Source organism: Piliocolobus tephrosceles, chromosome 13 (genome assembly GCF_002776525.5).
Source record: "Piliocolobus tephrosceles isolate RC106 chromosome 13, ASM277652v3, whole genome shotgun sequence".
Taxonomy (NCBI): domain Eukaryota; kingdom Metazoa; phylum Chordata; class Mammalia; order Primates; family Cercopithecidae; genus Piliocolobus; species Piliocolobus tephrosceles.
In genome coordinates, this window is record NC_045446.1 from 58,222,608 (window position 1) to 58,355,569 (window position 132,962).

Consider the following 132,962-nt stretch of genomic DNA (forward strand, 5'->3'; position numbering starts at 1 on the left):
TTAAGAGGTGATTAGATCACAAGGGCTCTGTCCTCATGAATGGATTAAGGTTATTGAGAGAGTGGGACTGTTATGCAAGCAAGTTTAGCCTCCTTCCTGTGCGCTCTCTCTTTTTCTCTCTGAAAAATAATGGAAGTTATTAGATGCTTTTTTTTTTCAAAAAGAACCCTGGCTCCTTATACGATCTCTACCAAATTCTTCGCATCCTGTTCTAACTCCTCACATTCCATTCCTCCTTCATCTTATGCAACCTTACTATAGTTTTCATTTTCACCAAGATTTATAGTGACTAGTCAAAAACGATGGCTAACATCCTTTATGATTTCATCTTACTGACCAACTGGCATGTGGTTAACCACTCTTCCACTCTTAAAACACCCTTGGCTTCCCTGACACCATGTTCTTTGCATTTTTTCCCATACCATTGGGTTTTATTTCACTCCTTTTGGGTTTTCTTTCTTTGCTCAACTCCTAAATTTTTGAGTATTCTATCGGCTTGATTTTGGTTTCTCTGTTTGTTTTCTGTCTTTATCCTCATTCTAGGCACTCTCATGACCACCAAAAAAAAAAATAAATAAATAAACAGAACCAAAGACAAGAACCACATAATTATCTCAATAGATGCAGAAAAGGCTTTTGACAAAATTCAACAGCCCTTCATGCTAAAAATGCTCAATAAATTCGGTATTGATGGAACGTACCTCAAAATAATAAGAGCTATTTATGACATACCCACAGCCAATATCATACTGAATGGGCAAAAACTGGAAAAATTCCCTTTGAAAACTGGCACAAGACAGGGATGCCCTCTCTCACCACTCCTATTCAACATAGTGTTGGAAGTTCTGGCTAGGGCAATCAGGCAAGAGAAAGAAATAAAGGGTATCCAATTAGGAAAAGAAGAAGTCAAATTGTCCCTGTTTGCAGATGACATGATTGTGTATTTAGAAAACCCCATTGTCTCAGCCCAAAATCTCCTTAAGCTGATAAGCAACTTCAGCAAAGTCTCAGGATACAAAATTAATGTGCAAAAATCACAAGCATTCTTATACACCAGTAACAGACAAACAGAGAGCCAAATCATGAATGAACTTCCATTCACAATTGCTTCAAAGAGAATAAAATACCTAGGAATCCAACTTACAAGGGATGTAAAGGACCTCTTCAAGAAGAACTACAAACCACTGCTCAGTGAAATAAAAGAGGACACTAACAAATGGAAGAACATACCATGCTCATGGATAGGAAGAATCAATATCGTGAAAATGGCCATACTGCCCAAGGTTATTTATAGATTCAATGCCATCCCCATCAAGCTACCGATGAGTTTCTTCACAGAATTGGAAAAAAACGGCTTTAAATTTCATATGGAACCAAAAAAGAGCCCGCATTGCCAAGACAATCCTAAGTCAAAAGAACAAAGCTGGAGGCATCACGCTACCTGACTTCAAACTATACTACAAGGCTACAGTAACCAAAACAGCATGGTACTGGTACCAAAACAGAGATATAGACCAATGGAACAGAACAGAGCCCTCAGAAATAATACCACACATCTACAGCCATCTGATCTTTGACAAACCTGACAAAAACAAGAAATGGGGAAAGGACTCCCTATTTAATAAATGGTGCTGGGAAAATTGGCTAGCCATAAGTAGAAAGCTAAAACTGGATCCTTTCCTCACTCCTTATATGAAAATTAATTCAAGATGGATTAGAGACTTAAATGTTAGACCCAATGCCATAAAAACCCTAGAAGAAAACCTAGGTAGTACCATTCAGGACATAGGCATGGGCAAGGACTTCACGTCTAAAACACCAAAAGCAACAGCAGCAAAAGCCAAAATTGACAAATGGGATCTCATTAAACTAAAGAGCTTCTGCACAGCAAAAGAAACTACCATCAGAGTGAACAGGCAACCTACACAATGGGAGAAAATTTTTGCAATCTACTCATCTGACAAAGGGCTAATATCCAGAATCTACAAAGAACTCAAACAAATTTACAAGAAAAAAACAAACAACCCCATCAAAAAGTGGGGAAAGGATATGAACAGACATTTCTCAAAAGAAGACATTCATACAGCCAACAGACACATGAAAAAATGTTCATCATCACTGGCCATCAGAGAAATGCAAATCAAATCCACAATGAGATACCATCTCACACCAATTAGAATGGCAATCATTAAAAAGTCAGGAAACAACAGGTGCTGGAGAGGATGTGGAGAAATAGGAACACTTTTACACTGTTGGTGGGATTGTAAACTAGTTCAACCATTATGGAAAACAGTATGGCGATTCCCCAAGGATCTAGATCTAGATGTACCATATGACCCAGCCATCCCACTACTGGGTATATACCCAAAGGATTATAAATCATGCTGCCATAAAGACACATGCACACGTATGTTTATTGCGGCACTATTCACAATAGCAAAGACTTGGAATCAACCCAAATGTCCATCTGTGACAGACTGGATTAAGAAAATGTGGCACATATACACCATGGAATATTATGCAGCCATAAAAAAGGATGAGTTTGCATCCTTTGTAGGGTCATGGATGCAACTGGAAACCATTATTCTTAGCAAACTATCACAAGAACAGAAAACCAAACACCGCATGTTTTCACTCATAGGTGGGAACTGAACAATGAGCTCACTTGGACTTGGGAAGGGGAACATCACACATCGGGGCCTATCATGGGGAAGGGGGAGGGGGGAGGGATTGCATTGGGAGTTATACCTGATATAAATGACGAATTGATGGGTGCTGACGAGTTGATGGGTGCAGCACACTAACATGGCACAAGTATACATATGTAACAAACCTGCACGTTATGCACATGTACCCTAGAACTTAAAGTATAATAAAAAATAATAATAATAAAAAAAAGAGTTGCATACATGACTTGGGCCACAAAATATCTGTATAAATTTGAAATGTAAATTTCAACTGATTTCTTACAGGTTTAGTTACCATTTCACTTTTATAGTATAGAACTAAGCTAAACAAAGTATCTTACAAATCTGTGATAAATAATTCTTAAAGAGAAAGAGTACATTTTTTATTAAAATACATCTTCTAAAGACAAGAACAGGGCAAGTTTTTTTTAATTCGTTCACTTATCCTTAAATGAATAAAATACCCAGTGTTAAAATGTGACTGGGTTTAGTAGAGATTAAGAGCAAAAAGCAAAGGTACTGGGCCACTTAGAAGTGCAGGGGTTTAAAATGTGTATTAATTATTGTTACAGAAGGGTTTTTACAATAGGATTAACAAAATATTCAAATAAAGCTAATCTAAATTTCTTAAATCGATGGTAAGAATGAATAAATTACAAGAAAAGTGGTTGAAGAGTAACAGGTAAGTCATTAGTCAGGGTAAAACTAAATGCATATTTATAGGACCCAAACCTTTATCAAAAGCTAATGAAAGAATCTTATGGTATGTGAATTTAGTTCAATAAAGCTTTAAAAAAAAATGTTTCTCCCATGAGTTTGAATAAATGTACATGGTTAACTTACTTCCAATATATATTGTATTTTCTCTTACACGCAACATTAAAGTGGTAGAAGCAGACCAGGCGCAGTGGCTTACGCCTGTAATCCCAACGCTTTGGGAGGCTGAGGTTGGCAGATCACCTGAGGTCAGGAGTTCGAGACCAGCCTGACCAACATGGCCAAACCCCATCTCTACTAAAAATACAAAAATTAGCCAGGTATGGTGATGGGTGCCTGTGATCCTAGCTACTTAGGAGACTGAGGCAGAATTGCTTGAACCCGGAGGCGGAGGTTTCAGTGAGTGGAGGTGGCACCACTGCACTCCAGCCTGGGCAACAGAGCCAGACTCTGTCTCTAAGTAAATAAATAAATAAAAATAAAGTGGTAGAAGCAAACATAAAATTTCTTCTTCTAATTACTAAACGTATATGAAATATGCAACTGGACCTACGTAAACAAAAACACCCATTAAGCTTTGTCTCATTTGTGAAAGTAATGAAAATGCAAAGGATACATGTTATAGAATGTATATTATACTTCCCAGCATGATTTTTATAAATCTTGAATATTCTAATTATGGGTAAGTGATGTTGCCAAAAATGTGTCATATGAATTAAATTAGTATCATCTTCACTACTTCTTAACAGTAATCTCTATGATTTTCTTAACAGAACTTTCCTTTAGGAACGATGTTTTTGTTTGTTGGTTTGATTTAGCAATTGTCAGGAGTCAAAAGAGATGAAATCATTCAACAAAAATTATTGTTCTTGCTGTCCTTACTACAATATATCTGGTTTTAGTATAGTCTATCATGAGCCAAAAATACCATTTCTTTTTTTTTTCTTTTTTACACAAGAAGATTTAGAAGAGACAAAAATACCACTTCTAATGCCACACTTTTTTTTTTCTTAACAGAAATTATATATAAGCAAGGAAAAGGAGGCTTCATGTACACCAATATTTTGATTTGTTCCTCTGTACCCTTGGATTTTTTATTCAGGACAATATACCATAAGATTCAAAATGGGCAAGAGGAATAGCCTTCTATTTTAAAATGAGTGAAGGGTCAATGTGTAAGGGGAGGTGGGAAAGAAGAACAACAATGCTATTTCTACTATAGACATATTCTTGGGCAGATCAATTTTGGAAAAGAAATATAGGATGTTGAGGACCTGGAAGAAATTACTGTAAAACTATCTATGCAGGGGTATCTCCTAGAAAGTCCCATGAACTCCCCGGGTGTGCATACATAAGTTTGAAGAGAGCTTTCCTAAAATATAAGCCCTATGAATGTAGGGGATTGGTATGGTTTTGAGATGCAGGCTGGAGCAAAGTGGTGCCATCTCCGCTCACTGCAACCTCCGCCTCCTGGGTTCAAGTGATTCTCCTGCCTCAGCCTCCTGACTAGCTGGGACCACAGACATGTGCCACCATGCCCAGCTTTTTGTATTTTTAGTAGAGACAGGGTTTCACCATGTTGGCCAGGCTGGTCTTGAACTCTTGACCTCATGATCTGCCTGCCTCAGCCACCCAAAGTGCTGGGATTACAGGTGTGATCCAACATGCCTGGCCAGTTTTTTTTTTTTTTTTAATTGTTTGTGGCAAATATTTTCTGTTTGTGTCCCAGATACACTCTCCATCCTTCTGTGTCCTGTTGTGTGCCCTGAAACTGGGCTCCATTGCCCTCTGGTTTCTGAGTGGGTGAGGCCACAAGGAAGTACCAACAAAAGATCAAAAGGAAAAAGGAGAGTGAGTTCTGGCTACCGATTCCCCTAGGTCCCTTCCCACACTTCCTTCCCTCCCCCTGCATCGCTCCCACCATGCAGTGACCCTCTCCCAGGGAATTGTTCCCCCGGCTTGCCCCTTCAAGCCTCAAGGTGGTAATGGTTCTGATACTGCTAGCCTGAGGTCTTGCACTATTGCTTTTGTTGGCTTTCCTAAATCCAATCCATATCTTACAAAATTTAAGTGTGTCATCTGTTGCCTATCAGGACCCTAAAAATACTACGTGAGCATTTGTTGAATGAATGAATGAATCCTTACGCCTACCAAGTCACCATCTTCTTATCTGCACTACAACAAAAACTTCCTAACTGGTTTTCCTGACTCTGTTCTTGCTCCCTCTCTCCATTTTCCACAACCTAAGCTACAGAGACCCACAATTGTGTGCTGCTTAGTGACAGGCATGTGTTCTGAGAAATGAGTCATTAGGTGATTTAGTAGTTGTTTGAACCTCATAGAGTGTACTCACCCAAACCTAGATGGTATAGCCTACTACACATGTCAGCTATATGGTATAGCCTATTGCTCGTAGGCTACAAACCTGGATAGCATGTTAATGTAGTAAATACTGTAGGCAGAAGTAACACAATGGTAAATATTTGTGTATCTAAACACATCTCAACATTTTTTGTTTTTTTGTTTTTTTGGTGACAGGGTCTCACTCTGTCACCCAGGCTGGAGTGCAGTGCAGTGATGCAATCATGGCTCATTGCAGCCACTACCTCTTGGGATCAGGTGACCTTCCCACCTCAACCTCCTGAGTAGCTGGGATTGCAGGCGTACGCTACCATGCCCTGCTAATTTTTTTTTTTATCTTACAGAGATGGAGTTTCACCATGTTGCCCAAACAGTTATCAAACTCCTGGGGTGAAGTGATCTGCTCACCTTGTCCTCCCAAAGTGCTGGGATTACAGGCATGAACCACTGCACTTGGCCAGCCCACAGTATTATCATTTTATGTGACCATCAAGTTATATGTCATCATTGACTGAAAGGTGTATTGTGAGGCCTGTGACTATATTTAAAATGGAAATCCGATCATGTCATTTCTCTACCTAAAATGCTACAATGGCTTCCCACTACCTTTTAAGACAGAGTTCAAAATCATTAAAATGATTTACAGTATATATTCATACACAATGGAATCTATGTCTCACTCCAACCTCAATGCTCACCCCTTTCCATTCACTCCTCCAGCCACAGTGAACTTTTCTTCAGTCCAGAAAGGATTTTTCTTCTAGGGCTTCAAACATGCCATTTCTTTCATTCAGAACACTCTTCCCCTACTTTTTCATCTAGACTACTCCTATTTATCCTTAGGTGCCAGCTTAGACATCACTTCCTCAGAGAAGCCTTCCACGACCTACTAAACTGCACACACTTTAAATGTCCTCCATTATCTACTCCAGAAAAACTCATATTGTTCCTTTCTAGCATGTAAATCCACTTCTACAAATCTGTTTAATGTTTAACTCCTCACTAAATTATACACCTTATAAGAACAGTTATCCAGTGAATTCCAAATGGCTAATTCAATGGTTGGTGCATAGTAAGTTTCAACACATATTGAATGAATGAAAGAAACCTAGGCCGGGCACAGTGGCTCATGCCTGTAATCCCAGCACTTTGGGAAGCTGAGGCGGGTGGATCATTTGAGGTTAGGAGTTCAAGACCAGCCTGACTAACATGGTGAAACCCCGTCTCCACTAAAAATACAAAAAACTTAGCTGGGCATGGTGGCAGGTGCCTGTAGTCCCAGCTACTCGGCAGCCTGAGACAGGAGAATTGCTTGAACCTGGGAGGCGGAGGTTGCAGTAAGCCAAGATCATGCCACTGAACTCCAGCCTGAGCAACAGAGTGAAACTCCATCTCAAAAAAAAAAAAAAAAGAAAGAAAAGAAAAGAAAAAAAGAAAGAAACCTGGGGTGGGGTTGAAGGTAGTGACTTGATATTTACCGAGCTGTACTGGAATTCAAATATAGTTCTTCTCTTTCAAGGAATAAAACCTCTCTTAACTTTTTTCACAAGTGCTTTCCTCAGTTTCTTCACCTGCACAATAACTCAGGTGTTCTTAATCTGGAGGTCTGATACCCAAGGGGTCAATGAATAAAATTCAGGAGGTCCATAAGCTTGAATGGGGAAAAAAAAAAATATGTCTTTCTTTTTATTGACCTGTTACTGCAATGTAGCATTTTCTTCCATTTGTATGTAGGTGGCAAACCACCATAGTATTAGTCTCAATTATTCTACTTCTAAACAGCACGTATTATGATGTCACCAAATGGAGATTTTAAAAAAATATTTTGAAAACAACATAATTGGCTTCCTTTGTATTCCTTTGTATCTTCTTTCATGCATTTAAAAGTATTATTCTCCGAAGATTAAGATTTCTCAGTCTTGGTCAAAAGGCACAACAAAAGTTAAGAGCCCTTTGACTGGATGATCAGTAAGTCTCCTTCCAAATGAATCCAGTAATAGCTGTTGTCTCCTCCAATGTGCCTATTGCCCAACTTTTATCTGATTCAAAAGTTTCCAAAATAGATAAGTAGGGAATAAAGAAAAGAACCAATTTCTGGTGGTGCAGAAATATATGAGTGAGGATGAGAGGAAGGACCCAAAGCAAAAACAAATCAGATGCTTTGCAAATAGTACAGTCAGTAACATGTTTGAGTTCAGGCTCACAGGAAGAGGTAAGCTGGAGAGATCTTTTTAATAATTTAAACCCAGTAGTGAAAGGTCACAGATAATGGGAAATACCACACAGAGGTACAATCAGAGAGATAGTTGGTGTTGAGGTATAATGAAAGCTAGCTGACAAGAAATGGGCCTAGCCACACAATAAATTCTCAATAACAGGCCAGGTGTAGTGGCTCATACCTGTAATTTCAGCACTTTGAGAGGCTGAGGTGGGAGGACTGCTTGAGCCCAGGAGTCTGAGACCAGCTTGGGCAACACAGTGAGACCCCATCTCTACAAAAAAAAAAAAAATTAGCCAGGTATGGTGGTGCATACCTGTAGTCCCAGCTACTCAGGAGGCTGAGATGGAAGGATCTCTTGAGCCCAGGAGGCAGAGGTTGCAGTGAGCAGAGGTCTCACCACTGCACCCCAGCCTGGGCAACAGAGTAAGACCCTATCTTAAAAGAATAAAATATAAATTAAAAATTCCCAATAACTAGCAAATGAAAGAGAAAGGAGAGGATAAATAATTGAGCTTAGTAAAGGTAAAGTCATCAAGAAATACAAATAAATCAAAGTTTTATATTTTTTAAGATTTTTTAAGGTTTTTTTCTCTTTTATGAACTTGTAAACTTTTCTTTTTTACAAACTTAGAAAAGCACAGTGCTAGCTTGGGTATAAAAGGGAGGGGAGAGGAAATGGGATACATGAGTCAGAGTCCTTCTTTGACCTTGAAAGACCTTATAATTTCTGCAGCAGGCATTTCATCTCACTAATAATAAAAGGAAATAAAGCAGGGAGGGGAAAGAACACCACATGAAGAGAATAAGCCAAGTCGGAAACAGCTAGTCACCATTTCCAGAATGAAGTCACTGTAGAGGATTGTGCTGATTCTATCCAAATTCTGCCCCTCTATCACCCTGAACCACCTCAACTTTAGTTACATGTAAATCAGGAGTTAATTTTCCTAAATTCAATTGCTTATAAGGCTTATTGTTTCCGCTTGGGGTGTGTTTTGATTTGTTGTTATCCTCAATATCCTGGTGACTCTGAAAAACTCATTTTAACTGATCACCTAATGTGATCATCATTCCATAAGATACTAGACATAGGCTGTGTCTTTGTCCAGTGCCTCCAAAAACACTGGATTCAGAGAGGGGTTAAGAGCCTGCTCTGAGGGTAAGAATTAATATATATCAAGAAAGATCCAGTTCCTAGGATATTTGACATTCAGGATTCTAGAGATAGAATCAGAACTTGGCTTGGGATTTAATCAATAATTGCTTCCTACCATCATCACTAAACCCCTGATCGAACACTTTGCTGTGCTCCCCTAAACTGGCTCCCCAAACACTGCTTCACAGAGGCTCCTGCAGAATGGGATGCAGGCATTTAAGGGTTTTCTGCAGTGATATCAGCAGATCCAACCCCCTTCTTCCAGTAGAGGTTATGGACAATACTTCTTTTAGAGGCTGGGATCTTTTTTCTTCAGCTGCCTCCCAAAACATTGATTGGGACCACTTTCCTCAATCCTGCCAGACTGACTGTGGTCACTAACAACACCTCCTCAGGGGCTCCACCTGGACTCTCATCAGAGTCACTCCAAGTCCTGTCTCAGGCAGAATACTCAGATCTATTCCAAGCACCTTCTCTGGGATCTCAGGCACATACTGAGAACCAGTGGGTAACAGGGTTGAGGGGTAAGAGCAGCCTGGCCCGGGTGCAGAAATAAGGGGTGAATTGTCTGTAACAAAATGTTTAAATAGTAATAAAACTAACTGAAGATCAATCTGATTTTTATTATCACCTTGTACAACAATTCTAGGCAATGTTAGTGATATAATAACCCTCACCAACAAAAAAAAAATTGTTCATCTAAGTCCCAAGCAATTGCTACAGTTACTGTTGCATAATAATAATATGTATGTAAGCTTCAAATTATCACTTTTTAAATTTATTCACTAAAAAATATTTTATTCTACATGGAAGTTAATTTGGAGAACTACTAGTTACACAAACTCCGCCACATATATTTCTCTCTCTGGTTTTTTTTTTTTTTTTTTTTGGCAGGAGACCAGAGTTTTATTATTACTCAAATCAGTCTCCCTGAGCATTCGTGGATCAGAGTTTTAAGGATAACTTGGCGGGTGGGGGAAAAGTTAGTGAGCTAGGAGTGCTGATTGGTCAGGTCAGAGATGAAATCACAGGGAGTAGAAGCTGTCTTCTTGCACTGAGTCAGTTCCTGGGTGGGGACCACAAGATCAGATGAGCCAGTTTATCCATCTGGGTGGTGCCAGCTGATCCATCAAGTGTAGAGTCTATAAAATATCTCAAGCACTGATCTTAGGAGCAGTTTAGATAGGGTCAGAATCTTGTAGCCTCAGCTGCATGACTCCTGAACCATAATTTCTAATCTTGTGGCTATTCTGTTAGTCCTACAAAGGTAGTCTAGTCCCCAGGCAAGAAAGGGGTTTGCCTTGGAAAAGGCCTGTTATCATGTTTGTTTTAAACTATAAACTATAAATTAAGTTCCTCCCAAAGTTAGTTCAGCCTATACCCAGGAATGAACAAGAACAGCTTGGAGGTTAGAAGCAAGATGGAATTGGGACTGTCTCAGTTACAATTTTGCAGTGGTGGTTTCAATATCTCCCTTTGGATTTTACAACACTTTAATCTTAAGGTGTCAACTAATGAAGATGGAAAAAGGGCAAAGACCCCTCTAATTTCTTCCTGCTGACCAGGGGTGTAGTGGGGGTAGGTGTTGACCCCAAGGTGAGAGGAGTGAAATCACTTTGCAACTGTCTGAGCATACTCACACAGTCCTGGCTGGGATTCTAAGGCTTATATGACAAAAGCATTAGTACTGCCATCAGTAATTTTAGTTCCACATTTAAGGGAACGGCATACTATAAGGTAAATAATGAGTACTAAGATAAGGAGTGTGATTTCCAGTTTGAAAAATAAAGATTTGAAAGCTCTGGTTTGGGGACTTGCAGCCCACAAAGAATTTAAGATTTAGTCCAAACTGCAGAAAAAATCTGAAGAACAACTAACCACAGGTGTACTATAGTTTTTTTGAAGCATAATTTTTCTCTCTCCAGTCCCTATTTTTATCCAAAACACATCATGATAGAACTGATTTGTTCACAAAATAAACTTTAGTCTTAGCATACTTGGCCTGATTATTTGCATAAAGTGTAGCAAGAACAATTATTTTTCACATAGGCTCTTTTTAGTATTGGCTTTGCTGAAACTGTTCTACAACGAATCTCAAGTTGTACTTTTTAAAAGCCTTAAAGCCCAGCCATGGATTTATCTTGTCTACAAATTACCTGTGAATTCCTCACCTCAAGGTCTCAAGATAACTTGGGGCTCCTGGGTCTGTCAGAAAGTGATACTCTTTACTTACCACTGGTCAGGAACTCTGTACAAGGACTATGAGACCTCAACTCTGTATGAGGCCAGCTTTCCCAAGGGGCTTTATTGGTTCTATAAGTCAACTTTGATTCCTTAAAGCAAGCATGTCATTTTAGTCAAAGCCTTGGTAAAATAACCAGTTTCTCCAATTGTGTCTTGTTTCAAAAGGGAACAGATTCCCATTGCACTTATTCAAATAACTATACTGCCATAAGTTGAGAATACTCACAAATAGTTTCTAAATTCCATAGAAATCACATAAAGAGAAAGCAATATGCTTCAAATTTTGCTCTCAGGAGTATACTTTACTCACTTGCTAAAAGTTGTAAATAGCTCAAAAGAAATAAGTTTCCTTAACTCTGAAAACAAAAGGATTAGCAATGTTGAACACATCAGCTCTCCATGACAGTCCCAGAAGTTTCAGTTTTTCTCTATTCCAATTGCAGAATTTTTAAAGTTATCAGAGGCCTGCACTCAGAGTCCTATATCTGACTATAAACTGCCTTTTGAAAAGAACCAAAGCCAGACAAAATGTCTGTTGATGACAAAAGTCTTACAACAGCCACTATTAAAGCTACAATTGACTAGAAATTTTGGCTACTTCTGTGGCATACAACAATTTTACATAACAATTACAATTATTAATAATGTACCCTAAATCATTTCAGAATTATAGAAGTTTCCCATAATTTTGGAAATAATACTAATAACATATTTATATAAATACAGCCTAAAGATAGCCAAACACCATTTCATATTTGACAATGCTTCCTATATGATTTTTATACCAAATAAGCCAAACACATCATTTTTGGACTTCAGAGGACCTAATGTCTAAAACGATTGATAAGGTCAGAAAACTATATACTTCATAATTTAATTTTGGAAAGTTTATCAAATATCAAAGGTTTCAAACACTATATCACAAAATAGGATCACAGGTTGCTCATTTGTCTGAAGTGGTAACTCAAAAAAATTTTTTTTAAGATGAAAACCTTTGCTCTGATAGAATAGACTTAGCTTTCCAAACAAAAACCCAATGAAGATAGCATGAGGTCAACTGAATCTGTCTCTTCTCTCTCCTCCTCATTTTCCCCTGCCATTTACCCAAAGGAGAAAACAAAAACCTTTCATTATCTTTTAATACTACATAAAAATATTTTTCAAAAGAGAAATCCAGGAAAGAGCAAGACTGTCTCAAAAAATAGAAAAACTAAAAAATTAAAATAAAAACCTTGATTTATTGAAAAAAAAAGAGAGAAAACCAAACTTCATGTTTGCATTATTGCATCTTTAATGCTATAGCTAGTTTCTAAATAAAAGTTTATCAATCTATTCAGTTTTAATTAGTTTGACCATAAGGTAATATTTTTATAAATTTTTTAAAACGCTTTACAATTTTCTGTTAAACAGCAGATCAGTTTTCTAAGAAAACTCTGTTATTCGGACACATGGGCCCAGATTCTGGCCCTGAATTAATGTGCTTTTATTTTAATAGTCAGCATATGGAAAAAAATTAAATAATTCCCTTCAAATGTTAGCCAAGTTACTCATACCCACAGAACTTTCTTCATAAGACCAAGCCTTCACAAACCCTTTTCAACTTGCTTAAACCTTCAGTTTTGTCCCAATACTCTTTTAGGATAAGACAATCTTTAAATCCCTATAAACTAGACAAAATTACATTCTCTTTAACAAAAGCCACATTTCCATGCCAACTTATCATCTTTTACCAAAAACACATCCTACTATCCTTATACACTTTGGATGTAAAACCATTTCTCCAGTAGTCTCAATCACATGTAACAATGTTAACCCTTAGCAACTTTCATTTTTGGTGAAAAGCGTGACATGTAGGAGATTTTAATTATGTACTAGGTGCGGGGCCTAGGATGTCAGACAGAAGTGAAGATAAGATCTGACTCTTCCTAGCATAGCTATGGCGCATGGCTAACTCTACATGTCCCCAGGCCTTATCTAGAGTCTAATGCTCCAAAGTAGGTAAACTGAACAATTTTCAAAAGTCAAAGAAGCAGTTTACAACCTTAAAGAATTTAGCACATCTGATATCTGACCTTTAGACCAAATGTCTACATTTTGAAGACATTTTTATTTTATCAATAATCTTTAAAACTGTCTTTATTTCCAAAAGATTACTAAAGTCACATGAACAAAAAGGCATTAATGGTTCTATTTTTCTAACAAAATACTTTATTTAAGTGCTTATTTTTCTAAGCCAATCAGAGCCCTTTTTATATAAACATTACACACATAACACATATAAATAGACAGACAGAAAGAAGGTTCAGCACTTGTAAGGTTTTTCATTTGTCAATTTCTTTCTTTTTTTTTTTTTTCTCGCTCTGTCACCCAGGCTGGAATGCAGTGGTGTGATCTCGGCTCACAGCCAGCTCTGCCTTCTAGGTTCATGCCATTCTCCTGCCTCAGCCTCCCAAGTAGCTGGGACTACAGGCGCCCACCACCATTCTCGGCTAATATTTTGTACTTTTAGTAGAGATGGGGTTTCACTGTGTTAGCCAGGATGGTCTCGATCTCCTGACCTTGTGATCCACCCACCTCAGCCTCCCAAAGTGCTGGGATTACAGGTGTGAGGCACCGTGCCCAGCCCCTCATTTGCCAGTTTCTTAACTGGAATATTAGCTTCAGGGTGGAGCCCTTGGAAGTACAGGGCCAGGAAAGCATGCAGTTTCTAGAGTCTAATAAGCAGGCACTGCTGGAAGGCAAAGACAATTCCCCAAGATTAAGGGTGCCATCTTATACTGTATCCTAGATCCCCAAAAGAGAGGGAAATACTACACGAGAAGACAGTGCAGTGCTTTTACCATGCATTTCATTGTAAGGCGGCCCAAAGCCAATCAGCCCATTTTATACTCAGCCCATCCCCCATGAGAGTCTTATCTCTCAGTGAGGGTTGGAGATGTTTCCATATCTTCCAGGGGGCCAAGAACATGCTTCTCTAATTAAAACATCAAAGAGCCAACTATCCCCCCATAACTGCCATTAGCCATCCCCAAAGGTAATTTCCTACCTAGTTATTACACACCAAATTGCTCTCATAATGCAAAGTAATTTCTGATACCCACAAAAGTCAAAACTGTCAGCTAATGCAATGCAAAACAGAATATAGCCTTAGATTTTGAAAGGGATCTATTCTCTTTCAATTCCTGGGCTTCTGTGAGGAAAGCAGAGCTTTATCCCAGAATAGCATCTGTGGTGCCTCCTCTGCTTTTCCCCAGGAGTCCCAGGCTCTTAGAATGTATCTTAGATTCTCTCACGTGGGCATCAAGAGTGGCAAGAAGACAAAATGGAAAAGAACAATTCTGTCTACTGAGGAAAAAAAACTTTTCAGAAAAACACAATTCAAGAAGAGGAAAAACATAAAGTCCTCTTAAATACCTATAGCTTGGATATTTATTTTTAATTAAGCTGATTTTAGCCATAGAGCTCTTTTAAAAAAAAAAAAAATCCTTTTAAATCTCTTATTACTAGACTCTAGCCAGGACAGCCAATATTTCTGGCTTTTGATTTCTACCACAGGTAACCTTCCACATGAAATGAATAAGTTTTAGCTAAGGTTATAACTTAACCATGGACATATAAGGTGTCTCAAAGAGATGATAAGCAGTTTCTTTTTTTTTTTTTTTTTTTTTCTCACAAGATTTACAATCTCCCCAAGGGTAGTTTAGAGAAAGGAAAATCCCAGACAGGAAATCAGAAGTTATCCATGGGGGGAAAACCCTCAATAAATAGCAAAATTACACAAATAACAAACCAGAAAGGAAACATTCCAGAAGCGAAGAATTGAACCCAGGCCACCACTGTCAAAAGAAAAAGCTTCAGTTACTGAGCCACACAGCATTGAGCAGTTTCTATTGCTCTTCCCAGAAGAAGTCTAGAGCAGTCAATTTCAAGCTTGCAAAGGCTCTTAACTCCTCAAGATAAATTTTAGGGCTAACTATCACATGAACCCCAAAATTCCTGTCCTCTGGATGGCAGAAACCAAGAGAAAATATCTTCACATGGTCACAAGGTTAAGCTCTTAAGTACACTAAACAAGACAGAGAAATTTCATCCGGTATTGGTTTCAGGGACCCTCAACAAAGTTTGTTAGTGACCAGTCTGCTGGGCTGGCTTGTAAAGCAGGCTTATTGGGGTCCTAAGCCCATGTTCTATCCTGTGATACCCCTCCCTCCATTACAGAAAGACAAATTCTTAGCACAAAGTCAACCAGATTTCCTACAGCCTAAGACTAGACTCACAGATCCTTTTTTCTATTAATCAAACCATTGCAGAGAAGGCAATTAGTGATGTTTACCATTTACACACACACGTGCACACACACACAGATGGGGAGGTACAGAAACCCAGCTGGTAAGAATTTCTTACCCTTTTTGCCAGCACACCAGGTTTTGAGATTCCCTTTCTCTGCAGCTTCCAGAAGAACAGAGCAGCTTTTGATGACCCTGCTAGTTGTGCCATAACACATGTAAAGGTCAAGCCACTTTACAAAAGAAAATCGCCCTTTTCTCTCTTATGGAACCATAAGCAAAAGATTCTCAATTTTGCAAGATGCTGCCCAAGAGGCTGCATAGGGAACCAAACCAACATTTTCCATCCCTGCAAAATCAAAATATACATAACAAAACAGACACTAGTCACCTCATTCACCACCCAGTATTGACCTGGCAAGGCTCAAACTTTCTCCCATCGGTCCCATTGTCTTTGATCCACTCCAGGTGGGGAGGGATGACCTCTGACCAGTAATCTGATGGGTGGTCTCTGGGAAAGACGAAGAGCAGATAGTCGCCCTGAGCCAGGCCTGTTGAGCTTTCTTTGGGGCTCACCTTGTGATAGGGCTACAGTTACAGGACATCTCCCCAAGACTATTTCTCTATTGCAATTAAACCCATGCACATTGGGTCACCAGTGCCCCATCAATGGAGACAGTACCAGAGTCAGCCCCCAGTCCAAAACAACTAGGCAGCTGCTTGGGCTGGCGTCTGAATCCATCACCAGAGGGGGACTACCAAACCATGGGCAGGTAGCCACATGGGCAATCCTGGACAAGCCTCCAAATTTGTAACTACCTAATGGGTTCACCTTGCCTGCTGCCTAGACAGAGCTGATTTATCAAGACAGAGGAATTGCAATAGAGAAAGAGTAATTCACACAAAGCCAGCAGTTCAGGAGACTGGAGTTTTATTTATAGTTAGAGACATAAATTCATAAGAGTTTAATCAGCTTTCAGGCTCACTTCAAGTATATTTCATGTCTCCAACTCCTGTTGTACAAAATATCCCTGCTTTTAAACAATACATTTAAAGCAAACAACTTTGGTTTTGTGGGATTTTTCTTTTATGAGTATTTTTTTATAAATGTGAAGTTTCAAAGAAGGCCAATCAAACACAAAAATATCTGCAAAGAGCCAGAATAAGCCTTGAACAACATACAGTCAGTAAAACATCAAGGTTTAAATTGTTGTTTTAACTTCCTTTTGGCTGGAAACTCCATATTCTGGTAATTCACCAAAATGACCAACACAAGGAAAAGAGGAGAGGCACCCAATGTATGTTTTCTAGACCTTTTAGAAAACATGGAGTTGGCCACATGCATGGGAGTCTATAAAAAAGGTGATACTGTAGACATCAAGGGAATGGGTATGGTTCAAAAAGTAATGCTTCACAAGTGATACCATGGCAAAAACTGGAAGAGTCTATAATCTTACTTAGCATGCTGTTAGCATTGCTGTAAAAAAAGAAAAAAAAAAAGTTAAGGGCAAGATTCTTGCCAAAAGAATTAATGCGCATATGGAGCACATTAAACACTCTAAGGCACAAGGTAGCCTCCTGAAATGCATGAAAGAAAGTGATCAAAAAAAGAAGGGAGCCAAAGAGAAAGGTACCTGAACTCAGCTGACAGGCCAGACGGCTGCACCAAGAGAAGCACACTTTGTGAGAACCAATAGAGAGGAGCCAGAGCTACTGGAACCTATTCCCTATGAATTCACGACATAATAGGTGCATTAATATCAGCCCACAGAAATTGCAGAGAAAGCCAGTAGTGATGCTGCAAAAACAAAATGTAAGGAAATTGACATCTAAAAAAAGAATCAAATTTTGAAGACTACCAGAAGAGACAAGAGATGATGGTCTTATATTGCCAGAAAAAGTCAAAAGGACAATGTTTGATGCTACAATTGTTTTTACCAAGTGTAAGCATCTTCTAAAATAATGGATCAATGTTTCATTTTACCTAATTTTTTGCTGAGGAAGAGACTCTTCACAAGTTTTTACCAACAGAAATTTATGATAAATTTTCTAGTGGGCCGGGCATGGTGGCTCATACCTCTAATCCCAGCTCTTTGGGAGGCTGAGGCGGGCAGATCACCTAAGGTCAGGAGTTCAAGACCAGTCTGGCCAACATGACAAAACCCTGTCTCTACTAAAAATACAAAAAAATTAGCCAGGCATGGTGGCAGGTGCCCGTAATTCCAGTTTCTTGCCAGGCTGAGGCATGAGAATCGCTTGAACCCAGGAAGTGGAGGTTGCAGTGAGCCGAGACCGCGCCATTGCACTCCAGCCTGGGCAACAAGAACGAAACTCCGTCTCAAAAAAAAAAAAATCCTGGTGAAGATATCTTAGTGAAATTTTTCAACTGCAAAGACAATTGAAAACTACAAGAATTGTTCCCAAAGAAACAAAACATGAATGATAATTGTAATTTCTGTAATTTATTGTAAATTTCTTTGTGAAGTGTGATTTGTATAAATCTCTGTCAATGTATTTATACGTTCATGACTTTTCCTCTTTGTCTATTTGTTCCTTCATATTAAAGAAGCTTTTCAAAATTAAAATTAGCAAAGAGATGTTTTTTGGTCACCTAGAAGCTGACAAAGTGACAAATCTAGACGTCTACTGCATATGTACACATAAAGAGGAGTGAATTCATTTCCTAAGACTGCTGTAACAAACTATCACAAACTGTGGAACTTAAAACAACAGAAATGTATTGTTTTGTGGCTCTGGAGGCTAGAAGTAAGAAAGCAATGTTAGCAGCAGGGTCATGCCCTCTGACGAATCTGAAAAAGAATACATTTTATACCTTTCCCTTGGCTTCAGGTGTGCTCTAGCAATCAATCTTTGGTGTTCATTCACTGATTTGCAACTGCTTAACTCCATAATCTCTGCTTTCAAGGTCACATGGCTTTCTCCCTATATGTCTCTGTCTTTACCTGGTCAGCATCACCCTGAGTGTCCATCTCTCTCTCTTCATACGCTTTTTTTTTTTTTTTTTTTTTTTTTTTTTGAGATGGAGTCTGACTCTGTCGCCCAGGCTAGAGTGCAGTGGCCTGATCTCAGTGCACTGCAACCTCCGCCTCCCGGGTTCAAGCTATTCTCCTGCCTCAGCCTCCCGTGTAGCTGGACTTATAGGCATGAGCCACCACACCCGGCTAATTTTTGTGTTTTTAGTAGACACAGGGTTTTGCCATGTTGGCCAGGCTGGTCTCGAATTCCTGACCTCAGGTGATCGCCCGCCGCGGCCTCCCAAAGTGCTGGAATTACAGGTGTGAGCCACCGTGCCCGACCTGTATATATGTATGTACGTATATATGTATCTGTCTATCTGGACACTAGGCATTTTGGATTAGGCACCCACCTATACCCGTATGGCTTCATCTTAACAAATTACATCTGCAGTGATCCTATTTCCACATAAGGTCACATTCTGAGTTACTACAGGTTAGGACTTAACACAGCTTTTTGGGGATGGGAAGAATCACCAGGGAAGACACAATTCAACCCATAACAAGGAATAATTTTGACAGTCATTGCCAATTTGCAGATGTCAAGGCTCAAAAACAAACTACAATATTATTATTAACACACAAATGTGTAGGTATTTTTTTCCCCCTTAAAAAAACACACTGGTGTAATTAAAAACAATCCACTACTTTTCCCTTTAGGGATGTAAATTTTTTAACTGGAATGATTACTTCAACAAAAGAAAATTTTCACTATCTGCGTTTCTTTTCCAGGCATCGTTATTATCCATTTTACCATTACTACTGAAAATCACTGTGTTAAAAACGATGCGTACAGGTGTCAACCAGGCCAGCTGGCCACTGCTGGCCCGCGTAGGGCCGTCAGCCCGCAGGACTCCAAACCCTCCGGGTGCCTTTCTCCTCAGACGCTCTCTTTCCCAGGAGGCTCCGCGGCGGAGCGTCCCATCGCCCTAAAAGCCACTGGCTGACGCAGCCAAAAACAAAAAACCCAATGGCCCGCTTATCCCACACTAGGGGGCGCCTGCTTCTCCGGCCGCCACAGAGCGCTCTGGATGCCTGAAGCCCGCCCAGCTCGCCGCCTCTGGGAAAGCTCAACACCATTTCTCCGCCCTTCCCGAGATTGCCAACGAGGCAGGCTCTGATGCGCATGCGCAAACACGTTCGCCCCGCTCGGAGCTAAGGCGCATGCGTCCCCTGAAATTGCCTCCACCCGGTCTACCTTCCGGTTTCCAGTTCCGGCCTCCAAGGGGCTGGCAGAAGCTGGAAACATGCGGCTGTCGGTCGCTGCAGCCATCTCCCACGGCCGCGTATTTCGCCGTGTGGGCCTCGGTCCCGAGTCCCGCATCCATCTGTTGCGGAACTTGCTCACAGGGCTGGTGCGGCACGAACGCATCGAGGCACCATGGGCGCGTGTGGACGAGATGAGGGGCTACGCGGAGAAGGTAAGGAACGGGGCCCTCTTGTCCACTCTGCGGGTCTGGTCTGAGGGGGCGGGGCCGGCTGCAAGTGGAAAGGGACTGGGACCAACCTGGTAAACCATTCCCCAAGTCTGAGTCCCCTAGGACCCTGAGCTGAACCTGCCCCTCCATCGCCTCTAATGGAAGACTGGTTAGGGCTGCGGAGTTAGGGATGGCATAGATTGGAGATGCTTTGCTAGTGGAAAGAATGGATTGCGGTCCGGCATTAGAGAAATTAGAGTGGCACCTTGTTTTCTTGCTCGGTTGGATCCGTGATGTTATGTCCTCACAGCTCATCGACTATGGGAAGCTGGGAGACACCAACGAACGAGCCATGCGCATGGCTGACTTCTGGCTCACAGTGAGTGCCTCCTATCTGCCTTCAGAATCCCACCCTTTGCTCTTAGGGGTGGGGGTTGGAGGAAGGAGAACTGTGCAGAATTAAGCTTGGGTACTCACTTATGGGCCAATGTTGTTAACTAAATTAGAAACTGTGTCTTAAGTTAGTTGAAGTCGATGTGAATATACCTCTGCACAACTGCCTATAAACGACCCCGTTGTGTAACATTGACTCTACCAGATTGGTGAGGGGCGGGGGAGGTCTTTCTATGTGTGGATGGACCTTATCTTTGGGAGTGGCCTGAAGTTAAATGCCTCTGCAGTTTTGCCTGACTCTGCTGTCTCTTGGATAATTCTCCCTCTAGGAGAAAGACTTGATCCCAAAGCTGTTTCAAGTTCTGGCCCCTCGATACAAAGATCAAAATGGGGGCTACACAAGAATGCTGCAGATCCCAAATCGGAGTTTGGATCGGGCCAAGATGGCAGTGATCGAGTATAAAGGGAACTGCCTCCCACCCCTGCCTCTGCCTCGCAGAGACAGCCACCTTACACTCTTAAACCAGCTGCTGCAGGGTTTGCAGCAGGACCTCAGCCAGAGCCAGGAAGCAAGCAACCACAGCTCCCACACAGCTCAAACACCAAGGATTTAACTGCATCTGAAGAGTCTGCAGCCCTTAATCAGTGCCCATGATCACAGGCCTTTGGAGCGCTTTCACTCTCTGAGAAGAACTGGAGCTAGAGATGTAAAATGGACAGTCTTAAAGAGATTGAGAACCTTCTGGGAGCCAGATGACCCTCTCTTTGCACAATAGATAAAAGTCTTTATATGAATATATATAAATTCATTTCTTTTTTCCTTCCTGTGGGATTTCTGGAGAATGAGAATTATCCAAATGCTCAGTCTACCTGGGATAGTAAATTCCTGGCTTATGCTTCTGGTCCTTAAATTTGGGTTATTTTGGTTAGTGCAGTTTCTTTTTCTTAATGACAGTTTACATGGGAATGCATCCTGTAATTCCAAATGTTGCCAGAGGTGGTTCTGTTTTGACATCTGGTCTCCTAGAGATTGAGTGCTTGGGATTTCTTAGAGAAGATTACTTCCTGACAGGGGTAGGGGAGTGACAATCTGCAAGTGAAACTTTCTTAAACAATCTAGTATCCTACGAACCTTCAGGGGATACTGCAATCATTCCTCTGTTTTGAGGCAGGATCACACATTACCTTCATGTGTTCCCTTCAGCCCCCTAAATGGGCCTGGGAGGAGAGGACCCAAGAACTCAGATGTTCTACCAGTTTGGCCAAAGAGGTGGAGACATTCAGCAGAGGATGTTGGGCTCCAGGATAAGCTCCTTCCTCTTGGTGGGGGGAAGGGGTAAGAAAGAGGGTCTATGCCACAGAAGGATTAGGATATTACACCTCCTGGGAATTTCCTGGAAATTTTTATTGTTGTCAAATCTGGCCTCTCTGGGAACCCAGAAAAGGGAAATCCGGCTTCAGAATGTGAGAAGCTGGGAGCCCCTTTCTTGGCACAGCCAGGCTGCCGTTCCCTTGGGTTCAGAGGCTTTAGTAGGGTGGTAGTTATGGAAAGACTTGGAAAGGAGCCATCACTCTTGGTCCAAACACTTGATAGCAGTGCCTGATAATTGCCATATCTCCAGTAGAGTAGGTAGAAGAGATTTTATCTTAGGCTCTATCTTCTGAGTGTATTTGGCCCACTGAACCCATCCACTGTCTGAGACAATAAGTAAGAGTAAGGGTAAAGGGATCACTGGTGTAGCAGACATGGCTTCAGTGACAGAACGAACTATTCTGGTGCTAATTTAGCTGCGGCTGCCTTAGTCTGATACTCGTCTACTCCTAACAGAGCTCTTTATCTCTTTTTCTCTACTCTGGTTTGTTCTTCACACTAGCCAGAAAGCTCTTACATTTTAAATGACATAGTAGACACTCAAAACGTTTATGAAATAAAGCTACAGCTCTGCTTCTGCTAAAAAATATAGCCCTCTTCTGTCCTAGCATGAACATCCACCCTAGCTAGATATCTAGGAGTCATACCTGACTTCTAGAGAAACCACTTTCCTTAAAACCACATCTTTATTTTGAATAGATGGATTGTGGCTCAGCTCCTGTAGCTTTTCCTCTTAGACCCCAGAAATATATCTCCCTTTGGGGCTTCCAGCAGTTCCCTACATGCTTTTTGAGCATCTGCTGGTTCCCAGCATCAATTTAGGCAGAAGGGATACAATATCCACTGTTTGTCTAATAGAGACTAGAGATAAGAAACAACCTGTACCATCAGTGAGCTCAAAATAACAGGCCACTGCCACTACCACAGTGGCCTCAAGGGACACTGCTTCCCCTTTAATGTTTTGGTCCAAATAAAAGTAGATGAATCCTAAAACATTTGCTAAAGGTTCAGGGGTAACACAAGGAAAGTAACAGCATCAAGAATTTTACTGCTGGGCCTGGTGGCTCACGCCTATAATCCCAGCATTTCGGGAGGCCAAGGTGGGAGGATCATAAGGTCAGGAGATCAAGACCATCCTGGCTGACATGGTGAAACCCGGTCTCTACTAAAAATACAAAAAAATTAGCCGGGCATGGTGGCGGCACCTAGAGTCCCAGCTACTGGGGAGGCTGAGGCAGGAGAATGGCATGAACCCGGGAAGCGGAGCTTGCAATGAGCCAAGATTGCACCATTGACTCCAGCCTGGGCAACACAGTGAGACTCCATCTCAAAAAAAAAAAAAGAATTTTACTAATCGGGCTGATAAATAACTTTTCTTCAACTAGTGGACTGCTGCCCCCAAGTCCATCTAGGCACCTCTTAAATACATTCCAAATCCAAGAGCACCACTCTCAAAGGTTCCCACCATCCTGGGCTCCAGTTCTTTACAGTAAGGTTGACAAAGTAATGATCACTCCTTTCTCAAAAGGTAACAAGTTTGGGCTTTACAGTTAAAACACTGCAAGCCTGTTATCTTGGGGAGATGACTAGAAAAGTCAGAGATTATTTCCTTACACTAATCTACACTGAAATTAACAAGTCATGTTTTTATTTCCACAATGTTCCTCAAATCTGCAATCAACTTGCTCCCTAATACGAAATCCAAGATACCTCTATCCTGGATTACTGCAACAACCTCCTAACTTACCTCCCTCTACACTTTGGCTGTAGTGATGGGAATCTGATCATCTTAATTCCCTGGTGATGGTCGCCAGTTGCTTATTTCCTATGGGAAAGAGCCCAGATTCCTTATGACTCCCCTCCTAGTTCAGGTATCTACTCATCACTCCAGCTACTTCCTTTGCCTTCCTTTGCTATGCTCTATAAGCATAAAAGTTCCTATTTTGGATGTTTCCCTGTGCACAGCTACCCTGTCCACAACCTTTTGTTAAAGCAGTCCCCACCGCACAGAGAGCCTTCTCTCTTTTACCTACTTAACTTACACACAAACTTTTGGCATCACCTAGGTGGCTCCCCGACCATCCCCACACCTAAATTCATGACTTTGTCAGCTGAGGTGCTCTGTGTTTCCATAACACACTGAATTTGCCACATTGCATTAGAGTTTCCTACAGTGGATTTGTTCCTGAATGGGTTGTAGTGGACAGGCCTAAACTAAGTTAAAGCAGTGAGAATCTAGGCTCTATTCTGCCTAGATGAATAAATTGGCATGTTATTCTAAGTGCCAGTGGGGAACTTTAGGCAGAAGATAACACCGAGAGTGGCAGATTAGAACAACTAAAACTACAGCACCAAGAGCTCCCAAACTGGAGTCCTAGTTACGTTGGAATAATCTTTTTTAGTGATTATTCCCATTTGGGTCTGAATTTTCTGTTAATTGCTACTAAAAGTAATCTGATAGTTTGTGTACCATTGAACCTTTAAACAAGTGCTTCTCAAAAATTGTGACTGTGACCTACAGGTCAAAAAACATTTTACATCAGAACAGATTATTCATAAACATAAATGATTGAAACAAAATATTCATAAAAGGTTATTTACCTTTACAAATACGATCTACACTCATATTTTCTACTTGTTCACCTTTTATATGCTGGCCCCAATTCACTAAATTGATTTTACAACCCACTAATGGATTACAATCTACTCTTTGAAAAACACTTTTCATAACCAGTATTCCAGTGACTAATCATTGCCTTTGCTGGATAAAAATCCAGACATTTAATGACACAAAGGTTATGTATGACTTGGTCCCAGCCACTTCTCAGCCTCCTCTCCTACCACTATTTGCAGCTACCCTTCGTGAGAAACTGCTTGTTATTCCCTGACTGTATTACTACTTGGTATATGATGTTCCCTCTACTATCATGTTTGCCCTCTTTCAAGTCCACTCCTACTTGTCATTCAAATATTTGCTCAGAAGTCACTTTTTTGAGGCCCCAAACTCCACATCACCCTCCAAATGGGCTCAGGCCTCTCTTGTGTACTGTTATTTATAATCTTGTGGGCATACTCCTAACTAGTTGCCTGTCTACTTAACTGATCCCTTCATTCAGCCAAACTGCTGAAGCCAGAGACTGGGACTCATTGTTGATAACTCTACCATAAGGCCTGATACAAAATAGGTGCTCAATATATGTTCATTAAATAAGGAGGAGTAAGCTACATCCATGCCATATTCAACTCTCTGGCTGAGCTTTACAAACAATAAACATGGTACCACATGCAGAGACAGGGTTAAGCTACACTACTGAGTATACCAAGCAAAATAAATGGTCTCCTGCCTCTTCCGGAACTTAAATGCTAATAATGATTGTCAGGAATGTGAGCATATTTCTAATTCATTTCCCAGACATTTTATATTCCAATTTTTTGGAATATTCTAACCAACCCCTAGACAGAAAACACCTATAAATTTTCCAAGACTAGCCAAAAGCTGAAAGATTGCGTTTTTTGTAAAGTGTTGACAGAATTACCCAGGCAAAGCTCAGCACTATTCCAGTGATCCAATTTCTTTCTTTTTTTCTTTTTTTTTTTTTTAGTTAGCACATCCATCACCACCTATGCAGTACATTATTTCTCCAGAACTTGTTCATCTTATAACTGAAAGTTTGGACCTTTGATCAACATCTCTATTTCCCTCATACCTCAGACCCTGGCAACGACTGTTCTACTCTGTTTCTATGAGTTCAATGTTTTTAAATTTCAAATATGAATGAGATCATACATAATTTTCTTTCTGTGTCTAACGTATTCAATTAGCATAATGTTCTCCTGGTTTATCCATGTTGTCATGAATGGCAGGATTTCCTTTTTTATGGCTAAATACAATTCCATTGTATATAAATATACCACATTCTCTTTATCTATTTATGTGTTGACAGACAGTTAGATTTTTTTCTGTATCTTGGCTATTGTAAATAAGGCTGCAGTGAACATGGGAATGCAGATATCTCTCTTCAGGATCCTAATTTTGTTTCCTAGAAGTGGGATTGCTGGATCATAGGGTAGTTCTATTTTTAATTTTTTGAAGAACCTTCATACTACTGTTTCCCATAGTGGCTGTACCAATTTACATTCCCACCAAGAGTATACAAGTGTTCCCCTTTCTCCACATCCTCACCAACACTTGTCATCTCCTGTCTTTTTTTTTTTTTAATAGCCATGCTAACAAGTGTGGGATGATGTCTCATTATGGTTTTGATTTACATTTCTCTGATGATTAGTGGTGCTGAACACTTTTTCATGTATTGCTTCTTTAGAAAATATCTATTCAGATCCTTTGCTCATTTTCAAATCAGATTTTTTTGTGTTTTCTTGCTATTGAGTTGTATGAGTTCCTTATATATTTTGGATATCAGCCCCTTATCAGATATGGTTTGCAAATATTTCCTCCCATTCGGTAGGTTGCCTTTTCATTTTGTTGATTGTTTCCTTTGATGTACAGAGCCTTTTAGTTTGATGTGGTCCAGCTTGTTTATTTTCATTTTGTTTGCCTACGCTTTTCGTGTCATATCTGAAAAATCATTGCCAAGGCCAATGTCAAGGAGCTGTTCCCCTATGTTTTCTTCTAAGAGTTTTACAGTTTCACGTCTTACATTTAAGTCTTGAACCCATTCCAAATTCATTTTTATGTGGTATAATACAAGGGTCCAATTTTGTCATTTTGCATATGTCTATCCAGTTTTCCCAACACTATTTATTGAAGGGACTTTTTGTTCCCCATTGTGTATTCTTGGTGCCTCATCAAAGATTAGTTGACCAGCTGGGCATAGTGGCTCACACCTATGATCCCAGCACCTCGAGAGGCAGGGGCAGGAGGATCACTTGAGCACAAGAGTTTGAAACCAGGCTCGGCAACATCCGGAGACCTCATCTCTACAAAAAAATCCAGAAAATTAGCCGAATGTGGTGGTGTATGCTTGTAGTCCCAGCTCCTCAGGAGGCTGAGATGGAAAGATCACTTGAGCCCGGGAAGTCAGGGCTGCAGTGAGCCAAGATTGTGCCTCTGCACTCCAATCTGGGCAACACAGTGAGACCCTATTTTAAAAAAATAAAATCTGTTGATCATATGACCATATATGCATGGATTTATTTCTGAGTTCTCGATCCTGTTTTATTGGTCTGTGTGTCTATGTTTAGGATGTACATGCAAAACAGTATGGTACATAATGTTTTGATTGCCGTAACTTTGTAATGTAGTTTGAAATCAGCAAAGGTGATACCTCCAGCTTTGTTCTTTATCAAGATTATTTATTCTATTTGGAGTCTTTCGTGGTTCTATACTAATTTTAGGATTTTTTTCTACATCTATGAAAAATGCCATGGAATTTTCATAGGGATTGAATTGAATGTGTAGATCACTTTGGGTAACATGGACATTTTAATATTATTAATTCTTCCAATCCATAAACATGGAATGTATTTCCAGCTATTTGTTCTTTTTCAGTTTCTTTCATTGGCGCCTCATAGTTTTCAGTGTATAGATCTTTTGTGTGTGTGTGTGTGTAGATTTTTCACCTCCTTGGTTAAATTTATTCTTAAGATTTTATTCTTTTTGATGCTGTTATAAACAGGATTGTTTTCTTTTGCAGTCTAGTTTTACATTATACATTCTTCATTACAACAATGGTATAATTATATTGTTCAGCACTCATTACTAAATCGTGAACTACTTAAGAGCATAAACACATCTAATTCACTTTTCCCACCACCCTGTAAAGAACATGAGACAAAATAGGCATCTATAAATGTCTGTTGAATGAATCAATGTGTTATACTGAGTTCTTCTGCTTAGCTCTGTCTTTTGGACTCACTGACTCCTCCCTTCTCCTGTTTCCTCCTTTTTCATCTAAAAAAGAACTTCCTGCAAAGCTGATTCCCTATTGTTCATGCCTGGGTAATGTTTGTACCCTTAAGGCTTTCCTCTATGTGCTCTTAAATGCATTGGCATAGTGTAGCTCTCCTTTAGTGCTGGGATATAAATGTGTTAGTTATTGATGTTTTGGTTTTGTTTTTGTTTTTTGAGGCGATTCTCCTGCCTCAGCCTCCCAAGTAGCTGGGATTACAGGTGCCTGCCACCAGGCTTGGCTAATTTTTGTATTTTTAGTAGAGATGGATGTTCACTATGTTGGCCAGGCTGGTCTCGAACTCCTGATCTCAGGTGATCCGCCTGCCTTGGCCTCCCAAAGTACTGGGATTACAGGCATGAGCCACTGAGCCCAGCCTTAAATTTGGTAGTTAAATCTGAGATATCTTAATAATAGAAATGGTTTGTGTGGTTACATTTCCAGGGAAGGACTTTAAACTTTTCTGATATTTTTGCATTCTGTTCCACAACGTATCTATTTAATATAAAAATAATGTTTTAATTCTCACAAGTTAAATATTGTACATTATACACACACACATGAATGCACACAATTTTCTATCAAAATCAATGTCTTGGGAAGACAAGCCTTGTTTACACTGTGGTTTCATATATACCTTGTTACACCACTGTGTAGCCCAGCATGGGAAGCACAGCATTAAAGGGTTTTTCTGCTATTCACTTGAAAACACAAAAGGAGATGAAAACACAAAAGCTGTACCTAGGGATATCACTGAAGACTTAATGACATTGTCCTGGCTTAATTTCTAACTACTTTTCCCTAAAATAGTTTCAGAACCTTTCCTACAATTATCTTCTCCTTTTATCCCAGAAGGAACAAAAAGAAAAAGAAGAAGTTCAGTTTCATATGTGCTGCATTTGAGATGCCTGGGAGCATCTGGAGCTTGAGAAAGAGGTTTTTGCTGGAAGAACAGATTTGGGAGTTGTCAGCAATTAAAGCTAAATAAATGGATAGAGTGACTCAGAGTATATATGTAGAGCGAGAGGAGGCTGAGGTCAGACAGTAGGGAACAGACAGGATAGAGAACTTTTGAAGGAGACAGAAGTTTTTAAGAGAGGAAAGGAAACCTGCAAAATTCACCACAGTACCTAGCACGTGTCTTCTTTGTCATAGGAGGCAGTCAATAAATAATCAGTTAACTTAGCAAGCATATTTCTTCTCCCTCCAAATCACTATGCTTTGAAATATAGTGGTGGCCCCTCAAAGGCCCTAAAGACCAGTTAGAGAGACAGATCATAAATAATGACAACATAGTAAAACAGGTACTATGAACATGGTTGTACCTGAGGCCTACTGGAGTACCAAGAAAGGAGGCAGTCCATGCAGAACTTCTCAGAAGAAACAATGCTGGGGCTGAATCTTGAAGAATGATTAGGAAATCATCAAGCATTGGGGAAAGAAGTCAGTTTGGAGGGCATTCCATGCAGCAAGATCAGCAGGTATTAATGCATTGAATTATGAAATGGTATAGAGTGGTTGAGAAATTCCAAGTAATTTGGCACAGCAGGGATTTAGGATTGGAGGAAAAAGTAAAGGAAGTGAAGCAGGAAAGCCAGGCAAGACCAGGTTACAAAGGACCCTGTAAGATAATGATAAAGTGTTTGGATTTTATCCTGAAGACTAAGGGATGCCACTGGTATTTTAAAATGGAGAAAAGAGGGATAAGAGTAACATTTCAGAAAGATCATCCTTGCATCTGATTGTAAGATAGGTGAAAGGGACAAGATTAGAAGCTGGTAAACCAAATAGGAAGCTAATTAAGGAGTCTAAGGGGAGTTGGAAACCCAGATTAGGCCAAAAACAGGGAAGACCTAGAGAAGCTGACAGAACAAACAGCCAATAGAAAAGGTAGAATAGACTAGACACATTGTATGTGATTACATGAGGTGGAGGAGAAACTAAGAGTCAAGATAACACCAGGTTTCTGTTTGGGTAGTTGGGTAGAGAAATTCTATTCACATATTCACAGAGAATGAGCATAAGTAAGAGGGGAAGTAGATCAGGAGTTACAGTGATGAACTTGGTTGTAAATATACCCATGTTAAGGAACTGTCTTGTTAACAATTTTTCTGGAGCTCAGAGGATAGATGTAAGCTAGCAATTCAAACTCGAGAGTCACACACACATATGTGGGAAATGGAGCAATTGGTTTAGATGAGATTTCTCAAACAGGAAATATAGGGGAAGAAAAGAAAGAGTCCTAGCTGTCTCAGAATCCAGAGGAACAGAGTGTTGAAAATGTCAATTTGAGTCTATCTCCCCCCAGTTGATTGTGAGTTATTGGGGGGCAGACAATAGTTAATTTTGTATTCTCAGAATCTAACGTTGGCCAGGCTCCAGAGTATTGATTTAAAGACTATCTTTGGCCATTGGACTTGGAAATTAGCACATTCACTGTTGACCTCTGATAGAGTTGTCTCTTGAGAAAGGCAAAAGTAGAAACCATAAAGATAGCTCAAGAAGTTTGGTGACTATGGAAAGGGAAGATGAGACAGAGATACATCAGCAACTTTAAAGGGAGGTACATTTAAAAATTCATTTTGGGGATTTTTTTTTTTTTTTTTTTTTTTTGCAAGGTCATTTAGCTGTACAGATAGACACTTAAAGGGTGTGTGTAAATTGAGGGATAAATCCAAAATCTTGGGTTGAGAGCAAGAAGAAAGGGAGCTTTCTTCTCATTCCTTATTGTTGCTTCCATAGCTCCTTCATTTTTGTGCAAAGTCCCTTATCTTTTGGGACTCAGAACGTTGGTTGTACCACTTCCTCTTAATGGTCTTGGCCTTAGCTGCTAAGGGATAAGGATCCTAGGGCATCTGTTAGCCCAACCGGCAGGAAGTCAGTTGGCAAGCTTGCAGTTTAAGCATGTCTACCTCTCAGGAGAAAGCATGCACAGTATATACTCCAGAGCTAGTAAAAAAAAAAAGAAAAAAAAAAAAATCCTTAAACTCGGACAATCAGAGACCTAACAGGATGGTCTAGAGAAGACTGAAAGCACATCATGAATTCAAAACCTGACTGAGTAGTCAATACGGAGCTGGCAGAAATAGAAGCAAATACAGGAAGGTGAAGACCTCTCTACAGAAGTTCTACAAACACTTGAGAACAAGATTGCCTTCCCCATCCCACCTTTTTAATGACATGATGGTTCATTCATGCTGGGCTAATGGAGTTTGGGGTTGGGAGAAGACAGCTCCCAATCACTCACAGATTCAGTGAGGTCTTAGTCTTAGAGTCTTGCTCAACATCCCAAGACCTGCTATCATTCCATCCATGTGCTTGCCCCATCCCATGCATGTAGTTGCTCCATCCAAGTCTCTGGCCCCACTGTTCTACATTGTCCTCACCTCCAGTAACCCATCCAACTAGCCCACGCTGTTTACCAGGCCTCTGGCCCTTTCGTGATGAAATCTGCTTTACCCCTGAAATTTTGCCTTCCAGAATCTCACTCTGTAAACCCAGCTTCTTGTCTCTGGCTCCCTCATCCCCTTACACACAGATGTTAAACCTCTAACTTCTTGAAACTCCAGTCCTTTGGACTCTCTCTTTTATCCTTTTGTGTACCAGGCCTTTCTTCCTTTTCAGCCCAGGCTGGATGTCATGAGCCAACACCACCATTCTCATGCCATGCCCTGCTGAACCGCTTGTCTTTTTTCTCCCACCTACCTACTAATTGCCAGATTTCTCTACCCCGTGCCTTCTTCACTGAACGCTCCTAGAAACAAGAAGCATCAACAACCATTAGAACTGGCACCAACAGAGCTGGGTCCTGAACACAACTGAGCAAGCTTAGGTTGCCCAGTTCCATCACCTCACTGACTCCTGCGAACTTTCTCCACCTTTTTTTTCTTTTTTTTTCCCCCCGAGATGGAGTCTCGCTCTGTCACACAGCCTGGAGTGCAGTGGCACGATCTCAGCTCACTATAACCTCCGTCTCCCAGGTTCAAGGGATTCTCCTACCTCAGCCTCCCAAGTAGCTGGGACTACAGGCATGTGCCAGCACAACTGGCTAATTTTTTTTTTTTTTGTAGTTTAGTAGAGATGGAGTTTTCCACGTTGGCCAGTCTGGTCTCAAACTCCTGACCTCAGATGATCTGCCTACCAAAGTGATCTGCCTACCTCAGATGATCTGCCTCCCAAAGTGCTGAGATTACAGGTGTGAGCCACCCTGCCCAGCCTTTCTCCACTTTTCTTAAACCCTCTACTTCACCTTCACCTCTGTCAGCACTTAACCTCACTGCCTATTTTGCAAAAAAAAAGGAGTCTGTAGGCAAAGTTCTCTCAATTCCCTGTCCTTGTGATCCTTATCTGTACCCACAAACTAGGCAATTAGTTGAAAGAGTATTTACTGAAGACAGTTCACCCAATGACCAAGCTACCCAAAGTCCAATTCACCAAATTTTCCAAATTTATCAACTTAGAAAAATCTGCTTTTGAACACCAAAATCTAATTTGGTGAAATTATCAATTCAAAAATTTGTTTATATCAGCAATTTATAAAGTTTATGGCAACTGTGTTGCATGGACAAGTTTAACAGCTTTATGGATTCTGTTATTTAAGATTTGCAATTGATTTCAGTTTGACTTAGTTTAGTTTTAGTTTTACCAGTTTCTTCATTAGACTCATTGCACAGTGGATTTCAGTCAAGCTCCACTGAATGTCAGTTTTGTGTGTAATACACATTTCAGACACCTATGATTCAAATGCCTAAAACAAATAGATAATGCTCATTTGATCAAGATGATAAAAGTCTCTGAATTTAAAGTGTTGAAATGAGCACTTTCCAACTCACTCTATGAGGCAAGTTAATTACCCTGATACTAAAACCAGACAAAGATGTAACAAGAAAACAAAAATACAGATCAATATTTCACGTGAATATGCAAAATTCCTCAATAAAATACCAGTAAACTGAATCTAACAGCTTATAAAAAGAGTTACCACCATGTCAAGTGGGGTTTATCCCAGAAATGCAACATTGGTTTTCCATCCTAAAATCAATTAATATAATACACCGTATCATATCAAGAGAATAATAAATGAAACCACATAATCATCTCAGTATACACAGAAAAGGCATTTGACAAAATTGGACACCTTTTCATCATAAAACACCCAGTTAACTAGGAAAAAAGGGAATTTTTTTAACCTGATAAAAGGCATGTATGAAAAACTGCACCTAACATTATACTTAATATTAAAAGACTGGATGATTTCCCTCTAAAATCAAGAATAACACAAGGAGGTCCACTCTTGCCTCAACATTGTACTAGAGGTTCCACAAGAGCCACTGGAAAAGAAAAATAAATAAAAGACTTTTATATTGGAAAGGAAGAAGTAAAACTATCTACTTGCAAGTGACAAGGTCTTGTATATAAAAAATCGTAAGGAATTTACAAAAAAAAAAAACCCTATGAAAACTAATAAATAAGTTCAGCAAGATGGGAATACAAAAATCAACTGTGTTTCTGCACAGTAACAATAAACAACTCTAAAAGGAAATTAACAATTCTATTTACAATAGCATCAAATAGAATAAAATGCTCAGGAATAAAGTAAAGGGCAAGACTTATACATTGAAAGCTACAAAACGTTGAGAGAAATGTTAAAATGCCTAAATAAATAGAAAGACATTATATGTTCGGGAATTAGAAAATATCACATTATTAAGATGCCAAATTGATTTACAGATTCAACATAATGCCTATCAAAATCACAGCTATGTTTTTGTAGAAATTGCTAAACCAATCCTTAAATTCTTAAAACTTACTACAACATAATCAAGACTGTGTGGTACCAGCATCTGTAGACGTATAGATCAGTGGAATAGAACTGAGAGTCCAGAAGTAAACCATTACATTTATGTTCAGTTCATTTTTGACAAAAATGATAAGAAAATTAAATAAAAGAGAAGTCTTATCAACAAATGATGCTCAGACAACTAGATATCCACATGCAAAAGAATAAAATTGGACTGCTACCTCACACCATATACCAAAACTAACTAAAATGGATCATTTACCTAATAAATATAGGAGCTGAAGCTATTAAACCCTTAGAAGAAAACACAGTGGTAAATTTATTGACCTTGGACAATGATTTCTTAGATATGACAATCACAAGCAACGAAAGGAAAATCAGATAAATCTAACTTCATTAAAATTAAAAATGTTTCTGCTTCAAAGCACACTATCAAGGAAATGAAAAGTCACAAAATGGGAGAAAATATATGCAAATCACATATCTGATAAGGAACTTGTATCTAGGTATATAATTCTTGTATCTAAAGATTCCTTACGGCCTGGCATGGTGGCTCATGCCTGTAATCCTAGCACTTTGGGAGGCCAAGGTGGGTGGATCACTTGAGGTTAGGAGTTCGAAACCAGCCTGGCCAACATGATGAAACCTTGTCTCTACTAAAAATACAAAAAAATTATCCGGGTGTGGTGGCTGGTGCCTGTAATCTCAGCTTCTTGGGAGTCTGAGGCAGGCGCATCCCTTGAACCTGGAAGGCGGAGGTTGCAGTGAGCCAAGATCACACCACTGCACTCCAACCTGGGTGACAGAGTGAAACTCCATCTCAAAAAAAAAAAAAAAAGAATCCTTAAAACAACTCAACAAGAAAAAAAAAAAAAAAAAAAAAAAAGATTTAATGGGCAAAGGATTTAAATAGAGATTTTTTTCCAAAGAAGATATATAGCCAGTTTTTTGCTTTAGCAAGAACTGGAAGTCCCACCAGGTTCTCACTGTAAAAACTGTAGAACTTAAAGTATAATTAAAAAAATAATAAAATAAAATTAAAAAAAAGACTGTAGAAAATTTCCTCATGCATCTAGCAGGGGGACAGAAAAAGTAACAAATTTGAAATATACCCAGAGCTCTCTGTTTTCCTTAACAAGGCCTGCCCTCAAAGAAAACTGTTTTACCACAGCCTAACCGACTTGAGTTTTACCAAAGCCTAACCAACATGGGAGAAGGGAAATACCCAACCTCAGCCCTATCCAGCCTTCCTGTCTCTCTATGGTGGAGTGGACAAGTGCTGAGACACACTTGGCAAGGTCATAGCCCAAGGACATAGGCTCATTAAAAGACTGAGACATAATTATAAGACTATATAATGCTTCCCTTATCCACCCCAACCTTCTCACTGCATCAGTGGGCTCCTGAATAATAATAACAAGTGTTACAGCTAAAAGAACTGCAAGCCTCAGACCCTATTTAAGAAGGAGTCTCTAGAAAAACCCAAAGGCAAAAGGCAAGACAAAAATAAGGACACTAGGTGTTAGCTTCTGACACCACGGCTACCACAAGTAATAAACACAGCCTGACTCCTAGCCAGATAAACATAAAATCTCACATTAAAGGCGTGTCTACCTCAGTTCCTTTTACCTGATACATAATATCCAGTTTCAAAAAAAAAAAAAAAAAAATTGCAAGACAGGCTAAAAGGCAAAAAAAAAAAAAAAAAAAAAAAAATCTGAAAATACAAAGCAAGCATCAGAACCAGACTCACATAGTACAGATTTTGGAATTATCAGGCTGGAAATTTAAAATAAGTATGCTTATATGCTAAGGGCTTTAGTGGGAAAACTGGATAGCATACGAGAAAAGATGGATAATGTAAGCAGAGTAAAGGAAACTCTAAGAGACAATCAAAAGGAAATGTTAGAAATTTAAAACAGTGTAATAGAAATAAATAATGTATTTGATGGACTCATCAGTAGAGTGGACAAGGCTGAGGGAAGAATCAGTGAGCTGGAAGATATATCAATAGAAATTTTCCAAACTGAAAAGCAAAGAGAAAAAAGGAATGGGGGGAAAAAATGAAACAGACTATCCAAGAAGTGTGGGGCAATAACAAAAGGTGTAACATACATGTAATGGGAACACCAGAGAAGAAAAAGAGAGAGAGAGAGGAAGGAAGGGAAGGGAAGGGGAGGGGAGGGGAAGGGGAAGAGAAGGAAGAAGAGGAGGAGGAGGAAGAGGAGGGGGAGAAGGAGGAGGAGGAGAAAGAGAGAAAGAGAAAGAGAGAGAGGGAGGGAGGGAGGAAGGGAGGAAGGAAGCAAGAGAGAGGGAGGGAAGGAAGGAAGGGAAGAAAGGAAGGAGAAAAGAAAAGAAAGAGAAAGAGAAAGCAAGCAAGCAAGAACATAAATATTTAAAGTAATAATGACTCAGAATTTTCTGAAATTAATGACAGCAAGCCACAGACCCAGAAAGCCCAAAGAATACCAAGCATGATAAATATTGAAAAAAATCTATGCCTTGGCATATCATATTGAAAGTACAAAGAGAAAATCTTGAAAGAAACCACAGAAGAAGATATACATATAGTCAATAAGCATATAAAAAGATGCTCCGCTGGGCATGGTGGCTCATGCCTGTCATCCCAGCACTTTGGGAGGCTGAGGCGGGTAGATAACTTGAGGTCAGGAGTTTGAGACCAGCCTGGCCAACATAGTGAAACCCCGTCTCTACCAAAAATACAAAAAAATTAGCTGAGCGTGGTAGTGCATGCCTGTAATCCTAGCTACTTAGGAGGCTGGGGTGGGAGGATAGCTTGAACCTGGGAAGCAGAGATTGCAGTGAGCTGAGATCGCACCACTGCACTCCAGCCTGGGTGACAGAGTGAGATTCTGTCTCAATCAATCAATCAATCAATCAATAAAATAAAAAATATGCTCAACATCATTAGTTATTAGGGAAATGGGAATCAAAACCACAACAATATACCACTTTATACCCACCTGGATAACAGCAAAATGATGAACAGTAAATGAGGGTTCCAGTTTCTCCACATCCTTCTCAACAAGTGTTTGACACTTGTTTGACCAGTAAATGAACCCTCATTTACTGGTGGTGTGAGTGTAAAATAGTGCAGCTGCTTTAGCAATAGTTTGGCAAATTTTCTCAAATATTTTCTAAAAATGTTAAACATAGAGTTATAACCATATCAGCAATTCCACTCCTAGGTATCTACCCAAGAAGAGAAAAGATGTGTCCACACAAAAATGTATATACAAGTGTTCATAGCAGCATTACTTATAATAGCCCCAAAGTGGAAACAACCCAAATGTCCATCAACTGATGAAAAGAAAAACAAAATGTGACATATGAATACAAGGGAATATCTTCAGCCAAGAAATGAAGTACTGATACATGCAATGACATGGATGAATACTGAAAACACGCCAAGTGAAAGAAGCCAGATGCAAAAGGCCACATGTCGTATGATTCAATTTATATGAAATGTCCAGAATAGGCAAATTCATAGAGTCAGGAAGTAGATTATTGGTTGCGAGGAGCTGAGGGGAGAGCAAATGGAGTAACTGCTAATGGGTGTGGGGTTTCTTTTTGGGTGATGAAAATACTCTGAAATGTGATAGTGGTGATAATGCACAACTCTGTGAATATACTAAAAATTACTGTGAATTGTACACTTTAAAAGGATACACTTTATGGTATATATAGGGTATCTCAATAAAGCTGTTACTTTGAAAAGTAATAAAGCCAAAGTAAAAACCTGACTACTTAGAAGTAGTAACAACTACATAATCAACAGTAAGGAGAAGCAGGGATGCTCCTAAAGTGCAGTATTCCTACTGTGATACAAATGGAACTGACAGAAATTTTGCAAATGTTTCTCAGATGTCACTTGTTTGGACTAGCGGAGGCAGGATGGTGCACTTCCGGGTTCTTCTTCACCACCAACTCTTCCCATGTGTGTGAGAATGCAGCTGACGCCCGGGAAGGTGCAGATTAATCAGGCATGCACCAGGTGATGTCAATCCGAAGAGACCAAGATTTACCTGGTGGCACCTGCGGAGCGACATGCCCGTGCCCCACCTATTGCTCTTCCACTCCTAGAAAAGTCGCTCCCGGCAGATGCGCCGGGGGTGGGCTTTCTCAGCCCCCACTCTTGTCGGGACTGTATTCGAAACTCCACCCCCCACCCCCCACCCCAGCTCCGGTCCCTGAAGCTAGATGACCAAAGAATAAATTTGCAGTTTTGCTTTTAGCCTTTTAGCCTTGCCTACTCGCTGGTTCTTTTGTGCCCACTCTGGTGGTCTTAGAAAAACAAATCATCACTATAGCAGGAGACCCATTTATCAATGGCCATGATGGTATCTCAGAAAAATTGTCTTTGACTAATTAGTTTATAATATAATTTACATTATTAATTTTATCACTTGTTGTAGTCACTATTATATGATTTACCTACCAACCAACAAGTATGGAAATACAGTATGGCTATGTTTCAGCCCACATCTCCATTTCTATTGAAAGTACCAATGCACAAAAAATATTAAAGAAAAAGGAAAACTATTGGATTGAAAATATTTTGGAAGAGAGAATTCCCCCCCTCCCAGATTGTATATGAAATTTTTGACATTTGAGTCATTGTACAACACTTGCAGAGTAAAATGCACAAGAAATTCCCATTCCCCAAAGTCACAGATCCAAAATAAGGAAAAACTTAGAATACACTGAACTTTGACAAGACATGGCAAAATGATTTCAGTGAAACAGCTGCAAATAAATTAAAAGTGCAACTAAACTAAACTCAAAATTGTAAACTGATACTTTGTAGAAATCATTAAAAGTAGTTAAAATCAGCCCAACCATGCAAATTGTTGTAAACTTCACACATAACTAAAAGAAACCAACTTTTGGTAAACTGACAAAATTGGTAAGTTCCAACAAACTGATCACTCTCTGATTGAAATTGAAATCCACAGGACTGGCTTTCCTTACTTCCCATCCCAGTGGATAGGAGTCCTTCCTCTTCTCCATATTTAATCCTGCACCTATGTTCTAGATTCCATTTCCTTCTACTTTCTCTGGCTCTTGCTCTGTGGGAGAGCATAGGGAGTTTCCTTTTCCTTTCCTAGAGCCTCTACAGGGAGTTGAAGTCCTTCAGAGCCTAGAAAACATCCTCACTCTTGAAAGATCCCAATTCAAACGGTGCTGGACTCTGGCCATTCTTTTTTTAATACTCCTGCTCACTTCTTCCAGGGCTGGGCTGTACCAAGGAGTTCTAATGACTTGTGACTTATAAGTATTTGGAACTAAAGCTTGGAGCAGTCCGAAACCAAGTACTAATGCTACCCAGTGCCTCCATCTCACTAGGAAAGAACAAAAGATTAACAGAACCACTGAAAACTGTCTGCTTTCCATCCTGTCACTCAGGATCATCATTCACAAGGTAGGCCTTTCAGGTCATCTCTCCTTTCTCATTTGGTCATCGCCACATTGATGTGCCCTTCCCTGCCCCTAGTTGACTGGCCCTCCCACTGCTTCCCTGCCATTTAGCCCTTCCCATCATAGATTCACCCTCAATCTTTCCTATTCTGAAACCTCCATTTCATGGTGACAAATTCCTGAATTCTCAGGCCTTTCATATACCTCTGAGCCTCCACTTCCTGTGTAAGAGAACTGGCTTTGCTTAAGTACTGCCCTTCTGCACGTATTTCCATGTATCTTGGAAGGAAGAGGGAAGGAGTCACGACTCTCCAGGCTTCCCAAGGCCTAAATAGAGACAACTATTTCTCCATCCTCACCTCTCAGCCTTTGAAATTATGCCATCTTACACAAGCCTCTACCCTCCTCAGTGTTGTCATGAAATGACTTTCCCTCTTTTTCATCAACGACTTAGGTGTAGGTGTGTCTCTATCCTTTGTTCTCTTGCCAGTATCCTCAACTCCTTGCTCTTTTAGGCCTGTAAGGCCACCAGCTATCACTCCCCTTAACAGTGTCTTCACTCCTCTAAAACTTTCAAGATTTCTAACATTATTGCCTCCCTCGTGCCCATTTTTCACAAAATCCCAACTCCTCTCTAGAGAGAATGAGATCATCAGGTATAATGGCCTCAAATTCCTGCCCTGTCCGCTTTCCTCCCCAGCTACCACATACTTATACACATGCCCTTATCTGCACCCCACTCCTCTTCCTTTTCAGTCTTGAAGGAGGAGGTACTTCTCTTCCTGGCAAAGACCAATCCCTCTTTGTTGTGATGCTTAATTCTTCAGTCCCCCCTCTCTCCTCTGGGGCCTTGCTGCGTTCTCTCTATGAGCTCCTTACCTGCGATGTTAAACATGCTCTTGTTGCCTTCTTCCAAAGAGCTCTCTATCAACACTTTCTGCTCCCACTCCTCCTGCCAATACCCCACCCCCCCCCCCCCCCCCACCTAGGTTATCTATCCTCTCCCTTTTCTCTTGCATTCACTGAGTAACGGTACTTGATTCTGTTGTCTCACTAACATCCTTTCTTTATTCTGAAACAACCACCCCCTTCATGTCAGCCATTCACTTAACAAATATTGACTGAACATCACCTATGTGCATATATGTGCTACAGTGGTGAACAAACCAGCTTTACCATTTAGTGGAGTATATAGACATTTAACCAAATATTCACATGCTAGAATGAATGTAAACTTGCCACTGTGATAACTGCACAGAGGAGAAGTACCAGGCACTATGACAACCAGGCACTATGACAATATGGGAATTATTACTAGTATTATTATTATTATTATTATTTTGGAGATGGAATCTCACTCTGTCACTGAGGCTAGAGTGCAGTGGTACAATCACATCTCAATTCAGCCTCAAATTCCCAGGCTCAAGCAATCCTCCCACCTCAGCCTCCCAAGCAGCTGGGACTACAGGCACACACCACCACACTCGGCTAGTTTTTGTGGTAACAAAGGTCTCCCTTTGTCACCCAGGCTGGAGTGCAGTGGTGTCATCATGGCTCACTACAGCCTCAACCTACTGGGCTCAAGTGATTTCTCCCACTTTAACCTCCACACACCCCCCACCTCCCTCCCCTGAGTAAATGAGACTACAGACACTTGCTACCACCTGGCTAATTTTTTGTATTTTTTGTCGAGACAGAGTTTCAGTATGCCAGTACCAGGCACTATGACAATATGGGGATTTGCCCTAAAGAAGTCAAAGAAGATATCTGTGATGAAGTGGTGCTTCAGCTGAGATCTGAAGGGTAAATGAAAGGTCAATTAACAGAAGAAGGGATGAAAGTATGCCCTAAACAAAAGGGCACGTGTATGCCAAAGCATTTTTAATAATCAGTCTGAATGGGAGCTGCTGTCTTTTAAGTGACCTGGCCCCCTGCTCCCAAGATTGATCTGGATGGGCATATAAGTCAGCTCCGGCCCCAGGCCGTCCAGACTCTTTCCCCAGGATTTCTGATCTGTAGTTTTTGTTATAAGGCCTATTTTTTAAACTAAGTAAATACATAATATTGATTAGAAAACTAATTTTAAAAATCAGTAGGAAAGAGGAGAAGAGCCAAATCTGCATAGGGAAGTATTCCAAATAAAGTATACTATGTTATAATACATATCATACGTACCCCCTCTAGGAGATGGAGCTTAATCTCCCCCTCCCTGAGTATGGGACTTAGTGACTCACTTCTAAAGAACAGAATACAGTAAGGGGGAAAGTAGCCTTACAGGGAGAGATCTTAATGCAGTGACTAAGGTTAACATTACCCGTGAAAATTCATTTATATCATGCACCCCTGATATGACATATAGAGAAGGCACTTCAGCTCTGTGGTAGTCTCTCTCCCCAGTTTAATCACATGGAAAACAGCAGAGAAATCCAAATTGAGGGACACTCTACAAATTGCCCAGCCAGTACTCTTCAAAATTGTCAAGGTCATTAAAAAAAAAGAGCAAAGATGGAGACACTGTCACAGACCAGAGGAAACTAACTAAACACGATGACTAAATACAAGGTATCCTGAATTGAATCCTGGGATAGGAAAAGGACCTCAGTGGAAAAACTGGTGAAATCAGAACAAAGTCTAGAATTTAGTTAATAATGACGTATTGGCTCGGTGCAGTGGCTCGTGCCTATAATTCCAGTATTCTGGGAGGTCAAGGTGGGAGGATCACTTGAGGCCAGGAGTTCAAGACCAGCCTTGGAAACATAGTGAGACCCCTACACTCTACAAAAAATTAAAAAATAAAAAAACTAGGCTGGGCATGGTGGCTCACATCTGTAATGCCAACATTTTGGGAGGCCGAGGCGGGCAGATTGCTTGAGCTCAGGAGTTCGAGACCAGCCTGGCCGACATGATGAAACTCTGTCTCGACAAAAAATACAAAAAATTAGCCAGGTGGTAGCAAGTGTCTGTAGTCTCATTTACTCAGGGGAGGGAGGTGGGGGGTGTGTGGAGGTTAAAGTGGGAGAAATCACTTGAGCCCAGTAGGTTGAGGCTGTAGTGAGCCATGATGACACCACTGCACTCCAGCCTGGGTGACAAAGGGAGGCCTTTGTTACCACAAAAACTAGCCGAGTGTGGTGGTGTGTGCCTGTAGTCCCAGCTGCTTGGGAGGCTGAGGTGGGAGGATTGCTTGAGCTTGGGAATTTGAGGTTGAATTGAGATGTGATTGTACCACTGCACTCTAGCCTCAGTGACAGAGTGACATTCCATCTCCAAAATAATAATAATAATAGTAATAATAATAACAATATACCAATGTTTAGAGGAAGCTCAGTGAAGGTATATGGGAACTCCCAGTACTATCTTTGCAACTTTTCTATAAATCAAAAATTATCCCCAAATAAAAAGTTCATTAAAAAATCAGGAGAAAATGAAGCTGACAAACAAAATAAAATGAAATGAAAAACAGAAACCAAAGACACAGAGAAAGTCTTAATGGGCTTTCAGTTTCTGGTTCCATTAGCCAATCGTCTCCCAACTTTAGCTATCTGGGCCAATAAATATACCTTTCCTTCCTAAATGAATTCAAATTGGGTTTCTTTCATGTGCAATCAACTCTTCACTCTTCCACACATATCACTATTGTTTTACTTTCACTTCACCTTTCCTCCCTGTGGTCTGGTGTCTTTCCCCTCCTATCCTTTGATACGAAGATCACTGGCTGTCTCCTGATTCCAGAATCCAATGAAGACCTCTCAGACTCATCTTCCTGCAATATTTTTACTCTGATGAGAACTCTCATTCTAGTGGTTGTTTCTTCGTTTTCTTTCTATGATAACACATCAGATACTACTTTTTTTTTTTTTTTTTTTTTTTTTTTGAGACGGAGTCTCACTCTGTCGCTCAGGCTGGAGTGCAGTGGCATGATCTCGGGTTCACTGCAACCTCCGCCTACCGGGTTCAAGCGATTCTTCTGCCTCAGCCTCCCGAGTAGCTGGGACTACAGGCATGCACCACTGCGCCCAGCTAATTTTTGTATTTTTAGAGACGGGGTTTCACCATGTTGGCCCAGGCTGGTCTCAAACTCCTGACCTCATGATCTGCCCGTCTTGGCCTCCCAAAGTGCTGGGATTACAGGCATGAGCCACTGAACTGGCCAAGATACTACTTTTATTTAAGTATTACCTTGTTGCCTGCTTTTTCTCAATCTCTTTCATGACTCTTCTTTTTTTGCCCATGTCTTAAAGGCTGCCTAGATGCTCTTCTCACTTCATAATCTCTGTGGGAGGCCACGTGCATTTGCACGATACCACTTTACCACCTGCATACTAACTGCTTTGAAATATCTACCCTCAGCTCAACTCTCTTCTGAGTTCCAAATTTTATACTCAATCACCTATTAGACATCTTTATTTGGATATCTCACATGCATCTTAAACTCATATATCCAAAATCCAACTCACCATCTTACCTTCTCCCCACAAACCTGCTTCTCTATTGCTTCCCCAGCTTCCTAAGTAGCATTACTAATGTACAACCCAAGAACATGGAAGCCATCTTAGAATCCTCCCATGCTACACCCTTTACTTGTAGTAGTTTTCTAAACTGTAATTTCTCTCTTATCTTACTCCTCTTTTCTAATCCTACTATCACTACCTTACTTTAGACCCTCATTATAAGCTGGGAAATAGCCAAAATTATGTTGATGACACATAACCTGTCCATTTCATTTATCTTATTAAATAAACCCTTCAATGGCTCCTCAGAGCCTGGACCATTTGCATGACACATTTTCCGTGATTTGGCTCCATTTAGCTTTCCTATTTTTGCTTCCCACACTAGCCCATATGCTCAACACTCCAGCCAAGCCCGTCTGCGCAGGACCACCACCACTGAAGCCTGGATGCTACACTTCATGGCCAGAGCTATTTTCTTTCATGCTTTTGTGATCTTGAACATGTCACTGTTCATTCTGCCTAAAAGTCCTTTCTCTAACTTTTCCCTCCGCTATGCTTCTAATCCTTCAAATCCAGTTCCATTGTCATCTCTGTGACACTATTTGCTGATGTCGTAGCCCCTGTCTGGATTAGGAAACCCCCTATATCTACAACCCCATGCTCTCCTCTACTGTGCCTTCTGTTCTCAGTTGGCAGATCTGTCTTTACAGCTTACCGTGAGTTCCGTAGTCATGTCTTAATTTATATATTTTAACTATAAAGCTGCACATAGCAGGCACTTAAATGTGTCTTCAATAAATGAAGGAAGAAAATAAATGAATTTAGATGCTCCTATTTGAAAAGCTTCCTGATCCCCTGAAACTCCTGTCCCTTACCCCAGTTATAGGTCTCTCTCTACCCCTGTAGTTAGGCCTCCTTAAAGAATAAGCTCTACTCCAAGTCTTCAGTTCCTCACCTTCCATTCACTCCTTAATTCCTGAGCGCTAATTAGCTTTCATCCTTACCACTCCATCTACCACACTGTCCCCAAGGTCACCAGCCTGCTCCCTAGACCCCAGCCAAATCCAGTGGATACTTTTCAGTCCTTACCTCACTGGCCTCCTCTGTGTCATTCCACACTAATGACCTCTCCTCACTTCATGGCTTCTTCCGTGGCCATTCCCTGGGCTTCAGTGGCACCACTCACCTCCCTTTCTTTCTCCTCCATGTCTGGCTATGCCTTCTCACTTTCCTTTGAGGGCTCCTTCTCTTCTCAACCTTTAGATGTTGGAGCTTCTCAGCATCTGTCCTAGACCTTCTTTTCTTCCTAATGTACATGCTCTCCCTCAGCAATATCATTCACTTCCTTACCTTCACTTACCATTTGTCACACTTACTAGACAATATAGCTTACCGTATACAAAGCAACCCAAATTGGGTTGCTGAGGACATTTCAGGTTAATGAGTCTTGCCCAAAGAGTAATTTTTCATTTTTTCCCAGTGAGAAGATCCAAAAAGTTTTTCAACCAACCTAGAAATGTAAAACTTTAAGGATGAGGATGAAACAATCAAAAGTGTACTTCTATGAGTTAATGGACTTTACTGTACATATATTTAAATTCATATATCATATAAAAATATATAATTGATATTGTCTTTTCCATTCTTATAACTTATTAAACAATTTTATGCATACTCTTAACACAGGCAGTGTCTTTCTCATCATTAGGATCACTTTTTCAGCCGTCTTACATGTTTTCCCAGAACAGATGTCCTCTTCAGTCTAAGCGAAGCGCTTGGGAGAGGACACAGCACAGTTTGAATTCACAGACATGCAGTCCTTGGAAACTTTATCCTAAGTCCCAAGTTTCATTTGCATCACACTAGGGCAGTTGGTTTTTTGCATGCACCCTGCCTGAGTATATTCATGACTTCAAAACATCACTTAATGTAATGCCTTTTAAAAATTATATTTCTGTTAACTTTTTTACTGAAATATAGCATCTATACAGAAAAGGCCAAAAGTCATCATAAGTGCTCAGCTCAATGAACTGTCAGAGTGAAACATCACTCAGGTCCATATAACCACTCAGGTCAAGAAATAGAACATTTTCGGCATCCCAGAAACCTCTTCCAAGTACTACTGTATTGCTTTTTAAAGCAATCTTTAAAAAGCATATTTTGAGACATCCAACTCATGTGGTTATGAGGTCATACTACCAGGAATAGTTACCAAAGCTGTGTTAAATTTCTTTGACTACAATACATCCAAAATAGCATTGTTGAGGACATTTCAGGTAAATGGGTCTTACCCAAACAGTAAAAATAGTTAACATTTATTGGGAACTTACTATATAGTGCCAGGTATATAGTGCTTTATATATATTACATAATTTAATCCTTAGGCCCACTTTATAGATGAGAAAGCTGAGGCAGAGACAAGTTAAGTAACTTTCCCAAAGCCACACAGCTTGTAAATAGGAGAGTCTGGACCCCGAGCCAGGGAGTCTGGCTCCAGAGTCCACAAGCTTAGTCACCATACCATACTTCCCTATCCAGTGGTTTGTTGTTCAAAATAAAGTAAATGAGAGCAAACCCTGTAATATGAGAGACTTTGTAAGGACTCAAATATAAGGTTACTCCCTCTTTCCTGAGTGATGATTTTGGAAAAATTAAAAAGCAAAAACCTCACCCTATATTCAAGCTTATACGGCATTTGCAGATGACTCCCAAATATTTATGTCCATCCCAGACCGCTCCTCTAAGTTGCAGACCTACCTACCCAACCAGCACTTCAAAGTCAGCAGCCCCAAGTCACAGTCATCATCACCTCATACCAACCCCCTGCAGCCTCCTCCTGCTCCTTTTGTGGAGCACAGCCAGCCTCACCACCATCCACCCAGCTGCCCAAGCCAGAGCCATGGATATGATCAAGGACCCCAACCTCTCCCTCACTCCTCTTCCAAAATCACACTCTCTCTTCTTCTTCAACTGAAACTTTGTTCCTTCTCCACAGAAGTTCCTGCTTTCTTTGTGCCATTTGTACACATCTCAAGTCCAGAAAACCCGTTTTTCTCACAGTCTACTCGCAGTCCTAAGGAAGAAGGACAGGAGTCAGAACTCTCCCAGTTCCTTTAAGATTGCTTGCTCTCTGTCTTTGTATGATTTCCCCTCTCCCCATATTCTCTCCCAAGTTGGTTTTTTGAGCCCCTTCCCACTTTCCTGCCTGGTTTCCTCCTCACTTTATTTTTTCTAGGGAGTATATTGTGAGTGGGACCACCATCCCCGAAGCTCTTCTTTCCAATACCTCCCGATCTCTACCCTTAAATTTGGGATAAAGAAGAAAGTGGGGAAAAGGGAGCCTGGGGGTGAAGGAGAGAAAAGAGATAGAAATCATGGGATAATGAAAAGTGGCTAACAGGGGAGAAGGCCGAGGTTATGAAGGAAGAAGGGGAAGCAAAATCGGGTAAGGAAAAAGGCAGGGGTGAGAAAAGGGAATGGGGAGAAGTGAGGAAAAGGGGATGATGAGGTGAGGCGAAAGACACAGGGAGAAGGGGATGGGGAGAAAGAGGTGGGGAGGAGAGACGGGGAGAAAGGGATAGGAATAAGAGGGTAAGAGAAGAGGTAGGGAAGGAGATGGAGAGAATCTGATGTGAAGAGGCTGGAGAGAGATCGAGCAGAAGGGATAAAGAGAAGAGAAAGGGGAGAAGAAGTGGGGAGAAAAGGATGGAGAAGGGGCGAGAAGAAGGGGATGGGAGAAAGGCAGAGGGGAATGGAGATAACGGTTGGGAAAAGGAAGGGGCGAGAGGGAGACCAGGGCAGTGAGGGAGAAGAGGGGAATAGGGGATGGAAAGAAGATGGAAGAGGAGGAGGTGAACAGCAGGGAGCGGAGAGAAGGGGAAGAGACAAGAGGGCGTAGAGAACCGAATCGGAGGAGAGGACGGGAGAAGTGACAGGGAGAAGGGAAGGGAACCGGGACGGGTGCGCGGCGCGGCGCGGCGCTGGGGCCGGATCCGGAGCCGGGGCCTGGGGCCGGGAAGGGGAGGGGCGGAGGGAGGCCGGGCGGGCGCCGGGGGAAAAGCGGGAGACGACGGCGCGGAGCGCGGGTGGGGGTGGGGGTGGGGGCGGGGGCGGGGGCTCCGCGGGCGGAGGGGCGGGGGCTCGGGTGACCAAGCGGAGGGCGGGGGGAGGGGAGGGGAGGGGGCGCGGGGCCGCGGGGCCGCGGCGGCGAGGCTCGCATCCTCGGCAGGGCTGCTGTGCAGGAGGCGGCGCCCGGGCGTCAGCGGACGGACCGATCGACGGCCAAGGGCGCGCGGACCGACGGCGGCTGCCGGGAGGGGATCGCGGGCCTCGGAGACAGCAACTGCGGACGATGTGCGGCCCCAGGCCCCGCGCGGGCGGGCGCTGCCCAGGGGGCTGACCGCGGCCGGACGGCGCCCCAGCACCGGGCGAGGGAGCCGGAGTCGCGCGGAGGTCAGTGCCCGCGCCCGCCCAGCCCGTCCGGCCGCGCCCGCCCTGCCTGCCGGCCTCCCCAGGGCTGCGGCGGCGGCGGCAGCGGAGCCGGGGGCTTTGTTCTTAGCCGGAGACAATGGGGGAGGGGGGGGCCTGGGCCTGCGGGACCCGGGCGAGCGTGAACGTGAGCGTGGGGGCAGGGCCTGGGGGTCTTTGTGTGCGTGTGTCATCGAGTCGGGGAGGGTGGCGGCGTGAGCGTGCGCCGGGGTTGTGGGGTGCGACAGTGTTATGTGCCAGTGCATCGTCGGAGTGTGTCAGTGCGTGTCACTGTGAGGTTGTGTGTCCTTGGGTGTCTCTCTGACTGTATGTGTATGTGCGTGTCACTCAGAGGGTGTGAGGGTCAGAAGGAGCGTGTGTCATGGTGAGCGAGTCCCTGTGAGAGTGTGTTGCCCGCTTTGCGGGAGCCCATGTGTCAGAATGTGGAGGATGGGTGTGTGACAGAGACCAACTGAGACAGAGACAAAGAAACTGAGCGCGGAGAAATACAGAGAAGCAGAGGAGAGGAAGGCACAGCCTGAGGTGGATGCAGGGGGGTCTCGCAGTGGGAGATTCGAGCAATTGGGAGTTTGTGTCCGGGATACCCAGCTCAGAATCCCGTGCAGGGGACAGAGCAAGGTCACCACAGGCGTGGGTCCCACGTGGAGGGGGTGGGGAGAGGGAGGTCTAGAAGCACAATGAACTCAGTGTGGCAGGCTGGGCCCACAGCCACAAGGTCATAGGCCAGAAAAATATTGTCGCTTATGTCAACTTCTCAAATACCCATAGGGACACAGTCATAGCCCTACTCAAGCCACAAGAGGACACAGTCCCAGGGAACACACATCCTCGAGAGATACCCTCACAACCATCACACGCTTCCAGGAAGCCCACCCCCAGGAAGCACCCCCAGTCAGAACCAACACACACCCACAGCTGACTCTATCAAGCCAACACACACCTATGGAAAATGCTCTCATGACAACACACACCCACAGCAGAAATGTTGCAACCAACATACTCCCACCAGCTCATTGTCAAGGCCAACACATACCATGGAAGACACTGTTACTGCCAACACTCTCCAGAGACACTGTCACCAGCAACAAACAAATAGACCAGCACCTCTCAGGAGACATTGTCACTGCAGTCCACATCCATTGGAAGCACTGTCACAGCACATCTTATTAGGTTTACTTCCTTGGAGCTGTACACACATAGTGGATGTCCCAGAGGCCTGTCACTAACAGGAGGCTGTGCCACAGTTGCCCTTACCACACAGCCACTTGTACAAACCCAGGAGATAGTCTTGGATGACATGCACACCACAGGAAGAACTGTCCCACCTGCTGAATAAACTGTGTTTAACTTATCATGCTCACACCATCACCCCTTCTCATACGCAGATCTCCCAGGCACACCCTCTTGTTCCCTGAAAACTTCGAGATTTGGATAGTGTATCCTGCCATGGTTTCTCAGTGTCCCTCAACACCACAGCCTCACAGATTCTCGACCTCTGTAGCTCCTGTTACCTTCTTCTTCCCTCCCAGGACCACTCTGTAGAACTATTCCACTTTTAAAATTCTAAACTCTTGCATTCCCCTCTCTACCCACAGCCTCCTATATCCTTCCAGCTTTCAGATGTTCTCACTCCTATCACACTCTTTAACCTCATAATGACCTCTTGCCCTTGACTTCTTTTTTTTCTCCTACTCTGTTCCTTTCTGACTTTGTGCTTTCTTTCCAGCTCATATGCGAGGGATCATCCCTTTAACCACTCCTTGGCCACTGTGTTTCCTTGTCTTCCAAACTCATCCCTTAAATTATTGCCCCTAACTAGAATGATTTCTCAACTACATGAGGGGATGCTTCTATAAATTCATACTTCTAAAAAATTCCAACCTCAACTGGGCCCTTCATAAATAAATAGATGAAAATTTTTCTATTTTCTTCACACTCATTACCCCACATACCTCACACCATTATTTTCAATAGATTAATTAATCAATACACTAATTCATTCATTTAACAAACACATACTAGGCACCTACTCTGCTAGGCATTGTGACAGGAGTTGGCAGCACAAGGATGAACAAAATGGACATGGTCCCTATTCTCATGGAGCTTACAGGCTGTGAAGTGAGTGTTGTAACATAGCAGCACACAGCAGAGTAACCTAGGCCAATATAGGGAAGTCAGAAGAGGCTTTCTGAAGGAAGTGGCATTTAAACTTAAACTGGATGGAGTGGGTGGAGGATATGCCAAGCCAAGGGAGCAGCATGTAAAAGCCCATGTAAAGGAAAATAGTGTGCATGTGAGGGATAAAGCAGTTCAGTGAGCCTGACACTTACAACATGAGGTGACGAGAGGGAGAGAGTCGGTGGGAGAGGTAAATGGAGGCTTAGACCATGCAGGGTCCAGGAGGCCACAGAAAGAAATTCATTTAACCCAAGAATAATGGAGAGTTACCAAATCATTGGAAGCTGTGGAGCGATATGATCAGATTCATTTTAGAAATACCACTCTGACTGCCATGAGGCGACTGGAGAAGGATCCTGAGAAGGAGCACAGTTGGCTCTTGCAGAAACTCAGGAGGGTATAACACTGGCCTGAACTGGAGTAGTGGCAGTAGAGGAGAAAGTGGATGGATTCAAGAGCTCTTTAGGCAGTGGGATCAGCAGGGCTCAGTGACAAAGCAGACGTGGGGTGGGGGTGGTGAAGGAAAGGAAGGATTTAAGAGTGGACAACCTGGTCTTCTGGCTGACTGAGGAAATTGAGGCCATCTGGTTTGAATTCCCTCAGATTTCTGCCTCCTCCCTCAAATTTTATCTGCATCCTCTTCAATCTTTTCTCCTTCCTCCCTATAAGAATGAAGTGGTGTCTCTTCGAGTTAAGGCCAATCCTCTACCTGTGTTACAGATCCCATCCCCTTCCCCTTCCACAGGGACCTCACTCAAGTGATTATTCCATGTGTTTCCCATGTCTCCAGTTCCTTCCTTTCTCCCATTCCTCCTGGGAGGACATAAAGATCCTCCAGCCTCTCCTATCTTCCTTTAACCCTGTAATACCCCATTAGCTAAGAGGCTTCCTCATTTTTCTTCACTGTCACATTTTGTGAAAGAGTCTTCTGCATATAGCTGTTCCTACTTCCTCACTTCCCATTTGTGCCTGCCCCTCAAATGTAACTGCTTTCCTTAGGAGAAAGTAGCGTCTCTTCTGCTCAATCTGGAGGATCTTTTCAAAAGTCCTTAACTGCCTGACCTCTCGGGAGGAGCTGACATTATTGACCATTCTTTTCTCTTTGAGTTGTTCTTGTCGTTTGGCTTCTGAGCCATGATTTTATTCCATGAACATTTAACAGGCAAATAAGCGGAAAGTTACAGTATGGTACATGTCTCCCCTGGAGCTCCTCCTAGCTATTCTGTCTCAGTCTGCTTTGAGGGATCCTTTGTATGCCCCCTGAATGTCACTGTTCCTTAAAGTTCTGGGTTGGACCTTCTTATTGTCTCATTGTATACACACTTCTAGGTAATCAATTTCATTCATTTTGCAAGGCTTTAATTAACATCTATAGGCTGATGACTCACAAACATCTCTCTTCTAGGCCCCATTTCTGCATACCTGCTGCATGCCCGCTGTTTACTGTATAGCTCGCAGACCCCTTATCATGTGCAAACCTGATCTCATCATTCCTTCCTCCCTCAAATGACCATCCCCACTCAGGTTGCAAGCTGGAATCCCAGAAATTAACTATAACCATTCCCTTCTCCACATATCCCATAATCCAAAAATCCCTTGGAACCTGTTGGTTCTGTCTTCTCTCCAGCAATCTCTGATATCCCATCCCCTTTCTCCATCAACCTCTGCTGTTGCCCTCATCTACCATCTTTTCACATGAATTTTTGCAAGAGCCTCCTAACTTTTCTTTCTACACTTCTCTTCCCTCTTTCAATCCATTCTTTTCATTGCAGTAATAGACAGCTTCCTAAAGTACAAATCCAACTATGTCACTCCCTGCTCAGCATTATTCAAATGGCTTCCATTTTCCTTGAACAAAATCTTTTCTTTTTAATGAGGCTTATGAGATCATAGCCTGACCTCCCCAAGCCTCCTAGTCTCATCACCTGTCCCATTTCCCTAGCCCCCTCACATTTTGAGTTTCAGCCATATTGAATTTCCTGTAGTTCACTAAAGACACTACATTTTTCCATGCGTCTGGCCCTTTGCAAATACTGCTCTGCCTGCCTGAAAGGCCCTTCACTTCCTTCTCTTCCTGGCTTATCCCTTCCCTTCCTCATATCTGGTCTCAAACCCTGCCTTTAATGACTCCACCAGGCAGGCTTGAACTCTGTGTTTCATTGTTGTCATTACCTCTTCCCTGTCTTGTCTCCCCAAACCACGCTGGGACCTCCTTGATGGCAAGAGTGCATATTACTCATCTTTGTAACTCAGGGTCCCACACAGGTGCTTGGCTGTGAACAAAATGAATGAATACATGGGTACCTCACAGCACATCCCTCACCCGCGTTCACTCTTCAGAAGACTGACACCTAGTCTGAGCTGCCCACATAATTAAGAAATTTTCACACTACCCACTTACTCTGCTGGAGACACTTCCACTTCCCTCACCTACAACTTATCCTTCCTTCGTCTCACTCAAACCTCTTCCTCACCCTTATCTGTACTTTATCTTTCATTCAGTTAGCAAATATTTAAGAAGTACCAGAAGTTTGCAGACCCAAATCCATTGAGCCAGGTGTCTACTGGGGCTCTGGGAAGGGATGAAAGAAGCAGAAACTGTGACCTGTCACAGAAGCTGTGCCAGGCTACAAGGCATTACAGTGCCTCACCGGATTCTTTCCCCAGAGGTGTCCTAAGCTGCTCCTTCCTTTAATGCCCTTTTACCTTGCGGACTCACCCGCCCTGAGCCCTCCAACTCCTGGCATCCTGGCCTCAGTCCTCCCCATATTAGGTTCCTTGATTCTTGTACCTTTTTCCTCTTCCCTGTCCTGCCTGTCAGTGGTAACATAGGCAAGACTGGACTCTCTCTTCTCTGATGCCCTGGTATCTGCTAGCAAAAGCTCCTCCCAGGGGTTCATGCTATTGTCTCCCAGCTTCTTCCCAGCTTCCTGCTGACCCTCCTTCCTTCATCTTCCCGTATCCATCTTCCCTAGGTAACCTTCTGACACCGGGCACTTTCAACCACTGCCACTTGGGAGGGGCTTCCATTTCCCTGTGTCTCCTGGTGAGAGGGCACCTCCTCCAGGAGGTCCACCTGGAACTTCCAAGCCCTTCTCTGCTCACTTAGTACGCTGCGATGTCCTTGTTATTTTTTTCTCTTTCTAAGCTACTGGATGGAAGAAGCTTGTTATCTCTCAGAGCCTAGAACACACCTCTCTATGGATGGTGAGAAAGAAAGAAGGGAAGGAGGAAAGAGAAGAAAGAAGGGAGAGGGAGCCACACTTTAGACTTTCCAGCCACACTATTTATGGCCTGGATGACTTAGCTTCTTTGAGCTCCCCTTTCATTAGGTGAAAAGGGAGGTAGTAGTATCTCCTTAAGAGAGTTGTTTTGGGGATTCAGAAGGAAAATTATTAAGTGTTCAACTATTAACTTAGTTAATTTTACTTCTAACATCTCAGCCCCTCTACTATGCTGTCCTACCCTCAGCCTCCCACTTTTCCAAATTTGTTCTTCTATTTTGACATCTCTGGTTGCTACATCTCCAACTTTTCTGCTAGCTCTGGCCTCACTGACCTCTTCTACAGCCTAGACCCTGATTGTCAGGGTCAGAATTTAGGGCACCTTGCTGAGTGTCACTACCCCGTGCCCCAGCTCCCTCACCCTGCCCTGCCTATCCCTGCCAAGTCTCCCTACCTGTGAACATCATGAAGGAAAGGACTTGATCTGTCCATGTCACTTCTATCTCTAGTGCTTAGTATGGCATTTGGCACATGGTAAGTCTTCAACAAGTATTTGTTGAATAACAGATTTATCATTGAATCACTTCACATGCATACCCTAGGACCTCCTCTCCCCTCTCCATTTTTTCTTTGTCTCCTGGAGGCCTCCAGTCATCCTCCATGTTCCGTCCCCTCTCTTGCCACCTGCCCCCATGCTCACCTGACCCTCTACCTGGACTGACAATTTCTCAACATTGAGCTCCTCCTCCTCTCACCCACCCTGCACACACTGCCAGATGCATTCTCCTAAAACAGAACTTTGATCATTCTCCTTCCCTGCTTTGCTGCCTGACCAGTTATATGACCTTTTATCTGGGCATCCTGAGCCCTCCAGCAGAGCAGCAATGTGGTCTAATAGAAAGCACTAGCTTTGGAGTCTGTCAGAACTGCATTCTAGATCATTCTAAATATCTCTCTGCTACCTTCTTTGAGCCCTCAGTTTCCTCATCTCTGAAATAACACATTGCAGAGTTACTGTGTGTGTGTGGCACACAACAGCAGCAGCTAACATTTAATGAGCATTCATTGTTGCTGGACATTGTGCTCTGTTTATTGTTAGAATTATTTCATTAACTCTCATATCAACCATTTAAGGTAAGCACTTTAAACCCCAGAGGTTTAAGAGGAAACTAACACTTAGAATGTTTAGTAACTTGCCTAGACTCATGCTTAAGTGGTCGAGTCAGGATTTGAACTCCAGCCTGACAGTCAAGCCTGCCTTCTTAACCACTATAATAATATCTCATGCTCACATACGTATGAAGTTTACTATGTGCCAGACACTGCTCTAACAGCCAAATACAATGTAGTAGGTATTATTATTGTCCTTATTTATAAATGAGGAAATGGAAGCACTGAGAAACTAAGTGGCTTGCCCAAGGTCACACAGCCAGTAAGTGAAACTGGGAACCAAATCCAGCTGGCTTGGCCCTGGAGTCTGCATCTTAACCACTATCCTGTCCTGCCTTGCTATGATATATTGTCTCCCTGTTCTAGGGGTGTAGTAAGCATGTATTGGTGAATGAATCCGTGCTGATGTCTGGTCTATGGCTAGCTACTGGTTGATCCATTCTTTCTCATTTCCCACTGCAAGAGGCTTGCACCCTTAGTACTCTTCTGACACAATTTTCTGCATGATCACTAGAGACTGCCTCACTGCTAAATTCGGTGTCCACTTCTCAGCCCCTATCTTACTTGAATTCTCAGCAACATTGGACATTATCGATCCCTTTCTTTTTTTGAAATGTTTTCTCCCTTAACTTCTGTGATACTGTCCCCAGGAAAAATAAAGATCTCTTCAACCTGCCGCTTAATGTAACTAGTTCTCAGGGTTCTGTCCAAGACTCTCTTCTCACGCTACACATTCTATCTGATGGAGTCTCTAAGGCCACAGCTTTCAGTTACCCCATGACGTCCAAATCTCCAACCCTGGTCTCTATGCTAAGCTGCAGGCTTGCAAACCCAACTGTGCTTGAATATCCCCACATGGAGATCCCAACAGTCACCCCCCAAAATGGTTTTTCCTCTGCAGTGTCCGAATGGAACCACTTTAGTAACCTGGCTGGAACCCTGGTAGGCAGGCTGCAGTCTGGAGTCCTTCCACTCCCTCATCTTCCTGGAGAGTCAGTGACCAAGTCTTCTCACCTTCACCTCCTCACATCTGTATCCTCAGCCTTACCGCTGCCAACCCAGACTCTCCCAGAAGCCTCATTCTTCACCTCCCTCCTCCAGATTATCTTCCTTTTCAGGCCTCTGTTGTCCTGCCAAGGACTCTGTCCCCTCAACTTCCCTGTAATTTCTTATTCTCTCCATCTTTCCCTCCTCCCTGAGGAGGAGGGAAATCTCAGGCAACATAGACTACATAGTCCTGGGACCAAATTAAGGCTGTGTTAACTCAGGAAAATTGTTTCACTCTGAGTCTCAATTTCCTTGTTTAAAAATGGAAGCCGGGATTCCTTCCTCACAGGGTTGTTATGGTGATTAAATGAGATACTGTCTGTGAATTGCTTGGCACAGGGCCCAGCACACCATAAAAGCTCAGAAAATAGACTTTTCCTCTGCCTCTTCTGCTCACATCTGTCCTCAGCCTCTCCCTGGAGTACTTCCTGGGAACTAGTCCTCAGGAGGGACAGAGCCAGGCCCGGGCACTGCTCTGGCCACCGTCCTATGGGGCTGTCCCAGGGATATCCAGGGAAGCTAATTTGTCAGCTGTCTCCTCCTCCCTCCTGAGCCCCCTCCTCCTTCCTCCAGCTCTGGCCCAGCACGCACCGGTGGGGCTGGGGCTGTTCCTGCCTCAACTCACCTCCCCTTTCTGAGTTAGCGCCGCTCCCTTTTTCCTCTGCCATACACAGTCACTCTCCCTCAGTCTTGCTCCCCGTCATCCCCCCTGCCGGAACCTCTTCCCACTTCCTCTTTCCTTTATGCCTGGCCCTGTATCCTCACCCCTTTGCTCACTGAGGCTACCCTCTTCTTCCTCCACTTCTAGCCTATCTGCCTTTCGTGGCGCCCCTCCTCACCCCTGTTGTCTTTCTGCCCCTTGCTGGCCCTGGGACAGGAAGTTGAGGGAAGAGGCCTGGGTGGTGCCAGCTCCCCCAGCCTGCTTCCCCTTCAGCGTCTCGGGTCGCTCCTCTGCTTCCTCCTGGAGCACCCCCTTCCCTTGTAGTCCCCCTGCTCCTCCCCACCAGCCCACCTCTCTTTCCTCTCCCATGTTCACCCTGCTTCCAGGTCCTATAGACACACAGGCTGGGGGTGTGAGGGGGGCTCTGTTAGTGAGGGAGGGGGAATTGACATCACGTTTCAGGCCCCAATGAACAGTCTTGCCCCTCCCCTTCCTAATGAGAACCAGCTGTGGTTCCAGAGGCCCAGATGTGGGGATGGAGGAGGAGAGCAAGCAGGATGGAGTCAGAGGACCAAGTAGCAGGACTGGGGACAGAGTGAGGGCACGTAGCAAGGCAGAATCAGGTGGGAGAAGAGCCATGACAGATTTGGGGGAAGGAAGAAGACAGATCTAGGCAGGATGCAGCACATACTGGGAAAGAGACAAGACGGAGGGGCAGGCCAGATCTGGGGGAAGCGACGGGACAGACCTGGATAGGGAAAGAGACAAGAGCAGGGAGGAGGAGCCAGTCTCAGAGAAGAGGAGTGAGAAACACTGGACGGACTTGGGGAGATGGTGCAGAGGAGAGCTGGAGCGAGCATGAGACGGTCTCGGGAGAGAGTCTGGAGTTCGAGTTTGGAACTGGAAGCCTTGCAGCAGGAAGTGATGAGGCACAGTCCAGACAGAGGCCCCAGGGACCTGGAGGTCACAGCTGCAGCCGCAGAGCTGACCACGAGTGCCCCAGGAGCATGTGTGAGAGCATGCCTGCGTGTGGGTGGGTCTTCAAGTGGGAATGCATGCTCGCCTTGTCAGTCTGTGCATACGTGACACTGGGCCTGTGTATGTGGAGGGTGTGTGTGTGTGTGTATGTGGGGGCATAACAGAGGGTGTGAACGTACCTCTTGGTGTGAGGGCCGTGAGAAAGTGTCTTTCTGTGTGTGTATTTCTCTGTGTGTGTTTATGTAAGCCTGCACATATGTGTGGGTGGGTTCCACGTGAGGGAATAGGTTCATCTGTGTGGAAAATGTGCTTCTGCATATATATGGGAAGCAGTCTCTGTGTGTGTGCGCTGGCTGTGTATATGTTAAAGCAAGCCTCTGTGCACGTGTGTATGAGCATGTGTTGAATGTACCTGTGTGCATGTGAATCTGCCTGCATGAGAATGCATCTGCGTAAGCCTGACAGCATGAGAAAGGGAGTGCCAGGCAGTGCATGGGGCTGTGACTTTGTGAGTGTGCACCTTTGTGTGTCCACTGTGAAAGTGTTCTGCAAGAGTTTGCAGTGGAAGGAGCACAGGTTGGGAGAAGGAGTTGTTTTCATACAGGGCGTCTGCCTGGACCTGAGTCTCTCCTCTTGAAGGCTAATCATTCACCTGAGATTTATCTCATACCATTCATAGATTCCTTCATTCAGAAAACGTGTTTATCATGTACTATATGCTATGCTCCATGCTACACAAAGATGAATAAAATACAGTCTGGGCTGACAAACAGCTACTTGTTTGGGTAGGAAGACAGGTAACTATAATACAGAGTATGATAATCACATTGGCCTCACTATTATCTTCCCTCCCTCCAAACCATGACTGCTTTCTCTCCACTAACTGATTAAATCAATAGGGCCATTCTTACCCCTTGACCCTTAGCCCAGCCTTTGGGCCTAGACCCCTGATCTGGGCCCTGGAACCATCCTTGTACTCTCATCCTCTCCCCTCTTCGAATCAGGCCTGGGTTCACCTGACCTCCTTGTTTTGAATCCCTCTGACCTGTTATTCCATGCGGCACACATACAACCCCAGCATTCTGAAGCTGGGATGAAGGCAGAGAGGAGGCCTATCAGGGGATGGTGCTGGGAATTCATGAAAGAGAGTCTAGCAAATACCCAGCTCTGTGTTCCTTTCTTACATTGTTTCTGATTTTCACATAACCCCACAGGATAGGTGTCACCATAGCCATTTTACAGATTACGGACATAATGCCCAGCCTGGGGCTCAAACCCAGTCCGAGCTCCAAAGCCCCTGCTCTTTTTATTGCTTCACACAGATGGGAGAGAGGAGGTGGGTCAGAAGTGTAAATAGGGGAGTCAGAAGCCCACCTCTCTTTGTGGAAAGGAAGTCCTACAGCACAGCAAATCTGTAAAGACCTGAGGACACATTCGTGTAGTCACAGGACTGACTAAGGTGCCTCAGGGTCCTGGGCTCACATGTGTTTGTGTATGTTGTCTCAGTTGGCATGACCATGGATGTGTCTCTATCAGTGTGTTATGTGAGTATGATGGTGTGGAAGCATGAGACTCTGACCATTCATTTAGCACGGGCTGCCTGCTCTTGCTATAACTCTACTAAATGCTGGAGAATCAAGAGACTAACCAAGACCTGTCACTGCCCTCAAGGAGTCTTCAATCCAGTGCAGAGGGCAGACACATGAACAAATTGAGGCTGCTGTGCCATTTATTGTCAGTGTTTACCAAAAGTAATGGGAGCCCAGTAGTGTGTATAATAGGCTCTGCATGGGCAGGAGGGAGTGATTATGTGGAGAGGATTTTTAGAGGCTATCTCATGACAAAACAGTAGCAAATACAAGGCAAGGAGTTAGGAAGCAGCAAGGAAGGAGCATGGTAATAGATTTCATGTTGGAGTGCAAGGTATGGTGGGGGAAGTAAAGGTGAGGGACTGTGGAGAAGTTGGCAGGGCTCAGATCATGAAGACATGTTAAGGAAGTTGGACTTTATCTTGTGGATCAGAAGTTCTATGCCTAGTTAGTGTCCATGAACCTCTTGACACTGTAGACACAAGTTTGTGTGGTTGCCTTTCTTTCTGTAGAGGGGCATTTGTTTTCTGCCGTCAGTTATGGGAACCAGTGGAAACCTTTCATCAGGAGTGGTTTGGTGAGAGTTTTGTGGGTATCTCCAGTCAGGTGGAGATGGATCAGAAGGCCCAAGCCAGGAAGCAGAAGACCAGTGAGGAGCTGTTACAGGAATCACAAGGAGAGATGTTCGGACTGGGATGTGGCAGTTAGGAGAAACAGGAAAGACCTGAGACATGTCTAGTTGAAGTGGTGGGGTTTACGTGACTAATTGGAAATCAGGACTGAAGATAAGCAAGGACACAAGGAGAGCTTCTGGACTGCTAGTTGGACACCTGGATAGATGGTGGCCCTATTCACAGGAATAGGAATGGAGGAGAAGCAGTTTGAGGTGATGGCTGGGGATACTAAAGCCCAGTATATGGCTGGACATGTGTCTCCAGAGCTCTTCAGAGCTGGAGCTGGAGATTGGAAAGTCATTAGCAAATAGATGGCACATAAAAAATGATTGATACATTTGAACTGAAGGCATGGGAGTGGGTAAGATCACCCAGGCAGAGTGTGGAGAGTGGGAAAAGACGCTGCCCAGGACTGAACCCCAAGAGCACCAATTGTGAAGGAGTGGGCAGAGGAAAAAGAACTTGCAAAGGAGATGGAGGAGTGGGCAGGGAAGCATGATGGAAATAAGAGGTGGGGTCACAATGTGAAACCTAAGAAGAGATTTTAAGGAGCCAGTGATCAGTGTTTCAGTGTTCCAGAATGACCAATAAAAGGAAGATAAAAAGGTGGCCGCCAACGTAGAACATGAAGATGTTTGGAAGCTTAGTGACAGCAGTGTCACAAGAGAGGAAGCCTCACTGCATAAAGGGAGGAGAGTGTGAGAAGTGAGAAAATGGGGGAAATGAAACAACCTTTCAGAAAGGGCTGTAGCTTCTGAATGTCCCTCTTCCCTCTGGTGACTACATCCCATCTTCAGTCTTTGCTCTCACTTATCCACAGATTCTTCTCTCACTTACTCACTAAACTAAGGGGCTCTAGGGTGTTTCCTTCCTGATCTTAAGCATCATTTGAAACCCTGGCTCCCTTTGGACCCAGAGGAACCACCCCTCTTTGGTCCCTTGCCCTGCCTCTTTTTCTTTCTGAGCAGTTAAGGACACGTTTATCCAGCTGGTAGTTCAGGTCAGAAATGTGGGCATCATCCTTGACTTCTCCCAATCCTTCATCCTCTGCCTTCAAGCAGTCAGCAGGCCTGGCCTCTCTACCTCCTGAACCCCACCACAGACCTATCCACTTCTTGCCATGTTCATTGCTTACACTCATCCAAGTTACCATCAAAGCAGTGTCATCTCCTGGATGCCCATAAGTGCCTCCTCACTGTCCGATCTGCATGATCTTTGCTTTCCAAAGGACTGCAATAGCCATCTTCACAAAATATAGTTCATATTCTGGCACTCCTCCTTGAAGTGCTTTAGTGGTTTCCATTTGCCTTTAGGATAATGTCAGAATCTTTAATGCAGCTTACAAGTCCCTGTCTTGTTTCATACCCTCTGCCCCTAGCACTATGCTTCACACACATGCCCCCCCACCCCACCCCACCCTCAGACACTCTGAGCCCCACCTTGACTGTGGGTTCTAAGTCTTTCCACATTCTGCTCACTCTTCTAGAATGTCCTTCTCTCCTTTCTATATCCCCTTCTCTGGCCACCATTGCCTAGCTAGTGCCTAGTCATTTAGATCTCAACTTCAGTGTCACTTCCTAAGCAAAACACAGACTCCCTGACTCCCTGCCTGTGTTGCTTCTCTTATATTCCTCCTTGCTCTATGTACGTCTTCTTCACAACTCTTATCACACTTGTAATTACTTGTTCAACTCATGGACTATACACTCTCTGAAGCCAGAGACCGTTTCCTTTTTTCACTGTGGTATCATCAGTGCCTCCACATTGTAGGTGTTCAATCTCTTATTGAATGGAGAGGGGAGTAGGGAAGTAGAGCTAAGGGAACAACATCATTCCTTTCTAGCAGAGTTGGGGGTGGGGAGAGAGAGAGAGACTTGAGCATATGTAGTACTGATGGAAAACTCCAGGAGAGAGGAAAAGGTTGACAGTTCAGGAAAGGTTACCAAATACATGGTTATAGAGGCTGGAAGAAGTGAGTATTAATTCTGGATGAGAAGAAAATGAGAAAAGAATGTCCATATTTTTAAGCCTAGAAATAGGAAGAAGAGAGTTTGTGGGCATTCAGACCTAAAAAAGATAGGATACAGAAAGATCTGCTGAGGGTAGGAAAGGATGGGATCTGCCAAAGAGAAGACTGGAGTGGCCCCAAAGAGTCCTGAGGCAGAGATCCATGTGGCCCAAGATGAGTGTGAGTCAGCACAAGGGTCTGCTGGGGGCTGAGCATGTCTGAATATTGATGTGGCCTTGTCCACGTTGTCTGGACTGTTGATCCCTCCTCTGTCATGACCTGTTTCCTTCTGTTTTCTCCCAGGTCAAGGAGTCTGAGCTGGAGCCACTGCCCCAGTGGGACCTGACCCAAAGTCTGAGGTCAAGCTGGGCCCAGAGCCTGGCCTGGAGCTGGAGCCCAAGGCACAGCTGGACTGCCCTTGTCATGCAGAAGGAGCCGGGCATTGTGCCTTCCTGCCCTGGCATGAAAAGCCCCAGGCCCCGCCTCCTGCTACCATTGCTGCTGCTGCTGCTGCTGGGAGCTGGGGTGCCAGGTGCCTGGGCTCAGGCTGGGAGCCTGGACTTGCAGATTGATGAGGAGCAGCCAGCGGGTACACTGATTGGGGACATCAGTGCGGGGCTTCCGGCAGGCACGGCAGCTCCTCTCATGTACTTCATCTCCGCCCAGGAGGGCAGCGGTGTGGGCACAGACCTGGCCATTGACGAACACAGTGGGGTCGTCCGTACAGCCCGTGTCTTGGACCGTGAGCAGCGGGACCGCTACCGCTTCACTGCAGTCACTCCTGATGGTGCCACCGTGGAAGTTACAGTGCGAGTGGCTGACATCAACGACCATGCTCCAGCCTTCCCACAGGCTCGGGCTGCCCTGCAGGTACCTGAGCATACAGCTTTTGGCACCTGCTACCCACTAGAGCCTGCTCGTGATGCAGATGCTGGGCATCTGGGAACCCAGGGCTATGCGCTATCTGGTGATGGGGCTGGAGAGACCTTCCGGCTGGAGACACGCCCCGGTCCAGATGGGGCCCCAGTGCCTGAGCTGGTAGTTACTGGGGAACTGGACCGAGAGAACCGCTCACACTATATGCTACAGTTGGAGGCCTATGATGGTGGTTCACCCCCCCGGAGGGCCCAGACCCTGCTGGACGTGACACTGCTGGACATCAATGACCATGCTCCGGCTTTCAATCAGAGCCGCTATCATGCTGTGGTGTCTGAGAGCCTGGCCCCTGGCAGTCCTGTCTTGCAGGTGTTCGCATCTGATGCCGATGCTGGTGCCAATGGGGCTGTGACTTATGAGATCAACCGGAGGCAGAGCGAGGGTGACGGACCCTTCTCCATCGACGCGCACACGGGGCTGCTGCAGTTAGAGCGGCCACTCGACTTTGAGCAACGGCGGGTCCATGAACTGGTGGTGCAAGCACGAGATGGTGGGGCTCACCCTGAGCTGGGCTCGGCCTTTGTGACTGTGCATGTGCGAGATGCCAATGACAATCAGCCTTCCATGACTGTCATCTTTCTTAGTGCAGATGGCTCCCCCCAAGTGTCTGAGGCCGCCCCACCTGGACAGCTCGTTGCTCGCATCTCTGTGTCAGACCCAGATGATGGTGACTTTGCCCATGTCAATGTGTCCCTGGAAGGTGGAGAGGGCCACTTTGCCCTAAGCACCCAAGACAGTGTCATCTATCTGGTGTGTGTGGCTCGGCGGCTGGATCGGGAAGAGAGGGATGCCTATAACTTGAGGGTTACAGCCACAGACTCAGGCTCACCTCCGCTGCGGGCTGAAGCTGCCTTTGTGCTGCACGTCACTGATGTCAACGACAACGCACCTGCCTTTGACCGCCAGTTCTACCAACCTGAGCCCCTGCCTGAGGTTGCGCTGCCTGGCAGCTTTGTAGTGCGGGTGACTGCTCGGGATCCTGACCAAGGCACCAATGGTCAGGTCACTTACAGCCTAGCCCCTGGCGCCCACACCCACTGGTTCTCCATTGACCCCACCTCAGGCATTATCACTACAGCTGCCTCACTGGACTATGAGTTGGAACCTCAGCCACAGCTGACTGTGGTGGCCACAGATGGTGGCCTGCCCCCTCTAGCCTCCTCTGCCACAGTTAACGTGGCCCTGCAAGACGTGAATGATAATGAGCCCCAATTCCAGAGGACTTTCTACAATGCCTCGCTGCCTGAGGGAACCCAGCCTGGAACTTGCTTCCTTCAGGTGGGTAGGCCTGGCACATAGCAAGATACAGTTGGGGGCATCTGAGAGCCACAGGGGACCTCAGAGCAGGAACAAAGTCTTACAAGGTCATCTATTGATGGTGACTTATGCTAGAGGGTTCTGCCCTATGTTGTAAGCTCCAAAATCTGTGCAGAGGGTGAGGGTTAATGAGAAGATGAGAAAGCAGGGTGCAAGAGCTGAGGCAGATAGTCTTGGCAGGTGAGGAAATTAAGATTGGATCTAGTGGAGAAATGATTTGTGTTGTCAGGAAGTGAAAGTCTCAAAGCTGTTCTGCAGGGCAGAGATGGAGATTCTACATACCGATGTGGCTTCTGTTCCCCAAAGAAGACACCAGAATTTATGAGGCCCTCCATTTCTTGTCAAGTGCTGGGCTGTGCTGGAAGAAATCCTTATCCCTGCCCTCAGAGCTGAGCCTTAATAGGACACTTTGGATGAGACATGAGAATGAGAGATAGCAAGAATTATCTCGATATCCAGAGCAGGGAGTCCTCTCAGGGGAAGAGGCAGGAACCCCAGATCGGCTGAGAAAGACAGAGACTGGCTGCAAGTCAGGCCTGGAAAAGTGGAGGGAACATGAAACGGGAAAGGCACTCTGAGACCAGGCTGCAGAAGTCCTTGAACACCAAGCACTGAGGGGTTAGGACTACTTGGAAAGCAAAAGAGCTCACTGAACTTCTTTTTTTGTTGTTGTTGTTGTTTTTTTTGTTTTTGTTTTTGTTTTTTTTTTTTTGTTTTTTTTTTTTTTTTTGACACGGAGTCTCACTCTGTCACCCGGGCTGGAGTGCAGTGGCGTAATCTCAGCTCACTGCAAGCTCCGCCTCCTGGGTTGACACCATTCTCCTGCCTCAGCGTCCTAAGTAGCTGGGACTATAGGAGCCTGCCACCACGCCCACCTAATTTTTTGTATTTTCAGTAGAGATGGGGTTTCACCGTATTAGCCAGGATAGTCTTGATCTCCTGACCTCAAGGAGCTCACTGAATTTCTTTGATCTGGGAAGGGAATGATCAGGTTTGGTTTTATTAAGTTAGCTATCTGGCTTTAAGGGTGATTGGATCAGCAGGTGTGTGACAGATTGTTCCTTCATTCGTATGTTCAAGATTTTATTTACATACTCTAAGCCTGGCACTGTTCTAAGCCCAGAGAACAAAGAAAAGAGACAGTCCTATTCCCAGGGTGGTCACAGTCTAGATAGGGAGACACATCAGTAACTAGTGCTGCAGCAGGTGGCATATAAATGCTGTGGAAGCCCAGAGGAGGGGCCTTGAAGGACTAATGAAACTTTGCCAAATGGATAATATGAAGTGTGCAGACCAGAGACTCCAAGCCTAAGGAAAGAGCTGCTGAACAAATACCAGGACGTGTTCAGGAGATTGTATTGTTCAGGCTGGCATCAGCTGTAAACTAATGAGAAAGAGTCAGGGGAGATGAGACAAGACAGTAGATAGGAGCCAGGTCACAAATTCAACTTTATCTTTAAAATCATAGGGAGCAAGTGAAGGACTCTAAGCAAATCTGATATGTCTTTTAGAAAGATTGCTTTGACTGCACTGTGGAGTATGGCTGCAGAAGAGAGGATAGGGAGGGCAGGGAGTCCTCTTAGGAGGCTGGTGCTTGGTGTCCTTATGTCACCAAACTCCACCAGATTCCTGAACATCTCCTCACGACATAGACTTCCAGGCTAGCTCTGGGCCTGGCTGACCTCTTGTCCTCTGGCCAGACTGTGCATATTTGCTCGCCTGCTGCTGTGCAGCTCCACCACCCACTCTTCCATGTGTTTACTCTCCTTCTTGGCCAGGACCAATGCGCTATGGCTTCCAGACTTCTCTCCTCACTAGTGCCTGAAGCAAGAGGGCAACTCTCCAGGTGGTTTCCTGGAGTTTTTACTATTAGTAACCATAGGGAATGGGGGGTAAAAATGACCATTTGGGGTTTACAACTGTTACAAGAAGTCTTTTTTTTTTTTTTTTTTTTTTTTTTTTTTTTTTTTGAGACGGAGTCTTGCTCTGTGCCTGGGCTGGAGTGCAGTGGCCGGATCTCAGCTCACTGCAAGCTCCGCCTCCCAGATGTACGCCATTCTCCTGCCTCTGCCTCCCGAGTAGCTGGGACTACAGGCGCCCGCCACCTCGCCTGGCTAATTTTTTGTATTTTTTAGTAGAGACGGGGTTTCACCGTGTTAGCCAGGATGGTCTCAATCTCCTGACCTCGTGATCTGCCCGTCTCGGCCTCCCAAAGTGCTGAGATTACAGGCTTGAGCCACTGCGCCCGGCCGTTACAAGAAGTCTTAATGTTTGATTTATTCAGTATAAATGTATTGAATGTCTACCGTGTGCCAGTCACTGTATTAGAGACATGGAATACAGTCATGAAAGCATCACTCCCCTCATCTTAAGGAGTTTATGGAGGGGAGATTCATGAGCAAAGAAATAGTTTCATTCCAATAAAAACATTTCCATTTGGGGATATATATGAGGTACAGATAGGCAGTATGAGTGCTTTCCCGAAAGAAGGGACCCTTGAGTTGAGACTTAAAGAATGAGCAATTTATGAGAGTATCAGATGGGGGAAGGCTTCCAAGCAGAGGTGAGGTGCACAGAGGTGTGGGAGGGCCCAGCTTGTTCAAGGGCCTACTAGGGGTTCAGGATATCTGGAGTTAAGACCGGAGATGGGAGGGTGGGGGATGAGAGTGCAGGGAGGCTCAGTCAAGTCAGAGGGTTTGAGCTTTTTTCTATAGGGAATACTGAAGATTTTGAGTAGAGGAGCAATATTATCAGATTTGTTTATGCAAATGGTAGTCAATGTAGAGCAGTGGTTTATAACCATGGGAGACTTTGCCCCCCAGAAGGGATATTAGCAATATCTACAGAAATACCACAACTGGTGGTATACTATTGGCATCTAGTGGGTAGAGGCTGAGAATGCTGCTAACCATCGTGTAATGCACTTGACAGCTCCCATAATAAAGCATTATCTGGTCCAAAAGGTCAGTAGTGCCAATGTTGAGAAACCCTGGTGTAGAGTACAGATCAGAGGGTCAGACCTCTATAAGAAGGCAGTCAAAATAATGCAGGGGAGCAATAACTCAGGACAACTCAGGCCTAAGTCAGAATGGTGATAATGGTGATGGAGAGGAACAGACAAATAGAGTTAATGAGGACTTACTTAATCCCTGGTTGATTGATATAGCAGGTGAGAAAAAGGGAAGAACTGATTTCTGGCTTTAGCAACTGTGTGGATGGAAGAATCATTAGAGCAGGTTTGGAATGATCATGAGTTTAGTTTTGGGCTGGTTGGATTTAGGGTGCCTGTGAGACATCCAAGTGGAGGTGCTGAGCAGCCATCTGGATGTACAAGTCTGGAAATCTCAGAGGAGTGGTCTATCGTGAAAGTATAGACGATGGTTGAAGTAAAAGACAAGGCCCTGAGAAGTGTGTGAAGTGAGAAGAGGCCAAGGAGAGATTCCAGGGAACAGTGTCTAAGAACAGGCAGATAAGGGGAGATGGAGGAAGACTGGCAGTGGTGGTGGGGGAAGCAGTGGGTGGAGGAGCAGGAAAAGTAGTGTCAAGAAGTCACAGCAGGAGAGATGGGCATGGTGATGCATCCTTGTAATCCAAGCCACTCGGGAGGCTGAGGCAGGAGGATTACTTGAGCCCAGTAGTTCCAGACCTGCCTGGACAACATAGTGAGAGCCTGTCTTACAAAATAAATAAAGGCCAGGCACAGTGGTTCACGCCTGTAATCTCAGCACTTTGGGAGGCCAAGGTGGAAGGACTGGCTGAGGCCAGGAGTTTGAGACCAGCCTGGGCAACATACTGAAAACTGTCTATGCAAAAAATAAAAAAACTAGCCAGGCATGGTGGTGCACACCTGTAGTCCTAGTTGTTCAGGAGGCTGAGGCAGGAGGATTGCTTGAGCCCAGGAGTTCAAAGTTGCAGTGAGCTAGGATCACACCACTGCACCCCAGACTGGGCAACAGAGAGCCTGTCTCAAAAATAAAATTAAATAAATAATTTATGTTTTAAAAAGTCAAAGCAGGAGGTACACCTGGGAAGGAGATTGGGATGGGCATATGGAGTAAGTTTGGAGGCTGGTAGGAAGTTTAGAGAGTTCACAGATAAATGTCTTTCTTTTCTCCTTAAAATAGTGCATCTGATGAGAGCAAAGGATGGGATGGGGGCAAGAGGAGAGGGATGAAGTTTATTATGGCTTTGGGGCAGAAGGGGAGAGGGAGCTGACCAAGGTCGGACTGAGATGCTGAGCTGAGAATCTGCTGAAAAAGGAGACTATATTTGCAGTGAAACCTCTGAGCAGGGGTTGTGCAGGCCAGGAAATTCACTTCTGCCTTGCTCATTTCCAATCAGTGGCCCCTGTGCCTTTTGGGTCACTTCCTGACAACTTCCCCGGACCACTGTTTATTGCTTTCTTCCTGCAGCGAGTCAGAGGGCAAAGGTCATTAACAGCTTCTGGAGATGGTGCCGCAGCTGTACTGCTGCCTGCCGGGATTGATGCAGGGGAAGTCTGTCTCCTGGGATATCCGGGCCCACAGCCACAGTAGAGAGTTGGAGCAGAAGCTGTTTCCAGGGTTCAGCCATGGCAGGGTCTCGGTGTCTCTCAGGAGGCTAAACAATGCACAGGTCATTTCTATGAAGGGTCTGGGCAACAATCAGAAGTCCTTGGCCAGCTTTCTCTCTAAGCACATTTTCTGGCTGAGAAAGGGGAACTCTCCAGCTTCCTGTTGCAGCATATCATGACCCTGAGGTCCTTATATCCACAAAGAGCACTTTGTCACAGGCTACAGTTGTCAGTACCAGCTAACCCACTATTGAGGGCCTAATGTGTACCCAATGTATAAAACTTAGTGTGAAAGAAGGTTTTGTTACAAAGCAGGATGATCAGACTGTCGATTTACTCAGTGAAAAAAAATACGGGTAAAGCACCTACTGCGTACCTTGCACTGTACTAGGCAAAGAAGAGGGGACACCATTCACCCCAGTCTCTCCCTAGGTGACAGCCACAGATGCGGATAGTGGCCTATTTGGCCTCCTCTCCTATTCCTTGGGTGCTGGACTTGGGTCTTCCGGATCTCCCCCGTTCCGCATTGATGCCCACAGCGGTGATGTGTGCACAACCCGGACCCTGGACCGTGACCAGGGGCCCTCAAGCTTTGACTTCACAGTGACAGCTGTGGATGGGGTGAGTCAGTAGACCATGGGTAGGTTGGGATGTTGGGGTAGAGCACTCACCGGGGCCAGACAAGGCTCACCCGACCTGTGGCTGCATGTCCCACCAGGGAGGCCTCAAGTCCATGGTATATGTGAAGGTGTTTCTGTCAGACGAGAACGACAACCCTCCTCAGTTTTATCCACGGGAGTATGCTGCCAGTATAAGTGCCCAGAGTCCACCAGGCACAGCTGTGCTGAGGGTGCGTGCCCATGACCCTGACCAGGGGTCCCATGGGCGACTCTCCTACCATATCCTGGCTGGCAATAGCCCCCCACTTTTTGCATTGGATGAGCAATCAGGTGAGGATCCTCCCATTCCTGGGGCCTTCCCCCAGGTCTCCCTCCCCACCTGCCTAAATGATGTCCTACCCACCTCTTCCATAACCTTTCTGGCCCTAGTAAGTTTCATTATATATTTCTGCTTCTATCCTTCCTCCCAGGGCTGTTGACAGTAGCTTGGCCCTTGGCCAGACGGGCCAACTCTGTGGTGCAGCTGGAGATTGGGGCTCAGGATGGAGGTGGCCTACAGACAGAACCCAGTGCCCGAGTGAACATCAGCATTGTGCCTGGAACCCCCACACCACCCATATTTGAGCAACTACAGTATGTTTTTTCTGTGCCAGAGGATGTGGCACCAGGCACCAGTGTGGGCATAGTCCAGGCACACAACCCACCAGGTATCATTTAGCTTTATACCCACTTGGTGCCAGACCCAAATACCCCAGTATAACCCTCCAGCACCATCTGAAGGTACCTTAGAGTATCACAGCACAGATAGCCCCGGAGTATAAAACACTCTGGTACCAATGCCCAGCACCTCCTTAGGCACGGTGCAGGCACACCGCTTCATGAGGCACAGGAATGTCACCTCAGTGCCAACCAACTTCTTTGCCAACCCCTACCCCTCCTCCTAATATTTTGAAAGGCATGGGTGTGGGCACTGCCCATTCCTTCTTGGGATCAGAATCTGGGTCCTGACTCAATAAGGGACTTTTTCCTGATCCTGTTTTCGTCCTCCCTAGGTCGCTTGGCTCCTGTGACCCTTTCCCTATCAGGTGGGGATCCCCGAGGACTCTTCTCCCTAGATGCGATTTCGGGGCTGTTGCAAACACTTCGCCCTCTGGACCGGGAGCTACTGGGACCGGTACTGGAGCTGGAGGTGCGAGCAGGCAGTGGAGTCCCCCCAGCTTTCGCTGTAGCTCGGGTGCGTGTGCTGCTGGATGATGTGAATGACAACTCCCCTGCCTTTCCTGCACCTGAAGACACGGTATTGCTACCACCAAACACTGCCCCAGGGACTCCCATCTATACACTGCGGGCTCTTGACCCCGACTCAGGTGTTAACAGTCGAGTCACGTTTACCCTGCTTGCTGGGGGTGGTGGAGCCTTCACCGTGGACCCCACCACAGGCCATGTACGGCTTATGAGGCCTCTGGGGCCCTCAGGAGGGCCAGCCCATGAGCTGGAGCTGGAGGCCCGGGATGGGGGCTCCCCACCATGCATCAGCCACTTTCGACTGCGGGTGGTGGTACAGGATGTGGGAACCCGTGGGTTGGCTCCCCAATTCGACAGCCCTACCTACCGTGTGGACCTGCCCTCAGGCACCACCCCTGGAACTCAGGTCCTGCAAGTGCAGGCCCAAGCACCAGATGGGGGCCCTGTCACCTATCACCTTGCAGCAGAGGGAGCAAGTAGCCCCTTTGGCCTGGAGCCACAGAGTGGGTGGCTATGGGTGCGGGCAGCGCTGGACCGTGAGGCCCAGGAGTTGTACATACTGAAGGTAATGGCAGTGTCTGGGTCCAAAGCTGAGTTGGGGCAGCAGACAGGCACAGCCACTGTGAGGGTCAGCATCCTCAACCAGAATGAACACAGTCCCCGCTTATCTGAGGATCCCACCTTCCTGGCTGTGGCTGAGAACCAGCCCCCAGGGACCAGCGTGGGCCGAGTCTTTGCCACTGACCGAGACTCGGGACCCAATGGACGTCTGACCTACAGCCTGCAACAACTGTCTGAAGACAGCAAGGCCTTCCGCATCCATCCTCAGACTGGTGAGCACAGAGACCCAAATCCTGAGACCCCATAACCTTATCCCCAGCCTGGTGAACATCCAGACAGTATTCCCAACCCCCAGCTCCCATCTCACCCCTGAGAATGAGGGTTTAGCCCTGGCATTCCCTCCCCCACTCCCCAAACCCCAGCTTCTTAGGTGCAGGCCTCAGGCTCTGCATCCCTAAATATCTCGTACCTGATCCCCTTCTTGCACTCCCAGGAGAAGTGACCACACTCCAAACCCTGGACCGTGAACAACAAAGCACCTATCAGCTCCTGGTGCAGGTGCAGGATGGAGGGAGTCCATCCCACAGCACCACAGGCACTGTGCATGTTGCAGTGCTTGACCTCAACGACAACAGCCCCACCTTCCTGCAGGCTTCAGGAGCTGCTGCTGGTGGCCTCCCTATACAGGTATGTGAAGTGGCAGGACTTTGTCCTGAAAAGTGTGAGAGGGAGTAGGGATCTCCCCATAGAGCTGTAGACATAGGTAAGAGGCTGCCTCCTGGATCGGGTGTGAGAGCCGAAAAGAGGTTCTGCCTGCCCACAGGTGAGGGAAGCTTTATCCTGAGTTGTCTGAAGAACAGGAAAGAGACAACTAGGGGAGTTGTGTTCCCACAGGTACCAGACCGCGTGCCTCCAGGAACACTGGTGACGACTCTGCAAGCGAAGGATCCAGATGAAGGGGAGAATGGGACCATCTTGTACACGCTAACTGGTATGGGAGTGGCGAGAAGAGAATTGGTGGGTGATGGCATGCCCTCATGGCCTGCCCAACTCTGGGCCCCAAGCCCTCATCTTCCTCTGCCTGTCCCCAGGTCCCGGCTCAGAACTTTTCTCTCTGAACCCTCACTCAGGGGAGCTGCTCACTGCAGCTCCCCTGATCCGAGCAGAGCGGCCCCACTATGTGCTGACACTGAGTGCTCACGACCAAGGCAGCCCTCCTCGAAGTGCCAGCCTCCAGCTGCTGGTGCAGGTATGGCTGCCCTTCCCACAGTCTGCCCACCTCCCCTTGGCTACCGCTGTAGGTCCCCTTCAGTAGCTCCAGCTTCATGGGAGTCCTTGGGCTCCAGTAGTAGTAAGGTTACTCTGACCACTCTTTCCTACCACCTGGGAATCCAGCCCAGATCTCCTTTTACACTGGCCCTCACAATTCTGTTCTTCCTCCCCGGTCCACAACAGGTGCTTCCCTCAGCTCGCTTGGCCGAGCCGCCCCCAGATCTCGCAGAGCGGGACCCAGCCGCACCAGTGCCTGTCGTGCTGACGGTGACAGCAGCTGAGGGGCTGCGGCCCGGCTCTCTGTTGGGCTCGGTGGCATCGCCAGAGCCCGCGGGTTTGGGCGCACTCACCTACACACTGGTGGGCGGTGCCGATCCCGAGGGCACCTTCGCGCTGGATGCGGCCTCAGGGCGCTTGTACCTGGCGCGGCCTCTGGACTTCGAAGCAGGCCCACCGTGGCGCGCGCTCACGGTACGCGCTGAGGGGCCGGGAGGCGCTGGAGCGCGGCTGCTGCGAGTGCAGGTGCGCGTGCAGGACGAGAATGAGCATGCGCCCGCCTTCGCGCGCGATCCGCTGGCGCTGGCGCTGCCCGAGAACCCGGAGCCCGGCGCAGCGCTGTACACTTTCCGCGCGTCGGACGCCGACGGCCCCGGCCCCAATAGTGACGTGCGCTACCGCCTGCTGCGCCAGGAGCCGCCCGTGCCGGCGCTTCGCCTGGACGCGCGCACCGGGGCGCTCAGCGCTCCGCGCGGCCTGGACCGAGAGACCACTCCCGCGCTGCTGCTGCTGGTGGAAGCCACCGATCGGCCAGCCAACGCCAGCCGCCGCCGTGCAGCGCGCGTTTCTGCGCGCGTCTTCGTCACGGATGAGAATGACAACGCGCCTGTCTTCGCCTCGCCCTCACGCGTGCGCCTCCCAGAGGACCAGCCGCCTGGGCCCGCGGCACTGCACGTGGTAGCCCGGGACCCGGACCTGGGCGAGGCCGCACGCGTGTCCTATCGGCTGGCATCTGGCGGGGACGGACACTTCCGGCTGCACTCAAGCACTGGTGAGAGTTTGGTTGAGGGTGAGGGCGAGGAAGGTGCTGATGTGGAGTGTTGAGGTCCCCACCAACCTGCCTTACCGCTCACCTAGGAGCGCTGTCCGTGGTGCAGCCGTTGGATCGCGAACAAAGAGCTGAGCACGTACTGACAGTGGTGGCCTCAGACCACGGCTCCCCGCCGCGCTCGGCCACTCAGGTCCTGACCGTCAGTGTCGTTGACGTCAACGACGAGGCGCCTACTTTCCAGCAGCAGGAGTACAGCGTCCTCTTGCGTGAGAACAGCCCGCCTGGCACATCTCTGCTCACCTTGCGAGCAACCGACCCCGACCTGGGTAAGACCTCGGGGGATGAATTATGAGTGGGATGGACTGGGGCAAGAAAGAGCGTTTTTACCCTCTGATCGCCCTCCATGCTGTCCCTCCGCAGGGGCCAACGGGCAAGTGACTTACGGAGGCGTCTCTAGCGGAAGCTTTTCTCTGGATCCTGACACTGGTGTTCTCACGACTCTTCGGGCCCTTGATCGAGAGGAGCAGGAGGAGATCAACCTGACAGGTACATGTTGACAGCACCCCAAAAGCCTCAGTGAGGTGTTGTAAACACCAGCATTACCTGGACAGAATACCCAGAGTACTGCCTTCTAGAAGTTTTTGCCTAATGCCAGAAAGCTCCTGTTACGTTTTTGGACCCTTTTGGGGAGTCAAGAGTTTGGCAGGGTGCAAGGTGAACTGACTTCTAGACTGCCACAACTGTGACCATACAAATTCTAAAATGCATAATGTCACAGCTATGCCCTCCAGGCCTCCCTCAGATACCGCAGCCATTTAACAGAGGAGCATATTGATACTGAATATTGGAGAGGTCAAGTGACTTGCTCAAGCTCATGCAGCTTGGAAGTGGCAGGGCTGGAACTTGAACCCAGATCTTTTCATACCTAATTTAGTGCCTTTCCTGTTACACCACCACTAGTCCAAGATATATCTTGCATGCACCAAGCATGGGAGGTAGGACACATGTATGTTTATGTATGCATGACACATGTGTGCCTGGGAAGTATGGAGAGATGGACATTTTCTGGTTTGTGTGCGCCTAATGAACATATGTGACCACTATGTGGTGTGGATTTCTCCATGTGATGAGAGCAGACTAGACTTCATGGATTTTGCTTTCCCACAGTGTATGCCCAGGACAGGGGCTCACCTCCCCAGTTAACTCATGCCACCGTTCGAGTGGCTGTGGAGGATGAGAATGACCATGCACCAACCTTTGGGAGTACCCATCTCTCTCTGGAGGTGCCTGAGGGCCAGGACCCCCAAACCCTTACCATGCTTCGGGCTTCTGATCCAGATGTGGGAGCCAATGGGCAGCTGCAGTACCGCATCCTAGGTGAGAACCTTCCCACTCCCACTAACTCAGCACCCACTTGCCTGGTTCTTGCTCTTCCTTGGCTGCTGTCAGCCTCAGTGCATGTGTCTGGGTCTCCTTTTCTCTGGTGATATCGTCCACTTTTTCCTTCATGCTTACACCCAGTGTATCTGGGTATCTCTTTCCATGCCCTTTATCTCCCTGTGTGTCTCTGTTTCTATCGTCCTATTTCTTTTCTTTCTCATTTGTTTCTCCCTGTAGAGCAGTCGTTCTCAAACTTTTTGGTCCCAGAAATCCTTAACACTCTTAATTTTTGAGAACCCTAAAGAGTTTTTATGTGGATTGTATCAGTATTTACTGTATTAGGTAATAAAACTGAGATGATGTTAAAATATGATTGTGAAACAAGCCAATGAAGTATACAGCTTGCCGGTATTTCTGTGTAAGCACAAGGAAATACTAAGATTTCAAGTAACAATTTGTTGGACAGTAATTAATTTCAGAGATTAAAGCAGGTATAACTGAAGATAGCCAGAACAAACTGAATCTCTGAAGACACACACATTCATGCTCTAAACTTCCTATCTAGAATATTCTAGAAAACACAAGAATACATAAGCACACATTCCATTAACCAAGACATTATGTCATCACATGTCATAGAGCATCTGCAAATTCTACTGTACATCTGTGAGATAACGAGAATAAAAAGGCCATATAATGGCTTAGTAGTGCTATGAGATAATTTTGATCTTATGCATATGAAAAGGACCTGGGGGACTCCTGGGGTTCCCAGACCACACACAGATGATACCAGCTGCTTTATAGTATCTTCTGTTACTTTCCATTTCTGTTTTTCTGTTTTTCTTCCTTTCTTTCATAAGTTCCGTTGCTTTTGTGCACATGCTCACTCTCTCTGCTGTTGTCTGTCAATCACCCCCATCCCCATGACACATGTATATTTATATGTGCATGCCCTTCTCTGCAGATGGGGACCCATCAGGAGCCTTTGCCCTAGACCTTGCTTCTGGAGAGTTTGGCACCATGAGGCCACTAGACAGAGAGGTGGAACCAGCTTTCCAGCTGAGGATAGAGGCCCGGGATGGAGGCCAGCCAGCTCTCAGTGCCACGCTGCTTTTGACAGTGACAGTGCTGGATGCCAATGACCATGCTCCAGCCTTTCCTGTGCCTGCCTACTCTGTGGAGGTGCCGGAGGATGTGCCTGCAGGGACCCTGCTGCTGCAGCTACAAGCTCATGACCCTGATGCTGGAGCCAATGGCCGTGTGACTTACTACCTGGGTGCCGGTACAGCAGGAGCCTTCCTGCTGGAGCCTAGCTCTGGAGAACTGCGCACAGCTGCAGCCTTGGACAGAGAACAGTGTCCCAGCTACACCTTTGCTGTGAGTGCAGTGGATGGTGCAGCTGCTGGGCCCCTAAGCACCACAGTGTCTGTCACCATCACGGTGCGTGATGTCAATGACCATGCACCCACCTTCCCCACCAGTCCTCTGCGCCTACGCCTGCCCCGCCCAGGCCCCAGCTTCAGTACCCCAACTCTGGCTCTGGCCACACTGAGAGCTGAAGATCGTGATGCTGGTGCCAATGCTTCCATTCTGTACCGACTGGCGGGCACACCACCTCCTGGCACTACTGTGGACTCTTACACTGGTGAAATCCGTGTGGCCCGCTCTCCTGTAGTTCTAGGCCCCCGGGATCGTGTCCTCTTCATTGTGGCCACTGATCTTGGCCGTCCAGCTCGCTCTGCCACTGGTGTGATCATTGTTGGACTGCAGGGGGAAGCTGAGCATGGACCCCGCTTTCCCCGGACTAGCAGTGAGGCTATGATTCGTGAGAATGCGCCCCCAGGTGGGTTCCCAGCCATTTCTCCCAGATTCAAACTCCCAAATGGGCCGGGGTTGCCCATTGAAAATGTCCCCGAAACTCTCCCAGTCTCACTCACGCTCGCAGTCCAACAATACCATTCTTTCTGCAGGGACTCCTATTGTCTCCCCGAGGGCTGTCCATGCAGGAGGCACAAATGGACCCATCACCTACAGCATTCTCAGTGGGAATGAGAAAGGGACATTCTCCATCCAGCCTAGTACGGGTAAGGAATAGGAGCAGGGGCTCTGTGCGGGACAGGCTACTGGGGAAGCAGGTTCTTTGCATCAGAGGAGCCTTTGATGGGTGAAGGGCTATCCTTGAGTAAGGGGTCTCAGAGAAGGAGGCTCCAGGGCAAGCAAAGGGAGCTGTCACGGATGCATTCTGCCTCCCCCAGGGGCCATCACAGTTCGCTCAGCAGAGGGGCTGGACTTCGAGGTGAGTCCACGACTGCGACTGGTGCTGCAGGCAGAGAGTGGAGGAGCCTTTGCCTTCACTGTGCTGACCCTGACCCTGCAAGATGCCAACGACAATGCTCCCCGTTTCCTGCGGCCCCATTACGTGGCCTTCCTTCCTGAGTCCCGGCCCTTGGAGGGGCCCCTGCTGCAGGTGTGGGGTGTGATGGAAAGATGGGGGAGCAGGGCTAGTCAGACTTGCCTATGGCCAGACCAGTCCCAGCAGCCTCCTACCCTCACCAGGTGGAGGCAGATGACCTGGATCAAGGCTCTGGAGGACAGATTTCCTACAGTCTGGCTGCATCCCAGCTGGCACGTGGATTGTTCCACGTAGACCCAGCCACAGGCACTATCACTACCACAGCCATCCTGGACCGTGAGATCTGGGCCGAAACACGGTGAGTCCTGGCCCTTTGGACCCAAGACCCTATCTTGGGCCTGTCCGGTTTAAAGCCCTGCCTTGAACCCATCTCAGTCCCTTGGCCACATCCTGAATTCCCCAGCCCTAAGTTCTGTCCTGAGTCCTCCTGGCCCTGCCCAGAGTTCCCCCTTATTGCCATGCCCCACCTGATGATTGTGCTTTGTACCCAGGTTGGTACTGATGGCCACAGACAGAGGGAGCCCAGCCCTGGTGGGCTCAGCTACCTTGACGGTGATGGTCATCGACACCAATGACAATCGCCCCACTATCCCCCAGCCCTGGGAGCTCCGAGTGTCAGAAGGTGAGACTGGGTAAAGTGGGTGGCATAAAGGGTGGCAGAGAGACATTTTTCTCCACCCTGCGGCTCAAGGTGGGGCTGTGTCCATGCCAAACACATTTGTCTTGTGTATTTCAGATGCGTTATTGGGCTCAGAGATTGCACAGGTAACAGGGAATGATGTGGACTCAGGACCGGTGCTGTGGTATGTGCTGAGCCCATCTGGGCCCCAGGATCCCTTCAGTGTTGGCCGCTATGGAGGCCGTGTCTCCCTCACGGGGCCCCTGGACTTTGAGCAGTGTGACCGCTACCAGCTGCAGCTGCTGGCGCATGATGGGCCTCATGAGGGCCGTGCCAACCTCACAGTACTTGTGGAGGATGTCAATGATAATGCACCTGCCTTCTCACAGAGCCTCTACCAGGTATTGACACCCCTGGATCCACCTTCACCTGGGCCTGGGTTGTTCCTATTGGAGGGAAGTATCAGAGCTAGCAGCTGCTGAGGTGGGCTGGACGTTGGAGCTGATCTGGGAATGGGAAGGTCCCAAGTCCTGTGAACTACATCCTGGTTTTGCATCCTGTACCCACAAAGGGGAGAAGGTGGGCATTTCCCATTCGAATACTTAGGAGTAGGGGCTCCAAGTATTCCAAGTATCGGAATGGACACCAAGCAGGGCTCAAGGAGGCGAGCTCCAGAACAGGCTGCATGGACAGCAGGGCAAATGGGAAGCCTGGCCATAAGCACTTCTCCTCACACTTCAGGTAATGCTGCTTGAGCACACACCCCCAGGCAGTGCCATTCTCTCCGTCTCTGCCACTGATCGGGACTCAGGTGCCAATGGTCACATCTCCTACCACCTGGCTTCCCCTGCTGATGGCTTCAGTGTTGACCCCAACAATGGTGCGTCTTTCCCAGGATCTGCCACTTGCCTTTGACTGTGTTACGCTATAATCTGACCTCATTCCTTGAATTTGTTACTCAAACTCTTTAACTCCTGGATGTCTGGCCCAGGGAGGACATTTCCTCCCCTCTGTCTTCATTATAAGCCCCTTATTGAGTGCATGTCTAGAAGCTGTTCCCTAAGCTGTGAATCCTTGAGGCCATCCCCTTGTCTCCCAGCAGATAGGCCATTCCCTGAGTCTGACTTCCAAAACCATTTCCTAGATCCTGAAGGGTCACTCTTCTGTTCACTCACAGCCTTTGCTGAATATGTTTCTTTCCCTTCCATTCTCATCTCAGGGACCCTGTTCACAATAGTGGGAACAGTGGCCTTGGGCCATGACGGGTCAGGAGCAGTGGATGTGGTGCTGGAAGCACGAGACCACGGAACTCCAGGCCGGGCAGCACGAGCCACAGTGCACGTGCAACTGCAGGACCAGAACGACCACGCCCCGAGCTTCACATTGCCACACTACCGTGTGGCTGTTACTGAGGACCTACCCCCTGGCTCCACTCTGCTCACCCTGGAGGCTACAGATGCTGATGGAAGCCGCACCCATGCCGCTGTGGACTATAGCATCATCAGTGGCAACTGGGGCCGAGTCTTCCAGCTGGAACCCAGGCTGGCTGAGGCTGGGGAGAGTGCTGGACCAGGGCCCCAGGCACTGGGCTGCCTGGTGTTGCTTGAACCTCTAGACTTTGAAAGCCTGACACAGTACAATCTAACAGTGGCTGCAGCTGACCGTGGGCAGCCACCCCAAAGCTCAGTCGTGCCAGTCACTGTCACTGTACTAGATGTCAATGACAACCCACCTGTCTTTACCCGAGCATCCTACCGTGTGGCAGTACCTGAGGACACACCTGTTGGAGCTGAGCTGCTGCATGTAGAGGCCTCTGACGCTGACCCTGGCCCTCACGGCCTCGTGCATTTCACTGTCAGCTCAGGCGACCCGTCAGGGCTCTTTGAACTGGATGAGAGCTCAGGCACCTTGCGACTGGCCCATGCCCTGGACTGTGAGACCCAGGCTCGACATCAGCTTGTAGTACAGGCTGCTGACCCTGCTGGTGCACACTTTGCTTTGGCACCAGTGACAATTGAGGTCCAGGATGTGAATGATCATGGCCCAGCCTTCCCACTGAACTTACTCAGCACCAGCCTGGCCGAGAATCAGCCTCCAGGCACTCTCGTGACCACTCTGCATGCAATCGACGGGGATGCTGGGGCTTTTGGGAAGCTCCGTTACAGCCTGTTGGAGGCTGGGCCAGGGCCTGAGGGCCGTGAGGCATTTGCACTGAACAGCTCAACAGGGGAGTTGCGTGCACGAGTGCCCTTTGACTACGAGCACACAGAAAGCTTCCGGCTGCTGGTGGGTGCTGCCGATGCTGGGAATCTCTCAGCCTCTGTCACTGTGTCAGTGCTGGTGACTGGAGAGGATGAGTATGACCCGGTATTTCTGGCACCAACTTTCCACTTCCAAGTGCCCGAAGGTGCCCGGCGTGGCCACAGCTTGGGTCACGTGCAGGCCACAGACGAGGATGGGGGTGCCGATGGCCTGGTTCTGTATTCCCTTGCCACCTCTTCACCCTATTTTGGCATTAACCAGACTACAGGTGCCCTGTACCTGCGGGTGGACAGTCGAGCACCAGGCAGTGGAACAGCCACCACTGGGGGTGGGGGCCGGACCCGGCGGGAAGCACCACGGGAGCTGAGGCTGGAGGTGATAGCACGGGGGCCTCTGCCTGGTTCCCGGAGTGCCACAGTGCCTGTGACCGTGGATATCACCCACACCGCACTGGGCCTGGCACCTGACCTCAACCTGCTCTTAGTAGGGGCTGTAGCAGCCTCCTTGGGAGTTGTGGTGGTGCTTGCACTGGCAGCCCTTGTCCTAGGACTTGTTCGGGCCCGTAGCCGCAAGGCTGAGGCAGCCCCTGGCCCAATGTCACAGGCGGCACCCCTAGCCAGTGGCTCACTGCAGAAAGTGGGCCGGGAGCCACCTAGTCCACCGCCCTCTGAGCACCTCTATCACCAGACTCTTCCCAGCTATGGTGGGCCAGGAGCTGGAGGACCCTACCCCCGTGGTGGCTCCCTGGACCCTTCACATTCAAGTGGCCGAGGCTCAGCAGAGGCTGCAGAGGATGATGAGATCCGCATGATCAATGAGTTCCCCCGTGTGGCCAGTGTGGCCTCCTCTCTGGCTGCCCGTGGCCCTGACTCAGGCATCCAGCAGGATGCAGATGGACTGAGTGACACATCCTGCGAGCCACCTGCCCCTGACACCTGGTATAAGGGCCGAAAGGCAGGGCTGCTGCTGCCAGGTGCAGGAGCCACTCTCTATCGAGAGGAGGGGCCCCCAGCCACTGCCACAGCCTTCCTAGGGGGCTGTGGCCTGAGCCCTGCACCCACTGGGGACTACGGCTTCCCAGCAGATGGCAAGCCCTGTGTGGCAGGTGCACTGACGGCCATTGTGGCAGGCGAGGAGGAGCTCCGTGGCAGCTATAACTGGGACTACCTGCTGAGCTGGTGCCCTCAGTTCCAACCACTGGCCAGTGTCTTCACAGAGATCGCTCGGCTCAAGGATGAAGCTCGGCCATGTCCCCCAGCTCCCCGTATCGACCCACCACCCCTCATCACTGCCGTGGCCCACCCAGGAGCCAAGTCTGTGCCCCCCAAGCCAGCAAACACAGCTGCAGCCCGGGCCATCTTCCCACCAGCTTCTCACCGCTCGCCCATCAGCCATGAAGGCTCCCTGTCCTCAGCTGCCATGTCCCCCAGCTTCTCACCCTCTCTGTCTCCTCTGGCTGCTCGCTCACCCGTTGTCTCACCATTTGGGGTGGCCCAGGGTCCCTCAGCCTCGGCACTCAGCACAGAGTCTGGCCTGGAGCCACCTGATGACACGGAGCTGCACATCTAGCTGTGGCCCAGGCTGGGCCCCGACCTGGGATGCGCATAGTGTCCCCAATGCAGGTCCCACTCTGAGCCTGCCCTGGGCAGCCTCGGACTATGACTGGCTATGGGGAGGCCACCACCAGGCCCCAGCTCTCCACCCTGAACTCCCCAGCCCCCTCAGAGCACTAGGACCACAGAAGTCCTGTTGGTCACTGACCTGTGACCAGATCCAATGTGGGGAGAAATATGAAGGAGGTAGCAGCCCTGGGTTCTCCTCAGTGAGGGCTCCCTGCCCTGCACCAGCACCCTGAGATGGAGCTGAGACTTTATTTATTGGGGGTAGGGGGATGGAGGAGGTCCCTCCAACATGTTTGGACCCAGCTCCTTTGGGTTCCACTGACACCCCTGCCCCTGCCCAGAACCAAGTGCCAATTCTCACTCTGGAGCCTTAATAAACTGCAATTTGTATCCAGTCTCCAGCTTTGTTCTATAGGGATGACTGGAAGACACCTGGCAGAGTATTGTGGATACCTCAGGAGGCACAGAGGGGGGGGGTGGGGTGGGGTGGGGATGGCACTGGGAGCTCAGGAGCCTAGCCTGAGGCTGATGATCACATCTCTCTGCAGCTAATCTTTTCCTTCTAATATGGGCAAGAGGCCAGCAGGGCCTTGAGAGGGATCAGCTGAGTGGGAGAGGGGATCTTGGGGATGACCAGCTCTAGGCCCGAAATTCTTTTTTAAAGTAAGTCGGGGTGGGTACAAGAGCAGTCAAGGGGTTTATTTGTTTTTCTTGGGGCCACTAAATATCCACATTGTAATAACAGCTCAATTTGTTGAGCCTTTGTCATGTCAGGCTTTCTGCAGGTGGCTGTCTTGCTTCATCGCAGTGTAAACTTTCACAGTCATACAAAGGGATTTGGGAACCACTGGTGTAGACCGTTCTTTGGGGGGGAGCCAGGCTGTGAGGGAAAGGCAATTGGCCAATGTTTGAGAAGTTCATGGGACTGAGGAAATTAGAAAAAAAAAGTGGTCAAAGAGAAATGTTTCTGAGCATGACGCTAGTAAATACAGCTCTAGGATCCAAGCTTAGTGGGAAACTGGAGGAATCAATGGACAGGAGGAAGTCAGATTAATAGGAGTGAGGAAAAACAATAGCTTGAAAAAACAGAAGGTTATAGTCTAAGAAAGGACTCTATAATTATAATTTCAAAGGTAGAGCAGTTTTGAGAGATAGCAAGCCCAAGTGTAGCCATGGGACTGGTTTGCTTCAGTGAAGTGAAGGTAATGCTCCTTGGGTTTAATGAGATGAAGAAATGGAAGGTTAGGGTGTTGAATGGGTCTTTTACCTAGATAATTTGATCATCTAGGTCAAATGATTGCAGGAATTGGGACGGAGAGAAAAGTGAAGTGCCGTAATCTTCAGCGTGGGGATATGATCTGTAGGTTAATGGATGTCAGTGGCCTGTAGGACAACAGCAAGAGTAGAGGGATCTATCCAAAAAGTATTGAGGTCAGAACAAGGGATTTCACATGAGTATAGGATTAATGGTTTTGGAAGTTAAAATGACACTGCTGACACCATCTTCCATATGGATTTTTTGGGGGAAAATAATACTTAGGAAGACTGGAAGGGAACTGAATCCTCAGGGTTTTAACTCTCATTGAAAATCTTCTTGTAATGACCCCAATTCGAAGGAGTAAACTCAGACCTTGTGGGCTTTGAGTTACCATTAGAAAGAAGCAAAGGTCTGTTTCCATTTTATCCACCTGAGCCCACTAAACAAGATGCAAGATTCCTCCGTGGCCCTTGGAACAAAGCTGATTTCCTTGAAAACCTTGGGAACCCATAATAAACAGGACCCCAGCTGATTGTAGATCTCCTGGGAAGCTACTTAAAACTGGAAACTGATTTGAATAAAAGGATCCTGGTCTTGCAAAAACTCTACTCTGTTCATAAATGTAGTCCTAAAATGAACACAAAATTGATAATATAGGGACATAGAGGATAAAGGAGGAAAAAATTTTTTCACTGCAATATTTCAAGGCAGATCACTTTTATATAAGTCTCCATATTGTAAATGCAGAAACCTAGGCTCTGAGAGGTTATTTTGCTGATATCATATAGCTAGGAAGAACCCCAGTCTGTAGGTCTCTAGAGCCTACTCACTTGTGGTGATTCCCAGGGGACCAGGCTCAGGATGCAGGTGGGGAGCCCTGGGCTTACTCAGCGCTTGACTGGCCAGAGGGGAGAATCCGAGTGGCGGCCCCACCCTTGCCTAGCATTCAGGACCACCCACACAAGGGAGGAGCCAGCACCGTCACTAGTTACTAGGCAGAGGGTTAGTGGTGGTGGACTATAGGGTTCATGTGATCTGTCACATGACAGCAGATCTGCGGAAGGGCAGAATGGGACTCCAAGCCTGGTGAGAAATTGAGAGGGCTGGGGAGAAAGGGATCACGTTGCGGGGAGCACACATTGGGAGGGTGGGAACACAAGGACAATGTAGCTCCCACTGAAACCCACCTGCTGCCCTTACAGCCTCCTGGGGCTCTTTGCCCTCATCCTCTCTGGCAAATGCAGTTACAGCCCGGAGCCCGACCAGCGGAGAACGTGAGTTGACTTAGCACAGACCACCCCCTTCCCCATACCCTGTTCTGTCTCTCACTGTCCTGGTCCTAGCTTCTCACCCCCATGCCAGCTCCTAGTACACACTCCATAGTTTCATCTCTAGGTTCCTAGGCTCAGTCCCCTATCATTCACCTCATGTGATCTGGATCTGCTCCTAGGATCCTACCCAAGGTCTCAGCTCCTCATCTGGAACCTTCCATGACCAATATTTTCCATCTCCACCCTAAACAAAGCCATGTCCCTGACCCCTGACCCTACAGGCTGCCCCCAGGCTGGGTGTCCCTGGGCCGTGCGGACCCTGAGGAAGAGCTGAGTCTCACCTTTGCCCTGAGACAGCAGAACCTGGAAAGACTCTCGGAGCTGGTGCAGGCTGTGTCGGATCCCAACTCTCCTCAATACGGTGCCTTTCGGGACTGAGGACAGGATGTGGGATGCAGTGGAGGGACAGAGGGCTGGGTTGGGCATGGGATGGTGATCATGTCAGGGCGTGACAAGACACTTGTGTTCCTCAGGCTAGAAACCTAAAAGGGGATGTGGTTCAGCATATAGGCTTTATGATCAAATATGAACTCAAATTCTGACTCTGCTACTTACTGGCTACCAGGCAAACGGGAAAACAGCATCTAGTACAACTTAAGTTCCTTCCCCTACCCTCGAATCCATTCTAATTTCTTCTGTTCGCATACTAAGGCTGCCAGTTCTAACTCCCAAAGAGCCTTTGGATTAGTTTACTTCTTGCTGTCCTTTGTTACTACCAACTCACTCATTTATTCCCACTCCTGGACTACTGCCCAGCTCCCCAGCTGATCTGCAGTCTCCTCCCTCCACCCCACCCCTCACTGTACTCCCCCACTCTGCTTCAAAACAGTCTCTCCAACAGTCAGAATGGATTGGTTCCTTCTCCTGGTTAAAGCCCTTCACAGCAGGGGGAGTGTGCACATGTGAACTGCAGAGGCTGGGGACAGGGCAGTGTGACACTAGTGTGCATGGCAGGAAACAGTGACTCACCATCGTGTTAAGCTTTAAATCAACAAGTATGCAAATTTGAGCTAAAATGGATAACTAGTGCCAAAAGATTTGAAAACATTTACTGGACATAAGCTTAAAATTAAAATGGAAAATTTGTATGTATTAATCTCATTCATTTTCATGATCACGGCAATACATGCTGTGGTGTGACATTTGCAACTTACTGGCCTTTAGGGTAAATCCATATTCTTGGCCATGGCATTTCAAATCTCTCCAACGTTTTCTTCCTCTGCTCCCCAAGTACAACCTACACCTGCACACACAACCCTCCTTTACCCTGATCCAGGCTTTGGGAAGTCCTGATGTTTCATAGTTGAGGTCTAAAACGGGGAGTTTGGGAAAGCAATGAATGAGGGCAAGTGCCTCTTCTGAATCCCTGCAGGAAAATACCTGACCCTAGAGAATGTGGCTGATCTGGTGAGGCCATCCCCACTGACCCTCCACACGGTGCAAAAATGGCTCTTGGCAGCCGGAGCCCAGAAGTGCCATTCTGTGATCACACAGGACTTTCTGACTTGCTGGCTGAGCATCCGGTGAGAGGAAATGATTTCTCCATGGAGGGCACCAGTCATCCCCTCAGTGAGATGGATGGGAGGGAGTTGAGAGCTTGCTGGGGCTTGTGGGTGGGGGCTGATGCATGGGGAGACAGTGACTGACTGCCCAGGGATGCTCAGAGGCAGCTTCTTCTGTTCAGTTTTGAGCTTTCTGACCTCTGTTTTCTGACCTCCAGACAAGCAGAGCTGCTACTCCCTGGGGCTCAGTTTCATCACTATGTGGAAGGACCTACAGAGACCCATGTTGTAAGGTCCCCACGTCCCTACCAGCTTCCACAGGCCTTGGCCCCCCATGTGGACTTTGGTAACACCTATGGGGTGAATGGGGGTTGGGGCAGACAGATCCAGGGGCTGGGGAAGTTTAGATGCCTTTGGAGACTAGGGGTAGGGTGAGTAGTAAGGTGGGCATTACAGTCTATAAGATCTCCTCAAGCCTGACTTCTCCCTACAGTGGGGGGACTGCACCGTTTTCCCCCAACATCATCCCTGAGGCAACGTCCTGAGCCGCAGGTGACAGGGACTGTAGGCCTGCATTTGGGGGTGACCCCCTCTGTGATCCGTAAGCGATATAACTTGACCTCACAAGATGTGGGCTCTGGCACCAGCAATAACAGCCAAGCCTGTGCCCAGGTGAGCCAAGCAAAGAGCCCCAGGGTCCTCAGAGCCTCCACTCAGTGTCCTCAGTGCCTTGCCACACTGGGACTCACCCTCGGACCCACGACCTCTGCTCTGACTCCCTCCACAGTTCCTGGAGCAGTATTTCCATGACTCAGACCTGGCTCAGTTCATGCGCCTCTTCGGTGGCAACTTTGCACATCAGGCATCAGTAACCCGTGTGGTTGGACAACAAGGCCGGGGCCGGGCCGGGATTGAGGCCAGTCTAGATGTGCAGTACCTGATGAGTGCTGGCGCCAACATCTCCACCTGGGTCTACAGTAGCCCTGGTACTGCCAAGAGGACTGGACAGTGGAGAAGAGGGTGGGAGATGGGTATTGATCCCTGCCCCCTCAAGGGAATGCTATAAGCTGGAGAGAGATCCTGACAACCCTCAATGACTATCTTTGTGCCCATCCCTCAAAAAAAAAATAATAATCCAGGCCGGCATGAGGGACAGGAGCCCTTCCTGCAGTGGCTCATACTGCTCAGTAACGAGTCAGCCCTGCCACATGTGCATACTGTGAGCTATGGAGATGAGGAGGACTCCCTCAGCAGTGCCTATATCCAGCGGGTCAACACGGAGCTCATGAAGGCTGCTGCTCGGGGTCTCACCCTGCTCTTCGCCTCAGGTGACCTCCTACCCTAAACTTAGACAACCCTTCCACCCCTGCAACCTGGGAGCTTTGACCCCACAGTGACCCCTGAGCCTGGTCTCTGACTCATAATCTGAACTTAGACCTTCCAACAGGGACCACTGACCTGACCTCTACACTCTGACCTCCTGCAGTAACAGCTGACACATAAATTTCCTCTCTGACATCTGAACCCACATACTAAGCCCTGACCAATTAATATGAGTGCTACACTTGGTCTCTCTTAGGTGACAGTGGGGCCGGGTGTTGGTCTGTCTCTGGAAGACACCAGTTCCGTCCTACCTTCCCTGCCTCCAGGTAAGTACTCTAGCCTACCACTCAAGTATAACCACCACCTTTCACTTGTGATCTCATGATGTAGAACCTTTGTCTTGACCCCACCATGTGCTCCTGTGGTTCAGCCTTAAGGTTTGCCTGCCCTGGTTGCCGCACTCCTGTCTCTTCTTCCTGTAGGTCCCAGGCCCCAAATCTCTTGTGTGGGATATAGCTCCCATTGTTCCTTTTCCTCAGTCCTCGGGCATTTTAGTGGAAGATTTGGTGGATGTTCTGTAGAGAAACGTGTGCACAGTCACCTCGGACCATGCCTTGAAGGCTCAAAATCTCTTAGTCAATCCTATATAGATGCTTCCCCATAGAGTCTAGCTCCTCCAGCAAGATCTGGGCTATACTCACCCCTCCCCACATATCTTGGAGGTCCCCTTGGGTCCCCTACTATCTGAATGCTGTCTTCTCCCCTCAGCCCCTATGTCACCACAGTGGGAGGCACATCCTTCCAGGAACCTTTCCTCATCACAAATGAAATTGTTGACTATATCAGTGGTGGTGGCTTCAGCAATGTGTTCCCACGGCCTTCATACCAGGTACATGTGTTTATGTGCATAGATGCAGGGTAAGAGTGAGGATGGGGGATCCTCAGTTCAGCTGACTGCTGGGCAGGCCACATGCCAATACTCACTCAAAAATGCCTTTCAGGAGGAAGCTGTAGCCAAGTTCCTGAGCTCTAGCCCCCACCTTCCACCATCCAGTTACTTCAATGCCAGTGGCCGTGCCTACCCAGATGTGGCTGCACTTTCTGATGGCTACTGGGTGGTCAGCAACAGAGTGCCCATTCCATGGGTGTCCGGAACCTCGGTGAGAATCAGCCCATCTCCAAACTCTCACTCAGGAACTATCCTTACCCCCTAACACCTTGAGTACCTTGCACCCAGAACCCCTGACTCCTTAAAGATGTCTGATACTTTAAAGCATCACCTCCCCCCCAAAAATTCCAGTCACTCTGAACCCCTGACCTTTACTTGTACCTTCACTCTTGCAGGCCTCTACTCCAGTGTTTGGGGGGCTTCTATCCTTGATCAATGAGCACAGAATCCTCAGTGGCCGCCCCCCTCTTGGCTTTCTCAACCCAAGGCTCTACCAGCAGCATGGGGCAGGACTCTTTGATGTGAGAATGGAAGGGAAGGGTGTGGACATTTTCATACAACTATGGGGAGTACTAAGGGGGACTTGGGGGCAGTTGGGGTGGTATGGAACAGCCTCTGAAATATGAATACAGGATGAGGAGGTATACTCTTTAAGTATTGGTACTAGCAGGCCCAGATCTGATGCCAGTCTCCTCCCTAGGTAACCCATGGCTGCCATGCATCCTGTCTGGATGAAGAGGTGGAGGGCCAGGGTTTCTGCTCTGGCCCTGGCTGGGATCCTGTAACAGGCTGGGGAACACCCAACTTCCCAGCTTTGCTGAAGACTCTACTCAACCCCTGACCTTTTCCTATCAGGAGAGATGGCTTGTCCCCTGCCCTGAAGCTGGCAGTTCAGTCCCTTATTCTGCCCTATTGGAAGCCCTGCTGAACCCTCAACTATTGACTGCTGCAGACAGCTTATCTGCCTAACCCTGAAATGCTGTGAGCTTGACTCCCAACCCTACAATGCTCCATCACACTCAGGTCTCCCTACTCCTGCCTTAGATTCCTCAATAAGATGCTATAACTAGCATTTTTTTTTAATGCATCTCCCTCTGCATCTCATCTTTCTCTTTTCAATCAGGCTTTTCCAAAGGATTGTGTACAGACTCTGTGCACTATTTCACTTCATATTCACTACCCAATTCACTGCAAGGAGACCTCTACTCTCACTTTTTACCCTTTCCTACCCTGACATCCAGAAACAATGGCCTGCAGTGCATACTTCTCAATCTTTGCTTTATGGCCTTTCCATCATAGTTGCCCACTCCCTCTCCTTACTTAGCTTCCATGGCTTAACTTCTCTGACCACTCTTGTCTTCCTCCCTCATCAGCTTCTGCTACTTCATGGAATGCTGACCTTCATTGCTCCATTTGTAGGTTTTTGCTCTTCTCAGTTTACTCATTGTCCCCTGGAACAAATCACTGACATCTACAACCATTACCATCTCACTAAATAAGACTTTCTATCCAATAGTGATTGATACCTCAAATGTAAGATGTGTGATACTCAACATTTCATCTTCCACCTTCCCAAACCCAAACAATTCCATCTCTGGTTTCTTCTTGGTAAATGATGCTATGCTTTTTCCAACCAAGCCAGAATCTGTGTCATCTTTCCACCGCATCTTCAATCAACAAGTCCTACTGACTGCACCTCATACCTCTTAAATATATCTTTATCAGTCCACAAGTCCTTCCAATGATATTTCCCAAGTATATCTAGAACTTATCCACTTATATCCCCACTGCTACTACATTAGTTTAGGGCTACATTCTCTTGAAAAATACAGTGTCCTTACTTCTGGCCAATCCCCAAATCATCTTCCAGAGTAAAATACAAATCCCATCAGGCCACTTGGATGACAACCCTTCAAGGATTACTGGATAGAGTTCAGGCTTTTTTTTTTTTTTTTTCTTCCCCCAATCATAGCTCACAAACCTTCCTTGCTCTTTGTTCCTAAGTAACAAATCATTTTTCCTCCTCCCTCCCCAAACCCCAAGGAACTCTCACTCTTGCTCAAGCTGTTCTGTCCCCTTAATACCACCTTGATACAAACCGCCTGGTTAATTTCCAGAATTCTTACAAGACTCAGCTCAGAAGTCACCTTCTCTCATGAATGTTTTGATTCCCTGAGGCTACTTTATTTTGGTATGGCTGAAAAATCCTAGATTTTCTAAACAAAACCTGTTTGAATCTTGGTTCTGATACGGACTAGGAGAGAGACTGGGTCAAGCAAGTTTATCTCTCTGAGGCTGTTTCCTCGTCTGTTAAGTGGGAATGTTAATACCTGCCTTTCATAATCACCAGGGAATAAAGTGGAATAATGTTGATAAGAGTACTTGGCACCTGGAAGTAGGTGGCAAATTTTAACGCCCTTCCTCCCTTGCACTGCGACCCGTGTCTACCTCTAGTATTGTAACGACCACGTAGTACTGAAATAGCCACTTTACTCGTCTGGCTTCCTTTCCAAGACCGTTGGTACTTAGAGGACTAGACTCGTGTTCTATTTAACTTTGTATTCCCAGGTCCTAGCTCAGGAGTTGGCAAATAAGAATTAAATATCTGCTACATTTAAAACCTCACGCCTTTCACTCGTTGTGATTTTTGCATACGTTGTTGACTCAGGTTGAAACCCCTCCTCCTCCTACAGCAGCACTGTGTGCCGCCCCACTGCTGCCCACCTCTCGGGGCAGTTGGTGGAGAAGGGCGGGGGGCTTTCCAAATCCACTATGAATCCTTACAAGGTTGAATAAGGGAACTTGAAACGATGCAGACAGGCAGGCAACCTGTAGTAGAGGGATGTAGGGCCATAAACCTCGAAGCAAGGTCTTCAGCGTCAGACAGAATGAGGTGTCCCAGAGCGGCGGAAGAGTCCTGGACCCACGCTGCTTCCGGTCTCGACGGAATCGCCACCGAGCACGGCAGAGGCTAGGGCGGAATGGCGACGGCAGCGCAGTTTGCCAGGGCTTGGTCTCCGCCCTTCAGCCTATTTCCTCTAACCCGCAGACCCACTACCGGAGGAGGCGGGGAGCGGGCTGGAGAGCACCAACAGTGACAGGCGGGGCGAGTCGTGGGCGCGTGACGTCACCCCGGGGTGTGCGCGGCGCGAGCGGAAGCGGAAGCGGCTCTGTTCGCCGCCTCTCCCACCGGCCCGATGAGCTGCAGCGGCTCCGGCGCGGACCCCGAGGCGGCGCCGGCCTCCGCCGCCTCGGCCCCGGCGCCCCCGGTCTCGGCTCCCGCCGCGCTGCCCGCCAGCACCGCTGCGGAGAACAAGGCCAGCCCCGCGGGGACAGCCGGGGGGCCTGGGGCTGGAGCAGCTGCTGGGGGCACGGGACCGTTGGCGGCGCGGGCCGGGGAGCCAGCTGAGCGGCGTGGGGCGGGTGAGGGCCGGACGGGTGAGGGCGAGGGAAGCGTCTTGGACTGGCCCCAGCGGCGGGTGAGGGCAGATATAGACAGACGTCGCTGGGGCCCTGCGCCACCCACCTCTGTGTCTCATTTTGTTGGTTCTCCTCCAGCTCCGGTGTCGGCGGGTGGCGCGGCGCCCCCAGAGGGGGCCATGTCTAACGGGATTTACGTACTGCCGAGCGCGGCCAACGGAGACGTGAAGCCGGTGGTGTCCAGCACGCCTTTGGTGGACTTCTTGATGCAGCTGGAAGATTACACGCCTACGGTGGGCTTCCGCCCGAACAAGGCCACCTAGCCTGCTGTCACAACTTTTCAGCCACATCTCCGTGCTTTTCAGCATCCTCTGATGTTTGCTCCCCTAGTCACTCTTTTTTGCCCTCTGCTCACCCAAACCGTGAGCTTCCTGATAACCAGGTCTATCCGACATTTCCCTCACCCTCGTCCCACTCTGCTGACAGTTCTCTTAATTGATTTCTTAGATCCCAGATGCAGTGACTGGTTACTACCTGAACCGTGCTGGCTTTGAGGCCTCAGACCCACGCATGTGAGTAAACCCAGGGCAGGTTAGTTTTGGGTGCTTGTGCAGTGTGTTGTCCATCTCCTTCTTATCTAAGTTTTTTCTCTCTAGAATTCGGCTCATCTCCCTAGCTGCCCAGAAATTCATCTCAGATATTGCCAATGATGCCCTACAGCACTGCAAAATGAAGGGCACAGCCTCCGGCAGCTCCCGGAGCAAGAGCAAGGTGTGAGGGGAGGCTCACTGAATCACTAATTACTTTCCACAACAGTGGAAGCTTATCCTGCCACCCCTTTGGGGAAACTGAATCCTAGGGGAGGTGTAAGACTTACTCAGGGACACCCATCTGGGATTGAAGGCTGGGATTCCTGTGCTCAGTTGGTGCTCTTCCCTCTTCCCTCAGGACCGCAAGTATACTTTAACCATGGAGGACTTGACCCCTGCCCTCAGCGAGTATGGCATCAATGTGAAGAAGCCGCACTACTTCACCTGAGCCACCCAACCTAAATGTACTTGTCTGTCCCCATGTCCCCATACCAGCCTGTTTTCATAATAAACTTTATTGTGACAGGCGGGGCTGATCCCTCCCATGTTGGGAGACATCATGTGGCAAGTGACAAAGCTCTGAGCCCGCCCCTTTTGGGGCCACAGTGGTAGGGATGGGGGAAGGGGATGGACCCCATGGCTGGGGTAGTACCATGACTGGAGGCAGGGGAGGCAACCAGAGGCCTGCTGCTTTGGGGAGGTGCATTCCCCCAACCATGTCCTGACACCTCTGGAGTTCAGGCAAGGACCTTCCAGTCCTACTTGTCCTGCATCTTCTCCAGGATAGGCACAATCATGTCAAATTTGGGTCGCTTTGCAGGGTCTTCATTCATGCAGATCTTCATGAGCTTACACACATGAGGGGAAATACCTGGTGGGATGGTAGGCCGAAGTCCTTCCAATGCCACCTGTGAATACAAGAAAAAACTGAGCCTCACAATTTGAGTCTGTCATGTAGAGAGAAGCCACTGGCCCCTGGGACAGGATAACTGTATATCCGAACAAATAGGGGAGGAGCCCAGGCCACTAGTTATTTTCACCATAACCAACCACTCCCCCAACACAAACGTATGCTGTTCTGCTCTCACCTTCATTCCAATCTCCATATTGGAAAGATCAGCAAAGGGTACCTCCCGTGTCACCAGTTCCCACAGAAGCACTGCAAAACTCCACATGTCTGCTGAGCGTCTGTTTGTGTCTTCAGGCTTCTTCTGCAGAGCTAGAGGGATAGGGCTTGTCTGTTCTGGCCCCCTGGCCTTTCCTGTCTCTTCCCCCTTCCACTACTTCTGAGGTGGTCCTTTTTCACCTCCCAACATGATGACTTCACCCACCTTCAGGGGCTACCCAGGCAGGTGCATACATGCGACCAGGACATTGGAAAGAGAACTTGACATCAGCCATGCTAATTCGGGCAGTCATGTCCTCATCAATCTGAGGAAGAGAAAACAGATAGAAGGAGATAAGTCATAGATAGGCAAAGGGCTTTTGGGGCCTGGGCCAGGAGTGAGCTTGTGGCCTCACCATTACACTACGGCTATTGAGCGCATGTCGTGGGATGAGGGGCTCTAGCGTGTGTAGGAAGGCCATGCCCCTCGCCATGTCCAAAGCAAACTTCACAGCCTGGCTCTGGTCTACGACGAAATCTGAGAGGAGGCAAAAGTTCAAATAGTTCAGAGAGGCTCATGCACCCTCTCTCCCATTTCCTCCCCAAGGAAATTCAACATCCCTACTCACTGGTGCCTTCATGTAGCACATTGTAGAGGGATCCATATGGCATCCAGTGTGTGATGAGAGTAGGATGAGGAGCAGGTGGAGACTGACAGGCACCTAGCACTGGGAGCACATTTGGATGCGAGAAAATCCTGGAAGAGGGAGGGAGTGGTTGAGACCCAGTATAAAAGATCTCTTTCAGTGCTATTCAGGGTTCCCTGGAACTAGCAGCTTCCAGGTTACGCCTTGCACTACCTGAGCCGAGGACACTCTTCATTAAAGTCCCTGCTCTTCCTTGTACTCCAGTCTCGAACCTTCAGCACCTTCACGACAATGTCATTGCCCTGCCAGCGGCCCTTCCAGAGCTGAAGAACAGGTAGAGGTTAGGAGGCTTTTACTATTGCTACCACTTCCTTGCCCACTAACTGGAGGAAAAACTTAAACCAGGTACAAAGCAGGTAATTTATGGGGGTTTAGCGAGGGAAGGGCAAGAAGGGCAGGGGTCACCTCTCCAGAGTGATTCTCGTTGAGCTTCGTCAGGAAGTTAAGCTGTTTGAAGTCAATGCCAGAGTGTTTGTTCAGGGTTCCATTTCCTAAGAGTGTGGGCAGGTCAGGTACCCAGCTTCACCCTAACCCAGCCCCAAGAGGCCAGGATTATCTCCTTTTACAACCCTTCTTCCCACAGTGGTGACTCACGGGGCCGAGTGCGGGTGGTCCCCTTCCAGAATGTGTCTTTGTATGGAATACGGTTGAGATTCTGGCCCATCTTCTCTGCCCGCTCTAGGGAAGAAAACCAACGTGAGCTGTGGTACAGAGGGAGAAGACAGGTGGGAAGGGAAAAGACACAAGCTAGGGGGTGGGGAGATGGACCTCGGAGAAGCTCTCTCAGGGGTGCCTTGGCTTTGTCCACAGGCATCTCTCCATACTTGTTACAGATGCTGACAAGGGCCCCATTTGCCACCAGGTCCTGGAATGAAAAGGCCATTATGATGAGAGCCACTGCTGCCTCGCTGGCAGTCAATGAACCAACCATGAATGCACAAATGTAGTACTTAATCCTGTGAGTGTCACACAGTAGTACTGACAGAATGGGTTGAGGGTTCCAAAATCTCCCACCCAGGCTGACTTTACTTCCTACCCATCTCAGGACTTGAGGGCTGAGTACTCACCTCTGCCACTTGGTCTTGTCCCCAAAAACAGGCATAGTGCAGGGGCACATTCCCATGTTCATTCACTGCATTGATGTCTGCCTTGTACTGCAATAGCTGGACCCCATGGCCAGACAAAAAGAAGAGGCAGAAGGTACAGTCAGTCTCAAATGAGATACTGGTGTCAGGGCACAGGAAAAGGGGGAAGAGTACACATACTTTCTGCTGTATGTTACAGTGCCTGTGACCCTCATGGCATGTATGTGATGTGGATGACGAAAGGGTTTGTACGTACCTTCTGTACAATATCACGGTGTCCATGACTGGCTGCCAGATGCAGAGGGGTGTCATCCCCACGGTTCATTACATTGATCCGTGCCCCCCGCATGATCAACATCTCAACCACAGCAGAGCGGCCCTCTCGGCAGGCCCAGTGCAAGGGGGAGAAGCCATGATCGTCCCTTTGAAGAAGGGGCAATGGTCATTGAGCTGGAAGTGGGATGGGGCAAAGGTTTTGATTCCTGAAAAACTGATAATCACATACTCTCTGGGAAGGCTTACCTCTCTAGGACTTTGATTCTCATTCATGCCAGCAACTCCCAAAGCTGTCCATTTCAGACCTTCCCCTGAGCTTCAAACCAAACCAACCACCTATATACCTCAACGACCTCTATAGAAAATTTTGTTATCTTCACCATATCCCACATCTCATTTCATTAGGTGGTATCACTCTTCCCCTGGTTTCTCCTGCACCCCTTCTGCAACATCTATTGGTTCTTTCTGTTTTCCACCACATCTTATATATCCCCCTACTTCAGCACTTGTTGCACTGGATTGTAAAAATCTGTTAGTGGACTGTCTTGTCTGTTAGATTTTAAGTTTCGTGAGGGAATGGATTGACAGCAGCTGTTCGGTGCATGTTAGTGGGGGAGTAGGGTGTCTTGGAGAAGGCAGGCCACAACTTAAAGGAGAGGGATAAAACTTACTATTTGGCTCTGGTACTGAAACTAACATCTAAAAATGGAATGGAATTTAAATGATGTTTTGGAAGGGTTTATATTGAAAAGGAGAAATCCTTTTGACTACTGATGAGGCAGATAACAAACCACGAGGCAAAGCAGGATTCCCTTACTTAGCAATCCTGTGCACAGAAAACAAGAAAATGAGAATGGCTGTTTGGGGATGAAAACGATACCTTATTTTTTTCTTTTCCAAGAGATATGTATTTTATAAAGTAAAATAAGTATACAAACAAAACAAAACAATTGGTTTGGAGCTGGGCCTGCCTGACAGCCTGGGGCCATAAAAGGAAATTCCCTCTAGTTCGGGGCTGCAGATTCAAGGGGTGGAACAGGGGGCGGTCCGTGGTCTGGGCCAGCAGCCTCCGGATGCCTTAGTGCTGTGGTCACTTCCTGTGTGCGACTCTAGGCAAGGCCTGGAGCTGATCAGGGGTCTGGCCATCCAGATGCCCCTACAGCTGAAGGGGTTGGGGGTGTGGCCTTTTACTTAATCATTTTCCTCCACAACTTGCTGGCATCTGCTAACACAGAAATAGCCAAAAGCTTTCCCTAGAGGTGGGATATCCCCAGGAAGCATTACACCCCCTGTTTATCAGCTGGTCTTGCCTCCTAGACCTTTAATTTGTGCCCTGACTTACCAGCTTCCAGTACTGGGCAGGCCAAACTCTGGGGGCAAAAGTATGGGCACAAGGGTTCTGTTCACTATCAAGCTGCCTGCCACCTCAGGGCCTGGACTTTTATCTCAAGGAATCCTGCAAGGAATTAACCCCTTCTTCATATCCAGCATACAGCCAACTTAGGCCCCCACACTTTACCCCTCAAACCAGCACCACAACCATCCAGTTTCATTAATGCCACCCCTTTTCCTTCTGGCAACATCTTCCTAGATGCTAGGTCCACTGGACAACTGCCTAAGCCTGTATTTCCTAACCAACAAAACAGTAACAGTGCTTACTGTCTTTATCAGGGTACCCTTTGAGAATTATGTGAAAAATGGAACAAATGACTTTGCAAAGTATTAAAGAGAAATAGTGTAGAACCTAATGGGAACCAGTGAAGTCTAGACTAAGATGACAGGTGATCCTGACCTGTCAAACCTAAAAACTAAACTCTACCAATCTTAAAAAATAAAGAATTTGAATCTGCCACCCTGAGTCACCATCACTACTGCTCTTTCTTGCCTTCCTATCTCAGCCAACCTTGTAGAACTGGTCTACATTCCCTTTCACTATTTGCTCACCTCCCAACTTTTCTTTCTTTTTTTTTTTTTTTTTTTTTTTTTGAGACAGTCTTGCTCTGTGGCTCAGGCTGGAGTGCAATGGCATGATCTTGGCTCACTGCAGCCTCTGCTTCCGGGTTCAAGCGATTCTCCTGCCTCAGCCTCCCGAGTAGCTGGGATTACAGGCGCACACCAACACACCTAGCTAATTTTTGTATTTTTAGTAGAGACAGGGGTTCAATATGTTGGTCAGGCTGGTCTCGAACTCCTGACCTCGTCATCCACCCGCCTCGGCCTCCCAAAGTGCTGGGATTACAGGCATGGGCCACTGCAACTGGCCTACTTTTCAATCTGCCACAAATCTGCTGTCTTGAGAGCAGAGATTATGTCAGATTCTGGACTCTAGCACCCAGCACAGAAGGTGTTCATCATAGTCTCTTAAATGAAGGAACCCAATGTAGTCTGATTTCTCCACCCATTATTCTGAAACAATACTCAGATCATCTAATACATCCTAACTGCACATTGAGGGGAACAACAGATGCTGGGGCCTACCAGAGTGGGGTGGATAGGAAGAGGGAGAGGATCAGGAAAAACAACTAATGGGTACTATGGCTTAATACCTGGGTGATGAAATGATCTGTACAACAAATCTCCATGACACGAGTTTATCCATATAACAAACCTGCACATGTACCCCTGAACTTAAAAAAAAAAAAAAAATCCCAATTGTAAGTTCAATGGCTATTTTAAAATATTAATGTTCTTTGATCTCTCAGTAGCCTGAACTGCTGTTGACCACCTCCCCTTCATTAAAACATTCTCTAAGCTTTACTGACACATTTTCCTATTTCTTTTTCAACTTACAGCTGCTCCTTTTCAGTCGTGCAGGCTTCCTGTCCCCTGACCTCTTGCCTTCCATGCTCCTAAGACATTCTCCTTCACACCCATGTCTTCAAGTATCATCTATATGCTGATAGCTCTCAAATCTGTGTCTCCAAGTCAGATTCCTCTCCTGAATTGCAAATCTGCGTAACTGACAACACACTCAACATTTCTACCTTACTGCATTGTCACCTTAACTTTAACATGTCCAAAACAGAATGCCTCATCCTCCAGTTTTCTCCATCTCGGTAAAAACAGCCACCATCTATCCAAGTTCCCAAGCCAGAACCCTGGTCCTCATCTTTGCCCTTATTCACTCCCCACCAAGTTCCACAATTCTTTGTCCTAAAGACTTCTGGAATTTGATCACTTCTCTTTTTCACTCACCCTAATTCTAGTCCAAGACATCATTACTTCTACGATGAACTAGGCAACTGCCTCCTTTCCACAAAGCATCCAAGATGATACTGAAACATGGACAATCTCATTATGTCACTACACAGCTTTAAAACCTTGCTTTTAAAATAAAGACCTTCTTATAGCCTAAATATGCTTGCATGATCTGGCTGATCCTTGCAGACCTCTACAGTCTTATGTCCTGTTCTTCTCCTCTTGTACCCAATGCTCCGACCCACAGAGATCATCTATCCTCCAGCTATATGGAACTCCAGACAATTTCCTGTTCTCTCTGCTCTGTGCCTTGCCTCCTAGCCTTTGCCCATGCAGTTTACTAAGGCTGGAGCCTCTCCCTGTGAAACTCTCATTCAGCGGTCAAGATTCAGCTCAAACTGCGTCCTCTGTGAAGACCCTCTGCCCCCCTACAGGCTGTGCTTAGCACTCATTATACTGGCTGCAAAGGCAGGGGCCCCCACCAGATATGAGCACTCCACTCCACTCCACGTAGGCAAGAGACGGCTAGCCTTCCTCTCATCCACCAACCGCTTCAGCTCACCCCTGGTTGAGATCGTTCTCCGTGTTGTCCAGCCACAGGCGAACGGCGACTGCGTTGCCCTCCCGGCACTGAGTGAAAATGTCGTCCATAGCAGCGTCCCAGCGCCGAGTCCCCTGGATTGGGAAAGTCTGAGGACTGTGGGGTGATCCAGGGAAGGAGGATGAACCCCAAGCTTTATCCTCTACAGGAGAGAAGTGTTTGTGTTGGGGGTAAGGGGCCTGAGCTGCGTCCCCGGCTAGTGGGGGTCTGTGAAGGAGTTTGTGGCTGCGGGATGATACCCGGCTGTGTCCTCTAGGCGCGAGGTAAAGGCGGGTCAGGGGAGGCAGGTAGTGTCTCCTAAGAGGTAGTGTCTCCTGAACGGATGTCCGAGAGTAGGCAACTAGACCCTATCCGCGAATAGAGTTGGGGGAAGTGGGGAGGTTCAGGATCCGTATACGCTGGGGGAGGGGACTGGGGGTCCTCCCCAGGGTTGGCTCCGTTCCTTACTTGGAACTCAGGAGAAGTGAGGGGTGACAGGTTGGCAGGACCCCTAGTCGTGGGCAGGGGGCGCGGGTCCTCTCGCACTCACCGGGACTCGGGCTGCAGGCTCCTTCTCCGAGGAACTCCCGTCCGGCAGCGCCCGCAGCCTGCCGCCGGCCCCGCCCCGCCCCGCCCCGCCCCGCCCCGCCCCGCCCCTGGTGCTCTTGGGCAGCGCGGGCCTCCGTCCCTCCCCTCCCACCGCCTCCCTGCCCTTCTAGCCGCGGCTGGCTAAACTCGATGGTTCGCTGCGCCGCGCCGGCCGCTCTAGCAACCCCTCGGTGTCACGCTTTGGTTTCCGGCTCCGTTCTGGCGGGTCTGAGCGCTCGGACTCCCAGAGAAGAGCTCTGCACGTGGAGAAGAGCGGTGACTCCGCGACACTGCCCTCCCGACCCTCATGTTCGAAGAGCCTGAGTGGGCCGAGGCGGCCCCAGTAGCCGCGGGCCTCGGGCCCGTAATCTCACGACCTCAGCCTGCGGCCGCCTTGCAAAACAGAGTGAGTGACCCACAGAGGCGATGAGAGCTGTTTCAGACCGCGAAGCGGACGCTGGTGGATCCCAGCGCTGTGTGTATTGCAGGGAAGGACACCTGTGGCACCGTTGAGGTCGAGTCCTGATCTGAAGATCCGAGAATTTCCAAAGGAAACTGACGTTGGGTCAGAGAGAGTTGTTGAGTAGACGCTGGGGAAGCGAAGAGGGTTCTTCAGACAGGGAAAAGTACATACAAGGGCCCTGGGGCAAGAGAGCATGTTCTGTTAGAGTCACACACACAAGTGATCCTTGTGATTGGAATACAGAGTAAATGAGAAGGGATGCTGTTCAAGAGGTGGATTAGAAGTTTTGCATATATTAGAATAGAAGCCAATGAAAGGTTTTAAGCACTGGAATTATTTCTTCAGATTTGTATTTTGAAAGGGTCATTGGTTACAGTGTGGAGGATGGATTGGAGAAAGTAAGAGTTGTCAGTATCATTGTTTAAGGGAGGGTGTGGGAAACTTAGAATCAAGGTAAGTGCCTGGCCTAGGATTACCCAGTAGGACTGCAACACAGAATCAGCCTTCTCGACAGTACACCTTCTCCTTTGAGCGTCTCAGATGTGAGGGCCGTACTTCCTCAGGCTTTTCTTAGGCTTCAGTCGGCCTCCAACTTGGAATCGACCTGCTTTCTTTCCTCTTTTTTCATCCCCTAGCCCCATTACCATTGTCCAAGCCGCTGGCCTCTCTGCAATTTCTCCCCTTCCGTTTCTTTTCTACACTGCAGCTAGAGACATGTTAAATATTTAATATACGTGTGTGATCATGTACCTCCTGTGTGTGTGTGATCATGTACCTCCTGTTCAGAAACCTCCTTACCTCTTTTGGGACTGTATCAAAGCAAAAGCTCAAGGTGAAAGTTTGGAACTCCTGGTCTCTGGCCTTGGTTTTGTTGCTTGTGGCCTTAGCACTTTCCTTTGGGAAAACCTCTATTAACTCATTTACACATTGAAAAAAGTGGGATAGGTGGTTTCTCTGCTCTCCAGCTTCCCAGAAGTTGGGGTGGTGACGTGAAAGTTCTGGATTCTGGCAGGCTTGACTGGGAAGAATTCAGCTGCTTCTGCTAGTCTGAATCAGGTCGACATCTCTCCCTTCTTATTCTAGGCCTCATCCATTCTCTTTAGGCCCACTGTCACCCCTTGTTTTCCCCCAGGGCTCCAAGCACCACCAGCTCTTGGCCACATTACGGACTCTAGAGGCAGCATCTCTTTCCCAGCATCCCCCCAGCCTACCTAGCAGTGACTCTGAAGAGGACGAGGAGGAAAGGAAGAAGAAATGCCCCCAAAAGGCATCATTTGCCAGTGCCTCTGTTGAAGTAGGGAAGAAAGGGAAGAAGAAATGTGAAAAACAGGGCCCACCTTGCAATGACTCTGAGGAAGAAGTGGAAAGGAAGAAGAAATGCCACAAACAGGCTCTTGTTGGCAGTGACTCTGCTGAAAAAGAGAAAAGAAAGAGGAAGTGCCAGAAACATGCCCCTATAAATTCAGCCCAGCAGCTGGATGGTGTTGACCAAACAGGTACCATTGGATGTGTATATGTGTGTGTGTCGGGGGTGGGGGTAGGGAGTAGGTCAACTGATTCTACATACAACAGAGGTTATCGACTGCCATTAGAATTGGGGCTAATGGTGTACTCAGGCAATAAGAAGTACTTTTATGCAGGCCACAGTCACTGTTTCAAAGACAGAGGTATGGCTGGGATGACTTGCCATGACTCTGAATGTAAGAGATTTTGCCTCAGGTGCACCTTCCCATCTCCCTCCCTGCAGGTCCCAAAGCCTGGAAGGGTAGTACTACAAATAATCCACCGAAGCAAAGCCCTGGGTCCATTTCCCCTAAACCCCCTCGTACATTAAGCCGCAAGCAGTGGCGGAACCAGCAAAAGAACAAAAGAAGACATAAGAACAAGTTTCGGCCACCTCAGGTGCCAGGCCAGGCTCCAGCTGAGGCCCCCACAGAGAAGACAGAGGTGCCTCCTGTTTCCAGGACAGACAGCCATGAAGCTCGGGCAGGGGATTTGCGAGCCCGCATGGCACAGCGGCTGGATGGCGCCCGATTTCGCTACCTCAATGAACAGCTGTACTCAGGGCCCAGCAGTGCTGCACAGTGTCTCTTCCAGGAAGACCCTGAGGCTTTTCTTGTCTACCACCGCGGCTTCCAGAGCCAGGTGAAGAAGTGGCCACTGCAGCCAGTGGACCGCATCGCTAGAGATCTTCGCCAGCGGTGAATGGGGGTCAGGCACTGTGAGAAGCCATGTGGTGGGTCAGTAATAGGCTCAGATCAGACCAATATGTGACCCTTGCCTTCCACTCTCAGGCCTGCATCCCTAGTGGTGGCTGACTTCGGCTGTGGGGATTGCCGCTTGGCTTCAAGTATCCGGAACCCTGTGCATTGCTTTGATTTGGCTTCTCTGGATCCTCGGGTCACTGTGTGTGACATGGCCCAGGTAAACTTATATGTTACCTGGCTTGTGCTCTAGGCCCAACCTCCATTTGCTAATCTCTAACCCTTCCTTCCCCTTTCCCATCCTGGTGTCTCAGTGCTGGCTTTCTTCTTCTGTACTGTGTGCCATATACAAGACTCTCACTCTCCACAGGTTCCTCTGGAGGATGAGTCTGTGGATGTGGCTGTGTTTTGCCTTTCACTGATGGGAACCAACATCAGGGACTTCTTAGAGGAGGCAAATCGAGTACTGAAGCCAGGGTAAGAGCTCCCAAGACACAGATGGATGTATGTAAGTGTGCATGCATGGGTCTGTGCATTTACACAGAACTTTCTGTCCTTCTCAGGGGTCTCCTGAAAGTGGCTGAGGTCAGCAGCCGCTTTGAGGATGTTTGGACCTTTCTTCGGGCTGTGACCAAGCTGGGTTTCAAGATTGTCTCCAAGGTGAGGGCCCCAAGAAGTCTGTACCTGTTTTTGTCTCATGTGGCCCTTTTCAGGGTACTGGTGTTCAGGAAGGAGGCTTCACGCACAGGAACAGACATTTTGCTCCCCAACGGAGGTGGGAGCCCTGGGAAGCTTTCTGAGCAGAGGCAGTACGTAGAGGGAGGTGTTTTAAGGAGTTGGGATAAGGATTTGGTTCTCACTGGGTCTTTTCTGCCCCTAGGACCTGACCAACAGCCATTTCTTCCTGTTTGATTTCCAAAAGACTGGGCCCCCTCAGGTAGGACCCAAGGCTCAACTTTCAGGCCTGAAGCTTCATCCATGTCTCTACAAGCGCAGGTGACCTCTGGATCTTCCTTGAAAGGGGAGGCAGAGCTCAAACTCCAGGCTCAGAACTGTGAGGACTGTTTCCAGCCTGGCTGTAAGCCAAGACCTGGTTCCTGGTGGACCCCAAGGACAAAGTGTGATAAAATCTCTGACTCAGCTGGGCATGTTGGCTCATGCCTGTAATCCCAGCACTTTGGGAGGCCAAGGCAGGCGGATCATGAGGTCAGCAGATCAAGACCATCCTCCTGGGTAACACAGTGAAACCCCGTCTCTACTGAAAATACAAAAAATTGGCCGGGCATGGTGGCAGGCGCCTATAGTCCCAGCTATTTGGGAGGCTGAGGCAGGAAAATGGTGTGAACCTGGGAGGCGGAGCTTGCAGTGAGCCGAGATTGAGCCACTGCACTCCAGCGTGGGCGACAGAGCGAAACTTTGTCTCAACAACAAAAAAAAAACCTCTCAGACTTGCTCTACTGAAGCCTTCTTGGTTATAATATGCATAAAGTCACTGGATCTAGCTGAACAATAAAGAGTTTATTGTGGGAACATGGGGATATCTGTCTGTTTCATGACACTTTAGGTGTCATGAAAATTAGATGGTTTGGAATTCAAGGCATCTTTAGGTTTGGCTCCTCTTTCCAAGTAAGAAGCCACATGGCCTTTCTGTCCTGCCATCTCCACTCTGCTGTCATCTGATCTGTCTACAGATCAGCTTCCTCTGCTCACTCATAGTTTCTGCTCCTTCAGCTTCAGTTTGCCCAGGCCTTCAAGGTTGCAGACAGGCAGCTGTTGTTGCTTGACCCTGAGGCAACTGGTAGTCCACCAACATCCTGGCTCAACACATCAGTCTGAGCCACCAGCTTGAGACTGTTTGGATGTCCCTGTACTGAGCATTTCTAGTGGTTTATCTTTCCCCTCTCCCCTCATCTCCATCTTTGGAACCATATAGAATCAAGGCACTCCCAACACGTATTATCCTGTGGGACTTTGGAATGTTTATGGCTGAGAGCACAGATTTTGGAATCAGGTAGACCTGGATTTAATTCCTGGCCTGCTACCTAGAGGCTCTTAAAGTCATTTAATCTCTGTGTATCACATTCCTGATTTGGAAAATGGTAGAATTTCTATCTTGCAAGGTGGTTGTGTGGATTAACTGGGGAAATTTGTAGCCAGGGCTGGGAACATAGGAGGTGCTCAGTAAACTAGCTATGACTATTATATGTTGTAAGCCTTATTGTTTTTTGAAGATGTTCCCTAGGCTGGTTGGAGGCTGAGGGGTAAAGAATGGATTTGTTGACTAAGGAAGCCTCTGGGAGGGGCTAGGCCTTTCAGCAGGCTTACTTCATAGGCTATTTAATGACTCTTAATAGATTCTGAGTTTCTGTCTTTGGAGGGGTAGTGAGGGAGCTGGGTCTCTGTTCATAAACAACTTGTTAATGCCGTGTGGGGTTCGGGGCATTGGGCTGTTCATTGGTGGAAGAGTCTGTCCATTGTTTCTGCCTTGCAGTGGACTCAGATCAGCATGTCCTGGGAAAGCTATAGGCACGGTGCTGAAGGAAGGTGAGTTTGAATGATAGATTCTAGGCCTCCCCGAGAAGGTATCTGCCATGTGTCTAGGTGTAAAGATATGGTCTCTTGTACTTGTTTCCAGGAATACCTGACAGTACCCATCGGGAGACCATAGGTTCTATGGCCCTAAAGCCAGTTGGATACCTTTAATGAGGGGATGGAGGTTTTGAAACAGGCTGTAGGCCAGAGGGCATGTTTGGAGGCTGGGCTGTGAATCATTAAGCAGGCACTGCACAGTGCCTCTACACGTACTGTTCTTTCTGCTGAATACTCATCAGACTGGCAGTTTGCTCACCTTGCCAAATAACCTAGTTGTTTCCTATTCTACTCCCAAAGCAAAATCAGTTCTTCATGTGTACTCTGAAAGTACTATGTGAAGAGTGCTACTCAACTTCTAAATATTGCATTGTGGTTCATTTGTGCATTTGGCTGTAGTTTTCTCAAGCTGTATTTATCTTTATATTCCCAAAGCTTGTCATTTGAGATATTGCCAGTGTACTTATTCACCTAGGGAGAGATAAGAAATGACAGGGTCCACTTGAGTGAGATGGATGAGAACGGGGGTGTTATAGAAACCCAGGTTCTAGGGCACAAGATGAGGGCACTGTTGACTAGTCATGATGGAAGAAGTAGGCAGACAGGAGAACTTCATTAGGTAGAATTGGTGGGATGCTGAGGATCGTAAGAGAGGAATCTGAAGTAAGTTCCAGGGTTCTGGCTTGAGCAACTGTGGGTAGGCTGGTGATGCCATTCAGAGTGTTGGATTTCAGGAAGTGGGACATGCGTGAGATCTGTGCTAGGGGTCTGGGAATCAGCAGCCTAGACGTGGTAATTAAAGTCAGAATAGATGAGATATTCAGGGTAAGACAATGAGAAGAGAAAATGGCTCAGATTAGAACTGAGGAGCCTGTCATGGATGGATAAAGGAAAATGAACCAGTAAAGGTGATGGAAGAGGAGAAGGTTCACCCAAAGATGTAGGAGTAAAACCAGGAGAGTTATTATTAGTATTATTATTATCATTATTATTATTATTATTATTATTATTATTATTTTTAAGACAGAGTCTTGCTCTGTGGCCCAGGCTAGAATGCGGTGGCGTGATCTCGGGTCACTGAAACCTCTGCCTCCTGGTTCAAGCAATTCTCCTGTCTCAGCCTCCCGAGTAGCTGGGAATACAAGCTCAAGTCACCATACCCAGCTAATTTTTGTATTTTTAGTAAAGACAGGGTTTCACCGTGTTGGCCAGGCTGGTCTCGAACTCCTGACCTCAAGTGATCGGCCTGCCTCAGCCTCCCAAAGTTCTGGGATTACAGGCATGAGCCACCACGCCCAGCCGATTTTTTTTTTTTTTTTTAATATAGGAGGATGGGCAGGTTGTTAGCTGTCGAGTGCTGTTGAGATGAGAGAGAACTCAGAATGCAGTGGGGTAAGGATTGCTGAGTAATGTGGAGGGCCTGTTTGAGGTAAATGGGAGTGGTAAGAGGTTGCTCCATTGTGAAAGCCCTCTTCCAGAGTTCCTGATAGGGCCCCAGAAGTTCATTTCTGGTTGCTTTGATTTTTTTTTTTTTTTTTTTTTTTCTTTTTCTTCAGAAAGCAGGAATCCAGTTTATCATTTGAGAGTGAGAATGGGGGAGAGGAGGTATCTTCCAGGCCCACAGGGCATAGAAATACCCAGTCAGGCCAGACTGATTTATCTTCTTACCTCTCCTCATCACTTGGGCCCAGAGCAATCAGCAATGATTAGGTAGAGAGGAGCTGAGGAGAGCAAAGAGCATACCAATCCCTCCTCCCTTTCCCAATGCAGGCTTCTAGACTTAGCTGGGGCAGAGCTGGGAGGGGAAAAGAGATTTAAAACTACAACAGGTGCAGATTATTGTTACACAGGATTAGACATTCTAATTGAGATGTTTGCTCCTTAAACTGATCACAGGACTATCAAGAACATCACAACCTAGCTGCAACTTTTCTCCATAGCAGGGAGAGTACCTCCCAGTGAATAAAATTTGGAGGGGTGGTAAGAGACAAGAATAAAATTGCGTTTGGTTATCCGTGCCTCATGCTTGTTCAGCATCCCTTTTAGAGTTCTCAAATAAATAGTTACTGCTTCTGCAGTTACTGGTGTGCTCCAGCTTCTGTTCCTGTAATATAGTCCTCAGGGAACACAGTTCTAAAAGAAACAACATGATCTTGGCAGAGACACCGCTCAGCTCCAAACCCAACCATTTATGTAATTGCACAAAACTCTCTACAGCTTTTCACAGAGACCAGTAATTAGAACCTTTGATCCGTAGGTCATCGTCCTTCCAGATGAATTCTCATCCAGGTGAATTCTCTGACCAGCCATCTGGTTTTAGGATACCCAACTCCTGCAGTAACTGCCTTACTGGTCTAATTGCTTCTACTCCTGTCCCCAAAGCAATTAATTTTCCACACAGCCATGTGATCTTTTTAAAATGCAAATCAGCTTATGTCACTTCTCTGCTTAAAGTCCTTCAATGGATTCTCACTGCCTCGAGAACAAAAGACAAACTCTTCAGGCCCTATGTGATCTTGCCCAGGCCTCCATCACCATCACCATCTGCATCTTAACCCACTCCTCCCCTTTCACAAAACTCCAGCCACACAGACTTGCTTTGTACTCCTCAAGCTTTCCAAACTGTTTGTAGTGAGAGTCTTTGCACGTGCTCCATCTTCCTTGAATACTGTTTCCCCAGTAGCTCATTTTCATCTTCCTGACTTCATACCACTATTACCTTTGCTTCTGTGGAAGAAACTGGCAGATGCTCACCGAAATGTCCTCTTTGTGGACACAGGTAAACTGCATTTCCCAGTTCCATGCATCTAGGCATGTGTGAGTAGTTCTCACCAGTGGAAAACGAGTGGAGGTGATGTTTCAGTACTAGACCAAGGCAGTTAAAGGGTGGCTGAGCCGTTTCCATGTTCTCTTCCTCCTTCCTCTTCAAGGTGACCTTGAAGCACATGTTTTGACGGTGTTGAAGTCATAGCATAGAAGAAGTCTGAATACCTGAGTTACTATTTAGAGCATAACAGCTACTTGACCAAGAACATCCGTGTTGGACTTTGAACAAGAAAATAAACCTGATTACATTCTGCTCGTGAGTTTTGAGGGTGTTTTAGCAGTTATTATATACACTGGATATATCTTCTATGGTATCCTGTCCACCTTACTCTTGACCACAATACCCTCTTTGTTTCCTTCAGGGTGTTTCAAATATTTAATTATCTTGCTAGATGCCAGTCAACGCTTTCTATTTGTCCCTTGAATTTCAAATCAGGGGAAAACATATACTCCCAATAGGGAGTTGAGATACTCTTTTAAAATCAGTCATTGTGTCTGTGACCAGAAAAACAAATCCCACTAAAGAATGCCCTAAGCAGATTATTTTTTTTTTCTCATATAACCTGGAGTTAGGTGACTTGGCATTGGTTCAGGAGCTGAAGGATGTTAGGGATGAGGTCTCTGTAGTTTTCTTGTCTCACAGTCATGAAATGAAGTGTTATTGATTAAGCAGGGATGCCCTATTTAGTATTAGACTTCTTGGAAGTCTCCCTAATTGCCACAGCCCCTTTTTTTTTTTGGCTTCATTTCAAGGGTCCTTCTACATTGTTAATACTCTGGTATAAATAAGTTCCATTATTCCCTATAACATGACTGAAACCAATCTAAAGTATTAACATTTTAAATATGTTTTTGAGCCAAGTGCAGTGACTCATACCTGTGATCCCAGCTACTAGGGAGGCTGAGGTGGGAGGATTGCTTGAGCCCAGGAGATTCAGGCTGTAGTGAGCTATGGTTGTGCCACTGTACTCCAGCCTGGGTAACTGAGATCCTGTCTCAATAAATAAATAAAACAATTGTATGTATAATATATAATATTACAGATACATATGTATGTATGTATGTATGTTTTTCATCCCCACCCTTTGCCACATCTCGGGGACCTGCCAGCAACTCATCCAGTTTAAAGCTGCTGTTCCTCTACCTCAGTGGTTTGGGAGAACATGGTCATTATTTCACTCATTCTTTACCTCCTCTGTCTCTTCTAGGATTGGAATGGAGGAGGACATATTAGAGGATAAAGTCTCAACTTATGTGATTAATGTACCATTGGTGTGTTCTTTGCAGACAAGCATTTAAATGTTGACTCCTGTTTGAGCTATTTGGGTTCTCTGGAGCTCTCCATGAGGACTGGAGCACTAACGGACTTTGGTTGCCTCTTTTTGATGCACAGCCCACACTGCCCTTCAGCTCTTCAGCCCCTGACTCTAACAATGTATCCACAGCCTCCTTGTGCTAAAGTGCCTCACCCTCGTACACAGCCCTCCTGGGAATGGCCCCAGCAAACCCTCAGGACTGGTTACCTTTCATGGAACCTACAGGAAATGCATACATATTTGTCCTGCCAAACTATAAGTGCAACCCAGCCAGCGGCTTGCTTTTCTCACCCTGCCTTGTCCCAGCCAGCCTCTTACATATGTGAGAAGTGCCAGTCTCTATAATTCACATGGCTCCACATCCTCATAAGTGATTCAGATTATGTTCTCCCAAGAATCCTCCATGCCACATTCCACCCTGGTGGCCAAATGGAGATGGGTCTGTACATTTCTGAGCTTAGCAAGTCTCTATCTAGAGAATGTAATGCTGAATGAATGTAATGCCTCTCCCTCACATGGGAACACTAATATCTGCAAATGGTTCTGTTGGAGCTCTCCTCACTCAGGAGGGCTCCACTAGAATGAAGGGAGCATACTACTCCTTTGTCTTGCAGGGAGAAGTTATCCCTATTCCTAAAGATTCCCATCAATGAATCTTTTATTTCTAATCTCATATACAATAGAAAGTGTAGCCGTCTTCTGGATCAGCTTTACTATCTTAGAATAAACTTCATGTGGATATATCTAGTACCTTTATTTGGAATGTGTTGGTTCCTATCACCTCTTGTCATTAGTTTCGATATGTTATCCAAAGATCTTAGGCAACTGAAAAACTCTAACTTCCTCTTTTATACAGATATTCTTGTTAAATGTGAAGTTTCCTTTTTTGTGTGTGCTTTATTTCTATGGAGTATTGTCTACAAATCTTGTCTTCTTTTTAAAATCACTCAACTGTGTTTTTAATATTCATTCATGTTAACAGTCAGGACCCAGTCAGGGAAATAGAAACCACACTATTTCAAGAGGAGGACTTTTAATACAGAGACTTAATTACAAGTATTAGAAGACTAAAAGAGTAGAAAGAAGTTGCTGTTGTAATTCAAAAATTAGTAACTGCAGAAATCAGAATATTCCAAGGCCTGGGAAAACAAAAGGGAAGAGGTGATGTGATTACCAGAAACTAGGAGCTCAGAGAAGGGGTCTTCTTTGACTGATACTGACTTTTATGGGAGAAGCTCCCTCTGGGTATCTTGGTGCTTATACAAAGTCTGAGGAAAGGCATGGCCCTGGGGGTGGGAAAGCAAGGGATGACTGATCTCAGACTGCCAAGTGGGTAGTCAGACTGCTGCTAGTATCTCTGAGATGTGTGGCAAGCTGATGTTGAGTGCAGAACTGGCTAGCAGAAGCCAGATGTCTGCAGCTGGGAACATGTGACAACTGGAAAACAGGAATGAAGTCTCCTCTCTTTCAGGTTTTCTTTAGGGCATCCTATTGGCAGACCCTAACAGGAAATTTGGCAATGGATTCTGGGAAATGTTTGTAGAATCCCGGCTACAGCAACACAGCCAGAATGTGGGGGTGGGGGTGGGTAGGGGAGGGAATTGGGGGAGTTGCAGGGGGAGATAGGGAGAGGCTAGCAGCTGGAAAAAAAAAAGATAAAAAACCAGTGTAATCCATGTAGCTGGTCATCTAGTTCGTTGCTTCCATCAGCTGCAGGAGTATTCCATAGTATGTATCCATCATAGTAAATGTATCCATTCACCTGGTTGCCTCAAATTCTTTGCTACCTGGAGAAATTAAAACCCTTGAAGCTAGGGTTCTGAGTACAAGATCAGTTCCACCAATTAGATTTCTTCATTTGAGATTTGGGAGGTAAAGGCTGTCTTTCTGCTGTTTTGGTTGTTGCTGCTGGAAAGCAAGTTTATGTAGATAGTGAGCTTCCTGCAACAGCTTTCCAGCTTTAAAAACCTGTAGCATTCCCACTGAGGCCAAGAACAAAATGAGGATGCCTACTGTGATGGGTTAAGTTCAACCCAGGACTGGACATTCAACAGGTAAAATAAATCTACTCTGTAATAGTATAAGTTTGACTACAATAAACTGGTTAAGAAAAAAAATTGACCGGGTTTGGTGGCCCATGCCTGTAATCCCAGCACTGTGGGAGGCCAAGGTGGGCGGATCACGAGGTCAGGAGTTCGAGACCAGCTGGCCAACACGGTGAAACCCCATCCCTACTAAAAATACAAAAATTAGCTGGGCTCTGATGGTGCATGCCTGTAATCGGGAGGCTAAGGCAAGAGAATTGCTTGACCCCAGGAGGTGGAGGTTGCAGTGAGCCCAGATCGCACCACCGTACTCCAGCCTGGGTGACCGAGCAAGACTCAGTCTCAAAAAAAAAAAAAAAAAAAGAAAAGTTATTGGAAGGATAGCAATAAGTAATTCAGAGAATTGTGAAGTCTGGAGGTGAGGTGTGAAACAGACAGGAATCAACAGAGGATGAACCACTGCAAAATCTAAGGTAACATGTTAGAATCAGTCTAGTAAGCATGGCACTGCTGGCACCACTGCTATTGGTCTTTTCTCTTGCTCTTGGTACACAGATTAATGAGAATTCTCAATGAGAATTGCCTAAGTTCATGACACTACGTTAGGATCAGTCCATGAAAGGCCTCTCTCCTGTTCTTTTATTTGTTCCCTTCATTCCTGATTTGCACATCAGTTCCTCTTGTGTTCCCCCACGTGCATTTGTTATATGTCCCTAGACACATACGCGTCTTTGGCAACATATATGGTGGTTTTGGTGCATGGATGTTGTGGCGGAGACTTGCCAGCTGTTTCTAATACCCATTTTCTTCCTGGGAAATCAGCTGGACTGTATTCCCCAGCTTCCCTTATTGTTAAGAGTGGCCATGTGATTGAATCTAACCAGTTGGATGGTAGTGAAACTAATGTATGTTATTGCCAGACTTGGTTCCTTAAATTTTCTTATGCATAGTCCCTCATATCATAATCAAATTGCTGAGAGCCAAAGATAAAACACTGAAAATAATAGAGAGAAAGACACATGTACAGAGAACAAGGGTATGACTTACAAACCAATGTCTGATCAAAAAACAATGGAGAACAAATGATATTGGAATGACATATTCAAAGTGCTTAAAAAGGAAAAAATATGTCAAACAAGAATTCTATATCAAGCAGATTTGTTGCCTGGACACAACATGAAAACAAGATAAAGACATCTTGAACAGGGCGGGAAAGAATAAAAACAAGACATTTATTGCTAACAGACCTGCATTACAAAAAATTAGGTTCTTTGGGCTAAGGGAAAATGGTACCAGATGGTAACTCAGATCCACAGAAAAAAATAAAAAGCACCTGAAATGGCAAATATGTGAACAAATATAAAATCTCTCTATTTTCTCTTCCTATTTCTTTAAAATACATAGGACTATTTGGAAAAAGTATAACACTTTTGTATTGGACTTATATATTGATTATATATACAAGGCAATAGCTCAGAAGGTGGGGTTGGGTGGGGGAATTTATTGGAGTTATATTGCTGCAAGTTTACCATATTTTACCTGAAACAACTTATATTATTACCCCTAAGTGGACTGCAATGAGTTAAAGATTTATAGTGTAATTCCATTAAAATATAATGTGGGAGGATTGCCTGAGGCCAGGAGTTTGAGACTAGCCTCAGCAACATTGTGAGAACCTGTCACTACAAATAATAATAATAATGATCAGAGCTCTCACCTCAATAACCTAGGAAAAAAATAGCAAAATAAATCCAAAGCAAACAGAAGGAAGGAAATAATAAAGATAAGAACAGAAATCCATAAAATTAGAAACCGAAAAACAGTAGAGCAAGCCAATGAAACGAAGGGCTGGTTCTTTGAAAAGATCAATAGAATTACAAACCTCTAGCAAGACAGAAAGAAAATAAGAGAAATGACAAATTACCAATACCAGAAATTAAGTATCACTGTAGACTGTACAAACATGAAAAAGTAAGAGAATACTGCAAAACCTCTATGCACATGTTTTTGACAGTTCAGATGGAATGAAACAACTCCTCCAAACACAAAGTACCACAACTTATGCAATATGAAATAAATAAGTTGCCCTGTAACTATTCAGGAAATTAAATCTGTAATTTAAAAATTCCCAAGAAAAAAAACTCCGGGCCCTGATTGTTTCACTGGGGAATTTTCCCAAATGTTTAAAGAAGAAATAACACTAATTCTATAAAATCTTTTTCAGAAAATAGAGGAGAACACCTACCAATTCATTTTATGAAGCCAGTATTACTCTGATACCAAAACCAGAAAGAGATAGTATAAACAAAGAAAACTGCAGACCAATATCTTTGATGAATATAGACACAAAGTTCTTAACAAAATAGAATGCAACAATATGTAAAAAAGCATTATATATTATAACCAAGTGGTGTTTATTCTAGGGATGGTTCAATAATAGAAAATAAATCAATGTAATCCATCATATTTTAAGGTTAAAGAAGAAAAAAATTATAGGATTATATCAATAGATGCAGGAAAAAGTACTTAACGAAATATAATACCCATTTATGATGAAAACTCTCAGAAAACTAGGAGTAGAGGAAAACTTTTTTAACTCCATAAAGACCATCTATAAAAATACATACAGCTATTATTACACTTTTTTTTTTTTTGAGACGGAGTCTCGCTCTGTTGCCCAGGCTGGAGTGCAGTGGCCAGATCTCAGCTCACTGCAAGCTCCGCCTCGTGGGTTGACGCCATTCTCCTGCCTCAGCCTCCCGAGTAGCTGGGACTATAGGCACCCGCCACCTCGCCCGGCTAGGTTTTTTTGTATTTTTTTAGTAGAGACGGGGTTTCACCGTGTTAGCCAGGATGGGCTCTATCTCCTGACCTCGTGATCCGCCCGTCTCGGCCTCCCAAAGTGCTGGGATTACAGGCTTGAGCCACCGAGCCCGGCCTATTATTACACTTAATGGTGAAAAACCAGATGCCTCTCCATTAAGATTAAAAAGAAGGAAAGGATTTTCACACTCATCACTCTTACTGAGTTTAATATAGTGCTAGAAGTTCTAGCCAGTGCAATAAGGCAAGAAAGAAATAAAAGGTGTATAAATTAGAAAAGAAGAACTAAGCTGTCCCTATTTGCAGATGACACGTTTGTCCACATAGAAAATCCCAAGGAATCTACAGAAAATTTTTAGAATTAATAAGTCAGCCACGCACAGTTGCTCACGCCTGTAATCCCAGCACTTTGGGAGGCCGAGGCGGGTGGATCACGAGGTCAAGAGATCAAGACCATCCTGGCCAACATGGTGAAACCCCATCTCTACCAAAACTACAAAAATTAACGAGGCGTGGTGGCATGCACTTGTGGTTCCAGCTACTCAGGAGCCTGAGGCAAGAGAATCGCTTGAACCTGGGAGGCGGAGGTTGCGGTGAGCCGAGATCGAGCCATTGCACTCCAGTCTGGGCAATGAGAATGAAACTCTGTCTCAAACAAACAAAAATAAGTCAGTTCAGCAAGATTGCAAAATACAAAATAAACATAAAAACAAAATACAAAACTGTATTTCTATATACTAGAAGTGCACACATAAAATTAAAAATAAAATTCCATTTACACTCACTCAAAAAAATACTTGCTGTAAATCTAACAAAACATATAGAACTTCTATACTGAAAACTGTACAACACTGATGAAAGAAAACAAAGATTAAATAGAGAAAAGCAAAGATCTAAATAGAGAGAAACAAAGATCTAAATAGAAAACAAAGATCTAAATCCATGTATATGGATTGTAAAACTCAACATAGTAAAGACATCAATTATCCTCACACAGATAAAGAAGTCTAACAATTCCTATCATAATCCCAGACAAGATTTTTTTGTAGACTAAGAAAAGATTATTCTAAAATTTATATGGAAAGGTAAAGGAATGAGATAGCTAAGATTTTGAAAAATAAGAATAAAGGGAGGAATGAATCTACCCAATTTTAAGACTTACTGTAGTTACAGTAATCAAGATTGTGTAGTATTGGTGGAAGGAAAGAGACAGATACATAAATCAATAGGATAGAGAACTCAGAAATAAAGCCACACAAATATGTCTAACTTATTCCTTTTTTTTTTTTGATATAGGAGATTCTATAACTTTTAATTAACTGAACTGAATGGGTACACATTTATTAAAGCATTATAAAAAACTAGAACAATAATCATGTCATAATCTACAAATATGAATGTTGTTTTTAGAATGGCTACTCCATATCCCTTTATTCAGATATATTATAATATAACTAATACTATATTATTGGATATTTGTTTTATCTGATTTTTATAAATGTTCATGTTCTCTGCAATCAATATCCTTTATACATACATGTTTAAGGACTTTTTTTTTTTTTTTAATCAATTCTTTAGGGAAAAAAATCTTATAGGTGGATTTACTGGATCAAAGGCTATGTTCAATTTTAAAGCTTTTTCATATGTGTCGCTAAATTGCCTTCCAGACTAATGAAACAGATTTAAATTCTCATCAGCAGTGTCTGAGATTGTCATGGGAAAACTTTTCAATGAAGTAAGGCCAATTGATCTATAGCACTTTTGGTTCCTGAGAATGTCTAATAAAAGCAAAAGAACAAATAAAACACACAATTTCCCAATGCAGTGCTTCATAACCCAGATGCACCCATTTCCTACTCCTTATGTTATTTCTTACTTTATTCCAATGTCTACTTTCTTTTTAATTTTTAATTTTTATGAGTAGTACATGAATATATTTATGGGGTACATGAGATATTTTATTACAGGCATACAATGCATAGTAATCACATCAGGGTAAATGGAGTATCCATCACACCAAGCATTTATCCTTTTTTCTTTGTGTTACAGACATTCCAGTTATACTCCTTTAGCTATTTTAAAATGTACAATGAATTTTTGTTGACTGTAATCATCCTGTTGTGCTATCAGATACTAGATCTTATCATTCTAACTATGAATATATTTTTGTACCCATTATCCTCATTTGTCTGTCCACCCCCCACACTGACCACCACTCTCTTTCCCATTTTTCTACTCTTTATCTCCATGAGTTCAATTGTTTTAATTTTTGGCTCCCACAAATGAGTGAGACCGTATATTACGGGATCTTTGGGGTGTTGTTTGTCTGTCCAGAAACCTTTGTGGCCAGTAGCTCCTTGGCCCAAGTTTTGCTCAGGCCCGCTGGGCTCATTTCACCCACTCAGCCTGGCAGGTTGCACTTGGCTCACGCTGCTGACCTGGGTCCCATGCCTGTCGAGAACAAATCAGGCATGGAATGGCAAGGGGTGTGTGAGCAAGCACAGGGTCTGGCTACTGCACACAGTCAGACATGCTGGCTGCTGCAGCAAGGCAAGCAGCTCCAATTGCCAGCACAGGTGCCAGCTCTCTGCGAGTCTGCAGCTGGACCAGATGCACTGCAAGCAGCTCCACGGCTGGCACCAGGGAACACATTGGTGCCCGGAAACTTGGAGACACCAGGAATTGCAGGGTCCCAGAGAGAGGGTCACAGCTCTGGCTAGGGGATCTCCCAGATCTGGGCTCTTTGAAGGACTGCAGCTCTTCTTTCCTTCTCTTTGCATCTAGTGTGGTGAGCCAGGGGCATGTCTCAGCACTGTTTGTGTTACAGCTCTTTTAGCCTCGCCCTTTGGTGGGTCCCGAGTTTTTGTCCTGCGACCAGGAAGAATGAGGTATGCAGACAAGTGGGGAGTGAGCAAGACAAAGAGGACCTTTATTGAGCAATAGAACAGCTCAGAGGAACCCCGCAGCCGGCAGCTCCTTTCTGTAGCCAGGGTATCCCAACCTCCTAGCAGAGAGGGTAGCTCCTCTCCACTAGGCCAGTCATCCCCACAAATGTTCAGCTCTCAGCAGAGAGATGACCCCCAGTTGGTCCATGGCGACCATGGGCTGGCCGGGAAAAGCGCCACGAGTTCCCACTGCTGTCAGTGGGACTGGCAACCCAGACCCCAGCCTTCAGGCCCTCACCCAGGACCTACCCACTTCTGCCCAGGAACCTGTCTGCCTCCTGCTACCGTTCATGGCGCCCAGGCTATAGGTGCCAAGGGGCGCCTGCAGGCCAGCACCAAGCTGCTCTCAGCCCCTCCCTCAGTTTCCCTCCTATGCTCGTTGGTGCCCAAAGCCCAGAGGGGGCCGAGGAAGCAGGGGGCTGACGTGGCAGCACTGCCCTGAGCATGTGCACACCCGGCCGGGCCATGACAACAATGTCTGGGCTTGGCTCCTACTGTGCTGTGAGATCGGAGAAGTGCCGACAGCAGGGAAAAGCCACGCAAGGAGACCGGGGCTCCTGCCTGCTCTTTGGAGCCCGAGGCCCAGATCTATAGCCTTGGTTTGGGTGGTTGCAGCTGTGCCCAGGAGGGCGGGGCTCCCGCCTGCTCCTGGTCCCGAGAGCACAGGGATGCCTGGGTCCACAGCTGTGGCTTGGGCGGCTGTAACAGCACCTGGGGAGCTTCCGCTGGCTCCATGGAGCATGCAGCCCTGGCTGTGCCTCCCTGTGCAGCCAGAGTGATGGCAGCGGCCGCTACAGACGGCCTGACGCTGACATCACATGCAAAGTTTGTCTTTCTGTGCCTGGCTTATATCACTTAATATCTGTCCTCCAGTTCCATCCATGTTGTTGCAAGTGACAGGATCTCATTCTTTCCTATAGCTGAATAGTATTTCATTCTGTATATGTGCCACATTTTCTTTATCTATTCGTCTTTTGATGGACACTTAGGTTGCTTCCGTATCTTGGCTATTGTGAATAGTGCTACAATAAATGGGAGTGTAGATACATTTTCCATATACTGATTTGTCTTTTTTGGGGAGAAGGGTACCTAACAGTGAGATTTCTGTATCATATGGTGGTTCTTTATTTAGTTTTTTGTGGAACCTCCATACTGTTCTCCACAACGCTTGTATTAATTTACATTCCCCCCAACACTATACAAAAGTTTATTTTCTCCCCATCGTCACCAGCATTCATTATTGCCTGTCTTTTGGATAAAAGCCATTTTAACTGAGGTGAGATGATATCTCATTGTAGTTTTGATTTGCATTTGTCTGATGATTAATGATGCTGAACACCTTTTCATTTACCTGTTTGCCATTTGTGTCTCTTCTTTTGAGAAATGTGTAAAATTTCTAAACAACAGATTTTCCATGTAGATGAAACACCCTTCTGTTGGAAGGAGATGGCATCTACGACTTATTGTAGCATCAAAGCTTCAAAAGACAGGCTGACTTTCTGTTAGGGGCTAATGTAGCTGGTGACTTTAAGTTGAAGCCAATGCTCATTTAACATTCTGAAAATCCTAGGGCCCTTAAGAATTATGTTAAATCTACTTTGTGCTCTCTTAATGGAACAACAAAGCCTGTATGACAGTACATCGGTTTACAACATAGTTTACTGAATATCTTAAGCCTACTGTTAAGACCTACTGCTCAGAACAAAAAGATTCTTTTAAAGATTTTGCTGCTATTGGCAATACACCCAAGAGCTCTGATGGACATGTACAAGGAGATTAATGTTGTTTTCATGCCGGCTATCACAACATCTGTTGTGCAGCTCATGGATCAAAGAGTAATTTTGACTTTCAGATCTTATTAAGAAATACATTTCTAAGGCTATTGCTGCTATAGTCTTATAGTCTTATTAAGAAATTCATTTTGTAAAGAAATGAAAATTTTAAAAAAAATGAAATACATTTTGTAAGACTATTGCTGCTATAGGAACCACTATAGATAGTGATTCCTCCAATGGATCTGGGCAAAGTAAATTGAAAACCTTCTGGAAAGGATTCACCATTCTAGATGCCATTAAGAACATTTTTGATTCATGAGAGGAGGTCAAAATATCAACATTAACAGGAGTTTGGAAGAAGTTGATTCAACTCTCATGGATGACTTTGAGGAGTTCAAGACTTCATTGGAGGAAGTAACTGCAGATGTGGTGGAAACAGCAAGATAATTAGTATAAGAAATGGAGCCTGAAGATATGACTGAGTTACTGCAATCTCAGGATAAAACTTTAATGGGTGAGCAGCTGCTCTTATGGATGAGCAAAGAAAGTGGTTTCTTGAGATGGAATCTATACTTCTGATGCTGTGAACACTGTTGAAATGACAACAAATGATTTAGAATATTATATAAACTTAGTTAATAAAGGAACAGCAGGGTTTGAGAGGATTAACTTCAATTTTGAAATAAGTTCTGTAGGTAAAATGCTGTAAAACACCATCACATGCCACAGACAAATTCTTCATGAAAGTATGAGTCCATTGATGTGGCAAACTTCACTGTTGTCTTATTTTAAGAAATTGTCGGCCGGGCGCGGTGGCTCAAGCCTGTGATCCCAACACTTTGGGAGGCCGAGACGGGCAGATCATGAGGTCAGGAGATCGAGACCATCCTGGCTAACACGGTGAAACCCCGTCTCTACTAAAAAATACAAAAAACTAGCCGGGCGAGGTGGCAGCTACTTGGGAGGCTGAGTCAGGAGAATGGCATGAACCCGGGAGGCGGAGCTTGCAGTGAGCTGAGATCTGGCCCCTGCACTCCAGCCTGGGTGACAGAGCGAGACTCCATCTCAAAAAAAAAAAAAAAAAAAAGGAAAAAGAAATTGCCACAACCTTCAGCAGTCACCACCCTGATCAGCAGCTATCAATATTAAGAAAAAAAAGATTAATAGCAAAAAGATTACTATTTGCTGAAGGCTCAGATTATTAGCATTTTTAGCAATAAAGTATTTTAAACTAAGGTATGCACTTTTTTTTTTTTTTTTTTTTTTTTTTTAAAGACAGGGTCTTGCTGTGTCACCCAGGCTGGGGTGCAGTGGCGCAATCTCGGCTCACTGCAATCTCCACCTCCCAGGTTCAAGAGATTCTTCTGCTGCCTCAGTCCCCTGAGTAGCTGGAATTACAGGTGCCTACCACCACACCTGGCTAATTTTTGTATTTTTAGTAGAGACAGGGTTTCGCCATGTTGGCCAGGCTGGTATACCTTGTTTTTTTTTTTTTTTTTTTTTTTTAACTTAACATAATGCTATTTCATGCTTAATAGACTACAATATGGTGCAAATGTAATCCATATGCAGTGGGAAACCAAAATGTTCATGTGACTTGCTTTATTGCAATATTCACCTTATTGTGGTGGTCTGGAACCAAACCCATAATAGCTTCAAGGTATGCCTATATAGACTTCTGTTTGCATTTCCTCCCACCATGTAGCTGGTACCTAGCCAAAGAGCAAGGGAGCTAAGTTTAATAATACTACATAAGTTTTGGTGCTTGGGGGCAAGGAGTGAAGCTCATATAGGACTTTAGTACTGCCATACTCTTAACTCAAGTTTTGTCAGACAGGCTTGCCCTGGCATAGCATGCAGTCATGCAACTAATAATAACAGAAAATATCAAAGCAGCAGAACTCTTGATTCCTTAGCTCCAGCTGCTTGCTCCCTCAAATTTCCCATCTCAGTTAATGACACGATACACCTAGTTTCTCAAGCTTACAATCCAAATCACCCTAGATTCTTCCTCTTCCTTTATTCTCCACATCCATTCCATCAGTCCTGCTGGTTTTACCTCCAGAATATTTCTTAAATCTGTCAATTCTTCATCTCTATTGTTAAGACCCTTGCCCAAACTCCAATATCCCTTACTTGAATTACCTCAATTGGGTCTAAATAGATCCTCCGCCTTGTTACTCTGGCTTTTCTAGCATCTATCCACCATAGAACAGGCAGAGTGACCTTTGAAAAAATGCAAATTAGATCATATAATCTCCCACCTACTATTTGACAATACATTCTCATTATACTTTTGAAAAATACAAGCTCATTACCACGACCATGTGAGCCACCCCTTTCTATATCTTTCCATCATTTTGGGTCACTCTGCCCCTCACTCATCCACCATGCTTTGGCTGCATACTCTGTTTATTGAACACTTCAAGGTTGTTCCCACCTCAAGACTTTTGTACCTACTGAGGGCTCTACCTGAATGAATCTTTCTGGATCTTTAAATAGCTACTTTCAAATATGCAGAAAGCTTCCCTGACCACTCAAATTATACTAACTGCTCCCCTCTCATCACATCCTCTTGACACATTGGTCTATTTTGTTTTCTTTGTAGGACTTCAAAATCATCAAACTTATTTATATGTTGGCCTTTTATTGCTTGTTGCCCTACACTAGAATAACCCTATTAGCACACAGAAGAATACCTGGTTCCAAGGAGTGCTCAATGAATACTTGTTGAATGAACATAGGACCTTGTATCTTACTTGGTTTTTTTCATATGCATGACTCACTGAGAGAATCCATCATGGGAGAGGAACGAGTGGTAGGGCAGGATTGAGGCATTGCCAAGAACACCACTAAATGCCTTAAGAAAGAATTTTCAGTGCTAATGTTCTCCTTTCAAACACATCCATTGTGGATTTAGCACAAGTGCTGAGACCACAGTAGAGAGCGGGGCAAGGATTTAGGATTCCGTGTGTCAGCCACTGCTGGGTCTGCCTAGCTTCTTGGATGCGTGATTAATACCAAGCCCCACCCCACCCCAAGTGTACCCACACTTTCCCCTTCCCAGCTGCCAGGCACATGCCCTCTTCTACCTTCAGTGTGAATATACCTCCTCTTTTCTCAATTATGCACACTGTACCTTTCCCCTAGTGTGTCACATTCTGCCTTCTCGGTGTGAAGAAGGCAGATCTTTGACTTTCAGATCTTATTAAGAAATACATTTCTAAGGCTATTGCTGCTATAGCCTTATAGTCTTATTAAGAAATTCATTTTGTAGAGAAATGAAAATTAAAAAAAAAAAAAGAAATACATTTTGTAAGACTATTACTGCTATAGGAACCACTATAGATAGTGATTCCTCCAATGGATCTGGGCAAAGTACATTGAAAACCTTCTGGAAAGGATTGCTGCTCTACCCCCATATCTCAGAAATCTTTCATGGAATCACTACAACTTTATTTTGGTAGATGGGCTCAAGACAGGGGTGGGCTGCACACGTGGACCCTCCGTTGGACACAGGTGTTGGGGGTGAGCTTGGTGGGTAGGGGCAGATGCATCACAATGTTCCTGCTCTGCAGCTTAGTGTTGCCAAGGGGCCCTCCCATGTACACAGGACAGGAGTACACAGTCAGGTCGGCTGGGGGTGGCAGGTCGCTGGTGCCTGGGGCCTGTGTGCTGATGCTGACTGGAGGCAGAGGACTGGGTTGGCTGGAAGGGCTGTCTTGCAAGGCTCCAGCTATGGGGTCCCACTCCGCATGTAGGACCTGTAGCCCGATCAGCAGCAGCCCTCTCTCTGGAACCGTGGGGTTTGGACCATTCTCCACCTGGGGGCGTCAGAAGCTGGTCAGGCAAGGCTAGGAAGCTGGGAGGTGGCAGGTGGGGAGTGGGGGTTGGGGGTTGGGACGTCGTGGTAGAGCGAGATCAGAGAAGCTAGCAGGGTTACCGAGGGGCAAGATCACCAAGCAGGGGTAACTGCGAGGTGTAATTAGAGACTTTGAGGGGACTGGAACCGCGAACGAGGGGTGGCGCGAAGATACCCTGAGGTGCAGAGGGTTGCTGTTCATCTCCAGACGTTTATACGGGAGCGGACTGGAGACCGCGCCTCGGCTACTAGGGAAATTCGAGCTGGGCACATTCTGGTCCAGGGCAGCTTCCCCACGCAATGCCAGCAGCAGGCGGCGCGGGTGGCGAAAGGCTGACAGGTGGAAGACGCGCTCTGGTACATCACTGTTTGCGTCCGCGCCCATGCCCAAGTAGCGAACCAACAGCTGCCCACGGCGCGACAACTGTCGCAGCCAGTGCCAGGGCGGCTGCGGACCGGCCAGCGCATGAGGTCGCCAAGGCAAGGGTAGGCGGCCAGTCCAGAGAGCGTGGGCCACCGCAGCACAGCGGCGGGAGGGGCATGGGGGTGCGCCCTTCAGCTGCTGCAACAGGCAATCAAGGTCGCGTTGTAACGTGCCCACCAACCGGCTCAGTTCCAGAACCTCTGTCTCTAAGACGCCCTCCAGGGGCCGCCGCGCATTCGGCCCCAGCACTGACCTCGGGGCGCCAGACTCGTCTTGGCGAACCAGGTTGGTCAGCAGATCCTGCAGTGACTCCAGCCTCCGGTTGACTTGCACTAGGCGTTGCCGCAGTCGCCTTTCCGCGAGCTGGGCGCCTCCTCGAGTCTCAGGAACCCATATGGGTGAACTCCGCTGCAGCGCACTCAAGAGAACCCGACTCTGGCGTCGCAACAGCCAGGCCTGGGGGCCCTCACTGAGTCCGCAGAGCCGGGGTTCAGGTGGTGAGGGCAGTAGGTGCATCTGGGCCTTGCACTCTGCCATTGCATCCAGCTCCCTTAGCTCTTGGGGATAGAGGTGACCGGTGAGGGACAAGATGGACTCTCCCCACCCTAGACTCCAGAGAGTAAGCCTTCCTCTGATCCTTTACTGCCATCACCCCCCATAACAGTATGAATATTACCCCCATATACCTTTATTGAGACTGCTGTCCACATTTCTGTGGTGGGTAGCATTGCACTGTACTATTCCTTCCCCCAAAACAGATAACTGAGTGAAGCTTACCTGGGAGGGGCATGAGCATGGCCAGCAAAGACTGGGGTGTGTGTGGCTGGACCCAGTTCCTGCTACTGGGGCTCAGGCAGGCTTGCGTGAGGCTAAACAGGGCCTCCCTGTCCTCAGTGTCCCCCAGAGGACCCCCGTAGAAAACTGAAGCTGAAGATGAGGTTAGAGCCTTTCAGTTCCAGTACCTTCAGTTTCCACCACTCCCAAAACCAAAGCTGTGAATTATATCCCACCGCCACCCTCTTCCAGGCTTTCCTGGGGGCTGATGACTCCAAGGGGGATAGGAAGGGTCTTACCAGCCAGCTCTTGCATGGCAGCACGGGGATTGCTAAGACTTGCCCACAGCTGGTCTTGGGTCTGAAGAACCTGGGTTAGGGTCACTTGACTCCTAGAGAAGGGGAGCGGAAAGCAGGGTTTCACATATCATCTGTATGCTGAGGACTGTCAAGTCTTCTCTTGAGTTCAAACCTCTCTCCTGAGCTTCAGGCCCATGAGGGTTCACTAGTTATTGCTGCTTGGCACGCCAAATACAACTTGCTTTCAACTGAAATCATCATTTCCCCCCATAAAACCTGTTCCACCTCCTATTTCAGTGAGAGGTACCACCAGCCACCCAATTATCTAAAACAAAAATCTGAGAGTCATCCTTGACTCCTCCTTCCTCCTCACCCCATATTTATTCTCTATCCCTTCCATGGCTACCACCCTACCACCCATACCACAATCTCCTCCCTGGAGACTTCCAGAGTCTCCTAAAGCTGCTCTGCTTGTCCCCAGTCCTGCCTCCTCTGGTCCATTCTCCACATTGCATCCAGAGTGATCTTTCCAACACACAAAAAGGATATTGTTTCTTCTTCTACTGGGACTACAGGTGCCCGCCACCATGCCTGGCTAAGTTTTTGTATTTTTAGTACAGATGGGGTTTCACCATGTTAGCCAGGATGGTCTCGATCTCCTGACCTCGTGATCTGCCCACCTCGGCCTCCCAAAGTGCTGGGATTACAGGTGTGAACCACCATGCCTGGCCTACCTTGCCCTAGTCTTAAAGGCCCTTTATAATGAGCCTTACTTCTCCCTCCTCAACATCCAGCATGTCCATGTCAACCACACTCAAGTCTCCTCCCTTCTGCTGAATTTAGGTCCCTCTGCTCAGAAAGGTCCATCTCTACCTGATTTGCCCCTGCTTTTAAGATTCAATTCAAAGTAAAATCTCAAAGTCTTTGGAGAAGCCTTCCTTGACTTCCCCTTGCCCTTGCTCTTTGGCGCTTCGAAGGATGAATTAGTTTTACTCATCCCAGCATACGGAAGATACTCAATGTTTGTTGAGTGATTGACTGAGCAGCTCACCAACGCCCCCTGTGTGCCTGCAGCCTTGTTCCATAGAGCTGCCGGTGTAGCAGCAGGCCATGGAGGAGAAGCAGAGGTAGTGCCTGGGTGGGGGGTTGCATGTAGAGTCCTTGCTGGGCTAGCTCCACACTGTCAATCAAAACATGGCCCAGCTCCAGGGACTGGTTCCAGAAAACAGGCATGGAGTGCTGAGTCAGTACAGCTGGGGAGGAAGGAGAGTGCTGAGTCAGCACAGCACAGTTGCCCTCCCACTTCCAATTTGAGAGCCTGTAGGGGGTTAAGCTCCTCACCTGGCAAAGAAGCACTAGACTCTGCAGGCACAATAAGCCAAAGACGAAAATCTCTGTGAACAGTGGCTACATTCCTGCTTTCAGGTTGGCCTAAAAGCTGTTCTGATTCCAGGTCTGCAACCACTAGAGTCAGACAAGGGTCTGAGATCAGTCCTTGGATAAAGGGTCAGGCAGAAGTCTAGGGATCAGACTTGAGGCTAGGGGTGTCAGGAGTCAGCTACAAGGCCAAGTGGACAGGTTTGGTGCTAGTTCACTGGCCATGAGTCCTGAGATTTCGAGCTAAGGCCCAAGTGTAGGATAGGATCCTGGCAGCCAATCTAGGCAATAAACTCACCTTTGGCTCTGCCTAACAGTTCCAGCAAGAGCTGTAGCAGCTCTTTCGGCCAATGGGGCATCAGATGACAGTTGTCCAGCACCAGCCAGTGCCCCTCACACATAGCCTGGGATAGAGTGCTGACCACAACTGAGACTGGGTCCCAGACTTCAGAGCCCAGGGCTATCACCTTCAGATGCTTCTGCCCCTGGGGACCAAAAAAGAGATGGCGGCATGACTCAAAGTGATCCTAGGGTGACCCGAGGGACCCAAACTAATGCTACCATTATCCCAAAAGTCCCTAAGTACTACAGAAAGATCCATGAAAATGCTTGGAGGGGGTCCCCACCCCCCAGCCTACAGGAACCTGGTCACTCCGTGACCAAAAGATTAGGTTCAAACCTGCTGATACTTGGCAGCCAGATTCTGGATGACAGTCAGAGGATGCAGAGTGGCTGTGGGGTGGCCGGGCAGTGGCAACAAGATCAGCATGGGCTGAGTAGCCCGACTATGTTTAAAGGGCATGGTGGGAGCGCCCATGTTTTCATCCAGGGGCCGACCCAGGAGGCTGGTGGTGAAGTCTGCCAGGGCACCTGCCAGGCACTCAGGTCGCAGAACGCGCCACAGGATCAGCTTCTGGAGGAGGCTAAGTGGCTCAGGCCCAGGCCCAGGTGCAGGACCCAGCACTGTGGATGACAGCGACAGGTAAGCCTGCCAAGCATTGGAGTGGCCTGCCAGGGAGGCACACAGGCCAACAAATGGGGGCAGCAGCTCTAACATCTCACATTCATGCCAGGCTTTTGGCCCAAGCCAGGCCGGTCGAGCCACACCTGAGACTGGCTTGCTGTGGACTGTGCTGGGAGAGGCTGCTAGTCCAGGCCAGAGTGCCAGTCTTTCCAGCTCTGATGCTTTCCCTGTCACTTGCAGCAGAGCCAAAGCACCCAATGCACCCACCAACGGTACCTGGGTAAGGCCCAGTGCTGTCACAGTGCTGCCCAGCAGCTGGCGGGTCAGGTGTGCTCTCAGTTGCAGTAGATGACTGGCCAGGTCCTCCCCGTGATTAATCTCACGTGGCTTCATGCTATCCAGAGCCTGCTTGGTGACTGCCAGCCACTTCTCTGGGCTCATACGGAAAAGTGGCAGCAGGTTCTGCAGTTGGCTTAGGGCCTTTACCATGGCTATTCCATGCCTAACCACAGGCCGATAGGGTGCCCATGATACCATTTCCTGTCGTTTCTGCCCTTCTAGCTCTTCACAATGGGCACGCAGCTGGCATAGCTTTCCTTGGGCCCTCACCATGTTCCGCAGAAACTTGGCTGGCTTCTGACGCTTTGGATTCTGGAACAGCAGCATCGTCAGTAGCCGCTCCTGCATATACTCATTTGTTGGATGGATCTGGCCCTTTCCCACAGTCCCCAAACATCTACATTCATCTCCACCCCCTTACCCAGGTCCATCCAATACTCATCTCAACCCACAGACTGAGCCCCTAAGCACCTCAGCAGCCTCCACAGCCTTGCAGGTATCTAGGGCTCTGATCTTTAGGTCCTGCCAGCGGGTCTCGAGCTCAGGACACTCTCTGCACAAGATTTCATGCAGCATCTGTTCTTCCAGTATCTCCATGTTCAGGCCCAGATCCAGCACATTCAGCCCCTTTAGCAGTTCACAACCTAGCACTTGGGGTAACATGGGAGATGCTTAACCTCTTCCCCTTGGCAGAGCCAGGGGGTAGAGTAGACAGAGAGTATGGCTCCCTGCTATAGACCTGAGCCTGCTCTTGGCCAGGTTGTGTGAAGCCCTCTTAGGGCTGGTGCTGAGGGTCTAGTGTGTCCACACAACTGTGCGGACAATTTGCCGCAAAAGGTGTGCTCTAGGCCTCACCTTTTTCCATAGCACAGAGGGAGAGGGTGGTGCTGAGATACAGACAGAAGCCAGGCTGCACCTGGGGTGGACTCAGCTGCTCCCGCTGCAGAAGCCATTGCAGTTCTTGGCACCCTAGACCCAGCTCCACGTTGGTCAGTAGCACAGGCAGGCCTGTGAGAGGGAGGCAAAGGAACCCTACCCATGATGCCAGTGCCCATGATCCCCATTCCCCATCCACGAGGTCTGGCTCCGACCAGCTTCCCTGTGGCTGATAGGAGGGTTTCCACAAGACGCTTCAATATAGTTAGTGCCCGAGATGAAGGATGGGAACTGAGGTTAGACTGAGGTGTGGGAGGCCTGTGGGGTCACAGAATGGGGCGAGTCAAAAGGGGTCCAGGGTGGGTGGGGACCAATTCTCACCACAAGCAGCTGCCTCCTGGAGCTGAGAACCTAGCTCCGGGTCAGCACCTGAAAGAACACTAAGGTAGGGAAGAGACGGAAGCTGAGTCTCATAGGCTGGCTTTGACCCCTGGCTCTCTGTCTTCTCCTCTTTCTCTTCATTTTCCTCTTGCTCTTTCTCCTGCTCATTTTTTCTTTCCTCTGCCTTCTGCTCTTTTGTCTGGTCCTTAGCCTCATTACTCTCTTCACTATCATCATCTTCCTCTTTCATGTCCATTTTACTCTCTGTGTTTTGATTTCTCATGAGGCCTTTCCCTGGGGCAGAAAGATTCAGAGGAGCTCTTCTTAGGGGAGGAATTCACTCAAGGGCTCCATTTCATGAGGGAAGGTCTGCGGGAAGACATCTTAGGAAAGTTGCTTAAGCTTTCTATGACTCAATTTTCTTATCTGCAAAACGAGGTTGATATTAGTGGCGACCTCACAAGGTTACTGTGAAGATTAAATTAAATTATACATAGAAAACACTTAGAAGTGCACATAGTAAGCACTCAATAAATGTTGGCTCTCAAAATTATTACTCTAAAATTCCAGGGAGGGATCCTACTCATCCTCTATCTTCCCACAGCCTCTCTTCTGTATTTTCTATGCCTTTTCTTCTGCCTCTTGTAAGGGCATCTGTGGGGTTTAGGGCCCATCCAGATAAGAATCAGGGTGATCTCATTCAAAGTCCTTAACTTAATTACTCTGAAAGAACCCCTTTCCAAATAAGGTCACATTTTTCTCACAAACTCAATCCCCAGCCTCTTCTTCTGGGAAATAAATACTCTATTCCTTCTCCTAGAAAATGTTCCTTCCAATACTCCACCCAGAAGGGTCCCCGATCCAAACAGAGCCAATAGAAATATTACCCAGGATTTCTGAGCACTGGATACATTTGGGTAGTGCTGAGTAGACCAGGGAAGTGGAAGATCATGGACCAATCAGTCATATAGATTCAGAATCATTGTAATAAAGAGAAAAAATAAATGTGACCAAATTGATTCCTGTAGTATAGGCTGGTGCAATCTGGGACATCCTGATCACAAAAATGCAGTGTCCTCATTATGAAGGGGAAGACCACAAGAGGCTGAGTGATGGGCAGTTCAGATACTCCGGAAGCATTGCATTTGTTATGTCTGCTTACCTCTACCCTCAGTGGGGGCTGGTGCCAACCATCTATTCTCTGCCAGAGGTAGCGGGTCCAACCAGATGAGGGCCTGGTTGCTGGGGTCAAGCAGCAAAGGCCAACGGCAACTACTGTAGTGGGTGGGGCTTCGCAGAAGCAAGCCTGCCAGGTGGGCTGACTTTGCCTGTGGCTTCAGGTTTCTGTCCCACTGGTACTGTTCAGATGCAGAGCTCAGCAAAGACAGAATACTGAAGGGAGAGTGTGTAGCCAGCAGGGGGTTCTTTGGTGGTATGCTGACAGATTTTTGCTTCTGCTTCAGTGCCTGTGCCACATCATCTGGGCCCAGGGCCTCCTGAAAGCCCCTACACAGAGCTAACCACTTGTCCAGTAGCTCTTGGCGCCGCAGTGGTGGGAAGGGACCCAGGTAGATGATGGCAGCTGAGCATAGGAGGGCATCTCCGAACACAGTCATGCAGCGTCCCTTCAGCTTCTGGAGTGGACGGGAAGACCAGAGGCTGTGTAGGCCAGTGAGGAGGGTGCAGGGAGAGATATGGCAGAGGGAGGGCAAGGTGGGGTGTGGAGGAAAACATGGCAAGGAGTGCAGAGAGGGACAGAGGGAGGCAGTGAGGGCACAGGGAGGAGCGGGGGAGTGGCATAAAAGGAACTTTGGGGGAGATGTCTGGGAGATGGATGGTTACCTGGAGCTGTATAGTCCAGGCATGCATAGGCATGAGCAGTGCAGCCTCCATGGGCCATTTGTGATACTGCCCACGCTGTGCTTGATTGAGGGTCTTTGCCACACAGTTGTGGGAAGCTTGGGCATCCTCCACCATCTTAGCCAGGGCCAAATTATTCTCCAGGGTCTCCTGGGCCTGAAACTGGTAGTAGCCCAGGCGGGCCTGCTCCCGAATGAGTGTTGCCTCCACTTGCTGCAGCAGCAGGCCCGTGGGCAGTCCCCGGCAATGTGCCAGCCCATAGTGCAGAACAGCCCAGAGCCAGGCTGCCAGGCTGGCTGCAGGTCGGCTCACTGCCCGCAGGGCTGCATCGCTCATACCAGGAGCTTTCAGAATTAGATGTAACTTTATCAGCTCTGAGTCTGTTATCTTCTCCTTGGGGAAGAACACCAGCTCCTGGAAGGATGTATGTTAAAGGGATGGGGAAGACACAGATGCTCTGGACCTTGACCCAACAGTTTAGCCTTGCCAAGTCTCCCTTTTATGCCTCCCCTATCCTCCTTCATTGTGCTCCACCCTTCCTACCTGATAAAAATCCTCAGTGCATAACAGCTGTTTGGCACTGGCCCAGCCTGTTTCACGGTGGAACAAGTCACACATTGCATCAGTCACCCGGACCACAGATTCTGGTGGTGCTCGATAGCTCCGTATCTCCTCGAAGTCAGCCACCTGCAGCTGGCTCAGAGGCTCCAGAAATGCCTTGCTCATCTAAATAAGGAGAGATACCTTCTAAAGTGAGCTCCTGAGATGTTCTGTTCTTCCTTCAAGGTGTTTCTAGGGGGATCATCTCCTCCTTGGAGTCCCCATGAGAGGTCACTCCCCAAGCCATCCTATTACCTTTGTCCCCTCCCCCCAGAAGACTCCATGATGAGTCACTCCATCCTCTCCTCTTGGTATCCTTAGAGGGATTGCCCTCTTTCAGGAGAGGAGCAGTGCAGGGCAGGCGGCAGGAAGAGCCCACCTGCTCCAGGAAAGCCTCTTGCTGAACCTGCAGGGCATCCCGCTGCTTGGCCAGGTTCTCAATGAGGTTCTCTTGATGCCTACACTCTTCCAGCTGCTGCTTGTATAGGAGCTTGCTTTGTTCTAGCTGCTGCTGAAACATGCTGCGGCTCTGCAAAGAGATATCCAGGCCCTGCAGTTCCAGATCCTGAGCCATGTGGGAACACCCCAGAAGACCCTATGATCCCGGGACTCTAGCATACTCCTCACTTGAAAGACTGACCACGTTGAACTCCAAGTAGGCCACAGAGAGAGGCTGAGCTCTGGGTCTGTCACTTATTAGTCCGTGAGTTACATATCTAGTAATGCAGCCCCAAATGTGTGGTTGCTTTTTCTGCAGCCGCTTCACCCAAAGAGACTATGTGTGTAACAGTTACGTTACATTACTCTTTTTTTTTTTTTTTTTATTATACTTTAAGTTCTAGGGTACATGTGCATAACGTGCAGGTTTGTTACGTATGTATATATGTGCCATGTTGGTGTGCTGCACCCATCAACTCGTCAGCACCCATCAATTCATCATTTATATCAGGTATAACTCCCCAGTGCAATCCCTCCCCCCTCCCCCCTCCCCATGATAGGCCCCAGTGTGTGATGTTCCCCTTCCCGAGTCCAAGTGAGCTCATTGTTCAGTTCCCACCTATGAGTGAGAACATGCGGTGTTTGGTTTTCTGTTCTTGTGATAGTTTGCTAAGAATGATGGTTTCCAGCTGCATTCATGTCCCTACAAAGGACGCAAACTCATCCTTTTTTATGGCTGCATACTCTATATTTTCGTTGACCCATTAGCAGCAGTTATCACAGAAGACAGTTCCCTAACTCTTGAGGCATCCCCCTCTGCTGGAGTTCGTGATACTGTGTTCTCCTTGGGCTTTCTCTAACTTCTCTGGCTGCTCTTTTTCATTCTCTTCCTCTGTGAGCTTAACTATTCCTCATCAATTTTTTCAGGGCTTCCTTTCTCTTCTTACTCTACACTTATAAATGCCTTCTCTAATCTAATGGCTTTGATTCCTACTTATGTTCCAACTGCCAAATCTCTCTCTCCAGCTAGGTTCCCTCCCAGCCCCATACCACATATTCATCTGCCTAGTGGAAATCTCTTGGGTGTCTCACAGGCCTCTCAGATCCCACATGTCCCCACATGAATGTATTTGGTTATGCCTCCTCAGCTCTCCTGCAATCTGACTCCTCTCCTGTGTATTCTTTTTCTCAGAGAATGGTGGCAAGATACACTCAAGTTTCCCAAGGAACAAACTGAGTTGTTACACTTGTCTCCATCTCCTGTATCCCCCAAATCCAGCCCATCTTTGAGGCCCTTCAATTCTACCTCCTAAATGCCTCTCGTATACACTGCCCTTCCCAACGTTGGTCACTCACACTCAGGCCCTCTCACTCCTCACCTTCTGCACTGGCCTCCTAACTAGTCTCTCAGTTTTTATTCTTACTCCCCTCCTTTTATCCCCCCACTGCAGCCTGGCTAGTTTACTAAAAGCTGAATCATTGTCATTAACACTTGCCATTTCTACATTTGATTGACAATACCCCCATGACCAGACCCCTACTCATCATTCCAATCTCATCTCTTTTCTCTCTCCTAGCACGCTACTTTCCAGCCATTCCTGACTTTCAGTTCCTCCAACGTGGCACATGCTCTTTTGCCTCTAGGCCTTTCACATGCTGTTACATCAACCTGGCCCCTTTCAAACACAGATCAAATCTGACCTAAGTTTCAGTAATCAACTTTCATTTACTTTATTCCTTTGTTTACATAGTTAGGGAATGTTTTTGAGTTCCTACCATGTTATATACATGCTCCGTGCTGCATAGCAGGGCACTCTGCTTTCTCTAGAAAGTTTTTCTTGATATTTTAGAGCACTCTGAACTTACTCCGTTATAACATGGTTTTGTCATTGCCTGGATGAGTATATCTTCTGCTAAACTATAAGCACCATGAAGGTAAGGATAGTGCCCTATCTCTTCTTATTAGGAAGCAACCTAACCTATTTTTTTTTTTTTGGAGACGGGGTCTCACTATGTCACCCAAGCTGGAGTGCAGTGGTGCAATCATGTCTCACTGCAGCTTCAACCTCCCAGGCTCAGGTGATCCTCCCACCTCAGATTCCTGAGTACCTGGAACTACAGATAGGTGCTACCATGCCTGAATACTTTTTTGTAGAGACAGGGTGTTGCCAAGTTGCCCAGGCTGGTCTTGAACTCCTGAGTTCAAGTGATCCATTGGCCTTGGCCTTCCAAAGTGCTGGGATTACAGGCGTGAGCCACTGTGCCTGGCCTAACCTAATATTAACAGTAACTAACGTTTATTGAGCTCTTACTATGTGCCAGCACATTTAAATACTATACATGTAAGATCTTGCTTAATCTTCATTACAACCTTACAAGGTTAGGGAAGTCTCCCCAACCTTTCTGGATCTTTGTTTTCTCATCTGTAAAGGGAGAAAAGAATAGCTACCTCAGAAAGGTGTGGCAAGGATTCTATCTATCTATCTATCTATCTATCTATCTATCTATCTATCTATCTAT

The 132,962-nt window shown here is 46.4% G+C and overlaps 7 protein-coding genes across 15 annotated transcripts in view; 5 read left to right on the top strand and 2 right to left on the bottom strand.

Annotated features, from left to right (window-relative positions):
- Window positions 1-19,853: 19,853 nt before the first annotated feature.
- Window positions 19,854-21,426, top strand: MRPL17 (mitochondrial ribosomal protein L17). Its single transcript, XM_023189862.1, has 3 exons — window positions 19,854-20,125; window positions 20,433-20,501; window positions 20,845-21,426. The coding sequence occupies exons 1-3, from the start codon at window positions 19,952-19,954 to the stop codon at window positions 21,127-21,129; spliced, it is 528 nt and encodes a 175-aa protein (XP_023045630.1). The 5' UTR covers window positions 19,854-19,951; the 3' UTR covers window positions 21,130-21,426.
- Window positions 21,427-47,651: 26,225 nt separating this feature from the next.
- DCHS1 (dachsous cadherin-related 1) lies at window positions 47,652-81,745 on the top strand. Its single transcript, XM_023189976.3, has 21 exons — window positions 47,652-47,938; window positions 61,807-63,717; window positions 68,741-68,929; window positions 69,027-69,258; window positions 69,399-69,635; window positions 69,981-71,006; window positions 71,228-71,421; window positions 71,629-71,725; window positions 71,826-71,983; window positions 72,190-73,054; window positions 73,141-73,380; window positions 73,475-73,600; window positions 74,222-74,431; window positions 75,399-76,277; window positions 76,405-76,518; window positions 76,690-76,901; window positions 76,991-77,145; window positions 77,339-77,469; window positions 77,584-77,867; window positions 78,208-78,346; window positions 78,686-81,745. The coding sequence occupies exons 2-21, from the start codon at window positions 61,927-61,929 to the stop codon at window positions 81,295-81,297; spliced, it is 9,891 nt and encodes a 3,296-aa protein (XP_023045744.1). The 5' UTR covers window positions 47,652-47,938; window positions 61,807-61,926; the 3' UTR covers window positions 81,298-81,745.
- Window positions 81,746-83,622: 1,877 nt separating this feature from the next.
- TPP1 (tripeptidyl peptidase 1) lies at window positions 83,623-90,326 on the top strand. Its single transcript, XM_023189864.2, has 13 exons — window positions 83,623-83,694; window positions 83,811-83,882; window positions 84,161-84,300; window positions 85,312-85,462; window positions 85,660-85,787; window positions 85,935-86,113; window positions 86,229-86,427; window positions 86,581-86,769; window positions 87,021-87,090; window positions 87,533-87,653; window positions 87,766-87,924; window positions 88,109-88,234; window positions 88,414-90,326. Exons 1-13 carry the CDS (start codon window positions 83,651-83,653, stop codon window positions 88,552-88,554), a joined length of 1,719 nt encoding a protein of 572 aa, XP_023045632.1. The 5' UTR covers window positions 83,623-83,650; the 3' UTR covers window positions 88,555-90,326.
- Window positions 90,327-90,437: 111 nt separating this feature from the next.
- On the top strand, window positions 90,438-92,251 carry TAF10 (TATA-box binding protein associated factor 10). 2 transcript variants are annotated; one of them, XM_023189873.1, is made up of 5 exons: window positions 90,438-91,151; window positions 91,272-91,426; window positions 91,641-91,705; window positions 91,790-91,904; window positions 92,082-92,251. In XM_023189873.1, the coding sequence occupies exons 1-5, from the start codon at window positions 90,911-90,913 to the stop codon at window positions 92,169-92,171; spliced, it is 666 nt and encodes a 221-aa protein (XP_023045641.1). In that variant the 5' UTR covers window positions 90,438-90,910; the 3' UTR covers window positions 92,172-92,251. The 2 variants fall into 2 exon arrangements, with proteins under 2 accessions (XP_023045641.1, XP_023045642.1); XM_023189874.3 differs by having other exon boundaries at window positions 90,438-91,136.
- Window positions 92,221-99,318, bottom strand: ILK (integrin linked kinase). Of its 8 annotated transcripts, none has more exons than XM_023189868.2 (13): window positions 99,225-99,318; window positions 98,657-98,769; window positions 94,877-95,042; window positions 94,603-94,698; window positions 94,304-94,400; window positions 94,130-94,213; window positions 93,941-94,026; window positions 93,689-93,798; window positions 93,458-93,585; window positions 93,245-93,366; window positions 93,055-93,154; window positions 92,812-92,942; window positions 92,221-92,631 (listed from the first exon to the last, which is right to left on the bottom strand). In XM_023189868.2, exons 2-13 carry the CDS (start codon window positions 98,743-98,745, stop codon window positions 92,482-92,484), a joined length of 1,359 nt encoding a protein of 452 aa, XP_023045636.1. In that variant the 5' UTR covers window positions 98,746-98,769; window positions 99,225-99,318; the 3' UTR covers window positions 92,221-92,481. The 8 variants fall into 8 exon arrangements, with proteins under 8 accessions (XP_023045636.1, XP_023045635.1, XP_023045634.1 ...); XM_023189867.2 differs by having other exon boundaries at window positions 98,657-98,837; window positions 99,225-99,304; XM_023189866.2 differs by having other exon boundaries at window positions 98,657-98,791; window positions 99,225-99,303.
- Window positions 99,319-99,394: 76 nt separating this feature from the next.
- RRP8 (ribosomal RNA processing 8) lies at window positions 99,395-103,191 on the top strand. Its single transcript, XM_023189875.1, has 7 exons — window positions 99,395-99,668; window positions 100,858-101,221; window positions 101,473-101,926; window positions 102,020-102,149; window positions 102,300-102,406; window positions 102,493-102,589; window positions 102,810-103,191. The coding sequence occupies exons 1-7, from the start codon at window positions 99,570-99,572 to the stop codon at window positions 102,927-102,929; spliced, it is 1,371 nt and encodes a 456-aa protein (XP_023045643.1). The 5' UTR covers window positions 99,395-99,569; the 3' UTR covers window positions 102,930-103,191.
- Window positions 103,192-121,685: 18,494 nt separating this feature from the next.
- LOC111524692 (dynein heavy chain domain-containing protein 1) overlaps window positions 121,686-132,962 on the bottom strand; it is a 43,869-nt gene continuing 32,592 nt past the window's right edge. Inside the window, exons 19-33 of the mRNA XM_023189947.1 lie at window positions 130,384-130,533; window positions 129,948-130,130; window positions 129,387-129,818; window positions 128,707-129,178; window positions 127,545-127,838; window positions 127,143-127,295; window positions 126,759-126,937; window positions 125,664-126,629; window positions 125,283-125,469; window positions 124,949-125,071; window positions 124,659-124,860; window positions 123,608-123,699; window positions 123,312-123,461; window positions 122,286-123,091; window positions 121,686-122,072 (exon numbers count right to left, since the gene is read on the bottom strand). Of these exons, the coding sequence (XP_023045715.1) occupies window positions 121,722-122,072; window positions 122,286-123,091; window positions 123,312-123,461; window positions 123,608-123,699; window positions 124,659-124,860; window positions 124,949-125,071; window positions 125,283-125,469; window positions 125,664-126,629; window positions 126,759-126,937; window positions 127,143-127,295; window positions 127,545-127,838; window positions 128,707-129,178; window positions 129,387-129,818; window positions 129,948-130,130; window positions 130,384-130,533 (4,740 nt within the window). The 3' untranslated portion in view covers window positions 121,686-121,721. The remainder of the gene's footprint in view (window positions 122,073-122,285; window positions 123,092-123,311; window positions 123,462-123,607; window positions 123,700-124,658; window positions 124,861-124,948; window positions 125,072-125,282; window positions 125,470-125,663; window positions 126,630-126,758; window positions 126,938-127,142; window positions 127,296-127,544; window positions 127,839-128,706; window positions 129,179-129,386; window positions 129,819-129,947; window positions 130,131-130,383; window positions 130,534-132,962) is intronic.

Coding starts and splice junctions, on each gene's coding strand:
- TAF10 (XM_023189873.1), top strand. CDS start 90,911: ATGAGCTGCAGCGGCTCCGGCGCGGACCCCGAGGCGGCGCCGGCCTCC. Junction 91,427..91,640: donor TGGAAGATTACACGCCTACG/GTGGGCTTCCGC, acceptor TTGATTTCTTAG/ATCCCAGATGCAGTGACTGG. Junction 91,706..91,789: donor GAGGCCTCAGACCCACGCAT/GTGAGTAAACCC, acceptor TTTTCTCTCTAG/AATTCGGCTCATCTCCCTAG.
- ILK (XM_023189865.2), bottom strand. CDS start 98,745: ATGGACGACATTTTCACTCAGTGCCGGGAGGGCAACGCAGTCGCCGTT. Junction 95,043..98,656: donor GAGAACGATCTCAACCAGGG/GTGAGCTGAAGC, acceptor CCTTCTTCAAAG/GGACGATCATGGCTTCTCCC. Junction 94,699..94,876: donor ACCGTGATATTGTACAGAAG/GTACGTACAAAC, acceptor CATGGGGTCCAG/CTATTGCAGTACAAGGCAGA.
- MRPL17 (XM_023189862.1), top strand. CDS start 19,952: ATGCGGCTGTCGGTCGCTGCAGCCATCTCCCACGGCCGCGTATTTCGC. Junction 20,126..20,432: donor TGAGGGGCTACGCGGAGAAG/GTAAGGAACGGG, acceptor ATGTCCTCACAG/CTCATCGACTATGGGAAGCT. Junction 20,502..20,844: donor TGGCTGACTTCTGGCTCACA/GTGAGTGCCTCC, acceptor TTCTCCCTCTAG/GAGAAAGACTTGATCCCAAA.
- RRP8 (XM_023189875.1), top strand. CDS start 99,570: ATGTTCGAAGAGCCTGAGTGGGCCGAGGCGGCCCCAGTAGCCGCGGGC. Junction 102,150..102,299: donor CTGTGTGTGACATGGCCCAG/GTAAACTTATAT, acceptor CACTCTCCACAG/GTTCCTCTGGAGGATGAGTC. Junction 102,407..102,492: donor AATCGAGTACTGAAGCCAGG/GTAAGAGCTCCC, acceptor TGTCCTTCTCAG/GGGTCTCCTGAAAGTGGCTG.
- DCHS1 (XM_023189976.3), top strand. CDS start 61,927: ATGCAGAAGGAGCCGGGCATTGTGCCTTCCTGCCCTGGCATGAAAAGC. Junction 71,007..71,227: donor CCGCATCCATCCTCAGACTG/GTGAGCACAGAG, acceptor TTGCACTCCCAG/GAGAAGTGACCACACTCCAA. Junction 78,347..78,685: donor CAGTGTTGACCCCAACAATG/GTGCGTCTTTCC, acceptor TTCTCATCTCAG/GGACCCTGTTCACAATAGTG.
- TPP1 (XM_023189864.2), top strand. CDS start 83,651: ATGACAGCAGATCTGCGGAAGGGCAGAATGGGACTCCAAGCCTG. Junction 85,788..85,934: donor GGCCCCCCATGTGGACTTTG/GTAACACCTATG, acceptor TTCTCCCTACAG/TGGGGGGACTGCACCGTTTT. Junction 87,925..88,108: donor CATGGGTGTCCGGAACCTCG/GTGAGAATCAGC, acceptor TCACTCTTGCAG/GCCTCTACTCCAGTGTTTGG.